We start from the raw sequence: 121,896 nt of genomic DNA, 5'->3' as shown, positions 1-121,896 counted from the left end.
GGTACATTTTTTTAATAACATCTAATTGAAGAAATGTTCATATATGGCAGATTAATGAAACTGAATGTGAATGCCCAGATGAGAATACCCCTTTAATCTACTAAACCCTATAACGCTTTCTATACTAAGCTAAACTTTATCTAGCTAATATGTAAATTTTCTGCAGAGGCTACTGGGGCGTGGCCTTTGGGATCCCTCGCTACCTGTATGTCCACAGCACGCTCCTGCTACTTCTCCCGCTGTTGAGCGCTCCATTGGAGCTCTGCGCATGTGCTGTAGATACAGCATCAGTGCCAACGCAGAACGCAGGCCCGCGGCTGAGCAGCCCCAGCTCAGAGGCCAGAGCTACTGCGCATGCGCAGTAGCCGGCTTGTCGGACGGGGGGGGGGGGGCAGCTACGAGGAGGGTAGGAGGAGTAACGTGGCTACTGGGGCGTGGAGTAGCCGCACCGTGTAGCCTCGTGCCCGGCTACTCCACGCCCCAGTAGCCGCATAACTAAATTTACATATTAGTTGAATAAAGTTTACCAAAAGTTAGCGGGGACGTGAGGATTAGCTCTAAAAAGAGCTATCCTTACGTCCCTTACATCCCACCTACCACCCGTTCTACCTTTATAGGTGGTAGGTTCCCTTTAATATGCCAGCCTGAAAGAACTTTCAGCAGTATGTCTTTTATACTTATGAAGACTCTGTAGCTATGCCAAAACATTCAGGTCTTAGACACATTTCCATATTTATCAAGATTTTTAGACTGCTTTTGGACACTTTTGCAAGAAGTCAACTAAACTAACAAAGTGCAGATGAAGAATTAGACTAGACAATTTTAAACTACATAAATTAAAAACAACAGTTCTGTCATAGATTTTACTCCTTTTACAGTACAAGTAACATGTTATCTTTATTCTCTGGGTCAGTATGATTATGCTCCAATTTCCATTATTCTCTTCTTTTAGAGTAGAACGAAAATTAAATACTGTGGGTGAAATCAAAGGTCTTCTATTCACTTTGTGTTCCATACAGGTTCACATGTATGAAAGCATCCCTTCCATCATGTTTTTATCCTGCTGACTTTACTGACTCTACTGTAAAATAATAATAGATTGGATAGATAGAAGTCTCTAATGTGTGCACGCACTATTTACTGCCACTTGGCGTATTATTAATAATGGATTTAAAGTGAGCCCTCCACCTCCTGACCACTTTACCACCCCGTTTGTATGCTGCTATCTCACTGGCTTGTTGCCGGGTTACCTGTCTTTTTTACTAGGATTTGCCTTCATTACCTGTATTACATGTATACCATGATTGCATTGTAGGCATTCATTTACCAAGCACTTACTTTGATGGCAGCTTGATATATGCATTTGCACTTTATACCTGTTTTCTCAATATTTAGGGGTGGCCTGGGTACATATTGCCCATTCAGGAGGTGTCTTGTTTTTGCACTAACCAGAGTGCACAACATGGTAGATAATTGTGTGTACTTTGGTACAATTTTAATTGATTTTAATATGTGCTTGTGTTTAGTGTTTGATACAAATAAACTTGTTACGTTTTTCTGAATCCTACATGTCATTGACACACTGCTTTTTCTGGCTTTTTAAAGGAAACCTACCACTGCTCACATGATGAAATCATACAAGCACACCACCCTGTAGGCTATTTAATACTAATGCCGGCACATACTTTAGTTAGGCACAGTGATCTTTAGTTTAGCTAAAAAAAGATTAACTCACATATGTAAATTAGCCCTCAGGTGCTACCCCCTATGTCATCAGCCGTCTGTCTATGCCTTCCAATTGTTAATTATTCACGCCTCCGTCTTTCTACCTGCCCTCCTTCAGGTGCCGAGAGCCGTGAAAGACGGAGGCATGAATAAATAACAATAGGAAGGCATCGACGGAGGGCTGATGACGTAGAGGTAGTAGAGGTAGCACCGGAGGGCTAATTTACATATGTGAGCATATGTAAGTCTCTAATGTGTATCACCACCAGAAAGTCTCAACACTTCTCACTGCTGTCTACTATTCACTTTGTGTTCCATACAGGGTCACATGTATGAAAGCCTCCCTTCCATCATGTTTCTGTTAAACTTCACAGCAAAATGCCTGGGGCTGCTCCCCTATTTTGCAGTCTTGAATCCTTAAATCGTTTTTTTTATGCTTTACAAATTTCACTGCATAAAATCTCCTTTGGGTAGCAAAAAAAAAAAAAAAAAAATCACTTGCTTTCACATTAACATCTTAAAGCAACAGCATAACATTTTTATTTTTGTGTTGGTTGAGCTGTTGCTAAGGAGTTATATATAAGGAGATATGTTTTACTGGTGTCATTTTGAAACACATGTATTTTGAGCAATTTTTATTTCGTTTTGGTGATGTAAGATGTGTTAACAAGCTTAATTTGTTGGTAAACTATTAGATTTTTTTTTTTTTTTTTTACAGTGTTTAGGCAGGTCAGTAATGATTTTGTTTTAGTGTACGGGTCATTATGAAACTAAACTGTGGAATATTTGTATGGTGTTTTTATGTATAAAGAGGCATTTGGGACACATTTATTTTAAGTGGGGTATGGAAGCCCTATAGTTGTGTGCGGTAATGTTTGACTGTGTAGGGTGCCCAAGGGTTACATCAGGTACAGACGTGATGACACACGGTCTGCCTCAGAGCCAGTGCAATGCCAGAGCCATCATGTATGAAGCTATGCAATAACTATGTGCATCCCATTACATATCATTTACATGAAAGCAATACTGTTCTATCCTAGCAATATTCCTGCAATTTCTCGCCGAAGACAGCTAGTTGTTTAGGAGTATGTTGTCACTGCTGCACTTCGACCTTTGCTCATTTCTCCCTACAGCTAGACAAAAGCAAATGGGACATGGCAATGGGCGGTCACTTAACCTGAGGGGAGGAGTGCACTCACGTCACCAAACGTGCTGATGTTTTCATTTTGAAAAGGAAAAAAAAAAAAAAAGAGCAGGAGATCAGTCTGCAAAGTTTGACACGCTTTGGTTTTGATTAGCAGTAATACACTGATAGATATGAAGGACAGACACTTATGGAATACTCTTGGTTAGAGAGAATATTTTACAAAAGAATATTCCGTAAACAATGAACCAGTTTTTACCAATACCAATGTGCATAAATTGCTGAATGCAGGGTCACCATCATTGTTCGTGATCTTATTGATTGTAAAGAAAACTACTATGACTTATAACATGATATATAGCTCTCATGTCATTGTGTTAAATGTCAGCTGTATGTATATAGGTGTATATGTTCATATATTAATGTACATACACACAGTATAAAAGGGGCGCTGTTTGACTTTTTGCCTAAGGGCGCGTTCACATGTTCCTCTAGCATCGCGATCGCATATGTGATCGCCCCAAGCCCTGCCCCCTGTGCACTAGCGTCGCGTTATGAACGCGGCGCTAGCAGAACGTGTGAATGCACCCTCAGGTATAAGGCTTAATGCTGCTGGTCACCTATGGCTACATACACAGATGCTAACACCTCTTCTATAATGGCTGGTTGACTATTGGCAACACAGATATATCATTTTATCCTAAAAATGCTTGGTGCTGACTCATCTGACTCTACTGTAAAATAATTATAGATTGAATATATAGAAGTCTCTAATGTGTATCACCACCAGAAAGTCTCAACACTTCTCACTGCTGTCTATGCGATTTTGTCTGCCATATACTGGCAGTCCCCAGGTTACGTACAAGATAGGGTCCGGAGGTTTGTTCTTAAGTTGAATTTGTATGCAAGTCGAAACTGTATATTTTACAATTGTAGATCCAGACAAAAAAAAAATTTTGGCCCCAGTGACAATTGGAGTTTAAACATTTTTTGCTGTAATGGGACCAAGGAATATTAATAAAGCTTCATTACAGACACCTACAGCCGGGGACTATAGTAAAGCATCCAGAGAACGTCACCAAAGGTCAGAGGGGTCTGTCTGTAACTATGGGTTGTCTGTAAGTCGGGTGTCCTTAAGTAGGGGACCGCCTGTAATCTGTAATTTGTCTGTAGGACTTCAATATTAGGGAAAGCCCATATATATATGTGTGTGTGTGTGTACAGTATATATTTCGTGTTATTATACATATTTGTTGAAATATATTCATTATGAAAACCAATGTATAATTCCCATGTAATATTGCATGTATTGACCACTGCAGTTGGTTGTGCGGGGTGTGATATTAATGAAGAGTATTGTGAGGTGAATGTTGAGATATATTATTGTTTACAGTCCTTCCTTTGTTCATGGTATAACAGGAATATCCAGTTGTGTAGGGCTGAGCCAATGGGCAGCAGGCATGGTGCCGGGGGCGTGGCCGCGCATTACATCACTGTGTGCTGCTGTGGTTGTCCTACTGCGGAGGGCTCCGGTGACTTCACTCCTCTTTGTCTGCGGATGATGTGAGCTGCTCGGCCGCTCATGTATCGGTGACTGGAAAAAGCAGTGCTGCCGGCGGTATAGCGTGTGCACACGGTCGTCTCCGCTTCAGTCTTCTCCTCCACTCACCACCAGCAGCAGCAGAATGGGGCGCCTGTGCGAGAGGTGTGCGCAGCTGCTGCAGGATTTTGGGAACTTTGTCCGGAGTACGGCTTCCAGGGTAGCGGAGCGCATCAAGGAGCTAGCGGCTGAGCTCAGGGAGTGCTGCTGCCTGACCTCCAGGAAGACCAAAGTGAAGCAGCTCTACGAGCCCGTGCTCCCCCAGCACGAGAGGGAGGCTGCCGAGGAGTTCCTCAAGCACCTGGAGATAGGTAATGGCCACACAACACGGGGGGAAGGGCGCCACACGTGTGGATTCACCTGTGAGGGACGGCTTAATATAGGCTCACGGGGCAGACATCTTTATCTAGGAATCAGCACTGACATACAATGGAACCAGAGGAGACACACACAGCGAGGTGCTGATGTCTAGAAGGATATGGCAGTATTTGTGTCTTTCTATTGTATAATGATGAAATATTCTGGTGCTGAATCCTCCAGATGTTGTATATTTACATATGACAATTAAAGATGGCTGGCTTCTCATTTACCTCCCCCAGAATTGGAGGCTGCAGCCACAGCCATTTTAACAGCATTGGATGGGGATGTTTCCATTTTAAGCTTTATTGTCTTCTTGTATGTTAGAATTAGTTAAATTTTTGCTTGATATGTTTGGTAACATTTTATGAACCTGGTTCTAAACTTCACACACGGCTGATCATCCTATGGAATTGCTATACTGCTAGCACTGATAGTGTTGATAGCTAGAAGCATTTGTGAAGTGGATGACCTTTACCTATTATAGCCACAGGTTTTTTCCATGTGTACAGATTAGATCACATTGAAAATGTGTATTCTATAAAGTGTGATAAGGCTTTGACTTGTAGAAGCCCCATAAAAATGGAAATATAAATAACCTAATATTCACCCATTTGGTCAGTCACCTCCAATTTTAGGTACATCTCTCGATATATGTATAGGTTATACTGTTATTCATGTCTGGAAATGCTTTACTCCTCAGTCTATTCTTGTATAATCCCTTAAAATGCTTTAGTTTTGTGCAGACAAAGAACATATATTGGTCAATCCTGCAACTTTGCAATGTACTAAATAAGAAAAAGAAATAATGGAGTCCAATAGAAACACTTGACTCTGGACATATTTAACAGAAAGTTCAGAACTTAAGATTTTTTTTTTTTCGTAGACAGTAATGTGCAAGCGCAGGAAGTAGGATTGGCTTTCAGGGACAATGTCCCTTAAGGATAGTGTGCAGAATGAAGTCACAGCACAGAAATAATACAGTGCAGGGATAATGCAGATGGTGATGTCACAGTAGTAGGCTGATGTCCTGTATGAAGTTACAGCACATACCAAATACAGGCAGTGGCATCAAATTGTTTGTGTGATGCTGTACACTCAGTGCTTAATGTAACTACATAGTAATGGTATGAAACTTAATTCTGCTTCATGTGGACAGTAGAAATAACCTTGGATGTCATACAAAAATGTAGAATGGATTTGCAATTTTCCTGATCTCTAGCTGCTTCTTATCAGTAGGGATGAGACCTCTCAGCTGTTGGGCGTAACAGCCAGGGGAAGCTGACAAAGCAGCTACTATGGGGTCAATGTTTTGTATGTTTTCTTTACCAGAGTTAAAAATAAACACTATTGTTTGTCAGGAAATAAAAACACTCTTCTTTACTTCCAAAGGCTAAAATAATTCCAACAGCTATGCTCACTCACTACTCTGGGATAGGAGGCTGAGTGATCCTTTTAAACTGCCAGACACTAGATCTATATTTTAGCTACTCATTCCTCCCTGAGTCTGCCTGCACCCCAGCTAGGATGCTGCAATACCTTTAGTTTCATCATTACTAGAAAACCCCCATCCTAAAGATACTCCTTCATAGACCTTTAGGGCCTGGCAAATGCACATTATCTAACACTTTAGGAGCAATCTATGATACACTTATGGCGGGAAGGTTTTTTTTTTCCCATGCACTATGGATTACAGCAGATGGACTATTTCACACTATTCTTGTTGTATATGTAATTGGACATCAACCCCACTATTATCTATGCCACCAGGAGCACTTGGCGCTTTATAAGAGTCCTCTGCACTTTTACATTATTTTTTTTTTTTTTTTAATCTTTACAAAGTGCCCCAACACTATGATCAGAAAAGGCTGGCAGCATTACTAATAACTTGCACACTAACATCAGTCAGTGACACAGACATTACTGTCATCTAGTATCCCAAAGGATACGATCTGTTCCATCAGGAAGAAGACTGTACAACTTCTGTGGCCATTACTGCTGAAATTGCCACCAATTGTCTTATCTCCACACTGCACCCTTTTAAAGATACTACAGTCACTTACACAGTCTATTTGTACACAGCCACCCGCGGTCTATAAACAGTCCTCCTGCAGCTTGTTTACATGGAGTACCCCCCCCCCCCCCAGTCTATTTATATATCCCCCCCACCCCCATGTCTATTTAAGTGCCGCCCCCACTCCACAGTTTATTTACAGCATTGAACCCCCCCCCCTTCACCACTGTCTACATAAAGCCCCCTCTCCAGTTTATATACAGCCCCCCCTATAGTGTATTTAAATGCAAACTAACAAACTGTTGCAGATGATGTGTAGGTGTGTGTGTGTTTTTAAATGTAGCAGACTCTCAGCCTCCGTTCACACGTTGTGTTTCATGTAATGTGAAAGGCAGGGAGTATATTTGTATGTTTACCATGCGTTTGGCTGCTTTTAATCCATTTCACTTGTGCCTACACTTCTAGAAATGAAGATAAACTGATGCAAACCAGCCAAACGCATGGTTAACATACAAAAACGGATGCGTTTTCAGTTCGTTTAAAAACGGACCAAGAACGTGACATGTGGCAGCACCTTAAGCCTGCATTCACATTATGCATTTGCATTGCAATATGTTAGTAGCAACATGTTTTGCCTTTTAACTCTTTAACACCACAGTGTTTTTAACTTTTGAGTTTCATTTATCACTCCCCACCTTAATATATCCGTGTACAGAAGTATATGAGGGCTTGATTTCTGTTTAACATATTGTACTTCTGAGTGATGGTATTTCATATACCATGCCGTGTACTGGAAAGCTGTAAATAAATTCCAAATGAAAGTGAAATTTATGAAAAAAGGCATTTTGTGCAATCTTCTTGTGGTACTTCCAATGTACCATACTGCAGTATATGGGGGATTTTCATGCAAAAATCGGGATGTAAATACTGTAAGCCAAGGTCTTACAGACTGTAAGCCAAACCTCGTGACTCCTCAATTTCCATAACTACAACTCCCACATAAATGGGGCATCTTTTAGTGATAAGACTACATTAACTGGTAAAGACCTTGGCAGAAATACAGACAGTCCCCGGGTTACATACAAGATAGGGTCTGTAGATTTGTTCTTAAGTTGAATTTGTATGTAAGTCGGAACTGTATATTTTATCATTGTAATCCCAGACAGAACTTTTTTTTTTTGATCTCTGTGGCAATTGGATTTTAAAAATGTTGGGTTGTCATAAGAATCAGGATTAACACTAAAGCTTCATTACATATGCCTGTGATAACTGTTATAGCTATTTATTGTAGCCTAGGACTAAAGTACAATAAATTACTAATATCCGGTGGTCCGTTTGTAACTAGGGGTCGTATGTAAGTCGAGTGTTGTTAAGTAGGGGACCACCTGTATATTGTCTAAATTAGTGTCCCGTTCCCGCATTTGTACAATTTATTTTGTCCTCGTGATCACGCTGGCACTGTCTGTGCCAACTCAATCTGCATCTTTTTCATACAGCCTGATCCATGCTGCCTCTGTCCAGCAGGGAGATTGCTCCTTGCTTGGCAGTTTGACCCTTTAACAATCGCAATTGAGTATGATTGCAGCAGCTAAGGAGAGAGACAGAGGGAACGGGGTGATCACGTGGTGCCAGGGGGTTGACGAGGCAGCCGGTAGTCTGTACCGGTGGCCTATGAATATAGTTTTCCTTATTACTCTAGCAGTTCTAAGATATGGTGGGTACGGAAAGTATTCAGAAGAACCCTTTACATTTTTCACTCTTTGTTTTATTGCACTTTTTTTTTTCTTTCGTTCGTTGATGTTCACTCTACGCCCCATGTTGACAGAACAAACGGAATGGTACATATTTTTGCTAATTTATTATACAAGAAGAACTGAAATATCACATGGTGATAAGTATTCAGACCCTTTGCTTAGTATTGAGTAGAAGCACCTTTTGAGTAGTCTTGGGAATGTTGCAACACGTTTTTCACACTTGGATTTGGTGATCCTCTGCCATTCTTTCTTGCATATCATCTCCAGTTTCCTCAGGTTGGATGGTGAACGTTGATGGAAGCCATTTTCAAGTCTCTCCAGAGATGCTCAATTGGGTTTAGGTCAGGGATCTGGCTGGGCCAGTCGAGAATGGTCACAGAGTTGTTCTGAAGCCACTACTTTGTTATTGTAGCTGTGCGCTTAGGCTCTTTGTCTTGTGGAAAGGTGAACCTTCAGCCCAGTCTGAGGTCCAGAGCACTCTGGAAGAGGTTTTCATCCAGTATATCTCTGCACTTGGCCGCATTCATCCTGTCCCTGCAGCTGAAAAACACCCACATAGCATGATGATGCCACAATGTTCATTGTATTCCTACTATCAAAATGGTCTCTGACTCTTACACACCGAGCCTGGTACAGATCTTGCAGAATTTCTGGCCTCATAGTTTCACAGAGACTCCAGTAGGAGTGGATTGGTGCCAGCCAAAGGCATCACAGGTGCCAGCATTTATCGCTGGTGTTAACAGTTGTGTTTGCTGCCTTATGCCGCAAACGCCTAGTATGTATGAAGAAGGGTCCAGCCCATGAGTCCTCATTATACATCCTTAACAGCTACGTGAAGTTGGGAAACATCATGGTGCGGTAAGGGGTTAACATTAATACTAATGATTAACAATCCTACACATAATGTTGCTACTTACAATACACATGGGTTTAGGTGACAAACAACTATGGGACTGGGGATGCGCTTTTTCAAAACGCAATGGAAACTCGTCATGGGAAGGGAGCCTCAGCTGCTTATATTTCTGCAATTTTATTTGCTGTTTTTCTAGCCATGAACATGATCTGTTACTCTCCACCATTAACCCATTTTTGTAATTTAAATTTTTTTTATATTATTTTGTACCCTAGTCTCTGGGTGAATGACTGCAGTCTTTTATTGTATCTGGAGACTATTTAAAAGCTATATAGTGTAATTCAATAGTTAAACTAATGTAAATAAATTTAAATATTTGACAAATGCCCTTCAAGCGGGTCACAATTCTATATTTATTTTATTTTTCAGGACCTAAAGAATGGCCCCCGAGTAAAGAGACCCTGGATGCACTGATGACCGTTGCTTTTTCAGAAAGCACTGAACTCCAACACTCTGCTGCACTGTACTACTTGCATATAAGTCAGAACAGTAAGTAACTATGTAGCATATACATCCGAATATGTTTACTGATACTTATGCTTTTCCGCTGATATTATTTCTGGTATGTTTTAGTGGCTTCATGTAGGCCCTCAATCTAAATACATGAAATAACCCTGCACATGATGAAATGTGTTAGTCTTTCATTCATGGAAATGTAGGACTATCTACTTGCATGTAAATGTTTCCGTCATCAAACCATCAGATGGTCCACATGTCATACCATGCATGGTACAAGGTAGTATGAACTTACTGAATTTTAACAAAAATATAAGTGAAAAAGAATCCTTACCTTCATAAAGTCCTTCCCAATGTATATGCTGTTAAATTTATAGCATAGTTCGATTTGTGAATAAGTTTTGGCGCACATTTAGATAAGGCACGTCTGCTTGAAGCCTCATTATTTGACATTGCAGTGAATATCAGCAGGAAAACATGTGCAACATCAAACAGGGATATGAAAAGTAAAGAATTATTTTTTGGTCACATGTTGTTATATTTAGATTAAACATTTAGCCTTTGTAAATTGTAGCTGATTACATTGACAGACTGTTACCTCCATACATGATGTTTATAATACTTTTTTTTTTTTTTCTCTAAAATTATTTTATCTATAGTGACTACCCAGCTGCCACCAAAGTTGCTGGAGCCATACCTGCCATTGCTGCAATCCAGTGACTTGGAGGTTCAGCAGATGTCGTCTTTATCGCTTGTTAACTTTCTGCTTCAAGGAAATGGTAAGTTACAAATAATTATGTAAAAGGACCTTGACACCAATCTGTAGATTATGTAGATCCGTAGTTGCTTTATTCTATTTTCTGAGCTCTAGTAACAGTATTTAGTGCTGACCTTGAGACCTTGTATACTTGGGACATAACACATTTTTAGATGCCCAGTTCTTTTCATTCCTCTGTAGTAGAGCCACTCTTATAGACTCCCAAACACATTTGGTAGTTGACTGGTCTGATAAACATCTCATTCTTAAAAATATTGTTTTTAATATGAAGTAGTAGGAATGTGTGTATATACAGGCGGTCCCCTACTTAAGGACACCCGACTTACAGACAACCCATAGTTACAGACGGACCCCTCTGCCCACTGTGACCTCTGGTGAAGCTCTCTGGATGCTTTACTATAGTCCCAGACTGCAATGATCAGCTGTAAGATGCCTGTAATGAAGCTTTATTGATAATCCTTGGTCCAATTACACCAAAAATTTTGAAACTCCAATTGTCACTGGGGCAAAAGAAAAAAAATTGTCTAGAACTTCCATTATAAAATATACAGTTTCGACTTACATACAAATTCAACTTAAGAACAAACCTCCAGACCCTATCTTGTATGTAACCCGGGGACTGCCTGTATTTAGGACCCTACAACTTTAGCATTGAACACACTGCCAGAAGCTAGGCAGATGAGGGTAGTCGTAGAATGTATGGAACAGTAGACCCCCTTTTTAAAAATAAATAAAAACTGTTTAAAATGGTTTAATTAAAGCGATGGACTTATTTGTACAACACAATATTTCATGTCTTTTTGCTTAAAGAATATATAACGTAATCTCTCCTTACAGTGAATAAAGAGCAAGTGGTCCACGTGGGGCTACTTGAACCAATACTGGAGATGCTGGAGTCTGGTGATTCAGCAATACAATGTAATTCCTGTGCTTGCATCATGACTTTGGCTATATCAGGTGAGGATTTTAAATTGCCTTCAATAAATATTTTTATTTATTTATTTTTCTCTAATATATATTCTCTTCTTTCCAGAATACAATTGTGAGACCATTGGTCTTACTGGAGGGTTTATGCCTCTGCTTACGTTGGCAAAGTCCTATGATCCCAGGGTGCAACAGAATGCAGTGGGAGCGATTCTGAACTTGACTCGATCAGGTTATTGTACAAATATTTACTTAAATTTACATTAATGCCATTTCTATTTAAGCAACATCTCTACATTCATGGTTTCTGTCTCGTCGCAGATGGCACTTCCCATTGAGACAACTCTTTTAATTGTAAATGTTTTGATTCGGTAGACCATAGTAACAATAGTAAAATTTCTTAATAATTTATATAGTTAAACGTGTTATTTGCGAGTATGGTGGTAATATACCATATGTTATATGTTTACAGAGAGGATCAAAAGCATAATGTGCCATGAGGGAGCACTGCCAGTCCTTACCCTCCTCCTACAGTCAGCAGATGCGGAAATCCAGGTATTTGAACCATTATGTATGGTGATGAATCTAGAGACTGTGGAATATGTAAAATATATTTATGTAAAATATATATATTCATGTATATATAAAACTTGTAAAATATACAGTGTTAGAAATTCTTCAGTCTTTTTAGATTTTTATTGTACTGTATATTGGCATGTAAAATTCCTAAAAATTATGAATACTTGTCTGTAGAATTGCCTCCATTGGATTTTGTAGTGTTTACATCCAGGTCACTAGAGCAGTTTAATTGCCTCTGAACTTTGTACTTTCTTATGTATTGTCATCCGAAAGCTGCATGCTCTGCCAACTTTTAATACACATTTAGTCTGTGTTGGCTGAATATAGCAATATGTTAGAAAAAAAAGCCGGCTGTAGAGGAAGATACCACAAATATTATCTGAACCTCTGCAACAGATGTCATAGAGGTATCAATGTCGGTAAATAAGTGACTGGTAACATGTACACCCGACTGAGCAAAAGGTCTGGCAGATCCTAATGGATTTATAGATTAATTACTACTAAAGTATTTCTTTACATTCCGAGAAAAGGTCATTCAGGTAGAAAAGTCAGAGATTATATCGGTAAACTGCACCTGTAGTGTCCTAATGTTTAGCCCAGACAAAGATTATACATGAACCCAAGCAACTAGAAATAAAGTCATGTATAAAGGCGGGTATCTAGGCTCAGCTCTGTATATGTGTGCTCATTACTTTCAGTGGTGCACTTTATGTTGTCAAGAAGCTTCTTGTTGATCAATAGGTTGCTATTTGCTGGGCAGAAGAAATACTTAATCAAATAAAGGATAAATGGACTTTATCCTGCCAGATAGCAAGCAGTATGTTAGTTTCCAGTGGCGTGTGTTTTATCCTTTTCTTGTCTTTGTAATGATTAAATGTTCTTGGAAGCCTTCCTTCTCACATTATGAAATTTGGACCTAAACGTGGATGTTGCATCTGCAAAGTGATAGTTAAACAGACAATTGTTTAGTTCTACCTTGTATGATATCATCAACATTAATTTGCCTGTAATGCCTCAGATGTGGACTATACCAGAGGGCCTTATTCAAGTCACTTTGATTCATGAATACAGTTTGGCACTGTTGTTCTGTGGGGAAAGGGACTCATTGTATCTTATATTGCTACGATGCTTCCCGTCCTCAGTACTGTGGTCAGTCTGTGAACGACCCCAGTCATAAGCTCTGGTCCTTCAAGAGACTTTAAGGCTAGAAGCATAAGACTGAAGCGCAGCCTTTACAGTCCTTTGGCTACCATTGGAAAAAATAAAATTATTCTGCTTGCTTTGAAGGGATGGGTACTTAGTTTTTGTCTAACAAACACTACATCTCACGAAAGATTACGTTAACATATTATTATAACAGAATTTATAAAGGAAATCTACCTTCAAAATCAAGCATGATAAACAGGAGGCACTTACTCCAGCCTGTGAAGCTGCATTATGGAGGGGCTCAGGTAACAGCCTCAGATAAGCAACATTTTTAAAGTTGATTTTTAGGAGGAAGGAGGCCATGGATAACAAATGTAAGATTATTACAGTCATGGTGCCTCAGTATGTAAGTAAGTGTCCCTGGTTTCTCATGATTGATTGTGATGGTAGATTTCACTTGTATAACTCCCGATATCCTTCATAATGTGCTAATGATGTTAAGACATGTTTCAGTCCCATTTATTGTTTGTTTACTGTACATCGGTCATTATCCTTTAAACTGACAGCCAATTTTAGTTTCTAACATCTACCGTATCTGTCTGTTTTGCCCCTAAGTTGGAAATTATTTTATTTTGTAACTATTGGTGCTGTTTTTGTTCCTTTAAAAAAAAAAAAAAAAAGTAAAAAGATGGAAAAATAAAGAAGTTCTCTATGTGCATTGTTTGATATTGACTTGTCTAGAACATGTGAGCAACATGTATAAAGGATTTGCATTGTTGCTAGATCCAGGCCATGGTTGCTCTTTGTACTTGGCATGTTGTGAAGGAATTAAGGTGTGATCACAACAAAAAAAAAATGCCATCAGAGTTCTAAAGAATGCAAAAGGGATCAAAGAACATTTTAGGTGTATCTCCTATTTACAAGAGTGTGTCATTGTGCTCAATGTTGGGTGGTGAATAAGTTGTAGTCATTTCTGGTGTCCACCTATTCCATACTGCCAATTACTACACCACTTGATAAACAGCTTTGTAAGGGTAATCCAGAGGCACAACTAAATACTTCTATAATACGTAGCGCATAACTGTCATTCTCAGCCTAGATCCGAAGCAGAATGATGCTACCATGTCCAAAAAAAACTATGCCGGGTTAGATGGTGACCCAGGTAAAATGTTTGAACCTGTGGTTCTGGATAAAGCAGGCACACTAGAATAGTTTAAGTTGAAGTATCTTTTCAACTTGAAAATATCTTTTCTTTCTTGCTAATGGAACAGATTTATTGAAAAGTGGCCAACCCCTTAAATTTATTGGTAAAGCTCTGTTAGTGTGACTAATGCTGACACCACATTTATAAGACGTATAGGTTTAGGGATAACAAAACCCTTAAAATATGTTCTATATGTTTAATTTACATGAGCCATAGCTGGAGGGTTATGGGAATGGACACATGTTTGGATGAAATGAATCTAATTAGTATACAGGATGCTCATTGTTTCTGCTGATTGTAACATGAATGTGTCTGTGAGGATCACAGTTATCTCTTGCAGATGCTAAGTAGTAGTGTAAACAATAGGTTTAACTTCAGACTCAGAAGTGTAAATGCTAAAAAAAGGCCACCCTCATGCTTTATTTACATGTTAGAATAAAGTGGCTGTTGCTCCAAATTGAAAGTCAGTGGGGGGCATTTATTAGGCCGCATCTTGGGACAGTTCTATGACCTTTGGAGCACTGCTGCCAAATTTGGCCTTTTCATAAATCTGAATGCAGTGTTCTTATTCTGTGCTTGCTGACTGCAGCTTTAAAAATATTGTATAAAAAGTCTATTATTAGTGGTCACTATTAGACTTGCATATTAATATCTATTGTAACGTAACATAACATAACATTATTAGAACTGTAAATTTTGTTTATTGTAATTATTAGTACATGGGGGAACATTGCTTCCAACTTTCAAATCCGACCCAGTAAGAAGGGCTTAAATTACAATTTTAACCTGGCTATGCAAGTTAATAAAACAGATTGACACCATTGAGAATCTAAACTATGAGCTATTCCATAAATCTTTTGAATATCCCAGCCATCTCCCACCTTGGGACACCTTAATACAGAGAGCAGCAAAAATAGTATGTCCATAGAATAAAGTCTTGTTAGGCAGGAGGCGAAAAATGCTGTAGGTTATATATTGTGTATTGGTAGGCATCAAAAAGCATTGCCCTCCAATATATACCTGGAAATTCTTTGGCCGTATTTCAGAAAAATATAGCAATGTGTGGACTTTAGGGCACTCCTTGGAGCCTTAATGGGGTATATGTAAATTTTGTTGCTTTCTTTGCATTTTTTGCCACTACATGGGCATTGCAAGTCTCTATATTGGTATGGTATGATACACATTTACTATGCTTCGTGCGTCAGTTTTCTGGTGGACTTGCACCACATCTGTGTTGCATGTGACCATTTTGTGGCTCAGCTGTACTATGCTTCATGCGACATAAGTTTCTGCCCTGAAATGGGTGTTCCAGTGCTCAGTCGGACCGTGGACCACATTTAACATGTAAAGTCTGAGAGAAATGTGTTGCACGTCCTATTTGTAAGATGCCCGCAAAAAAAATTGGTGCAGTAAGGGGGCGCAAGATTCATGAAGAACGTGCACCAGAAATCCTGGATCTAGCACACTCTGCACACAGGAAAAGTGTGCATAGTACTCACTGCACTAAATGTGCCCCATTGTCTATGGACTAAATAGTCCATAGTTTTCTAAAGAAAAGCAGATGAAAGGTTTAAAGTTTATAACTACTAAGCACTATGGTATTATGTACTGAGATATATATTAGAACAGATCATCAGGATTTCACATTTTCACCTAATGACAGGTGCCCATAACATTTTTAACATTTTATTCCCAATCTGCTGTTATAATAACATTACTGCTTCCACTCACTTCTATCAACTTTTAAAAGTATCTCCCTGCTGGCTCAGTGTCGGCAAACGGCATAGTCACCAGTCATTATCTGCACACAGCTCTAAAAAAACCTTACTTAAAGTATCTTTAATTTTAAAGAATGTAATAATTACGGTAGTTGCATGAAATGATGAAATAAATTCTCTCACTTATTCCAGTACTATAGCTGTGCTTCTTTGGGTAACATTGCTGCTAATTCAGAGTACCATAAAGCCATGCTCGCCATCGGGGACAAGTTCTTGCTTCGAATGCTGGTCTCTCTGATGTCTTCTACCGTTCAAAAGGTAAATGTTGCATGAACATACACCACATACTATGCAAGTGCACCTAAATTTTCACATTTATTAATTTTTGTGTTAACTAAGCCAACAAATAGTTGGTGTAAAATGAGACTAGACAGCCTTAAGCAAGCCACATTAATCATCAAGTTTAATTCAGAAATTTATAAGAAGTCTATAAATTGTTCACAGCCAAGTCAGTGACACTGCACCAGACAATGACTGAAAAATCTATAACATTACAAGTAGTGCAAAAACTCAATGTTATTTGTTTCTTGAAAAAAAAAAATTGTGTAAAATAAATAAAAAATGTATTATTTATACATAAAACATTTTGTTCATAGTTCATACACCTACTCCATCCATGCGTGCGGCTGCTTAAAATCCCTACAAAGAGGGGAAGGATTACTCTTCACAATGCTGGGTGGCGTATATTAAATACAGGAGGATGAGATGACCAGTACTAGTTCTGTGCGAGCCCCTGCTATTAGCGATCAGCTCCGTACCAGTACAGCGCTGAGTCGATGCCGGTTCGGCTCTGCATCAGAGCCAGACCGGCATCGGGAGTCACGGATTGTCACCGGTAATCTACCGCTGACATCCCCAAGTAGCACCCGTGGTCGGAGTGGGCTTTGATTGCGGGTTAGATGCCTGTTAGATGCCGTGGTCAGCGCTACCACAGCATTTAACTTGCCTTTGGGGGGGGCTTAACCCCATGCGGTGGGGAAGAAAGGTGGAAGAAATAAAGTTATTCACTAAAAAATAAATAAATCAATAAAAATGCCCATAAGCCCCAAAAACCTATAAAGAGACATACATAATGCACAAAAAGTCTAAATCCTAACACAATCCCCATATATATAGTATCACCACATCCGTAACAACCTATAGAATAAAAGTAAATATTGAACCTGTACAATAAACACCGTAAAAAACCCGTCAAATTATATATTTTTTTTACCTATTTAATCCCACAAAAAATGCAATAAAACTGATCAAAAAACATATGTACATACTGTTGCAAAGTACAACATGTCCTGCAAAAAAACAAGCCATCAACCAGCTCTGTAGCCAAAAAAGTAAAAATGTTATGCCATTTAGAAGACATCGCTGCAAAAATTATAGATTTTTCCTCAGACTAGGGATTTATTTGGCAAACCAAAAAAAATGGTAACACTGGAAAAGGCATCTCATCCTGCAAAAAAAAAAGCCATCACATGGCCCCAATAATTAAAAAGCTAAAGTTTTATAGCCCACAGAGCCAATGAGGAAACTAAAATCCGGGCAGCTGCAGGTCCCTCCTGCGCCCATAAAACAAGCAACGTCTTTTTATCTTTTGGAAATGTGTAAATTTTAGGGTTAAATGAACGTTGGCAAACTTTTCAACAAATGTTTTTAAGTTTTGTGTTTATTTACAAAATTATCAGCCTACATTTGCCACTAAGGCTACATTCACACACATGTATGGGGGACGTATATACGATATACGCCCCCCATACACTTCTATGGGCTCACAACCCTGTACGGGAGCAGTATGGTGCACCACACGTGCACATGTCCTATCTTTTCCCATATTACGGCGCCGTGCGCCATATCTTCCTATATCTTCCTATGTATGCCCGCCGTACTACGGTACGGCGGGCATACATCGTGTGAATGTAGCCTTAAGTGAAGTACAGCATGGGGAAAAAACAATCTCAGAATCGTTTTGATAAGGAACAGTGTTCAAAAGTTATAACCATATAAAGCGACGCATGTCAGAATCCAAAAAATGGGGCTGAGCCTTAAGCTGTAAAATGGCTGCGTCCTTAAGGGGTTAAACCTTGAGCTCAGGAGTCCAAAACCTTTAACATGTTGCAGCAAAGGCTTTCCGGTAACACCCGTGATTGGTGCCAGCACCGATCACGGGTGTTTTCCCGCTGATTGCCAATGAAGCTGGCAGCGGCTTCAAAAAGATGGCGGCGCATGGATGCTGCCATCTTGCCAAGGATCGTTGCTCCCCGTGACGTCATCGGGGAGCAGTGATGCCTCGCCATGACAGCTTTAGGTCTGTACTGTATTACGGCAGTATATGCTAGGATGGATTAGACAACCGAGGGTTAAAGTACCCTAGGGAGCCTGAAAAATAGTAAAAATAAAAAAAGTTAAAAGTATAAAAATATAAATAAACTCAAATCACCCCCTTTTCCCTAGAACTGACATAAATAAACAGTAAAAATCATAAACACATTAGGTATTGTCGCATCCGAAAATGCCAGATCTATCAAAATAAGTTTTTCACTGCGTCTAACCCTGTAACGGAAAATAGCGCCCAAAGTCGAAGATTGCATTTTTATGCCATTTAAAAAAAAAAAATTTAATTCTCTAAAAAGTGATCAAAAGGTCGTACAGTCCTGAAAATAATAACATTGTAATCATCAAAAGTTGCAAAAAACGACACCTCCCAAAGCTCTGTAAAAAAAAAAAAAGTTAGTAGCGCCAGAAGATGGCAAAATCCCCCCCCCCCCCCCCCCAATTTTTTTTTTTTTTGTAAAGGAGCTTTTCATTTTTGTAAATGTATGAAAACATTATAAAACCTATACAAATTTGGTATCCCTTTAATCTACCGACCCAAAGAAAAAAGTAGACATGTAATTTGGGGCGTACAGTGAAATCCGTAAAATCCAAACCTACAAGAATACATCACGAATGAGTTTTTTCACCAGTTTCACTGCATTTGGAATTTTTTTTTCTTGCTTCCCAGTACACGGCATGGAATATTAAATACCACCATTTTGAAGTGTAATTTGTTACGCAGAAAACAAGCCGTCACACAGCTCTATACATGGAAAAATAAAAAAGTTATAGATTTTTGAAGGTGGGGAGTGAAAAATGAAAATGCAAAAACAAAATAAGGCATCGGCGGGAAGGGGTTAACCTGTAGCAGTGTAAACAGAAATTTCAAAATTGTAACCCATTTGCCTGTGTTATTTCCTTCCTTCTGACATTTTACTTTCATTTTTTTTAACAACAGGTCTCGAGCCAGGCGTGTCTTTGTTTGAATAACCTAGCTTCAAATGGTAAGAGTTTTTATTTGTTTATAAGTTACTATGAGCAGGATCTAATTCCTTCAGTGTTTTGTCTACTTTTTGTGGCTCACATTTACACCTGGAGTTTAGCCGCTGTATTTAAACTGTTGGGAACAAATATACTAAACAAATTATCAGCGACATCGTTTGTGCAAAATACATTTTTAATTGTTTATTCTGTCAATTTGTGTGTCTTTTAAAGCTGAAGTTCGGGGTCACCTTCTCAATATAGACTTCATGCCTTTATTCCCGGCTCTGCTGAATTCTAGCAATAAAGATGTCCGTCAAGCTTCCGTTACTCTTCTGTGCACCTTGTCCCATCCTCCAAGAAATTTGGTAACTATTTGCTATATATGTGTTTCTTATCCTTACTACACTGCCAGCACATTTCAGTGGGCAAGTAAAATAAATAAATTTATTTTATATTTTTAATATCTATTTATATATAATAAAATTTATTTATTTATTTTTGTCTTTCATGTGAACAGACTCTAAGCCTCATAAATGGTAAATTAGGTCCTGCAAAATTTTTACATGGTAGGATTGAAAAAAGCTCTAAAATGTCTTTAATCAAAGCATATCAATTATGCATTGGTATATTATGAGAAACGCCATCTATGTAAACTGGAGGTACAGTATGATCCTGAAACAGTCTTGTAAATAAAAATGAGATGGCACTACTATGTAAGATCAGTACCTAACCCTCCCCAATTTTGGCATCATCAAAAGTCCTTTATCAGACCAAGGCATAGAATACAAATGGTTACATAGTAAAATATATAGATGCTGTTCCCTCTAGTGGCCAGCAGTGGTATGTATAAAATTTGAAAAATAGCCCAAGAAACTTAAAATAGAAAGCACCCCCACCTCCTTAGAAGTACCTCATAATACTGTTATGTCATCAAATGTCATGCAGGACAGTAAGGGAATGCCAAAAGCTAAGGTCAGCTTTTTGGAAAGTTTAGCCACTGCTGCATTTACATACTACCCTGAGAAATGGAGATTGTGGGCTCATCCACTATCAAAGACCTTACCCCATTTGAATATATCTGCTTACATTGCACTACCATGAAAGGACCTCTGACATTCACCAACTCCTTGTACGTAAATAATTCCCCTTCTCTACGCAGATAATTGCTAGAAGATTCCAGTGAACTACTACCATACTGCTTCATATCCTTAACCCCGCAATCACTGATGTCTGTGGGCTTTGTCAGCCAGACAGTGCTTCCAACATCACATATTTAGGTTGTTGGCCGCAATAGCCAGTTTCTGGTCCACGATAGAAAGATTTCTGGAGAGGGTTATCAGTTAGCATCTCCTCTAAAACTCTTGACTCGTATTAAAGATGTGCTTTCTATGGAGTGTCTCTAAGCCACCATAACACACTTAGGGCTTAGGGACACACTTAACCCTCACTCTATTTGGAGTCCTCTTTACTGAGGGCTTGTAGTGATGGAGAGCATGCAACCTATGTTGGCTGCAGCCAGGCTGACATGGAAAAGGTAATAAGCAACTGTCTGGGTAAAGTTCTGTTTGGTGAAGTCGGTTATTGTTACATTTCCCATTAAGTATGTTTTACCGTGGTTCTTCTGCTGCTGGGATCCATCCATCCTATTTTTTTTTTTTTCCCCTCAGGATGCGTTCGTGTGTAAAGACATGCTACAACATTTAGCTATTCTGATGCAGATGGAAAGAGCAAATCATGTGGTTATTATTCATACATCCTGCATTATGGAGAATATATGCCGAGCCGGTGCCGTAGAGGTATGTGGTTTCCTATTAATAAGAACTACTTATGGGGATCAGGCAGTAGTAGTGATCTTGGTTTGTTTGTTATAGGTGTGTTTTATATTTTAGATTCTGAAAAGACTTGTAGTAGCTATGAGACAAATATGAGAGTTTCCTAAAGTTGCCCTTGTACAACTACATGCTAATAATATCAGTTGACATAATTTGGAAAAGAATAAGATGCCTATTTTTCTCAGTAGCAGCTTCTGTGTAGTACTAGTTTATGCAAGTTTTTATGAGGAGCCCTAGCAGTTACAACTTTAATGTGGGAGGTTGGCGTTTCCGTGCCCTAGATGTTGTCCTGTGAGTGCACTGCGTCATTGAGAGACTATGTATTGGGGGCTGTAGGCCCACTGGGGAATCGCCTGCTCCCAGCACAATATGCACTCTCCTGAAGCCTTTAGTTATATTCTCATTCAGTTAATATTAAAATAGTGTCACATTTCCTAATGGGGGGGGGGGGGGTTTACAATTTTGCCCTTTTCATTACAATATTGAGGGACCCAGACTACCGGACAGATTTTTTTTTTTTTTTTTTTTTTTTACCTATTTACCACCTATCCATGGGATACATTAGAAAAGTCATGTGGGTCTCCACACTGATCATAAGAAGGGTGTCTTGAGCTCCCTGTTGGAGTGGTGATGCTCAGCAAATTTACTACCCCTCCAATCATTGTCTAGAAGGCTGACAGTAATAGACACATGTGGGTAGGTGATAAATGCTGGTTGTAACCTTTATTGTGTAAAAAGAGGGCAATCATTGCATTTTGAGAACATAATTTTTTATTTTTTTTTCCCGTCAGGTCCTTGTGAGAAGCCAGTGCTTTGAAGAATTACTGCTTTCACTTCTTGACCCAATGAATGATGAGGAATCGATAGGCTTTGTTGTAGAATGCCTCGCAGAGCTAACTAAGCATGGTTGGTTTTTTCACATGTTTCATCTCAGTCTATTCTCACATTGCAGCATAGATTTGGTGTGCTTAGCGCACCATATTTACATATATTGTATTAACACACTTTACTGCAATGAAGGCTGACATTATAGATATTAACAGAGACCAGAAAATTGGTCACAACAAAATTCCTGAATGTGTTGTAATCAGATTACATTATATATCACCTATTTCTAATTTGCTTTTAGTTTCTAGTTTTATTTTCTTCTATTATTAGCACATGATTATAGGAGCTTCAGTAACCGCATCCAGTACTATATTTTTCAGCAGCTACATGGCCATAAGTAGCAATAGAGCCATGTCTAGAAAACACTCCATAGCCAGCACCAGACTGTGTAGATGGGTATAACAAAGTTGTGACATCTGTTAGTAATTTATTTATTGATGCTTTCTGTAAAGGTGTTATGTATGGTAATCCTGTCTGTGATGTACATACAAAGTGCCCAGAGTGAGAATTGCAGGATATAGTGCTTATTGACTGCAAAAATGTGACCATGTACTGTAAATTAAGAAATAACAAGGCTCATCATTTTGCAGAGTTCACACTGAAATATCTGTATGAAAGGAAGGGTGAATCACCCATCAAGTGTCTGGTGAGGATGGCAATGAACTTGGAAAACAAAGATCTCTCCTTTAAATCTGCCACTGTTATAAGAAATCTGTCACATTCCGGTAATGTACTTTTAAACCCTTTAATTGTGTCCAGCTTGCATGCAAGCTAATTGCATCCCATTGGATCCAGCCCACTATCCCTAATATCACAGAACAGCGGAATTGGTTAAACAACTATATTGGATTAGAAAGGGCCATATATAAAGAGAGGGGCGTTAAAGTTTCTTGTCATTTGGATGGCTCCCTGGCTTACCCTCATGTCCACTGCTGTGAACCATATCTCTATTACATAAAGGAACTAAAGGGTAGGGAGGGGCCTCCTTGGTTTGTCTTCATGCCATTCCCGCTGAAGATATAAGAATTGATGGGCTCCAGTCTGTTTAAATGCCATATTGTGAGGGGTATTATCAGATATCACAATCATCACCCAAACTATTCCATCCACTGGAGCCGATGCTGTCTTGTGCAATCAGGGTTGGTGGGTGGAGGGCTCGTTTACATGCAACTATGCTTTTTGTATATTGTACTTTATATAAATGTAATGTACATTTATGTTATGATTTAATAAAATTGTATCCAGCTTAAAACATTTAATACCCCCTTCCAATGAATATGTATGAGGCACTAGAAAGTGGCCTCCTACTATTTATAGCAAGTAAAACTGTAGGACTACCAATGTGATAAATGTGTGTTATCTATGAAAGTGACATCTTAACAAGTGAAGTCTGGGGTTGATCAAAGCTTGAGCGCCAGAAAACCTTTAAACCGTTGCAATTCCTGGAGCACAACTTTCTTATTACTATTCATACTAAACGTGCGAATAGAAAAACCTCTGAGACTTCAGCCTTTTCCTTACAATATGTGATTTGTTTGACATAACAAAAATAAATTAATTTAGACCACACTGTGAAAGCCATAACAAATCCTTTTAGAACTACTTAACTGCATATATCCCCAACCCTAGTACCCCCTCTGTGTGTCACAGCACAGAATATTCAGTGGTGCCACAAGGAGGTACAGTTTGAACCAAAGTGCAGCAGCAGTTTGGGGTTAAGTTTAAACATCGTGCAATAAGACTTCAGCACTACTCATGCCCATATATGCTGCTTATACTGTGCAAGGAATCCAAGAAGATGGTCCACCTTTTAAATCCATGCAACAACATTCTATAAATTTACTAATCACAATTATTCTGCTCATTTTCTGGAAGAAATCTGGAATTGCATTTAATATGGCCCCTGTGGTTGTGGTTATGCAACTCTTTTTATTTTTACTGTAAGAGGAATAAAAGTCTAATCTTTCTTTTGATTTTGTGGTATAGGTGCTTCAAATTTGAAATATTTTAAGGAAGAAGTCCAAGACTACCTCACGTGTTACCTTAGCCACCCAGAACTCCGATTCCAGCAGATGGCTATTTCCACCCTGTGCTCTCTAAGTGAAGGTATGCTGTGTTGCTTTACCTACTTGTCTCCAGAAACATTGTTGTAGTTGTGTGAATTACAAACTGACCTTAACGCCGAAGCCACTTTTCATCTTCCTGACACGGCTCATTTTTTAAAAATCTGCCCCGCGTCACTATAAGTGGTTATAACTTTGGAACGATTTAACATATCCAAGTGATTTTCCAATAGTTTCAAAATGTTAGTTGAAAAAATTTTGGTGGTATGTGTTGCGTTTTTATATATGAGAAAATCAGATATTTGGTTAAAATTTGGAAAAATTAGCGATTTTCGAAATTCAAAATGTTCTACTTTTTCTACACATAGTCATAACAGCAAAAACAAACTTGATAACTAACATTCACCAAATGTCTACTATGTGGTTTTCTACACATCATCTCATTTTTGTAGAAGGTTCTGGGGCCTTGAACGTTGTTTGCATCAGTTATGAGCCACTCCCATGAGTAGTCAAACATGCAGAGCAGGTGCATTTCTATCCATTATACCTTAACTAGCTGTAGTTGCCTCACCTGGTTTTGGCTCTCAATAACTGGATCACTTTTCAAGGTTTTCATAGAAATGACCAGAGGAATTGACTTCCTGCTCATGCACAAGGTTTGTGTCTGCTTTATATGGCTGAGGATCAGAAAGTAACTCAATAATCCTGCCAGTGGCTGTATTTATATCTTCACTTTGATTTACTACATTCCCTGGCTTCCGGGTGTGCCTGCCCTGGATCTTTCTATTGTCTGTTATAGGCTTGAGACAAGTTTGACTACTGTTTTATTTTAAACACTTTTTTTTTTTTTTCCAGATCCTAAATTTTCTGTGGCTATCGGTCAAAGCAGACTTAAAGAACAGCTTGAGGAAATCCGTCAGCAAACAGAAGCGACCCATGCACTACTCAAACGGACCATAAGTCAGACAGATAACTTAAACTTGAATGAATGATTGGTAACCAGTCCCTATATTATGTTTACATTGTTCTGGCTAGTGGGACTCGCAGCAATGAGCCTACTGACTGTTCTGTGTAGTGTTTTAATTTTCCAGGTAGGGAAGATATTTAGTGATGTGGATCTTAAGTGTTGGTGCATCCTCCTAAAAGTAAATTAGCAGAACACAAACCCTCCAAGCACATTCCTTCAGGAGGATAAGATACAAGAATTGACACCTCATCTCACAGTGAATCTATTGTCTTTGATTAGAAACCAACAAACTGTTCTGGTAAAAAGTGACATTTCAAACCTTAACTACATCTTCCAAACACATTCTTCCTTTTTATTTATTATAGCCTCTAGTGTAGATTTCGTTTAGGAACAGATTTTATGTTTTACCGTTTTGCATTTTATACCTGTTTTATTACTTTGTGTTTATTCCCAATGTACTGTAACCTTAAATATTGATATGGTCAAACTGTGAACCTGTGGAAAATTTTATCGAGTGATTAAATATTAAACTGAAACCTTGTTGTCTCCTGGTTTTGCCAAATACAGTTCTCATTGAATATGATGAGCTAACAAAGGAAAACACAATTAAACTCAATTAAACTCAATTAAAATTACTGCAAACATATTTATTAATGACATGCTATATAGAGTAAAAGAAAAACTACATGATTTCAGCATTAAATATAATGTCTATGTACATGAAAAGGACAAACAAAAGCCAAACCAAATTCACTCTATGACCCTGTGTATAAAAGGTGAGCCCTAGTGTTTTTTTTCATATATTCATCATAAAGATATTAACTCAATTTATTATTACATATTAGAATTAAGGATTCTTTAGTGTACAAACCCTGTAGCCAAAAGAGTGCTCTAAGCTGAAGGTGCCCCTATCTGGTGCTTGGCTGGGTGGGTCTGTGTGTGCCATCTCAGACATCAACCACCAGCAAAGGGCATCTTTAGGTTAAAGATTTAGAATATTTATAGTGGATTATTACTCTTTTAAAGTGCACAATTACAGACCTTCAGCCAACAGACAAAACATCAACATTCAAATGAGAAAGTGTGTGAGACAAGTGGAGACACCATTACCAACAAGTAAAAATGATAATTCAATATTTTCTGCTCTGAAACGAGCAAAGTTATACTAATTACTTCTTTCTATCCACCCATAAATGTATAGACTCTTCCATTTGTGTATAAGAATTTAGTAAGGCAAAGAAACATATATAATCAAGCAGACATACTTACAATATAGATATTTTTCTTTTAAACTTTTGTTATTGTACAACAAATATTCAAGTATGGTAAAATCAGGTATAATTTTACTTTGGGGGTATTGGGTAAATGAAAAATAAAAAAAAATAAAATAATTGTAGCTACTAAATTTGTACTTGTTAATCAGATTACGATCATGTCAACCAAGCGATGAGATGAGTACTTACAAGTCAGAGAATCTGATACAGTAGCCTATACATTAAAGCCCCTTTAAATGGAGTTCTCAGCAATAATATTTAAACCACCTGGCTTAAATGACACCGCTCCCTAGCCCTACATGTAGAGCTATGAGGGTATTTTCAAGTATTAAACATATACAGTGTAAAAGATTATCAGGTTAAACAATTTACGTTTAAAACTGGGTACTCCCCCAAAAAGTTTCACAATCCACCTCAACACTTCCAGGTTTTTTTTCTTCCGTTCAGTTAGGTAAAAACTTCAGAATAAAACATGCGCAGGCAGCACAATTTTATGGAAAAGGCTGCTTAACGCCCTCCTGTCCATATTACCCTAGAGCTGCAGTCCGGATGCTGGTAAGAATTCCGTCTGAGTAAGAAATGTCCCAAAAATTCAAAAACAATATTCCAGTTTTGATTTTCAGACAAATTCCTGGGGCTTTCAGACATTTCTAAACCTCAGTTTCAAATGACCTCTGGAAATTAAAAGAAAAAGAAAATATGTGCAAAGAAATCACAAAGATTTGTTTCAAAGTTTTCTTGTGCTACTCAATGCTATGACAGGACTAAAAATTTAACTGCATATGTTATTATTCTAAATGCAAATATCTACAAAGTATTTTGCATCAGTATTTATATGCCAACACCAACAGTGGATCCAAATTTTTACACAGGAGTACAACTCTTTACATTATACTTCCTCTCTGCTCCTGGTTTTGGCATAAAAATGCTGATGCAAAATACTGCTGTCTAAACATAGCATTAAAGAAAATCTACAATTTGATTTCATGCATTATAAACCAAACATACCTTGAATGCCCTAGGAAGCTTCAAGTGTAATGTGTTTATGGGGTAGCCAGCAGCACCCAGCTTTCCCAAGGTCCTGAATTGTTTTTTCAGCAAAACCACTCAGCTCAGGGATTAAACAAAATATGCTTCAGCATCAGTATAGCTACAGCAGTCTCAAGGTGTGTTTGGGTTATAACACATGAAATCTAATGCTAGATTTCCTTTAAATTATGTGAAAACATGTCTCACTTATAGAGCAAACTAAACACTTTGCTCGGTTGCAATGTAAATTTAGGACCACATGCAGTAAACCTCGATCCCAACAGTTAACCTGTTACGTGCCCCGGTCAAACCCGACCGCAGAACCTAACTTACCATTCCATGGGCCCCGCCATCTTGGATGGCCAATCAGTGGGAGGCATCTTACATACCTTAACATTTTTGGCCAAAGAGGCAGTGGTCAGGAAGTTTTTATGGTCTCATGAGTTTCTAATATGCACCCACAGTGCTGACCCTCGTTTCATCAGCCTGTCCTCTGTCAGCATAGGGGCCCGGGGTTGTGATCTCATATTCCTTGATTGTCCTACCACTGTAGAGATCCCAAGGTGTGCTTCCATCCTACGGACTCACCTTAGGAAATTAACTTTCATTTTGCCCATTAGATATGTGCACCAAGGGCAGAATTTCCTTTTCTTTTGGCTCAGTTCTAGCTACTCTCCCATCTGTGAGTCTTCCAACCTCCTCATCCTTCCCTCTTTCTTTGCTATTTCCTCCTAGCCCCTTCTTTTTGCAGACACTCCTGTCCTGCCTCACCCAGATGCAGTGGAAGTATTGGAGCTCCTTGCCCCAACACCCCACAATCTATGTTACATTGCAGATTTTTATAAGATGTAAAAATGGGTCAGACATATCCCTGGGGGACTCTTCACAAACTACGATCCTGTACTATCCTGGTTTTCCTCCTGGGCTTTGGCAGACAGTATTCTTGGCAACGGCTAGCCTCCGGGCGTTTCAGAGCCTGTCACTTTATAGTAGATGGCGATTGGTGCAGGGTGGAGGCCCTGGTAGCTCCGCCCAATCTTCCTCGGGCAACTCCCTGGCAGGGGTTACAACTTTTCCACATTGTGAACTCGTGGGCAGCCGCCTCAAGCAGGGGGAGGAGATGGGAGGGATAACAGCGATTACATCACTTTCTCTCTCTCCATGTGACCAGCCTCATTTACATAATAAAAAGATGATTTTACAATGATTAATGTATGAATTGACTAGATAAGGGCTGGGCTGGGCTGGTACTGGGATCCTTGTGAGCTGCTCCAACAGGTAGTGGTGACAGGACTAGTGACAGAGACCCCATGACAGGTGTCCTTTAAAGAGGATGTCTTTTTCACAACAGTTTTGGTTGCAGTTCAATTATTTATTAATGTTAGTATTACCGTAATTCTACAAAACAGACGGATATTATTACTGTACCTGCTGTTTGTGGTGTTTGCACATTATCAACTTCAAAAGCGATAAGTGGATTCAGAGGCGGAAGTCCTTCCATACTGTTCCCTTCATTGTTTAGAGATTCAAGTTTCATTGGTTTAGATCCAAGTGGTATATTTATAATCTCTTCAAAATTATTATTCGGTGTACGTAAACCATTTTCATTTGGTTGCTGCTCTTTGCTAAAAGCCAGAAAGACATTTTATGTCAAATACAGGAATACAGAAACAAACTATTCAAAAGTTCTAAATTGAGAAAATCAACATTTACCTATTGATAGGTAAATCTGGGGAAAATGTTACAATCCGTGGAGAGTGTGCAATTGATTCTCCATTTTCTGCATTGCTTTGGAGAAATGCTGATGACTGCTCCTCGTTTAAGGTCGTAGGTGTAACTGCTAAGGAGATAATGAACAGATATATATTTATATATACATACACATATACAATGGTTTTATGGATCGGTCAATAAAAAAACCTCTGACCTTTAGAAGGTTGTTTCTTTTTTTTTTCAACCCTTCCAAACAAGTCACACTTCAGTCTAGCATGTCATGAACATTAAAGGGGTTTTCCCACGAAATAAACTTCTCAAATTTTAATCCCCTGGTGATGTTTACACATTAAAGATAATTTTCAACCCATTATTTTACAATTTTACTCAGTTTTATTGCTGTTTTAATTCCTATAACTCAGTGATAGAGCAAAATTCCAGAGTGGAAGCAGAGCCTCTCTAAGCAGACACTTCATGATTCCTCTAGTGCTGCGTGAGATGTCATGTGCTGACAATGTGCTTAGATTATCAGGGTACAGATTTATCTACACTTTTATTTAGTTTCTGGACATTCTACTAGTATCTACTAGTATACGCATAGAAAAAGAAAGAGGAGACCGATCAGAGACGAGAGATGATGAGATGGATATAACACAATGACATTCTCAGCTCTGTTCCCTCAATCAACAAAACACTCTGCTATGCTATAAAGACCATATCTCTGCTATAAAGACCTTATCTGTCTGTAGCTTGTAGAGTAAGTCTCTGCACACTGTTGCTTGCCAGCAGGAAGTGCCTGTGTCTGAGCTGGTCTTGTAATGCAGGAGGAGGCAGAGGCAGAGAGCACTGAAGCCGTGCAAACAAGAGAAGGTATTCATGAGAAGAAGCTGACCATAGTCAGAAAATTTACAGTCATATCCAGGGACAACTAAAATTGTAAAACATAAGGACTATATAGGTTGGAATTATTTCTGTGAAATGCTGTATTTTTGTTCAGTGAATTCGTTTTTTTTTTTTTTTTTATTAATAGATTCCAAATTAATTGTAAATGTCTTATATATTCTTTCCAAGATAGACATGCAGCAACAATTGCTCTCCAAGATCTTGGCTGATATTGGTATGACCAAACTCCACAGAACTGCCAATACTTCAGCCTTTAAAAAGGTGGTCTTCACTTGCTCTTGATCGATTATAAAAAAGCATTTGTTTAGCAACATCTGAATGCTACTTTTCCACTTAATTTCTATGGAAGCATGTAAAATATGTATTCAAAACATCACAACTGCATTTGGCATGGCGAGCTGAACTCTCTGCATATACAGCGGGTGACGGCTGTATAACACATGCTGACGCGCGCCTATTACTGCCGCGGTCGATGCTAACTTTTACATGGGAGCCGCGGCACCTAACTTACCTTTACATGGGAGCCGCCATCTTGGATGGCCGATCGCCGCCCCCTGTGACGTCATCGGAGGGCGGCGATCTGTTGGCATGGCAGCCCACAGTCTCATTGAGACTCGCAGGCTTCCCATGTGCAATGATCTCTAATAGCCAGCAGATGGCTATTAGAGATCATTTTGAAGGTGGGGAGTGAAAAATAAAAATGCAAAAATGAAAAAGGGCCACGTCCTTAAGGTGTTAAATAATGACACAGTGTAATTTATCACATGTTCATCTGAGGTTGTAATTACCAATTTTTAAAACCTTTTAAAGACCAGACTTTTTTTTCCATGTCCCATTACTTAAAACCATAAAATTCAAAGAGGATGGGCTTTCTTTTTCTCATGACTGTACATATACAGAGAACTATAGGAATACATAGTTTTTTTAGTTTATTTTAACACTGGTGGCTTGAAGACTTGTTCCTAGAAATCCTCCATACCTGTGTTTTCCACTGGTTTTGACACCTCTCCATTTTTCTGAACAGTGGGTTGCTAAAAATAAAAAGACATTTTATTTAAAAGTCAATTAATATGGAGTCATATGTTACAGATATGTAGGGTTTGTCATCACATTTTATACTAGTACCTTGTCTACACCTTCACTGCGTCTTGTTCGCTTCATAATCTCTTCCAGTCTCTGTGTATAAGAAAATATAAGAAAAAAATGTAGTTTTGCCGATCTCATGAGATGATCATACAATTGTCTATTTCTTAAAGAGCAACTCTGGAGGGAATCTGACAATATAATTTGTATAAAATCCTTATGATACCAAACAGAATGAGGTCTATATTGTGTTGCTCCCCTTCATCTATCCAGAGTATTTGTGTTTTTTCTTAGCGGAAGTTGTCAGAAATCTTGCAGAGATGCTCAAATTACGTGGAGTGTAACGTCATTCTTTTTTTACTCTAGAACTTCCCTTACTTTTCATAATGCTCTGTGTTCCATCATGAAGGAGCTAAGCAGCCAATAAAATAGTTTTGCTTACAAAAGTCTTGATGACACATGACAAGTTTTAAAGAAAAAAATATTCCAGGAGGAGGAAAAGTGAGAAGGGAAAATTTTGTTGAAAAGTTCGCTTGCATTTAAATAAAAAAAAAAAAACGGTTACCTTCTTCCTCTCTGAGCGCTCCTGCTCTTCTTTTTGGAAATGCTTTTCCCGCTCTAACCGAATGCGGTCAGCCTCTTCTTTCTAGATTGTTTAGAATAAAAGGCAGTCATAAGTCACAAGTTCTATAGCAGAGTCACTCAATGTACTGCTCTACAAAGCTATAACCAGATCAGACCACGTTCTTAAAAATTGGTGTTTATGGCTTTATCTTTCTGTATTAGGGTTACCATACACATTAAATTCAAGTCTGCCTCAATTTCTGGTTTTGTCAGAAACCACCATCTGTTGTGTGCTGGAAGTTCAGACAACCTTTGTTTGTCAGGATTTATGCAAGGAGCCTTTATTTAATGAGAGACATGAAACAAATGCATTGTGGGTTCTGATTAGAATAGAAACTTCGAGAATAGTGGTCAGCTAAATATGCATTTGGACAAAGATTGATGGTGTATGGTCACATGTAGAGCGTGGGGGTGAAAATTAAGAAAACGGCAGGACGTCACCACAACAACTTCTAAATGAAGATGGGTAAAAAAATGAATTCTTTTTTTATTTTAGTGTACTTAAAAGAAATTATCTTGATAATATGTTTACATTAAGACATACCTTTTACAGCTATTTATTTAATTTGTTTTAATGCTACAATATATATATATATATATATATTATATATATCAATTTGTGCCAAATAATTAAAGAAGGTGAAATCATGGCCCTGGCTATGTTTCCCTCAAGTGCCTTGAGACTTACCTGCTTCTGAAGACGTTCTGCTTCCTCCCGCTCCCTCTGCTCCTTTTCCTCCGCTTGTTGTTTCTGCAGCTCTTCCTTCTCCTGACGCTCCTTTTCCTCCTTTTCTTTTCGTTCTGTCTCCTGTCGCTTTGCCTCCTCCTCTCGGCGAGCTCTTTCCATGGCTTGTCTTTGGGCGATCTCCTCCTTCTTCCTCCTGGTATTAGTTATTATTAGTATTAATACAAAGCTAGTTACCGTATATACTCGAGTATAAGCCGACCCGAGTATAAGCCGAGGCCCCTAATTTTACCACCAAAAACTGTGAAAACCTATTGACTCGAGTATAAGCCGAGGGTGGGAAATGCATTGATCACAGCCTCTCCAGTATGTAGCCAGCCAGCCCCGGCCCCAGTGTATATAGCCAGCCAGCCCCGGCCCCAGTGTATATAGCCAGCCAGCCCCGGCCCCAGTGTATATAGCCAGCCAGCCCCGGCCCCAGTGTATATAGCCAGCCAGCCCCGGCCCCAGTGTATATAGCCAGCCAGCCCCGGCCCCAGTGTATATAGCCAGCCAGCCCCGGCCCCAGTGTATATAGCCAGCCAGCCCCGGCCCCAGTGTATATAGCCAGCCAGCCCCGGCCCCAGTGTATATAGCCAGCCAGCCCCGGCCCCAGTGTATATAGCCAGCCAGCCCCGGCCCCAGTGTATATAGCCAGCCAGCCCCGGCCCCAGTGTATATAGCCAGCCAGCCCCGGCCCCAGTGTATATAGCCTGCCAGCCCCGGCCCCAGTGTATATAGCCTGCCAGCCCCGGCCCCAGTGTATATAGCCTGCCAGCCCCGGCCCCAGTGTATATAGCCTGCCAGCCCCGGCCCCAGTGTATATAGCCTGCCAGCCCCGGCCCCAGTGTATATAGCCTGCCAGCCCCGGCCCCAGTGTATATAGCCTGCCAGCCCCGGCCCCAGTGTATATAGCCTGCCAGCCCCGGCCCCAGTGTATATAGCCTGCCAGCCCCGGCCCCAGTGTATATAGCCTGCCAGCCCCGGCCCCAGTGTATATAGCCTGCCAGCCCCGGCCCCAGTGTATATAGCCTGCCAGCCCCGGCCCCAGTGTATATAGCCTGCCAGCCCCGGCCCCAGTGTATATAGCCTGCCAGCCCCGGCCCCAGTGTATATAGCCTGCCAGCCCCGGCCCCAGTGTATATAGCCTGCCAGCCCCGGCCCCAGTGTATATAGCCTGCCAGCCCCGGCCCCAGTGTATATAGCCTGCCAGCCCCGGCCCCAGTGTATATAGCCTGCCAGCCCCGGCCCCAGTGTATATAGCCTGCCAGCCCCGGCCCCAGTGTATATAGCCTGCCAGCCCCGGCCCCAGTGTATATAGCCTGCCAGCCCCGGCCCCAGTGTATATAGCCTGCCAGCCCCGGCCCCAGTGTATATAGCCTGCCAGCCCCGGCCCCAGTGTATATAGCCTGCCAGCCCCGGCCCCAGTGTATATAGCCTGCCAGCCCCGGCCCCAGTGTATATAGCCTGCCAGCCCCGGCCCCAGTGTATATAGCCTGCCAGCCCCGGCCCCAGTGTATATAGCCTGCCAGCCCCGGCCCCAGTGTATATAGCCTGCCAGCCCCGGCCCCAGTGTATATAGCCTGCCAGCCCCGGCCCCAGTGTATATAGCCTGCCAGCCCCGGCCCCAGTGTATATAGCCTGCCAGCCCCGGCCCCAGTGTATATAGCCTGCCAGCCCCGGCCCCAGTGTATATAGCCCCCCCCCCCTTCCCCGTCGTGCAGCACAACAATACCGGATGGATCGCACAGAAGATCTACGGGTGCCACCAGAAAGGCGAGTTTTTATTTATTTTTTTGACTCGAGTATAAGCCGAGTTTGGGGTTTTCAGCACATTTTTTGTGCTGAAAAACTAGGCTTATACTCGAGTATATAAGGTAAATCCTGCCTACATATCCTTCAAAAATACAGTTGTTCCCATCATGCAATCCATATTTTACCGTTCTTCCTCTTCCCTTTCTCTCTTCTCTTGCTCTTCCCGCTCTCTTAGTTCTCGAGCAAGCTTTCTCTTCTCGGCAAGAATTCTGGTAGCTTCCCCTGGATCAGTGGTTCCAGCAAATGGCTTGTTTGTCACACTAGGTGATGATAGAACTGGTGTTGATGGCAATGATGATGCCCCTACTTAAAAAAAGGAAGATAATAATGAAAAAAAAAAAAAAAGAAAATCTCGCACTAATTAGTTAAGTAACAAGATAACTTTTAAATCTTGAATGCATGACAAAAATAATTACTCCACAGTACTCCAAAATAACCTTCTGAAATCCAAAAATATTTTGTTGCAGCTTTGTACATATATTTGTGTGACCTTTCGGAGTCTTTATCAAACACAAGTTCCGCTGGATGAAGGGGACATTGGTAAAGAAGGGCAGGGTTAGGAATCTAAGCACCTGTGAGGAGGTGGAGGGGAGCCTGTCTGCTTAGGCGAGTTCCCCCACCTCACTACTGCATGGACGCACCTCTGCTGGATTAATGGGGAGCGCTGTGAGTATGCAAGTTTATTTTTTTTCATACGGCGAGAGGCTGCAGGGCATTTCATTAGCAGGGGGGACTGGCTGCAGGGCATTTCATCATTAAGGGGTGTTGGTTGCAGTTCATTTCATTGTTAGGCGGCCTGAAAGGCATTTCATTACTAGGGCAGGCTGTGACCAATGCATTTCCTACCCTAGTCTTATACTGGAGTATACAGTTATTTGTGGAAAAATTAGGGGCCTCGGCTTATACTCGGGTCGACTTGTACTCAAATAGATACAGTAGATTACCATATATACTCGAGTATAAGCCAAGGCCCCTAATTTTACCACAAAAACCTGGGAAAACATATTGACTCGAGTATAAGCCGAGGGTGGGAAATGCATTGGTCACAGCCTCCCCATTATATAGCCTGCCGAACCCTGCCCCATAGTATATAGCCAGCACCTGCCCCCCAGTATATAGCCTGCCAGCCCAAAACCCCCCAGTATATAGCCAGAAGCGGGGAAGTTTTGATACATATTTTTTTACCCGAGTATAAGCTGAGTTTGGGTTTTCAGCATTTTTTTGTGCTGAAAAACTAGGCTTATGCTCGAGTATATATGGTATGTTATTGCTATTAACCACAACATCTAAAGTGTTAAACAATTGAAGGCCAACGTTTTTAGTCCTAAACTAGTTCCAGATGCCAAGGCTATTTACAATAGAATCAGCAGTGCAGGACTCATTGCACAGTGATCCTCCTCTTGGATGTGAGAGGCTTATAATGGTGCCAATGAAAACCAATATATATATATTCTGAGAGTTTGCGACTCATCGAACAGTGTATTCATGAACATATCTCCAGCACATAGCTATATACCTCTAGCACAGTAGCTCAAGTCATCAACAAGCTCCAATGCACAGATGCATCTGTAGTAGATCACATTATTTAAAATGGTTTTGCTCTATACTGTCTAACGAAAGTCAAAAGGAATAAAGGCCTATGGATATGTTTCACTCACCTGGTTGAAGAACAAACTTACACTAAAAGCAAAGTAGTGAAAATGCTTTCTGGGAGGAACAACCATTTTGCCCTTTATGCCATTTATCCTTTCTTCGGACCATAACACAGCTTGACAATGCATGGCAACAAGATTTCTGCAGCTGTAGCTGTTTGGCCAACTCTTATCACCCCCATAATATACATGTTTACTTGGCAGAACATAAATATTCATTTCAGACAAAGACCCTGGCAGGGTTTACACTGGGAAAAGGGGGAATCCAACAAGTTCTGGCTGTCATCAACACATTAGGTCATCTTGGGAACCAACCAAAAATGAGGTGAGCTGCAGAATAAGTCTATTGGTAGCTCAAGTTTAAATTCACATTTAGAATATTGCTGTTTCTGTTTACCGAATTGTACACAAGATCTGGACTGTAAAAGTAGAGGTCTGCCATAAATAAGTGCAGCTAATATATAAAGAGGTTAAATCCCCAAAATAGATAGTGACAAGTCACTGTTTAAAAGGAACTTGTCACCAGATTCAATGACAGGTTCATTGTTTTTAGCTAAAAAATGCATAGTCTCTATGCCCAGAAATGAACTGGCATCGCTCTCATCACTCCCTTTGGCTTACCACCTCTTTGGCTTGGCTTGGCTTTGCCAAAGGCATGTGACCAAAAGCTGCTTCTTCTGGCATGGTGTCAGATAGGTCTAAATATTACATTTTAAGGGGATAGGAACTATTCATTTCCTGCTGAAAATAGTGAGAGACTTCTGGATTCTTAAGTAGGAAAACTACATTTTCTATGAAAATTTTTTTGATGGAGGCCTCAACACCCCCATCCTATGCTCATTACTCATCCTATTCATTTGCAGCATAAATACTGAAGTATCTAAAAAAATCCCACATTTGGAGCCAGAGCCAAGAGAATATCCATGTACCTTGTTTAGTTTCAGTAGTGACGGGGCTTGGAGTCCGGGGCCTTTCTTCTGCAATTGATGCTGGTAGATCTTTCTCCTCTACACTCTCCTTTTTGTCGGTATTAGGTGGGATTTCTTCCTGCTTCTTCTTGGTCTCCTCCTTGTCTTTTTTTACTGGTCGGACATTTCCTGGAGAGAGTGGACGTTGAGGGCTGGCGGCTGCCTTAATGGAGACGTTTACAATAGCTGATACTGGCCTAGGTGATGATTTATGGCTGTGATAAAAACAAAGACATCCTGGAGTTAGCACCATCACATTGGCTGTATTTAAGAACTTACAAATAAGTCTATGCCTCTGAAGACAATATAGCATGTATCTTTGTTTTTTCCTTCAACCTTTTTAATAGTCACTTAAAAATACATGAGTATATTGCCTTCAGTCTGTTAAGCATGAACACACTCACTGACAAAATAAATGTATCCAGATATTTAATACATTATACGAGTGGTCCGATAAGACACCTAGCTCTGGGGGGCTGCTTTTGGGTAGTGTATCTCCTGGAGGGAGAGATAGTTTCTAAAAAAATTGCCAGGCATTTCCATGCTCTTCTTACCTAGCTTGTTGAAAATTTTGTCAACAGTCGCTACACAAGAGACACACACTCCTTAAACCGGCTCCCTATGTTCCAGATGGACCACCAGTTGAAAATGACTTCTCAATCCGGTGAGAAGTGTGAGTCGCTAATAAAGTTGTCCACATAATGTTGGGGTGGCACCTTCATTACACAACCTGTCATAGCATTTCCAGCAGAAAAAAATATGCAGTGATTGCAGTCATTACGTATCCAGGGAATGACAGCTATCCACCATAGCCTTCATTTGCAGTGGTGTTGTGAACAAGGAACTATACATTATCTCGGAAGCTACTGAATAAAACAGTGGGTCTCCTTTGTGGTGATATGAGGAACACTAAGGAACAGCTCAGTGATAAGACATGATGTGGAAGGATCAGATGCCTCCATTTCCATCAGGATCATTTATCAAACATTAATGGGACCAGCTTGCATGGCAACTTTGCCAATCTACACACATGCAGGATCTAAAGACAAAACTGCAACATCTGTACGCCAATGAGCTGCCGGATACAGGGCCGCATCTGCCATGAGGCGGGATAAAATCCTCACCCCAGACGGCAGAATGCAGAGCCTTTTTGGGGGCAGCAGACCGCTGGTAGTACAGACTTGCCAAATGCTAGCAAGTCCATACTACCTGAAAAATCTATTACATTGGCATCTTTGATTTGCCAGTGTAATTGACAGGCAGAGCAGTGCAGCACTGCACCCCTGTGTGCACCGCTCTGCAGGATACAGGCTGGCACTACAGACAACGTGGATGAAGAGTTGCGGGGGGAGCTCTGGGGCTGGAGGTAAGTACCAGGTTTATTATTTTTTTGGGTGTCATGGCTGTATATGATACTGCTGCATATAATGGAGGAGGCACTGTGCTGCTGGGGGAGACTGTGTGCGGCATGGCTCTATATACTGTATGGGGATCTGCATATAGAGGCTGTATTTTAATTAAACAGGGTGGCCTTATAGTACTATATATGATTTAATTTGAAAGCATGTATAAGGGGGCTGTTGTAAATAAATGAGGGGAAATGTATATAAATAAAAAAGGTATGTATATAAATTAGCAGGGTGCTGTAGATACTATAATTTATTCTAGGGACTATATGTTTTATGTGGGGAATAGTGTGTTTAGTCGTGTTGTGAGAATACCATATATTTAGGAACACAATCTATTATTACCGTACGTGACTGTGGTATTTGTAGGGGTGCAGTGTGGAGATGTGCTGCATGGAGCTAAAGACATTTGACTGTGAAATCAGCAGAGAAAAACCATGGCCGGGAGAAATCCTAAAGAAGTCCTTATCCTAATGGAGAAGATCACCACCTGTAAGGTACTAGATACTAGATGTCACTAATGCCAGCTTCCTTACAATTGCACAGTTTAAGGATGTAAATGCATCTCTTCAAGCTAATTTCGAGATTATATAATAATTTCATTCACACATTTTCTTTCCTTTTCAACAACTCACCAGAATCTGGGAAACTGTAGAAACTGAATTTTAGGTTTTTGCATAGGAACTTTCTGGCAACAATTTCAATACTTAGAGGTTGAGAAAAGAGCACAGTGGCAGAATCTTACTTACCCTACAGATGTAGGTGCTGGTGATTTTGGTTTAGGTACACTAGGTGAAATTGTTCTTTTTGCTGTGGATATAGGTGTTAATGATGTATGCTCCTTATCTGCATCACGTTTTTCTTTTTTCTCTACCTAAAAAAAAAGATCTGTTTAATATCCTGTAAATATGATATATCATAAAATATACTCCCTTCAGTGTCTTTGTTGAGAAATAGCCCCCTTGGATATTATTAATCGATTTAAATAAATGGGTGGCACGGTGGCTGAGTGAGTAGCACTTCTGCCTTGCAGCACTGGAGTCCTGGGTTCTAATCCCACCCAGGTCAACATCTGCAAAGAGTTTGTATGTTCTCTCCATGTTTGCGTGGGTTTCCTCCGGTTTCCTCCCACACTCCAAAACATACTGTTAGGTTGTTTAGATTGTAAGCCCCATGGGGACAGGGACCAATTTGTCATGCTTTGTGCAGCGCTACGTAATCTGTGTGCGCTATATAAATAAAGAGTTATTATTATTATTAAACTTTCTAAACACGGCCAGAGCTGGATAGCTTGGACCACCTCAAACATCCCTGCATCCTTGATTTTTTATTTTTTTCCTTTCTATTTTCTGCTCTTTTCTTTCCCTCTCCTCTTTTGTGTTCATTTACATTGCATTCATACAACTTGCCGGCAACATGACAGCTTATAACTACTTTCTGCACAGAAAGGTTAAAAAAAAGGAAATAACATGGCTGTAGTTCAGTTTTATCACTTTGGCCCAAAATGGCACAGAAGTACTGCAATGTATTGTCTAAGGGATCAAGGTATCCCCAGTGTAAGTCACCTAGTGGTACAGTAAAAAAAAACAAAAAAAAAACCCCATAAATAAAATAATTTAAAAAACACCTCCCATTTCCCTATACCATATATACTTATATATAAAATAACCCCCCAAAAATTGGTATTGTCGCATCCATAGCGACCTTGGCTTAGCATCGATTACAATATAATACCCGTGTTGTCAGGTGTATAAGAAATAAAAAAATAACTAAAAATTGCAATTTTAGTGCTTCCTACCTCCCAAAAACATGTAATAGAAAGCAATCAAAAAGTTAGATGTACCCTATAATAGTACCAATCTAACCGCTACCTTTCCCCGCAATAAACAAGCCCTAATAATGCTCTATTAAATGAGGAATAAAAAAGTTATAGCTCTCAGAATATTGCGACACTTAGGGAAATGCTTTTTCCATAAAAAGGAGTTTTTATTTGCTAAAGTAGTCAAATGTAAGAAAACCTGTACATAGAATAATTATAGCATGTTTATTATACTGTGGGGTGAACTTAATAAATATTTCAATTAACAAAACAAGCGCCAAAACTGTATGATTGCAGGAAACGGTTAATAAATTTGAATCCTCGTGCTATTCTTACCATAAAAATAAACCCATTGGAAAATACCAATCTTCCAGCAGAAAACAAGCCCTTATATGTCCATGTTCAAGTGTATATCTTTTGGGATTTGAGCAGGAAAAAAGCGGAAAAGGGTCCTTGTTCTGAAGGCAGTTTTAGGCTTTGTCCTTTACGTGTTGAAATAAATGGCCCATTTTACAACTTGACAGAGACACATGCCTGTTTTGAAAAGTGCCTAGTGGCCTTAGTAACCATGTAGCACATTTTTAAGTGGTCATTTTGGTCCCTTAACTAATGATTACACTAATGATACTTACACTGCTGCTTCCGGCAAAGTGCGTGGTCCGTCTTCTTCCTATTGCCTCTGGTGTAGTGAAAAAATGTTTAGCCTTCTCTGAACTTTTACTGGTTGGAGTCTTGGAGAGCTGGGGACTTATGGGGCTGCAAGATGCTGAACGAGGACAAATGGGGATAACTAGAGTTTTTTTTTTTTTTAGATAAGTAAAAGAGATAGTTGGCGATGAAGAGGAAAATGCCAGAAGCAGGAAGCAAGGAAAGAAAAAAGGAAGAGAAGAAAAGTAGCCTGTTAATACCAGCAAGAGGTAAGTCTTCTCCAAAACCATCACTGTACTGTACTGCAATTTATAGGAAACCTGGAAACAACTAGCCATACTTATGCTTTGGAAATTGTAATAGATGAATTTTCCAATGATATCTATCCCTGAACATCAGCAAGTTCTGGGAATAGAAAAAGGTTATGATAAGTTAGACAATGATGGTTTGGGATTTTTCAAACGCAGAAACAATCACATAATGATTTTGGAATTATACAAATTTACAAGATTATTTTGGAAATACATGCTCAGAAAATCCCACAATCACAGACTACAGACCCATGCTTCATAAAGCAAAGAAGACAAAAGCACTAAATGATTCAGAAAAAAATATAGAATATATATCTAAAAGTAATAGAGAAATAAACAAAACAATAAATCAAAACAAAATATGATATAAAAGCTTCTCATCAACCCGCAAAAAATGCATACATTTACCACTGTGTCATAGGTTCCATAAGGAGCCTGCATTGAATATTCCAGCAAAATTCCAGGATAAAAAATTATCAATAAAAAATGACAGGCACCAAAACTCAATGAGTCTATATATAGTCAAGGTATCAATTAGGCTTCGCAGGTGTCTGCTATATTACACAGCAAACTTCAGTCTCTGCATTGTAGTTGTGAGGGCAAAGTACAGAAGACATTAAAATAGCTTAAAGGATATCTACCACCAGGATGAAGGATTGTAAACCAAGCACACTTACATGCTGCTGTGTACCCTTCTGTAATTTCCTGCTCTTCTTTTAGCTTCCTAAGAACTTGCTTATACGCAAAAAGGTTTTAAAAATCATGCAAATGAATCTGAGGGGCTCTGGCTTCATAGATGTCAATGGAGCCTGGAGCCCTTTAGGCTCATTTGCATAGTTTTTAAAAACCTTTATTCTTAAAAACAAGGCCATAAAAAGCTACAAGAAGAGCGGATCCTGCAACACCAGCATGTTAGTGTGCTTGGTTTACAATCCTTCATCTTGGTGGTCACTTAACTTTACCATGACTTCCAGATTGTTGGTGTGCTTCAAAATCTAGAAATCTTTTTTAATATGTCACTGAATTCAACTTCTTTGTTAACCTTATGAAATTCAATGAAAGAGCCTTTTCAGTCAACACTGTGCATTACTCACGTACATAAGATATAGTATTACAGTAAATACCAGCAGAGTAAATATATTAACTGTCTGGACAATGACTGAATAGCCTCAATAAATGTCAAAAGGACAATTTTCACTTTCTGGCTGTCTATGAAAAAAGAAAAAAAAAAAGATCTGGTCTACCTAGAATAATAATAAAAGGTTAAAAAAGTGCTTTTAATCTACAGAGCCTGGACACAGAGCCATTATTTGTTTTTTAATATGAGAAGGCAATGGATTCTATGCAGGCACAGATACAGCCCGATACAGTATGCAGTGACATATCTGACAAATATGACAAGCCACAATCCACACAAACACTTCTAAGTCGGTCACTACATGCAGGAACTGGAGAAAGGGTACAAACCCTGTTTGGTCAACGCAGAATGGCAAACTCTATGCATATGTACAGCTCACCTACAGTCCTGGTATGGAATAATAAATTACCTGCATCTCCCGACAGAGCTGCTGTGCTTTTACTCCTAGCCAGGTGAGAATGTGTAGGCTTTAGTAGCCGGGACACTACATTGGACTCCCATGGACTAAGCAGCGGTCGCCGCCCTAGTTGTTAGAAACAGAATATTAGACACAGACAGTTCTGGAAACAGTGTAGAAGGCACAATGAGTGTGACCCGTAACCTATATTCATATACAAGTCTCATTAAATATGGTTAATAACTCTGCTACAACATTTAGGAAAATTAATTTGTGTCACATCTAAAATTATTCCATGATATTATATTACAACCCCTCTGGAAAATTTAACCTAGTTACAAAGTGACACCACACTGCAGGACATCATTTCTTACTTTCTCTTTTCTCATAAATTTTACCTCTGCATTAACTTTGCTTAACACTGGTATTAAAAGGACATCTACCACCAGGATGAAGGATTATGAACCAAGCACACTGACATAATAGTGTGTGTGCACCGTCTGGAAGGATCCGCTCTTCTTTAAACTTCCTATATCCTTTTTGTTAAGAAAAAACTTTTAAAAATTATGCAACTGAGCCTGAGGGGCTCCAGGCTCCATTAACATCTATGAAGCCTAGAGCCCTTCAGACTTATTTGCATAATTTTGAGGCTTTTTTTGTAAAAACAAGAACATAAGATGCTAAAAGAAGAGCATATCATTCCAGAGGGGGCACACACCAGTATGTCAGTGTACTTGGTTTATAATCCTTCATCCTGGTGGTAGATGTCCTTTAAGTCTGGCTAAATGTATGAGCTGAAAGTTAAGGGGATCTGGTGCTGTACTTCTCATTTAACAACTGCAGGAATTTTGGTCAGGGTTCATATTTATACTACTTGAGCTGTCTCTGAGTTGTACCACATAAGTAGGATAATGGCTTAAGCAAAACCTAAGCCCAGGTGTGCAGCTACAGGCTCATGGCTCTGAAGCGGAATTGTAGCTTTGGTCCCCTGACCCTCACAGTTTCCTTTTTTTGCCTCTGTGTGTAACTGGTCTGTAACTTAAAGCTGCATTGCTGGGTCGCAAAAGTGATCAATGCACAGAAATATCATTTTGTGCCACTGCCCTAAATTTTCATGGGTTTCTTCTTATACCTGGCAGTTGTGTTTTTATAGCACTCCCTCTGGATGCCTCAATCCATCTGGGCACTTGAGGGAACTGCTAGAAAACATGTATGGTGGATGCCAGCATGGCAATGGGAAGGCCACGAGCCACCAGGTTTAGGGGCACAATTTAAACTGAGGCCGCTAGAGCCCCTATTTCTTACCCAAGCCTTTCTACATGTGTAATATGTACAGATCTACCCAAATTCCCTCTTCATATCGATACTGCTAATAAAATGCAAGGTACTGTAAATCCCACTCCAAGCCAGCAAAACTAAGGGTTTGCTATAGTAGACAAATACATTTTGTAAATATGTATGGTGTTTCCATAAATATTAGTAGCATGCATGCAGGATTATGGAATCGGCAGATCTGAAGTACAATGATGACAATTTTGCTTCGATAACTAACACCACAAAATGAGGTTTTGTTGGCAGATGAAAGAATGTCACAAAACAATGACAACGATAAACACCACAGACTGGTAACCTCTTTACATAGGATATATGTCTGAACCTTGCAGAATATTATGCATGTCCCATGGCCTGAAGCTTCTTACAAAGCAGCCGTACCAGATTCCTAGTTACTTCGTCTGGTTCTTTCATTTGCCATTGAAGCAATTGCTGGCAGTGTTATTTGAGCAATATAAAGCACTTCAAAGACAGGAGGATACAATACAACTGCATACTATATCTTTAGTCTAGATTACTCCATATTGCAGAAATCAGTCACTTTTCCAATGATATAGTGAACAAGGCATATCAATGTCTGTATTCTCTTGTAGCACTGTACCTCTGTCTGGAGTATTAAGTAATGTTGCAGATGATGTGGAGAGTCGCTTGTTAATAACTGGATCAACATGTTTCGAGAGGTTCATTGTTGAAACTGACCTCCTGTCAGGATCTAAAACAAACGGAGATATTGCTAATGGAGCACAGCCATATAATGTATTAATACCAGTAAACTGGTAGATGACCCAATGACATGGTTGCTGCTCGTCTTCATAAACGATCTGCAATGCAGGGCTCCATTTACATCAGGGAAGACTAAAATAACCTGGGCACTCCTCCTCCAACAACATACCACAGAAAACACTCCTTGCACACAGCACACCTGCAGTATGATGGTTAATCTGGGCAATGACTATTCAGTGCCATAAATGACTAAAAGGGAACCGGTCATCAAGAAGGTCATTTTTCCATGACGACAAGTTCCTATAGCTCAGGCATGTTGATTTAAAAATTCCCTTGTCATGCGTCGGAATAATTCCAGTGATTTCTCTATTTTTTTAAAATCATTATCTGGCTATATGTAAGCTGTGTGTGGTGAGTCCCACGAAGGGCAGGGGGGCAATTCAAATAAGAATTGCTTGTGGCAGTGAGCTGACATAAGTGGGGGAAGGGAGCTGGGGAGAGGCCATGGGAGGGCAATGAGGTGGAGAAATTGAACTGTAATTTTTAGGACACTGCACCAAAAGTAATTTCAGGACTCCTTTGAAGGAAAATATTTAGGCTAATATAAGGCTAAGCCAACAACACAGACATTGCACACAAGATACTGGACATAGAAAAACACAACACTGTAACACAAGGTGGGAGAGTATCAGCAAAATCTATCAATGCAGAGTGCCACAACATTGTCTTGGCAATATTTTTATGGAATCTGCTGACAATTACATTTTTATGGTGGCTGCGAGAGAGAGTCTCCTCCAGAAATGAGAAAGGTTTAACCAAATAATAAAGCCCAATGTTAGATATTGAGATGAAGTAAATAACCCAAGTTATGAGTCCTCTCTGCATAAAAAAACAAGCAGAAGTGCCACCATAAGAACAACTATAGAGACAGACAAGTAGAGCGCCTATGTTTCAGATGAAACATATGGTCTGCACCTTCTATACATTAACACCACATTAGGTTTACAAGACTCTTGGTTGTTAGCAAAAAATGGTCTACATCACTCAGGTTAAGTCACTAAGCAGAAACTAAAAAGGAAATCACATAACAGTGGTTTAAGTACCACCTCGTCTGAATCGACCCTTGGCTTGGAAATGGTATGCCAGGTCGGATAAATCGACATTGAATGATGAGTCAACAAAGTAACCTAAGAAACAGAACATGCAAAAATGAATAGAAAAAAAAGGATGTGACCATGATGGATTGAAAGGTTCATGAATTTACAGTACTAAACACATTTATTCACTCAGTGCTGAAAAGAATGACAGTCTCCAGTACTAAGCCTAACTTGGAAAGAAGACTAGCTAATTTTTAGGATTTTGTAATATTTAAATGTCAAACACCCCTGTAGGATTTTGATTTGAGTATTAATCATGTCCATTCAATGACTGGTAATGCTATGACCATAAGATTAGGAGGAGCCATTTAAAAACTGGAGGGTATAAATACTGCCAAAATCCAATAAACAAGTCTTGGCGGTCCAATGCGTTTCTGTTCGGAGACCAAAAGTCTTGAATCATATACACAGTCCAAGAGAACTGCTAGATCTAATCTTGTCAAACCCTATTATCGAGCTTTTCCTACACCTTTTTACATAACTTTATAATGATGTTAAAAGCTCTTTGTCTTTTTTGTTTTACCTGAGCTGCTGATGCTTGTGTTGCTCTGGAGAGCGCCGCCCCAAGACCATCTGTTATTTTTTTGCTTTGGTTTCAGACTTCTTTCCATAGTACGTTTTACCACCGCTTCATGACGTTCCTTTTTCATGAAAAAAAAGGTGAAAAGTATGATCAATTTCTATTATAGAATAACACCACCATTAAAGTCGTTTTCATGAATTTGAAAAATGTTTTTTCCAAAACCATGTCACAACTTCTCATGGGCTGTATAAGGTATTGCTGCTCTCCCCCATCTACCTAAATGAGGTTGAGCCACAACACCAGACACCAAAGCTGTGGAGCTTCAAAATATGGGATTAGATATCAATATCCTGTATTTAATAAGAATGTAAAAAGTTTGGAGTTTTCATTTATTTATATAAATACATTAGTTCAAATGACAATAGAGTTAGAGTTGTAGTCGGACTCCCAGAAGGAGGAGTTCTGGTTTAATATACAGCTCTGCCAGGCACAATACACTTTTTAAATCCCATATAAAACACATGAAATGCTGGTGTTTTGTACTCGTAATTTCTATACACCAGCAAGAAAAATATGTTACATCCCCTATAGAAGAAAAACATGTATGAGAAGTAAGATGACCTACTTTTTCTTCTTCCAGTTTCTGCCTTCGCTTCTCATCCACTGCAGCGCGCCTCCTTTCCTCTCTGAGCCTCTGTTCTTCAAGTTTCTTCTTGCGTTCTTCCAAATGCTTCTCATAATGCTGCCGCGCTCTCACTTCTTTCTCTAACCACAGAGATTCTCTCGCAGCTGACGGTGAAAGGAAGACCAGGGAACATACATCTATGTTGTAGTTTATTTGACAAAGATAATTTGTAACATTAAAAATATTCCTAGCTTTGAAATGTACGGTTCACCGGCCCAATCCCGAATAGCTGCTTATTAAAGCTGACAGATATGCCTGCATACAAGAAAATGCTCAGGGGACCTAAGCTCTGTCTATTGCTGGATAATAGCTAAAGGACATTATAGATGCTTGCTGGAACGTGGATGGAAGCTTACAAAATCCCATTTGTCACCTCTATTCAATAATACAATGACATGGGCTATTTATACCTAGAGGTGTATTTGGTACCAATCAGAATAGGTTTCAGTGTTCAAATGTATAAGAATTTTCTGTACCAATGCAAATATTACATAAAAAAAAGATTTACAAATGCTGTCTAATATTTTACTGAGAAGATGCATCAAATGTAGCACACACTGTTTTATATGTACCAAATCAAGTCTACATGCTTGTGACACCACCATAGGAACATTAGCACTGACCACCATGAAAAATAAAATAATAATAATAATAATAATAATGCAATACAAACACTGAGAAAGACACAATGATCTACTATATGATGTCTTCTCAGAGAGAGATGCTAGGCCTAGGCATGCAAGAAAGCTTGGCTGTCAAGGTCACTTGGAGTCATGTTCTCCCTAGAGCTTAACATCAGACAGCTTAGAGGCTCTGGAGACTGAGGAATCCTTGAGCTGTTGCACATATTGCCTCACATGGTACCCATGAGCTGCATTTAGCAGCATGCCTGTATAAAGGAAGCTACATAATATACTTAGACAAAATATAGATAAAACTGAGAAAAAAAAAATCAGTTGCAGCTTTAAAAATAAAAAGCTTCTTAAAAGGACATCTACCACCAGGATGAAGGACTGTAAACCAAACAAACTGATATACTGGTGTGCGCACCCTCTGGAAGGATCCACTCTTCTTTCAGCTTCTTATGCCCTTGTTTTTAAGAAAAAAAAGGCTTTAAAAATTATGCAAGTGAGTCTGAGGGGCTCCAGGCTTCATTAGCACCTATGGAGCCCAGAGCCCCTCAGGTTCATTTCCATAATTTTAAAAAGTCTTTCGGTAAAAACCAGGGCACAAGAAGCTAAAAGAAGAACAGATCCTGCTAAAAAGGGCACACACCTGTATGTTTTAAAATCCTTGATCCTGGTGGTAAATATCCTTTAATGTAAACTGATGTGAGATTGCTCACCATAATACCATAGAACAGTGGTGGCTAACCTATGGCATGGGTGCCAGAGGTGGCACTCAGAGCCCTTTCTATGGGCACCCAGGTAATCACCAGAGATGACTCCAGCTATCTTCCTGCAGTCCCAGACAGCCCAGGACTTGCTGTGCACAGAGGTATTTTAAAGTGACAGTGCTACCTGGGACTACTGGAGGAGTGGGAAGGTGTGGACAGATCTTTATTATCATTGTAGTTCCTGCTCCGGCCCTGACAATTCTTCCTGTTTATGGGACCCCGGAGGGAAGCTACAATGATTTCTTCTTTTTTCTGCTTTATTGATGTCCTCTGGGTGCTGATATGAATGAAAGCTGTGACAGAGCAGAGTATAAATCAAGAATTAAATTTCTATGTTGACGCTTTGCGATAAATAAATGGGTCTTTGGTTGCCATCACTGCCATAGAAGATTGGCCCTGTAAGGGATAACGACGGGAAAAAAAAAAAAACGCAGACCGATTGATAGGTCAGTTTGGATTTGGCAGCCATTTGAGTAAGACGTGTTTCATGATTTTCACTAAGATGGAAAAAGAGCAGTATTGTTTGATAATTTGCTTTTTGTTTTTGGATGGGAAAAAATGTGAGGACACTTCGCCATCTATGACCACAGTTAGATATTGGTTCAACAAATTAAAACATGGGCGAACATCCGTTTTTGAGGAGGCCGCATTTTGCGAAAACGAAGGTGCCGTTTCACCACGATAACGCACCAGCACATTCATCCGGAGTTGTCGCCACCAAACTGCATGAATTGTGTTATAAATTGCTGCCACACCCCCGTATTCACCCAATCTGACTCCCTGTGACTTTTTCTTGTTCTCCAACATGAAGAAATGGCTTGCTGGAAAAAAATTTTTTTTAGCTCAAACGAGGAAGTCATCGTCGAGACAGAGGCGTATTTTGGAGAGTTTTACAAATCCTATATTTTGGAGGTGTTAAAAAATGGCAGGGATTGGGGGAAGTGTCTTTCTAAAGGGGGACTCTGCTGAAAAATAAAACTTTTTTTTTGGCTAAAAATCATTATAAGGCTGGGTTCACATCACTCCATTTGCCATATGTTGTAAGGAGATGTCAGGAAGATTACAACGTGTCCTTACAACTTATGGCACAGACATATCCCACTTAAAGCTTATATAGTGGGATACGTCACCTGGGGACCCCCCTCCCCTCTGAATGCGTAGGGAGGAGTGTACCAATGGCTGTCTGCTGCCAATGAATGGGGTGTTTTTCTCCAGTGAAGTCACTGCCCTAATATGGACAGTGACATCACCAGGTCCTCTCTCCGCTGCATTCACTCCCCATAGCCATCCATTGCCTCCGCTGACCGCATAGGTCTTCCGCCTTCCACCATTTGTTAATAAATACGCCAAGCATATATGTTATATGGGTGCTTTCCCGATGTATATGCTTTGCGCATATATAAAACGTGGTTTGAATCCAGCCCTAGTCTCTTGATGCTGTGAAGCAGATAACAAATAGTGTATGGATTTCCATGTGAAGATGGGTATACAGCTTTCTATAATACATCTCACACTACTATCAATCCCAAATCTGGACGTGGATTACAATAAATTAGAAAGGTTAGAAAGATTACACTAGGTTAAGCTACAATGTATACAGCGTCCAGGTTGTTCCACAGGGAAAAAGTTACAAATCTAGTGCTCCTTCTTGTCTTGTCTCCTTCCAGCCTTGATAAGCATGTGTGTCTATGGAGGCTATGAGCTTACATCTACATCTCTCTATAGTTTGTTTACACAGCTCTGGGAAGTGTGGATTAACCCCTTCACTTCAGATCGAGGTTTAAAATAATAAACAAAGTCTTTAATGCAAATATTTTTTCCAGGTTATTACCTATATTTAATAGTACCAAATCTGGCAATTTTCACACCACTAGCCTAAACAGACTCACGCTTGCTTACATCACAGATATGATTACAATAGAAGATAGCACTATCATATCCCCTCCACTACTGATAATAAAATAAAGTCACAGCTTATTGACGCCTCTTATCTGCTCAGGGCATGCCAGAAACCATCCATAGACTTCAATGAGCCGGCTCCAGACCATGAGACTGCTGTAAGGTAGATCCCTAAATGATATTATAAAAGCTCGGCCAAAATGGCAGATAAAACTAGACAGAAAATAGAAGAAAAAAAAAAGAAGAGTTTACAAAGTATACTGTTTAATATCTCTGAAGTTTGGAAAAAATAGAATTGTCAGTTAATTTGCAAGCTAAAGTGTCCAAAAATAGTTGTAGGTTAGCAAAATTTACATATGGAAATCATATGCAACAGATCCTTAGGCTCACGACTGCATCCGGATGAACTCATTGGGTGCCACATTTAAAATTATGATAAATGGAAGGTTTGTTACGGCTTTGTAGAAGACTACATGTGTCTAGAGGTCCAGAAGGTCTCGTTTGCTTTTTAAGAAAATTTGCAGTGTTTTTTAGGACTTAATTTAGGAGATGTCCAAGTATGTATCTATACATTTCATACAAACTGGGGTTGGGTGCAGTTTGGTAGCAAACTCTCAGTAAATGTATGCATAATCTTACACTAACTAACAACGAGAGGGAATGCAATATGCCAAAATGAATGTAAAAATGAATAATCTTTATTAAATACAAAACATTGTTAAAAGTTTTACATAAAAGGACATCTCAGGAGAGACAGAAGTTACTAGCTGAAATGTGTCATATGTACCAAGAACAACCCAAGAACAACATACTGATAATATGAAGGGGTTGAGAAAGACCAGCGGGTTGAAACGCGCGTTGGGGGCTGCAATCACGCCAGGTAGTATGTTCACTTGTCACACTGTCTGCAATGATTAACCTTGTAACAAAAACTAATTTAGGATGTTATGCTATGTTGCATGTTGTGATTACACACTGATATTATCAGTATGTTGTTCTTGGTACATATGACACATTGCAGCTAGTAACTTTGAATACGGTCATAACATTCGTATATTTTTGGATTACTGTTTTTGATGGGCTTCCCACCTGGCGTGTTTCATTTTATGTCTCTCCTGAGATGTCCTTTTATGTAAAACTTTTAACAATATTTTGTATCTAATAAAGATTATTCATTTTTACATTCATTTTGGCATATTATATATATTCCCTCTTGTTGTTAGTGTAAAATTATGCATGCATGTTTAAGAGGGTAGCTCTAGCATATCTGCCATGATTCAATCATTTAGCACTTAGTCTCAAATGATGTGTTTACTGACACATTAAACACACAACATCTGTATTTCTCAGTAAATGTAGTTGTGACAGTTTGGGGTGCATTGAGAAGAGAAGAGCAAAGTAAACACATAAAATCATGACAGTAGTTTGGTGCTGCGGTTTTGCAGAAAAGAAGGGATTCCTTAAATCATATATAGCTCAGAGCTCATCCTCAGCAGTGTGGTCGGTCCATGAAATTCACCCAGCACAGTATGATTCATGGACCACACATGGCTATGTGGTTCAGCCCTAAAAAGTGGCACTACATTTGTGACCTAATAACATGTAATAGAGGCTAGATGTAAACTACTATCAGAAGTTAAACATTCACAACATACACCTTATTAAATACCGTATATACTCGTGTATAAGCCTCACTTCGGCTTATATACGAGTCAATGCTAAAAAAAACAAGAAAAACGTAATACTCACCCTCCGGTGTCCCCGGTGTTCCTCGCGGCTCCCGATCCCTGTTGCGGCTCCCGATCCCTGTCGCGGCTCCGCGTGTCTCCTCTTCTGTCTTCTATCTTCTCTAGCCGGCAGAGTCGCGTCCATGCGATCTGCCGGCCGTCGCACACTGTGATGCAGCGCTGTCGCCGCTGATGACGTCATCAGCAGCGACAGCGTCGCATCACAGTGTGCGACGGCCGGCAGATCACATGGACGCGACTGCCAGCTGGAGAAGATAGAAGAGTGAAGAAGCCGCCGGGAGCCGCGATGGGGATCGGGAGCTGCAACGAACATCAGGGACACCGGAGGATGAGCATTAAGTTTATTTTTTTTAGCTGCATGCTGCACGGGGGCTGGCTGGCTGGCTGTATGCTGCACGGGGGCTGGCTGGCTGGCTGTATGCTGCACGGGGGCTGGCTGGCTGGCTGTATGCTGCACGGGGGCTGGCTGGCTGGCTGTATGCTGCACGGGGGCTGGCTGGCTGGCTGTATGCTGCACGGGGGCTGGCTGGCTGGCTGTATGCTGCACGGGGGCTGGCTGGCTGGCTGTATGCTGCACGGGGGCTGGCTGGCTGGCTGTATGCTGCACGGGGGCTGGCTGGCTGGCTGTATGCTGCACGGGGGCTGGCTGGCTGGCTGTATGCTGCACGGGGGCTGGCTGGCTGGCTGTATGCTGCACGGGGGCTGGCTGGCTGGCTGTATGCTGCACGGGGGCTGGCTGGCTGGCTGTATGCTGCACGGGGGCTGGCTGGCTGGCTGTATGCTGCACGGGGGCTGGCTGGCTGGCTGTATGCTGCACGGGGGCTGGCTGGCTGTATGCATGCTGCACGGGGGCTGGCTGGCTGTATGCTGCACGGGGGCTGGCTGGCTGGCTGTATGCTGCACGGGGGCTGGCTGGCTGTATGCTGCACGGGGGCTGGCTGGCTGTATGCTGCACGGGGGCTGGCTGGCTGGCTGTATGCTGCACGGGGGCTGGCTGGCTGGCTGTATGCTGCACGGGGGCTGGCTGGCTGGCTGTATGCTGCACGGGGGCTGGCTGGCTGGCTGTATGCTGCACGGGGGCTGGCTGGCTGGCTGTATGCTGCACGGGGGCTGGCTGGCTGGCTGTATGCTGCACGGGGGCTGGCTGGCTGGCTGTATGCTGCACGGGGGCTGGCTGGCTGGCTGTATGCTGCACGGGGGCTGGCTGGCTGGCTGTATGCTGCACGGGGGCTGGCTGGCTGGCTGTATGCTGCACGGGGGCTGGCTGGCTGGCTGTATGCTGCACGGGGGCTGGCTGGCTGGCTGTATGCTGCACGGGGGCTGGCTGGCTGTACGCTGCACGGGGGCTGGCTGGCTGGCTGTACGCTGCACGGGGGCTGGCTGGCTGTACGCTGCACGGGGGCTGGCTGGCTGTACGCTGCACGGGGGCTGGCTAGCTGTACGCTGCACGGGGGCTGGCTGGCTGTACGCTGCACGGGGGCTGGCTGGCTGTACGCTGCACGGGGGCTGGCTGGCTGTATGCTGCACGGGGGCTGGCTGGCTGTATGCTGCACGGGGGCTGGCTGGCTGTATGCTGCACGGGGGCTGGCTGGCTGTATGCTGCACGGGGGCTGGCTGGCTGTATGCTGCACGGGGGCTGGCTGGCTGTATGCTGCACGGGGGCTGGCTGGCTGTATGTTCCCCGGGGGTGGCTGGCTGTATGCTCCACCGGGGCGGGCTGGCTGTATGCTGCACGGGGGCGGGCTGGCTGTATGCTACACGGGGGCTGGCTGGCTGTATGCTACACAGGGCCGGATTATAGGCGGGGCTCCCGGGGCTTGAGCCCCGGGGCCCCCACCATCTTGCTCTCTGGGTGGGCCCCCAACAGATGACAATGTCAGTCAGACATCGTTTAAGCGCTGTTCTTGGCCATTGCGCACCGCGCTCCTATGTACTTTGCTGACTCTGCCTGGAACGGGGAGCGATGCGCAGCGCATCACTCCCAGCCAGGCAGTGACAGCTAGATGCACAGTGGCAGTGCCGTGCTGCCGCGGCTGCTCCCATTCCTCCAGGCTCCAGTGCCTGGCGGGTGATTTCCAGTTAGTTGTGATCTGTCTCTGGCTGGAGCGATGCACTGCAGTGATGCTGCAGCACATCGCTCCCAGCCAGAGACATTCAGTCCACTGTGACACTACAGCAGATTCAGCGCGAGGAGAGTATGGGCAGTGTGGAGCCGACGTCAAAGGGTCACGTAAGATCAATTCTCACGTGACCTGCTGCCGGCTTATGTGCACGTGTCATGCTGGCAGTGCAGGAGAGAAGAATGCTCTGCTGCCGACATGGATCGTCAGTTCACAGAAGCACACAGAGTATCCTTTGATTTATAAGAGAAGCCTGTCTGGGATGGGGGTCGATCTTTCTGGGCTGCGGGTCTCTGTCTGTGAGGGGGGGTCTGATCTGTCTGTAAGGGGGGGGTCTCTGTCTGTAAGGGGGGTTGATCTGCATGGGCTGGGGGGTCTCTGTCTGTGAGGGGAAGTCTGATCTGTCTGGGCTGGGGGGGTCTCTGAGGGGGGCGGTCGATCTGTCTGGGAGGGGGTCGCTGTCTTTGCCTGTGGAAGGGGCATCTGTCTGTCTGGGGGTCTCTGCCTGTATGTATTTCTGAAAGGGTGTTGGCTGCTGTATGTAGATATATTGCTGGGGGGTTAGCGGATGTATGTAGCGGTGTTACTGGGGGGTTAGCGGCTCTATGCAGCTGTATTACTTGGGGGTTGGCGGCTGTATGTAGCTGTGTTACTGGGGGGTTGGAAGCTGTATGTAACTGTATTACTTGGGGGTTTGCGGCTGTATGTAGCTGTATTACTTGGGGGTTTGCGGCTGTATGCAGCTGTATTACTTGGGGGTTGGCGGCTGTATTACTTGGTGGCTGTATGCAGCTGTATTACTTGGGGGTTGGCGGCTGTATGTAGCTGTATTACTTGGGGGTTGGCGGCTGTATGTAGCTGTATTACTTGGGGGTTGGCGGCTCTATGTAGCTGTGTTACTTGGGGGTTTGCGGCTGTATGCAGCTGTATTACTTGGGGGTTGGCGGCTGTATTACTTGGTGGTTGGCGGCTGTATGCAGCTGTATTACTTGGGGGTTGGAGGGTGTATGCAGCTGTGTTACTGGGTGCGAGGCGGCTGTATGCAGCTGTATTACTTGGGGGTTGGCGGCTGTATGCAGCTGTGTTACTGGGGGGTTGGCGGCTGTATGCAGCTGTATTACTTGGGGGTTGGCGGCTGTATGTAGCTGTATTACTTGGTGGTTGGCGGCTATTTGCAGCTGTATTACTTGGTGGTTGGCGGCTGTATGCAGCTGTATTACTTGGGGGTTGGCGGCTGTATGTAGCTGTATTACTTGGTGGTTGGCGGCTGTATGCAGCTGTATTACTTGGGGGTTGGCGGCTGTATGCAGCTGTATTACTTGGGGGTTGGCGGCTGTATGCAGCTGTGTTACTTGGGGGTTTGCGGCTGTATGCAGCTGTATTACTTGGGGGTTGGCGGCTGTATTACTTGGTGGTTGGCGGCTGTATGCAGCTGTATTACTTGGGGGTTGGAGGGTGTATGCAGCTGTGTTACTGGGTGCGAGGCGGCTGTATGCAGCTGTATTACTTGGGGGTTGGTGGCTGTATGCAGCTGTATTACTTGGGGGTTGGCGGCTGTATGTAGCTGTATTACTTGGGGGTTGGCGGCTGTATGCAGCTGTATTACTTGGGGGTTGGCGGCTGTATGCAGCTGTATTACTTGGGGGTTGGCGGCTGTATGCAGCTGTATTACTCGGGGGTTGGCGGCTGTATGCAGCTGTATTACTCGGGGGTTGGCGGCTGTATGCAGCTGTATTACTCGGGGGTTGGCGGCTGTAAGCAGCTGTATTACTTGGGGGTTGGCGGCTGTATGTAGATGTAATACAGGGGAGATAGTGGATTGTGAGCAGGAGGATGTGCATGTATGCTGCATTCAGGGGGGGCCTCCACCATATTTTGCGCCCAGGGGCCCCCACCAACCTTAATCCGGCCCTGATGCTACACGGGGGCTGGCTGGCTGTATGCTACACGGGGGCTGGCTGGCTGTATGCTACACGGGGGCTGGCTGGCTGTATGCTACACGGGGGCTGACTGGCTGTATGCTACACGGGGGCTGGCTGGCTGTATGCTACACGGGGGCTGGCTGGCTGTATGCTACACGGGGGCTGGCTGGCTGTATGCTACACGGGGGCTGGCTGGCTGTATGCTACACGGGGGCTGGCTGGCTGTATGCTACACGGGGGCTGGCTGGCTGTATGCTACACGGGGGCTGGCTGGCTGTATGCTACACGGGGGCTGGCTGGCTGTATGCTACACGGGGGCTGGCTGGCTGTATGCTACACGGGGGCTGGCTGGCTGTATGCTACACGGGGGCTGGCTGGCTGTATGCTACACGGGGGCTGGCTGGCTGTATGCTACACGGGGGCTGGCTGGCTGTATGCTACACGGGGGCTGGCTGGCTGTATGCTACACGGGGGCTGGCTGGCTGTATACTACACGGGGGCTGGCTGGCTGTATACTACATGGGGGCTGGCTGGCTGTATACTACATGGGGGCTGGCTGGCTGTATACTACACCCTCTCAGCTTATACTCAAGTCAATAGGTTTTCCAAGTTTTCTGTGGTAAATTTAGGGGCCTTGGCTTATACTGTTTTATCCTGTGACATAACTTTTTAATTTAGCAAAAAGTTTACATAAGATCCATACCCATCAGCTTTTCTCGCTCCTCTCGCCGCTCTCGGGCCAGTCGTTGTCTTTCATCAACTTTCAGGGTAAGATGTGGCTCTGAAAGAGAACGAAATGTTTCAGTAACAATTCTGTGCGGCTGTATCAGTGATATGTGCACCTGAGTTACAATATGTGATTTCCAAACTCAGATGGAAAAATAAACCAGGAATAGGAAGAACATGTTATGCCTGACATCCAGTGCATTATGACACCAAAGCAATCCCTAAACACGTAAGCATGTATGATTGTACACTATACAGTGGCTTGAGAAAGTATTCACTCCTTGGCATTTTTCGTGTTTTGCTCTGTAATTAAAATTTTTCAGGGGCTGCATTATTTTGAGTAAAGAACATGCTTAGAACATTTGTGCTTTCTTATTGTGAAACAAACAACAAATAGGACAAAATAACTGAAAACTTCAGTGTACAAAGCTATTCAACACCCCTAGTCAGTGCTTTGCAGAGCCACCTTTTGTGCTTTAGATAAATCTCTATGACCTTGCTCCACCTTGTCACTATGTATTTTCCCAGTCCCCTAGCCAAAATGACCCAACTCCGGCTAGTTAGATGGCGTCAGTTTGTAAACAGCAAACTCAAGTCTGGCTACAGAGTGGGCTTTGATTAGGCCATAAAAAGACATTTACATATTTCCCATTGACTCACAGGAGTGTTGCTTCAGCAGTATGCTTTGGGTCATCTCCCTGTTATAAGGTAAACCTCAAGTCTCAACTCACTAACAAACAGAAACAGATTTTGTTCAAGAGCATTTCTTCATTTAGCTTAATCCATCTTACCTTTTCCACAAACCAGTTTCCCTGTCCCCAATTCTTGGAGTAATAAGATTTCCTTGGTGACCAAAAAGTGAAATTTTATTCTCATGTTTGCTAGTAGCCTTTTCTCTGTCTATTCTTCCAAAAAAATAAAACTCAGACCTTTGGTGTACAGTATATTGTGGTGTATGGACAGTACTCCAGTTGGGAACTCTGCAGCACTTTCAGGGTTACCTTTGGTCTGTGTTCTGACTCTTTGATAGGTGCCTCCTTTCCTAGACTGAGTTTCAATGTGAGGCCATCTCTTGGTAAGTTTGTTGTGGAACCATGTTTTTTCAATTTGATGACAATGGATTTAATGGCACTCGGGGGTATCAGAGATAGGACTGGCACTGTGAGAGTGTCCACCCGATCAGCAGCAGGATACTGGCTGTTATACACAGCCTGGTTCCTGCTGCGTCTGCCCTGCGTGTTGATCTCTCCGCACAGGGCAGTTTAAGCCCTAAGGGTGGTGGCGCACATTAGCGCTCTGAACCCGTTTTTAGTCCATTTTAAAGCAGACCATTGAAAATGCATGCGTTTTAAAAAAGCATGCATCAGTTTGACAGTTTTGTCCGTTTTGCAATTATCTTAATTAAGGTTATTGGGAAAAATGCGTTTTCACAGACTGCTTAAAAACGTCCAAAAAATTGGGTTCAAAACGCCACGTGTGTGACCACCCTTAGTTGTTATGATCAAGGATACAGAGGGAGGTACAGACACGACCCTGGCCCTCTGCAATGCAAATCGCTGGGATGTTACCATGGCAACTGGAGGACTGAAGAAGACATCAGTGACAGCCAGCTGTGGAAGCCTACGAGTCCGAGTCCACTGGCAAACTGTCAGTTAAATACTGAAGGATACAATACATTTGTGTATAAAGCGTTACCGACAACATACAAAAAGGGGGTGGACAAGGCGTCGGCATCTAGGAAATCATCCTCACACTTTCCAAACAATATAGTAGTTCACTTAAAGAATGATGCATGGATATTTTATTTAAAATTCCTTTACTTTAGCGTCTAGGGAAAGTAAAATAATCTAAAATTCAATATTGTCAAGCATCATTGTTTGAATGAAGATAAAATACACTGCAATAAAGAAGTGATTATGGTATCCAAAGTTACCATAGTTGTTCATCACAATCGGAGGGAAAAAAATGACACTAATGAGTTTACAACGTAATAAAAACATTCGGTGGCCCATCCCATGGCTATTTGCTTGGTTTTCAAATACAGTTAAACAAAACATTTGGCATTCTAGCACTATAAAATGGTCCCAAATAATAAATGAGAGATATATATTCATAAGTCCAGAGCAGCATTGCAAAAATACTTAATCCTAGGTGCAAGCCAACAGAGTTTGGTGATCGTCGATGTGAATAGATACAGAGCATTCAGCAGCACTCCATTGTAGTGAATGAAAAAACAAGTGGATTTATACCACATTGCAATGTTTCAGCTTCTACATGAAGCCATTGTCAAACAAATAAAATTATATATATATATATATATATATATATTACTGGGGGGGCAGGGGACTGATATATTCTGCTATATACTATAGCTATATAATGAGTGGAGGCTGTGACCAATGCAATTATACACTCACCGGCCACTTTATTAGGTACACCATGCTAGTAACGGGTTGGACCCCCTTTTGCCTTCAGAACTGCCTCAATTCTTCGTGGCATAGATTCAACAAGGTGCTGGAAGCATTCCTCAGAGATTTTGGTCCATATTGACATGATGGCATCACACAGTTGCCGCAGATTTGTCGGCTGCACATCCATGATGCGAATCTCCCGTTCCACCACATCCCAAAGATGCTCTATTGGATTGAGATCTGGTGACTGTGGAGGCCATTTGAGTACAGTGAACTCATTGTCATGTTCAAGAAACCAGTCTGAGATGATTCCAGCTTTATGACATGGTGCATTATCCTGCTGAAAGTAGCCATCAGAGGTTGGGTACATTGTGGTCATAAAGGGATGGACATGGTCAGCAACAATACTCAGGTAGGCTGTGGCGTTGCAACGATGCTCAATTGGTACCAAGGGGCCCAAAGAGTGCCAAGAAAATATCCCCCACACCATGACACCACCACCACCAGCCTGAACCGTTGATACAAGGCAGGATGGATCCATGCTTTCATGTTTTTTACGCCAAATTCTGACCCTACCATCCGAATGTCGCAGCAGAAATCGAGACTCATCAGACCAGGCAACGTTTTTCCAATCTTCTACTGTCCAATTTCGATGAGCTTGTGCAAATTGTTTCCTGTTCTTAGCTGAAAGGAGTGGCACCCGGTGTGGTCTTCTGCTGCTGTAGCCCATCTGCCTCAAAGTTCGACGTACTGTGCGTTCCGAGATGCTCTTCTGCTTACCTTGGTTGTAACTTGTGGCGATTTGAGTCACTGTTGCCTTTCTATCAGCTCGAACCAGTCTGCCCATTCTCCTCTGACCTCTGGCATCAACAAGGCATTTCCGCCCACAGAACAGCCGCTCACTGGATGTTTTTTCTTTTTCGGACCATTCTCTGTAAACCCTAGAGATGGTTGTGCGTGAAAATCCCAGTAGATCAGCAGTTTCTGAAATACTCAGACCAGCCCTTCTGGCACCAACAACCATGCCACGTTCAAAGGCACTCAAATCACCTTTCTTCCCCATACTGATGCTCGGTTTGAACTGCAGGAGATTGTCTTGACCATGTCTACATGCCTAAATGCACTGAGTTGCCGCCATGTGATTGGCTGATTAGAAATTAAGTGTTAACGAGTAGTTGGAAAGGTGTACCTAATAAAGTGGCCGGTGAGTGTACTCCTTAACGTAAATGTCAATATGTTTTCCCATTTTTTTTGTGGTAAAAATTTGGAGGGTTGGCTTATATTCTGTTGTATATGGTAAGTTTATCCCACAGCTTTTCCCACAAAACTATATAAAAGTGCAATTTTTTATCTCCTCTACAATACATAGCCTGCTGATTCATTTTTCATGTCATGGTGACAAGTTACTTTAACTGTTATATTCTGTTTTGCTGGGCAGCTGGTTTGGCCCCATCCCTGTTTTCTAATTTATTTCTGAATTTGAAAAAAAATATATGTTACAAACTTGTTTGGAGCGAAATCAACCATGCTGGTGGTACAGAAAAGGAACCAAAGAACATGAACTCCAAGAATTCAATACAATGTTTCAGAACTTCATCATCATCATCATCATCATCTTAAAGGTTTCAAGGGCAGGCTACCATCTCAATCAAGGGTTATACTCTCTTGCCAGCATGTTGTAGAACCATTCACTATAATTTCTATTATACCTATATTATGCATACGCATTATGTCATTTCTGAGAAATACCCATTTTAAAATCGGGATGCAAATGAGACTGTTGGTGCACCCCAGGCTGCGTCCCTAGCACCTAAAGCACTGCTTTTCCTGCTGTAAGGGTTTGGGTTCGGGACCGTAATCTCCCTGGGTATTTGGGAACACACAAGTAGTTTAACTGTTCACACTGTGATTTTGGTGTAACTGATCGCAGACAGTTTTATTTAGCAGGACTAAAAGTAAACGAAACAAGCAAATATAAAACCTAGGCCTCTCCTGCACTAACCAAACAGAGGTTCACTACCTCACCAGGTGCTGGTGTACAGCCTGGCACCACAAAAAGAATACACCATTCTGCAGTTCACAACTGCCACGGCTCCAGAGGCCTTTGTCTAGACCCGACTCTTCCACAGGATGGAGCCATAGTGGGAAATCTGCAGGTATTTATACAGGACTTCCAGCTTAATGCCAATTGGTCCTCATAAGTAGCAGAACTCTCAATGTTCCCATGTAGCTTCCCCTGGGTATAAAATATCATGCTTATGGGACAGAGTGTAGTGGTCTATGCAATAGTGGTGAACCAACTGCCCCATTATTCATATTTTAATCCACATGATATTTCAGAAACAGCATAATGGAGAAAAATAAAAGTATGTCGGAAATCACAGTTAACTTCCCTTACACATGCTCCCAGCCGACTAACATGCATTGGGAGGTGATCGACTACTTTTAAACCCTACAGAAACATCTAGTGGAGTGGATAAAGGAGAAGTCAACAGGACTCACCAGATTTAGAGAGAGCATTGTCTTTTCTGGCTCGACTCAATGACATTTTCTTCTCTTGGGTTTTACCATGTGGACCATCAGGAGCTGAAATACAAGATATATAAGATATTATAGTTAATTATAGTACAAAATGATAAAATTACTCTTTAAAATATTCCTAATTTTCAAATCCTTTTATATTTCAAATAATAAGACAAACCATAGATGTCTTTTGAAAACATCAAAAGATATTTTCCATATTACCAAGGTACACAGTGGAATAGATGTTTGAAGCCCAATGTAAAGAATGAAGACATTACTAGTCACTTCATGCACCAGGAGCAAAGGAGCAAGTCAATGGGGGAGAATTATCATGGCTCATTTGCCAGTTTTCCGACATACAAGCCTTGACATGAACACAATTTCTTGTGCACGGACAAAGTTCTCCATCCAGTATCTCACACCCATGCTGACATTGGGTGTGAAGAGACACTATTTTTAATATTCAGATCTTGCTTTATAGTAAACAACTGCACCCTTGGTGCTGCCCCCATTTTGCTGCAAGTGGTGCTGCCTGAGGCAAGAGGCTCAACTCGCCTTCAGAGCTCAGCTTTCATTTTCCCACTGCTGTTTATAAAATTAAAGCTGAGCTCTGATTGGTTTCCATGGGTAACTGGAACAGTTTTACCTCAGATACTTCCCCCATGGTGTTTGAATTGCGTGTACAATTAGGTTACATGTGTAAATGTGGCCTTATAGGTGTTACTCTACAAACACCTAATGTTGAATAATCACTGCATCTAGTTTAGTTACCCCAAATCATAATTAGACACTCTGCTATCCAGATTCTGCGTTCCTAGTTTTAATGAGAAGTCCCTTATAATCAATATGAAATGTTTGAAAATTCATATATGCCCATATTGATTCCTAGGTGATGTGATGGTGCTTCATATACACCTAGTAAGGCAGTGAGATGTGGCTATACCTATAAGATATTAAGAGCTCATCGTTTAGGTACCACAGAACTCCACACACAAGAAAAAAAAGATTTTTTCCTTCATCTTTATTGACATTGAGAATTGTGCCACCATGGCAATACTGCCCAGCTCAACAAATTATTGCGACACTTCATTTATGTATGAATGACCAGGTCAATTTTTGACATTCTGCTATTCGCTTCTTTAAATTACGAGATCTCTGGAAAAGCTTTACATATCATAACAATTTTTACTTTGTTTTTTTTTTTAATGACATGTGAGACTTTAACTTGATATGATAGTTTTATTAAATTTTTTTCTCTGGTTCTGTCAAGCATCCATACACAATTCATACATCATGTTAAAGGGGAGATTATTCAGGAGATCTGGCCGTTTGAAGTTGGTCATTGTCTGCATGGGGCATATAAAGCCCTATGGCAAGTCGTGAAGGTTTAACCGAATAAGATAAGATGATTGAATATGTAAAAATATAAAAACATGGTAAATAGGGGAAATATGTTTGACTTCGGAATCCTGTTAAAATATGCTGGTTAAAAATTGTAACTAAAAAGACTAAAGAAAAGACTACCATCAAAATCAAGTGTGATAAACAAGGGACCACTTGTTCATAGATCCGGGCACTGTGACTGTGATAATCTTCCTTCATGGCCTCCTTCCTAAAATCAACTTTTATGTTAATAAACCTGAGGGGCTAAATGCTCTTACACTGGCTCACCCTTCCCCCTTCTACCTCAGCACTTTTGCAGCGAGTACTTCCTGCTAGGTTTGGCCATCAGGCTCATTTGCTTAATTTTAAAAGCCGATTTTAGAAATAAGGAGGGCATGGATAACTGTCACTGTGCCTTGATATGTAAGTAAGTGTCCCAGGTTTATCATTCTTGATTTTTTTGTTAGATTTCACTTGTATAAATCACCTGATATCCTTCATAATGTTCTAATGATGCCAATCGATGTTTTGGGCACCTTTATAGTAGGTTTAGTGTATATTAGTCAGCGGATTGTATCTGACAGCCAACACAACACAGTAAAAACATACTGTAGATATATTAAAAAAAGACTTGAAGAGAACACTGCGCAGAATAGTTGGATATGAGTTCTGAGCTTTTCATAACCTGCATTGACTTGGTGGGCTAATAATAGTCATTTTCCATGAGATGATGCCGGAAGCTTTGTATTTTATTTTGTCCAAGGCACCTTAGTAGGTTTTTTTCTATACTTGAAATATGAAAGCATCTCCAAAACAGACGGTCTCCTAAGGTCTTTAAGGTAAGGAATTGTTTACCTCGCAAATGTGATTCAAAGAAGCACAACTGGCAAACAAGTGAGAGGTTTACGGCGCTAAATTTATCAAACCCAACATAACAACTACTGCAGTACAACATAAATAGGATTTAATGATGCCATGATATGCAGGTGTCAAAAAAAAAAAAAAAAAACTAAGCCAGATACTAGCCATGGTGCCCAGTGCAGTGTTGATCCCTGTCCCACAGAAAGTGCTTACAGCAGTTGTAAGAAGTACTATTTATCACTTTCTATTGTGATACATGATAACCGTCTTAACTTTCCAACACAAGTTCTGTAACCAGACTTACAAATACAGTCATTCAGATAATATTCTCTGTGACAAAGGTTCATAGGATAACAATATCAGTTTAATGGATTTCCTGTTCCTACATTAGTTGATGACATGGTGCATCATTATAGGATGGGTAGTCTTCTTTACAACCCTCTTTACTGGAGACCTGCTGAGCCAGCTGCTATAAAACCTGCCCTCTCTCCTCCCAGATGTCTTATACTAGTAATATTATAAACATACATTTATTACATTATAAACATCCTTTATTACATTGTCAAACCTATTCCCACAGGACATTCACCAGTTAGTGTAGTGTACAAAGATAGCAGTGTTATCAATGGATTTAGTTTCTCTGGTAAAACTTGAAACCACTTCCAAAGTTCAGTTCACACTATTGTTCAGATTTGCGTTTCTAGTTTCCACTTATAAAAGGAAAAAACTGAAATTGAACTGATCCGTTATAAATTCCATTCAATGCAATTTTTTATGTCATACGTTGTCATCTATTTTTTTTTAAATGTCCCTTGGAACAAAAAAACAAAAACAGAGTTTGATGTAGTTTTAGAAAAATAGATGATGGATAGATTATATATAAATGTGAGGTATAGAGAGAAAATAAAGTTAGAGAGGATATACACTCACCAGCCACTTTATTAGGTACACCATGCTAGTAACGGGTTGGACCCCCTTTTGCCTTCAGAACTGCCTCAATTCTTCGTGGCATAGATTCAACAAGGTGCTGGAAGCATTTCTCAGAGGTTTTGGTCCATATTGACATGATGGCATCACACAGTTGCCGCAGATTTGTCGGCTGCACATCCATGATGCAAATCTCCCGTTCCACCACATCCCAAAGATGCTCTATTGGATTGAGATCTGGTGACTGTGGAGGCCATTTGAGTACAGTGAACTCATTGTCATGTTCAAGAAACCAGTCTGAGATGATTCCAGCTTTATGACATGGCGCATTATCCTGCTGAAAGTAGCCATCAGATGTTGGGTACATTGTGGTCATAAAGGGATGGACATGGTCAGCAACAATACTCAGGTAGGCTGTGGCGTTGCAACGATGCTCAATTGGTACCAAGGGGCCCAAAGAGTGCCAAGAAAATATTCCCCACACCATGACACCACCACCAGCCTGAACCGTTGATACAAGGCAGGATGGATCCATGCTTTCATGTTGTTGACGCCAAATTCTGACCCTACCATCCGAATGTCGCAGCAGAAATCGAGACTCATCAGACCAGGCAATGCTTTTACAATCTTCTACTGTCCAATTTCGATGAGCTTGTGCAAATTGTAGCCTCAGTTTCCTGTTCTTAGCTGAAAGGAGTGGCACCCGGTGTGGTCTTCTGCTGCTTTAGCCCATCTTCCTCAAAGTTCGACGTACTGTGCATTCAGAGATGCTCTTCTGCCTACCTTGTTTGTAACGGGTGGCGATTTGAGTCACTGTTGCCTTTCTATCAGCTCGAACCAGTCTGCCCATTCTCCTCTGACATCAACAAGGCATTTCCGCCCACAGACCTGTCACTCACTGGATGTTTTTTCTTTTTTGGACCATTCTCTGTAAACCCTAGAGATGGTTGTGCGTGAAAATCCCAGAAGATCAGCAGTTTCTGAAATACTCAGACCAGCCCTTCTGGCACCAACAACCATGCCACGTTCAAAGGCACTCAAATCACCTTTCTTCCCCATACTGATGCTCGGTTTGAACTGCAGGAGATTGTCTTGACCATGTCTACATGCCTAAATGCACTGAGTTGCCACCATGTGATTGGCTGATTAGAAATTAAGTGTTAACAAGCAGTTGGACAGGTGTACCTAATAAAGTGGCCGGTGAGTGTATATATCATCCATCAGGGATAGATTTGAGGGAGATATAGATATACAGATATAGAAGCTATAGATTGATGCCTTGAAAGTAAAAGTAAAGTGTACTGTTAACGGACACTGCCATCTGTTATGTTTAGTTTTACCGTTTACCATGTGTTATATTTTTGTAACGGGGGTAAATAAGCGGAATTGCGGACAGTAGTGTGAACTTAGCCTTAGTAGTTTGTACTTCTGAATACATAACAATTTGAACATATATATTCACTTTCGACCTTTAGTGAAGATTTGACCATCTTCTGGTTTAGGTTTACAATGTAACTTTCTTATATACCGGGCAACATTTTACTCTCCAATCACAGACCAATCTTAGCCCAAGAAACACTGGCAAAACGAGCCTGAAAACCAAAATGTACTCAAGTCCTGTCTGCACTGAAGTCCCTTTGACTTTACATTTTGAGAGATATGGCATTAATATATGTGAAATATTCACTGACAAAGCAATGAGAAACCTTAGCTATAAACAAATGAAACATGACTAAATCTTTGGGAGCCATCACTGGTATGCACAGAGAGGACCCACTTTATAAACAGATAAAATGTGCATCACTGATAGGACCAGCTCAATCAATGAATGTACATACAGAGATATCCGTAAGTCACCAATAGGAGCATCCCAGTAACTACATAACAGTTTCTAATCAAATAAATATGTAAATTAGTCAATGATGCTATGATCCGACTATTATATCAATTTTATATATACGCTGGGGATCAAAATTAGAGAACAATGGAGAACATTTACTAAGAACAGTATAAACTGCACAATGTGCAGTTTGCCTGCGTTTAATGCACCTTTAACATGGGGTGTGCAACACAATTCTATCGAACTGCCCCCTTTAGGGCAGAAACTTGTGTCACATGAAGAATAGTACAGCAGCGGCAAAAAAGGGTCGCATGTGACACAAATGTGGTGCCGACACCTCTTAAATAAAGAATGTGAAAAGTCAGACAGAAAACTGGCGCAGGGACCTTAGTATGTTCAGTTGATTTTCTCAGAAATAATCTCCTTGATTAACATTTGATGGTTTGCTTAGGGGTAAACCATTTCACTAGAACAGTTTTTTTACAAAATTGCCAAAATATATCAACATTGAAATTTTATTTTACAAAAAAAGTGATAATAATTAGAGAACAGCAATGACTGTAGCAGAGAAAGATAATATATGTTCTGAAGGTTACAACAGTTGTAATGCATTTCAAAACTAATGCGTTAACTCCACGTGTGAATGCACCCTGAAGGTGTTCTCTGATTTTTAATACGCACACATAGTGAGAGAGAGCGAGCAGAAGAACTGCTTCTCAACATATCACTCATTGTCCAGAAACTCTTTAATTCACCGATTTCTTGGCCTTTCAAAATCAGGTTAATATGGATGCAGAGGTCGCGATAACGCCTCTGCAAGCGTCATAGACGCGTTTAAAGGCTGATTTACTCCCTCAAAAGATCACCAAGCGTATAAGTACGCTTGGTGATTTTCCTGTCTGAATGTTAGCTGCCGCTTCCAAGTGGTGAGGGGCGCCGGCTGCGATCCTGCAAAATATTCTCTGCAGGATCGCAGCGCTGAGTGTCTGGAGGCAGGACAGGGAGGGACTTTCTGCTCACTGTCCGAGCCTCTCCCGCGGGGTGCTGAGAGATAGGTGAGGAGATGGAGGAGCCGAGCGGGGTGAGGGGGCGGAGCCGAGCGAGTGGAGGGGGCGGAGCCGAGCGAGTGGTGGGGGCGGAGCCGAGCGAGTGGTGGGGGCGGAGCCGAGCGATAGGTGAGAGATGGAGGAGCCGAGCAGGGGGTGGGGGAGGGATATCTGTTACTGGGGCTGTGCTCCTGATCGGTGTGCGATCGTGCACACAGCCAGTAACAGGATCGTGCTGTCTATGTGACAGCCCGATCGTGTACGGTGACAGGGGACTGATAATAATCGGCCCCCTGTCACAGCAGCCCCTGTATACAGTGAGAGGCTGCAGGGAAGGTGCTGTGCATCCTCTCTGCAGGTCTCTGTATATAAATCACTGATGACAGTGATCCAATGGGCTCTTACCATTAGATCATTGTTATCTGTGATCTATATTTGAGTATATTATATGTTCCATTTCTAAATGTGCTCCTGTAAAAAAAAAAAAGGTATGTTCCCAAACTCCAGAAAATAAATTAAATAAAAATTCAGCATCAGCCCCAGACTGGTCTGGGGGCCGCCATCAGCCACAGTCTGCTCTGTAGACAATAAGGCTGCATTCACACAAACGTATGCCCGCCAGGCCGTAGCCGTGCAGACGTGTTTAGTGCCATGGAGAGGAGGAAGGGGTGACCCCTTCCCTCTCCATTGAAATGCATTGGGTAATGTCCTTTTCCCGTGTACGGAGCGGTATCGCTCCGTGCGGCCATTGCCTTCTACTGGGGACCTAAAAGCCGCAAACTTGCGGTTGTACATACGTCCCCCATATGGTGTGAATGTAGCCTAAGAGCGATGCCACACATGGCATTTTTGGTCCGTTTTTAGTCAGTTTTTCCCAATTATCTTAATAGAAAAACAGGTTGTAAGCAGCCAAATGCATGGTAAACGGATTGAAAATGGAGGTTTAAAAACGGACATAAAACGCCATGTGTGACATCACCCAAGGGTGAGGTTATTACATACATTTTCAAACACATCACAACAGATCTGAGAAGAGATTTGCCTAATTGCATTGCTGTTAACATTTCGTTTACAAAACGCAATAGAATTGCGTTGATGCATGCATTTTGTTAACACAATGTTGACTGCAATGTAATTATGCAAATCTCTTCTCAGCTGTTCTGATGTGTTTGAAAACGCCATGTGTGAAGACACCACAAAAATGTTGTGCAGCACTTGTTTAATACATATTTGCTTTTTGAGGGCGCATTCACACGATGCGTTGCGTTTTTGACACATTCCAAAGGCTTGAACCTTGATCACATGTTGAAGTAACATTGCGTTTCCATTGCATTTGCTAAAACCCAATGTTACTTCAACATGTGAAGCCTTTGGAATGTGTCAAAAACGCTTAAAAAAGTGACTCAATGCATCGTGTGAATGCGCCCTAAAGGGGTTTTCCCAAGAATTCAAACTGGGCCCTATCCCGTGGATATAGCCTAACTTGAATTTGTGGGAAAACCCTTTTAAGCACAGAAAACAGGAGCTGTAACTTTTTCCTTGTATTAATAGACGTCTCTTAACACTATATATACGCCTGGGAGTTATACATTTATTAGTGAAAATTTCGTACTCCTCCTCGGTTAAAAATACTCCTTAAAAATTGTGAGAGGAGTATTATTACCCTTCTGGAAAAATGTTAGTGCGACCTCTGTATGGATGAATCAATGAAAGATACCACACACAAAATCTAATTCTTAGCAATGCCAAAATATACAGTAAATGCCAAGTGCGGACATGGCATAACTGTGCAGTACATTCCCATTTACCAGCAATTTTGTAATAATTCCTGCAGGGAATACAGTGAAAACTTCACACTAGTTTTCAAATTGAAAGTAGAAGCAATCAAAAGTGTGGATGGGGCTTAGTAAACAGCATGGGCATAACAGCCCGTGTGTCCTACTGCAGATAGTGGTGGTGGAGGTTTGCTCTTGCTAAAGCAAGGATTAATAAGCGGGGATAAGAAAAATGGCTATGGTTCACGTAGAAAAGATTGAACAATAGTGGTCAAAAAGGAGTTTGGCGTTTATTTCATTTTGGTTTAAGTTAAGCTGTAACTTTAAAAATCGACAATGAAACTACAGGATGAAGAGAAAAATACATGATTATCATAGCTAACATTTTTCCAAGGATTTAACATAGCAGGGATCACGAGAGCTGTGCAGACATTTGGCTTAAAAAGTCACATTGGTTGACAGAGGTCAAATACTACTTTATGCTACTACTACAAGACGAGGTTATGTATTCATTTAACGAACAGATTACACAGAAAAACTAAATTTTGATTAACTAAGGTCCAGTTTACATATGTATGCAAATTTTCCATTATTCATATTTTGTTATGAAAGAGATTAATGGAAACTAATTACACAAGGGGAACTCAAGGTATTTTGTTCACTTCTTATTCCCTGTGGGGTGACATGTTAGGAAGGCTCCCTTCCAACCCATTTCTGTTATTTATAAATGACACGGCTGCTCCACAAAAACTTTTTCATTGTACAGAAGGGGTATGATGCCAATGTGTGAAACTTTATTCACTGACTTTTATTACTTTTAAATTAAGATGACACCATTTCATCTGTGCAGAGGAGATTATTCACAGCACCTATTAAAGCATACCGATGTTCTGGAGAAGGTTAGTCTCCTTGTGAGTCAGCAAGCAGGACCTCTGGTTGTGGTAAATTTATGCCATACTTTGGGAATACAACTTGCAGGAAAAGCTGAAGAGAAACCTATAACAGCGCAAAACCATAGTCTTGCCCGAAAAGAAAAGATGCCCCCCGACCTTACCCTTATTGCACATGAATATATGTGTGCACATATAGTAAGGAAAATGTACCTGGGTTTTGAAACATACCAAAAACCTGTCTACCATACTTTTAAAAACTATCCTTAAAAACTAGTACAGAAAGGAGAGTGGCTTTAAAGAAAAATTAAAATGTGTGCATTTTTGTGCCGTAAGCAAAAGTCGTCTGATAGGAAATGGAAATTTAGACTAGAGAGTTTAATAATTACATTTATTCTCATTGTCATAAATGAGGTTGGTCTTACTCTGCATTGTCTAACATTTACATTGTGTTCGTAATCCTGCTCCATTCTATTTTATATATCATATTATTATGGCATGTATCATCTGTACCAATTCACAGAATGCACAGGACTGCAACCTGGTCAACATCAGTCATATCTAAAAAGATGGATAAAAGCAATAGTGTATGCTAAAGCAACACAAAAAGAATGATTCTATAATAACAAAAGATGGTTTTAGATACACACAATGTCATGGTCAGGGATTGGAGAAAAGCATTAAAACACAGTCACTTAATGGATTCTAATGCCTCTAGTAATCTCCTTGAATCATCTCAACAAATGTAGGTGCACTTAGTAAGCAGAAAACATCCAAGACATAGTAATTTGCAATGCAAGCCATTCATTTTAGTAGTCATTGTAGAAAATGAACCACTGAATGGAAAAGATGCATGTATACATATACACTGCTTAACCCCTTAAGGACCAGGCCCTTTTTTGTTTTTTCGTCTTTATTTTTCGCTCCCCACCTTCAAAAATCTATAACTTTTTTTATTTTTCCATATAAAGAGCTGTGTATGGGCTTGTTTTCTGCAAAACAAATTGAACGTCATAGTGGAGATATTTAATATTCTATGCCGTATACTGGGAAGCGGGAAAAAAAATTCTGAAAATGATGAAAAAACACATTTTTGCCATTTCCTGTGGGTCTGTAATTTTATGGCTTTCACTGTGCGCACCTAATGACATGTCTACTTCATTCATTGGGACAGTACGATCACGGAAATACCAAATTTGTATAGGTTTTATAATGTTTTCATACATTTAGAAAAAATTAAAACCTGCTGTACAAAGAAAAAAAAAAATCTTCATTTTGCCAGCTCCTGGCGCTAATAATTTTTTCATACTTTGTTGTACAGAGCTGTGGGTGGTGTCATTTTTTTGCAACTTTCTATTGAATTTTTAATATTTTAAAGAATTTCCAGTGACGGGGTTAAACGCAGTGAAAAACAGTTATTATATTTTGAGAGATCGGGCATTTTCGGATGCCGCGATACTTAATGTGTTTATGATTTTGACTATTTATATTCATATGACTTCTAGGGAAAGGGGGGGTGATTCAAATTTTTTTTTCTTTAACTTTTTTTTTACTATTTTTCAGACTCCCACATTGTAATAGATAGCCTAAAACATGATTGCCTCGCATCTTTGTGTGACCTGAGGCTGTCATGGCAGCGTATCGCCGCTCCCCGATGAATTCACGGGGAGCGGCGATCGGAGCCAACATGGCTCCGAACTAAAGTAAGCAGCTACTAAAGATAAAACAAACACAGCAGTGTTACAAAGGTGTCCGATAACGCTAACGAACACTGCCGCGCTGTACATTACAATTGCCGGACCGCTCTCAAAGTGGTCCGGCATATTCATGAGGGGGCTGCTTCTCCCCTGGACTCCAGGTCATGTGGCAGTCGCCGCCCCAATTCCGCCCCCTCATGACTACGCCGGCCTGCTTTGAGAGCGGTCCGACGATTGCAATGTTAGTTAGCATTATCAGAGGTGGCAACTATAAGCAATTCGAAAGACCTATTCAATAAAGGAGTGGTTCTGCAGGTGGGAACCACAGACCACTTCTTAATACCAATGCTTTCTGGCTAATGTTTTGATCAATTTTGAATGTTGAGGGTGCTTTCACACTCCTGGTATCATGAGACGGACTCTCCAAACCACACAAGTGTCTCAGGTAGTGCAGCTCATCCAGGATGGCACATCAATGCGAGCAGTAGACAGAAGGTTTGCGGTTTCTGTCAGCATAGTGTCCAGAGGCTGGAGGCGCTACCAGGAGACAGGCCAGTACACTAGGAGACATGGAGGGGGCAGGACCACTACAGGAGGAGCAGGCCACACTAACCTCCAGCAGGCCACAAACATGCATGTGTCTGTATAAACGGTTGAAACAGACTCCATGAAGATGCTCACAACCCAACACTGTGCAGGTGCTTGGCATTTGCCAGAGAACACCAGAATTGGAGAATTCGCCACTGGCGCCTTGAGTTATTCACAGATGAAAATAGGTTCACACCGGGCATATGTGACAGATGTGACAGACGTGACAGAGTTTGGAGATGCCGTGGAAAGTGATCTGCTGCCTGCAACATCCATCCTTCAGCATGATTGGCAGTGGCAGGTTTGGCAGTGGGTCAGTAATGGTGTGGTGTTGCATTTCTTTTGAGAACCACACTGCCCTCCATGTGCCCACCAGAGGTAGCCTGACTGTCATTAGGTACTGAGGTGAGATCCTCAGACTTCTTGTGAGACCACATGTTAGCGTGGTTTGCCTGGGTTAGTTCTCATGCAGGACAATGTTAGACATCATGTGGCTGAAGTGTGTCAGCAGTTCCTGCAAGATTAAGGCATTGAATCTATGGACTGGCCCACTTGTTTCCCCAGACCTGAATCCGATTGAGCACATGTAGGACATCATGGACTGTCCAGGAGTTGGCGGATGCTTTAGTCTAGGTCTGGGAGGAGATCCCTCAGGAGGCCATCCACAACCTCATCAGGAGCATGCCGAGGCATTGTAGGAAGATCATAGAAGCACATGGGGGTCACACACAATATGGAGCCTTATCTTGACTTGTTTTAAGGACATTTCATTCTGTAGTGTGTTTTTTTTTTCACTTTAACTTTGTGAGCAACTCCAAATTCAGGCCACCATTGGTTAATAAATTAGTTTTTCCATTGATGATTATACAAAAAAGTATTTAATGATTAATTTATTCAGATCTAGGATATGTTATTTCAGTATATTTTTTTTTGAAGTGTCTGTGTACACCGAGACCACATAGGACAGCCAAGCAATCTATTGTTTAATGACTTGAATGTATAGGAGGTGAATAGAATGAGAGGGTAAACACTGCTAGATAATTTGCTTAGTAGCCAATACATATCCTAAAGCCTGCTAAATACTTATCATTACAGATCTTGAAATGTGCTTGTATCATTCCATATACTGCTGTAGCTACTGAGGATGAAGTCACCATTCTATGCACACTAGACAATTCTATCATTACAGCAAGCGCACACATCACCCTAGGGAAATGCAGCTACTAGAAAATAACAGAATCAGTCATGTGCATCTAGATGAATGCAAACATTTGTAGATACAAGGAAAAGAAAACTATGGCATAAGGGAGGAGCATCATCTGGGAAGAAAACCTACAAATGAATATATGGAAAATATTAAACAACACAATAATTCATAAAATTATAAGTTCAAGCCATAACACTACTGGGGGGGGGGATAAGTTTGTGGGTGACTGACTGTATTATCATATTAGAAAATTCCTAAAACTAGCAATGGGGCACCCACTATTAGTTCCCTTCTATGGCTACCGCTCCCCTGCTATCATACCTTGATAAACCCAGGTTATTTGTTGCTGAGAGATACACCACCACGCTTTAAATCAATTTTAATACATTTTTCCTTGCAACATTTAGATGTAAGTGTGAATGTTTACATTCACAACTGATAGAGATGATAAAATAAAATATAGTAAAGAACATTACGGGTCATAGCAAAATGTACAATTCATCCGTTTATACATATTAAAATCCATGAACCGTATGTGTCTGGTTTTTTTTTTCATCTATGTTATCCATTTTCTTCGCTTGCACCTTTTATCTTTTTTTTTGCTAAGCAACAACCATTTGAAGCAGCTGTGGGCCGAGTCCTGTTTTTTTCCTACACATCTATAGGCTTGAGTGACTTCAGTGTAGTCCAGAAATTTGGACTAGACTGGAAAAATGGACATATAGTGGATTTTCTCAAAAACACATGGACAAGTGGTCATCCAAACACACACATGAATAGCCTAACATACTTAGGGGATCGGACAAAAAAAATCATCTGATGAATAGGGGCAACTTACACACAATAGTTTTCAGATACATTGACTGTATCCAGCAGCATGTTAAAACTGCCATTAAGAAGTAAATGATAAATGCATTTATAAATGGAAGGGGCACGACAAGTCCAGTTTAATAATAATAATCCAATTTCTACAATAGGTTCCCAATGTATGTCAGCAAGAAGAAATGTAACAGGCAATACTTTATTACATGCGACCCTATTTGCTGCAGAAAAATATATCAGAGTTGTTATTTTTCAAAAAAGCATCTAGCTATTTTGTGGAAATGGCAGAAAAAACGACCTCTACACTTCCCATCATCAATGAACAGGCGTCACACAGATCAAAGTCTATGTGCAGCGGCTGGTACGGTTATCTGGAAACGCTGGCAAACAGAACCTTTTCTGTGTCACTGAAATGAATGGACGCCTGGCAGCTGGCCCGCTTTACTGCTCATTTGCACATTACTGTGCTAGTCTTCCAAGAGACCAATGAATGAGCCCTGGTCATAAAATGTGGGCACCAAAGAAACCCCTTGAGGTGTGGGATATACAGATTATTATGGAAAGGGTGATGGTGTAGAGGACACTTATTTATACCTTAAGTCACAACATTACCACAATAACATTGCCATCCTTACGCAGTGCTGCCATAAGGTCATATTCATAGAAGTGATCGTTATATCCTTTATCCATTAGGCTTCTAAAAGCCATAGGAGATACTAAGAAAATGGAAGCAGTCGAAGTCTCTTTCAGTGTGCAATGAAAGCAGCAAATGAGAAGTTATAAGAGCTAGAGGGTGATATCTCCTGCTCCGACAGCAACAGGTTTTCCTTTATAACCGTAAACCCCCCCCCCCCCCTTTAAAAATATATTATTAATTTATAAAAATATATAAATCACAAGACTATAGTTAACCTTTAAAAGTCAGAAGATCGCAAAAATAACCAATCAATACACAGCAGGTGAAATACAGAGATAAGGAAACATACATACACAAAACAACCTTAATAGTTCAGCTTGATTTCAGACTGATTTCTGTGTCTTCCCTATGTAATTCCTGGAAATGTCTGCATGCAGGGGAGGAATTAGTCGTTCTAGGATTATCAGCTTCACATAAGCAGAGAGATTTGTTTGTCTTTAAAGGGCTCATTCTACAAGCCACATATAGGAATATAGCACACGGTAAACCAGCATTTTTTGTGAATTGTTTCATTACTTTGGTTGTATTATATATCAGTACACCAACAACATATACTGTACCAATAAAAGGAAATCTATCACATGGGTACTTTTAAATCAAACACACTTACTCGTTTTGGTTTCTTATTGCTTGGTTTTTGGAAAACTTTTTTAAAATATGCAAATGTGCCTCAGGGTCTCCTGGCAATCTGCTAACCAGCTCTCTGGCTGGGGACGGAGAAGGCAGACATTTAGGTGTAAATAATTAGCAAATGACATCGCCATAATAATAAAATGTGACATAGCCAGGAGCCCCGAGGGCTCATTTGCAGAATTTAAAAGACGCTTTTCTCAAAAACTAAGCTATTAGAAGTCACAAGATGAATGGATTCTTTTTCAGGAGGCACATGTCAGCATGGGTTTTTGCTTAGTGTCTAAGTGCTTCATCCATGTGGTAGATTTCCTTGGAACCACTATATTACAACATTGTAAAAACAAAAAAAAGGACAGTGTCAAAATATCACTGGGAGAATAGATTTTACAATGCTTTGGCATTTGGTTCACAATAATGTCTCATCTGTATAAAGGAGTTACACACCAGTAAATCAATGGCATGTGATACCACTAGTGCCTGGGCAAAATAATATAATATAATAAAGTAGAACTATTTACTATAAGTAAATACCATTGGATGAATTACACTTTATGTACATTTAGATGCCTTATGTAACCTGAGTGACAAATGAACTAAACTGCTAAGTCTTAAGTTTACGAAATTCACAAACTTTATGGCTGTCTGAAATAAACCTTGTATCTTGAACCAGGCATATTTATTTTTTTCCATACATAAAAACAAGGTGACAGCAAGCTACAATAGTATCATTCTGGTACAGTAAATATTTTTTTGTTTACTGTATATATATGAGAAGAGTTTGTAAATACAAATTTTGTGCTGAAAAGGCCCTATTTGGCAGGGCCGGAGGATGGAAGGGTCCCGCATCATGCCAGCCGGCAGTGATAGATATGCAGAGCATTGATAACCACAGTGTTACAGGGTGAGGATGCTGCAGGACATTTCAGTAAGGAGGGTAGGCTGCTGCTGCAGGACATTTTAGTGTTGGATGGGAAACTTTTGTCAACTTTGACCATGTCTACATGCCTAAATGCACTGAGTTGCCACCATGTGACTGGCTGATTAGAAATTAAGTGTTAACGAGCAGTTGGACAGGTGTACCTAATAAAGTGGCCGGTGAGTGTATATATATATATATTAGATATAGATATATATATAGAGATATATATATATATATATAGATAGATAGATAGATAGATATACAGGCGGTCCCCTACTTAAGAACACTCGACTTACATACGACCCCTAGTTACAAACGGACCTCTGGATACTAGTAATTTACTGTACTTTAGTCCTAGGCTACAATGTTCAGCTGTAACAGTTATCACAGGTATCTGTAATGAAGCTTTACTGTTAATCCTGATTCTTATGACAACCCAACATTTTTAAAATCCAATTGTCTCAGAGACCAAAAAAGTTCTGGCTAGGATTACAATGATAAAATATACAGTTCCGACTTACATACAAATTCAACTTAAGAACAAACCTACAGACCCTATCTTGTATGTAACCCGGGGACTGCCTGTATAGAGATAGATATATACAACGGGAAGAAATCCAGCAGCACAAACAATAGTCCAAAATGGTGGGTGCAAGCTCAATAAGGACCAGGCAACGGACCTTCAAAAGTATCCAAACGAAAAAAGCAGCACTCCCACAGGCAAGGATGAAGAAAAGTGGACCCTTTATTCCATCAAAATTGCGACATTTCAGCCCCTATGGAGGGGCTTGAGAAAGGCTCCATAGGGGCTGAAACGTCACAATTTTGATGGAATAAAGGGGTCCACTTTTCTTCATCCTTGCCTGTGGGAGTGCTGCTTTTTTCGTTGAGATAGATATATAGAGATAGTTATATAGATAGAGATATATATAATATATATCTATATCTATCTATATATCTATATCTATATACTGTGTATTAAATGGTCTTAATATGTTCACAGGCAAAGGGGATTTTAGGCTTGCCCCGAGTGTGACCCAGAAGCCTGCAGGGATTACTAGACTTCTAGGCAACCATAACCTTAGTCTCATTTCTAACAAAACCCATTTAGACCATACAATACATGATTGTAACAATGTGCAACTTAAAAAGTAGGAACATGCTATAGTATAAACAGAGAACAAGAAAATAAATAAAAATATAGGATATAGCAAAATAATATAACATTTGGTACAAAAAGCACATCTGTTGCTTTTAAATAAATAGCACTAGTCAAATGCCAGATCCCAGGGATCTAAATTAGAAAAACAGGAATTAAAAAGTGCTAATTTTAAGGGCCCCTAAATAAGTAGAGCAACAAGTCATGGATTTTGTCACCTCTCTAATGCACAGGTAACTATGAACCATTATAATGATCTAATAAACAGTAAGATGCTGATTTTAGAAGACAGCGGGCCTCCCCTACCACATGATACTGTATAGCCACAGCCTGCTACCCCATCATGTAAAGTTGCATTTTGCAATGTAACACAGTAGTGTGAATGGTTATATGGCATCTCCATCTTCAAAACCCTTCAGCAGCTTAGCTTTCTTAATACAAGAATAGCATACTCTAAGTCCCGAAAATCCAGCGACAAAACAAAAAAAATCTAAATATAATAAAATTGTTGATAAGAACCAATATCGTTATCAAACACTACATACCACAGTATATAAATGGAAATACATCTTACCTATGTTTTACTTTCTAGTTTCTGCTGTCAGAGATATATCCCGAATAACCACAAGGACCACATTTCATTAGGTGGATGCTACACAGGAAAATATTGGGTGTAAAGGAATCCGTTCACTCACTTCCAGAAGATGTAAGTATACTGAAGACAAAACCAACAACGTGTTCTCACACTAAAATGGAGCCTGTACTTCCAAAGCATCAGGGGATTAGATGAGTGGGGAGGGCACAGGGCTCCTCTGATCACCTTCTCTGGAACGCTGCGTCAATGTGTTGAGCTGCTTATCTTATGCTAAGCCCAAAGCAAACTGGTCACTGCTGTTGGCAGCTGACTCTCTACATGGCCTAATTCCTCAAGAGAACATCTACACAACAAGTAATAACCCCATCAGCACCCAAGTCAGTTCCATACAACTCCCACAAAGCTAAGGAGAGCTAATACATAGAAAACATAAGCAAACAGTCCACCAATATTCATCATATTTCACTGTAGGTCTACTGAAAAAGTCTCCCCTGAAATTCAATGCAGCAGTTATCCCTACAATAAACATAAGATATTGTACATATAATAAAAAAGAAGAAAAGGCATTTTAAAGTATCCACAGTATAGAAAATAAAAGTATACATGACGAACCTGTCACTTGTATATAAGCCATTTGTACATAAGAAGCTAGATCCTATGCCCCAATTGAGTTTGCCAACAATGGAAGGGTTATGGCCAGCATGTTTTTTGTGTGCACTTATCTTTTGTATTAATTTGTAAACCCTGCACTTAATTTACAACCAAAATTGTTTGGGATTTTTTTTTTCCAGAAATGCCGCCTTATGATCAATAAAGCGCACTTCCATGCTTGGCTTGAACAAGTCCTATCCCATTTTTTTTGGACAATACACTTTCTGGGATTTATTTGGAAATTTTCAAATCTTCCTATACTTATGCTACAAATTGTCAATATTTTGTTTCATAATGATAGATATGGGCTTTACACTAAAATTCATTGGCAGGTTTTGTGCTGCACTGTAACCTTTAGTGCTATTATTTGCTTGTGTCATAATGACAGTCACATGGCTAAGCTTTGATCCTGCACAAGTGGAGAACACACTCTTCAGTTTAAGAGTCATAGTTTACTTATTCAAGAGAGCACACAACACCGTGTAAACAAGATAAACATGCTACATGTTACCGGGCCAAGGCTACCAATAGCTTACTACAGCAACATCTTGTGCCTTGTAGAAAGGTTTGTAATATCAAAGACAATTTCAAAGACTTTTCAATAAAAGTGTATCCATAAAAGAAAATAATAAAACAAAATTGGATATGTGCCCAAAGTTGTAACAGCTAAGTATGGTACACTGCATATCAGCCATCTTATATGTGTAGTATAAAACGGGAATCACCATCCACTCCTCCCCAAGTTAGGAGGAGCTTAGAGTAGCTATTAATATGAAACGCACAATTGTTCCTGTCTGATGTCAGCAGAGGGCCCTCCTGCACAGTGCAGGATACTTTATGGAGATGGAAGAGGTGTCTGCCCCTGATCAGGGTCACTTTAGGAACTACAGAAGACATGTGGACCATTTTTGGCAAGACAAAATTTTTCTCTTTTTATCTTTTGGAAATGTGTAAATTTTAGGGCTAAATGAACATGTAACCGACACAATTTGACCATTCTAAATTTCCCCTCCATTTTAATTTAATTACTATGAAAATCTCAAGGGGTTAACAATCTTCCTAAAAGTTGTTTCTGATCATTTCAGGGGCCAGATTTGAAAATGGGCTGATTATGTAGGGTGGTTTTAATGCTAAATATTTAATTATCCCCAAAATAGTTAATTCTGAAAATACGGAAAAATCGATTTTAGATTTGTAAGCCGCGTGACATCAAAATAAATTATCCAGACATTTCAAAAATTATGAAAATGTAAAGAAGACATATGGGAAATGTTATTCAGCAACTTATTTAAGTGGTAAATCTATCTGCCTGAAAGTGCTATGATTTTAAATGTCGAACATGGCAAATTTTTCTAAAAATTTGTCATTTTTTCTTGTTTTTTGTAAATAAACCCAAAACTTACAACAAGGAAGCGGGGTGGTGGAGACCTCCCCCCAGTGAGAAATCCGCTGGCACTACCAGACCCGTGTGTGCAGATGAGTAGGCAAGGGCATGTGTAGCTTCACTGGGTAAAAACAAAGATATCACAGTGGTGCTCAGCCAGCTGTCAGGACAATGTTTCAACGTAAATAAGTAGAAATAAGGAGGCGGCACTCACCAGGTAAATCTTCTTTTATTGAACACCCATGGGCAGGGAGGTGTGACAAGGCATCACTCACGGCGATGGGCCGTTTCGCGCAGTCCTGCGCTTCCTCTTGCCGCAGGACTGCGCGAAACGGCCCATCGCCGTGAGTGATGCCTTGTCACACCTCCCTGCCCATGGGTGTTCAATAAAAGAAGATTTACCTGGTGAGTGCCGCCTCCTTATTTACGTTGAAACCCAAAACTTATCAGCCAAAATTTACTGCTAAAATGAAGTACAACATGTGCGGAAAAAACAAAATCAGAATTTCTTAGATAGGCAACAGTGTTCAAAAGTGATAGCCATATAAAGTGACGCAAGTCAGAATACAACAAATGGGGCTGAGCCTTAAGCTACAAATTGGCTACGTCCTTTAAACGGGGTTTAAAAAGAAACCTGTCACAACATTTGCACATATACAGCAAGTGAATGGTCCTATAGAGCTCTAACGGTCAGCCTTCTTTTAGATAAAAATAGTTTCACTTACATCCACATAAATCACCTTTATCTTTTATTACCTGACATCAGATTGGGGCGTGTCCTGCTTGGTCAGCCCCTCCCATCTAATCCTCCCCATGGCTTGTGCCCCCTTACTGGTCACAGTTCATATCATGTGACCAGAGTAGCATCATCTCATGTCCTTTAGCGTCTTAACAATAGCAAACTGTGCGCCATACATGTATCTGACCATATGAAGTCACAGCAGCCTCCATGGCTGCTGTGATTTCATGTAATCACATACATGGCGTACAGTTTGCTATTCTTAGAAGGCTGAGAGACCTGCGATGATGTCACTGGTCAAATGTCATGAATGTAACACTATGTTTGTGGGTGTGATCTAATTGAATGGCGCACTCTGAGGTACAGGTTAAAAGGTTTTTATTTGTTATAACCAATAGAGGTCTCTATCTGTAGCCTCGGCAGCAGTCTTTTTCATTTGAGAAAGGGGCTCTTTTCCCCGAAATGCATTGTGATTCGAAGACCCATTATAACAAATAAAAACCTCTTAACCTGTATCTTAGAGTGCGCCATTCAATTAGACCACCCCCACAAACATTATCCATGTATCCTTTATAGTGTGGCGACGTTACACGGGAGATTTCTATTTGGAGGCAGCACCTGAAAAAATTAATTTGAAGCTCAAAAATAGTGTTGTGCTTATCCTAAGCACAACTGGATACGGTGAGCACAACTCTACCTCTACAACTAAACTTAATCTCAAAGATGTCACCCGATTCGCGCTCCCTGTCCTTTCTTGCCACTTTCTACTACCTTACCTCCCATGAATGTAACACCAGGCACCATGTAAAAAATTGATACAATATTTCCCATCTGCATAGAGCTTTAATATGTCTGTAGTTGAATATTAGCAGAAGGTCCCTAAGTACAAGGAGGCAGAGCAGGGATAAGTAGAAGGACACAGAGCAGTCAGTCAGAATAATGGGTCGTGGTTCACTGCCAGCCGGATAGTGATGGGAATTACGGCTCTTCTTAGTGAGCTGGCTCATTAGGCTCCGCTCACTAAGAATAGCAGGCTCTTCTGGCTCCGGAACGGCTCCCTATTAAATATATAATAGGGAGCCACAGGCCAATCATTCACCCCACACCACTCCGCTTTTAACCCGATTGTATTGAGTTAAAGGGAATGTGGTGAGCCAGTTAGGGGTGGGGTTAAGTGAGCCACCGGCTCACCTGAGGGGGGGCCGGTTCCCGGCGTTCACGAACAACAGCCAGCTCTTTGTGCCGGCTAGTTTGCGAACAACACATCACTACTGAGGAGAAGAGTCTGAGCCAGAAGGTAAGAGTCAGAAAAGCTAATTTGCATATCAGAAAACTGTCTAAGCTAATTTAATGTGATATGGGGAGGACTTGTAACCCTTTATCAGCAGGCACTGTTAGTCAGTGGGGTCAAAATCTGGCGACAGGTCCTCTTTAAATCCAGGGTCCTGTTTGTTCTTATTAACTTGTACTAATTAAGTTGCATCATTCTTCTAATGGACCCATATGATGAATGCTCAGACAGCTGCACCATCACCTTGCTGTAACAAAATCCTCTTTCCAGTGATCAGTGTCCCATAGGTCATATCCCCACAGATCAAAATGTCATTCATACCCTGTGTACCAGGGGATAATAGTTTACCTGGCCTTGGGACAACCATTTGAAGAGAAGCGGACTTATATCAGTGGGAAGTTTCATAGGTGGATAATGTTCTTATTATTATTTTATCACATTCCTTGATTTCCGACTAGTTGTTTTTCTTTTTTATTTCCAGAGAATCTATACATGGTGGAAAGTGTGGTTCATAATACACATAACACATTAAGCAATACTGCAAACCATAATTACATATTAAGCGTCAGTAGAAATTTAGCTGGAAATGTCTACTAGGTTTTGAAACACAATATTCATTGCAAGGCTGATGTGACTGTGACATTCAGAGACATCCCCACTCCATGCTGGAAAAACACTGGCTTTATTAGACGTAGCAGATCCAGGGCAACAAATATGTGTAATGTGCTGTGAATCTGTATGCAAAGAAAGCTGATGGAAGGAAATCTTCACTACACAAATAAGTTGAAACTAGATTAATATTTCAATTGCATAATGCAATGCTGTTTAACTTAATGAAAAAATCATTTGGGGAAAAAAAAGTTTATCCTGAATGTATTAAAAAGCCAAACAATAAAAATAGACCCATATACTGAATTTGGTTCACTTAAAGTAACTCAAGTGTTATTCACAGTTTGTGACACTAGGATCTCAAAAGAAAACAACAAACCTATGGCATCCAAAAAGGCATAATCCGGTCTGGATCATTACACATCCTGCCAGCGGATAGGATTATGTGGCTGTAGGAAATCGGAGCTAAAATAAAAGCTCTCCTCTAGTCAAATAAGCAAAATGAATCAATCACAAGCCCATCATGCTTGCTTGGCTAATTCTGTCACTCTCCATAGACTCTACACATTCATGGCAGCAAGGGGTGACAGCATCAATGATTTCCCACATAGCAGGACCCCAGTGAGACCAATGCCACAGAAATCAATGGAATATTTCTTAGTACCACATCCTCTGTAATTAAGGGTTTGCCCATCAATACCATAGTAAGGCTGCATTCAAAGGAACGGAGTATGTCCCATTCTGTATGCCCCGTAGAGGTCTATGGGGACATATAAATATATGGTCTCATACGGCACTGAAATATGGGGCTGGAGAAATCACACGTTCGTGTGAATGCTGCATAAGGCACTATGTATAAAACAAGCTTTTGGTTCAAGACAAAATGGAGCTGCGACGACAATACAACATTTTTTATTTCTCAAAAAGATTGTCTTCTGGCGAGTTTTCAATATAATACACACCATTTACATTTGCTTCTGTCACTCACATTGAATATACTACACTGATGATACTACAATTGTTACCACTTCAGACTTTGAATAAAATCTAGACATTGAAACAGTCCTTCCCATTACTTCTATTTGTTGCATATATTATGTTTAGCAGCCGCCCAGCCTTCATGGTAATCTGTTCCGCACACAAAAGATATGTTTTGCAAATATTACAAACACGCAGCTTGCATACCTTGTTCTTTCTATATAGGCGTGTTACCTGGGTGTCAAAAGGAATGCAATATACGTGTTCTAGAAGCACAGGCAGAAGAGACACAGGTTAAATATTACAATCCACTTACAAGGAATGCAAGGCAACAGACTACAGGAAATATATGACAACTCCAAGCTGACAAAGACATCTTACAGCTATTTATAACTTTTAAGTATTAAGAACTATCCACATACAGCTTGAGCAAACATGCATGGCAATAGTATGATGACTGTCGCCACTACTAAATGTGTATGGGCAGCTTTAAAGGGGTTATCCTGGTGTTAAAAAATACCGAGGGCCGGGCTGGGGCAGGCTAGTTAAACATAATAAACATGTACTTGCCTCGTCCGGCGCTGCCGATGTCCCGCGTTGCGGTCCGCCTCCTCTGTGTGCCGGTTTGTATACAGGGGCGCACAGGGAGCTTCCAGCCGGCCGGAAGTTCCCATCCGACACCATCTCCCAGCGCTTACAACGCTGAGAGATAGGGACGGATGGGAGGAGCCGGCCACATCCCAGACCGGAAGCTCCCTGTGCGCGGCTTCTGTGCCCCTGTAAACAAACAGGGACACGGATCAAACGGGCCGCATCGCGGGACATCGGTGGTGCCGGAGGAGTTAAGTACTGTACATGTTTATTATGTTTAACTAGCCCACCCCAGCCTGGCCCTCAGTAATTTTTAACAGCCGGATAACCCCTTTAAAAACTGAAACCTCTGCAGTAGGTTGTAACAAACCACTGGGTAGATGAATATATTACCAGTATTGACCAAGATAAAAAGAACATGTGGGGATCACAAGGAGAGGGACGTAAAAAAAGAAAAAAAAAAACAATAGGTGATACTTTACTTCAATTGTATCATATATATGATGAAAATGTCAACCTAGCCTAAAAGTAACTTAGTTCAGCAATTACAGGATTCAAGTACAAGAAACAAAAGTAGATTTATAGCTAAGTTGCAAAGGAAGAAAAGTAGCCTGTTTCTAAAGATATTAGCACACCACACTCCACAGGTAAAGAGGACTATAGAAGAAGCATAAATATCCATGTGTGTAAAGTATCGGTATATACACTGATGTGTCAGATACCACCACGCAGTCCTATAAAACACCTAAACAACCAATAAAGAAGAGAAAACTTTCTAGCCATATGTAAGTGTGTATAGGCCAGAAGATCACTCATACTGGAACATACCACCAGGATGAATGCTAGAATATAAAATACATGCAGTTCCTCTAAGTATGTAGTTATCATGTCAGAACTGATTTACCCTACCAGGCAGATTCATCTCACACAGTGGGCTGCTTACTGGAGCGCACAACTTTAAAACCAGCAAATGTCAAATGTGTAGTGGCCACATTGCACAAAAGATCCTAATGTGTGCCTTTGTGTGGGGCTCCATGCAACGACCCACCATCTCTTATGTTCACCTCACTTTCAAAATCTCTTCCTGGCTTCTCAAGGCAGCACTCGGCTGTTTGGCTGCTGCTGGTGAAAAAGTACAGACTAGACACCAAACCAGGACCAGAACGAGGAATTAAAGATCTGGTATGGTCGTCAGTCCTACCTTAGGAATCAAACCTTAGTGGTTGGATATCTGGTAAGACAGATCATGTATGGGGTTTGGTGTGGGAATATTTAGAAGTATAGTTTTAATAGTTTTAGCAATAAAAAAAATAGTAAAAGAAGGCCTTCTGGAGTTATGTACCTCATGCACTTTATTCCAGAAATGTGGCCCTCACTCCATCTTCTTCTGGTCCTAGCTGGAACAGAAATGTAAAGCTGCCGAGACTGCTGTGAACAAATACTTAGTAGTCACATGTGCAAAATTGATATTAGTGATCACTGGAGCCAAACCACATCAGGTCCATTGCACCCCAGTGACTTTTTTTTTCATTTTAGACCTCATCTGGGTACTGAGAGGTTTTTCAAATAGTCCAGAAAACTCCTTTAATTTAGGGTCTGATGCAGTGTCTGAATAATGTATTGTTTTGTCAGGGAAAGCAAGCCCCAAGAGTGAACAGGAACATTCTTGGCTTTCTGAAAAAGGAGAAAGATCGTGGTTTGCAAGAAAAAAAAAAAAAAAGTGTAATGACCAGTGCAGTATGTACTAGAACAAGGTACACATAACTGGTTTTAGTAGTTATATTTTAATCTCTGATCTAAATTAAAAAGAACAACTAAACAACTGTCCACAAAGTTTGTATTGTATGTCAGTCGGCAGAATCTCTGCTGCCCCTCAAGTAAAAGTGTTGTAGATTGCGTGCAAAGAAATCCAGTGTCAATTTCCATCTTCCAAGCATAAGATATGCATGATGTGCATAACACACAGGCCTTTATATGCAGTTAGTGTGACCCTAGGCCCGAATATATTCTTAAAATTAGCTATTAGCAATTGAGAGTTTGCATCATCACTTCCTCTATTACAAGGAAAAATGCCCAACAAAATCCAGTATAAACAAAAAAAATTATCAGCTTCACTTTTTACCACATGTATAAAGTTCTTAATTTGCGCCACACTATGCCGACATATGTAACATCACAATACTTTCTAAAATGGTCAATGTGAAAATCCCATAAGCAATACAAAAACTTTCCCTCTAGAAATGGTGGCATCCATTGTGAAATGTGGGGCAGGGGATTTATATATGTTTTTTTACACACTTTAAATATCGGCTTTGGTATCTATGACTACTACAATACAGAAGTGCTAGCCTCAGCATTCATTTCATTAGCATAAGCTCTTCCACAAATCAATATACCCCCACTGTATACATAATGAAACAAGCAATAGCTGATACATAAGAATTCTCACATGAATAAAGTAAATGAGTATTGTGTACAATCTTTTTCATAGCATCATCTTTGTTATTGCATTTAGAGCTTGAAAGATTTGTGGTGCCTTCATCATACCAACTTTGTATCTTCATGGCCGTGCAATATGTAAATTTAGTTTGATCTTTTTCTTCCTAGAAAATAAATGGCCACAGTGGTCGGGAGCAACTTTTATTCCATATGTTACAATGAAAAATCTTATATAAACCTACAGGATATCCAGTAGGATTGCAGCTTTACATCTTCAGTAACTGAACAGTATGGTATTCACGGACCCCCCCCCCCTCCCCCATCAGAAATCTAGCAATAGTATAATTCCAGCACATAAAGTACGTCGTCCAGCACTTGGACGCACTTCAAGTTGCCGCCACCAATAGGTTAATCTCCTGTTCCATAAAACCTTATATGAGAGGGAAATACCGGGAGTTATTGGAATACTATGGTAAAATTACAGTTACATTCCACAAAGGCAAAGATTTAAGTGAGGATTAAAGTCCAAAAAAGAAAAAGAAAAACAAAGCTCAGACCCATAACACCCCTAGAAAATTTTTGCCCACTGACACGAACTGGAAAACAATCAGCGGATTCTAATCAGATAAGCACTTTATATTCTAAGAACTCCAAAGGTAAGTGGGGTTTAAGAAAGATGGAGATGTGTATTCTTGAAGTACACCAACTTTATTTTTGGCATTAGAATTAGTTAAAAAAGGTGATTATTGGCATCTGAAAGACTTAAAGAAAGTAATGATAGGGACATTATGTGCAAAAACATAGGCTATGGGATTCATGTAACATGGAATGAGATGAACAACTCATGTCATACCACAACATTTATGAAATGGGACTTCTCAATCACTTTAGTAGAATAGTAGCATCACAAGCATAACCAATGTTAATAGACAAGGTCAAAAGACATCACACAGAAGTGACCTAGATACTGCCAAGACCTTTATATGACCAACTCTGCCCTTTGCTAATGAAACCACATACTTCCCATTTTGCCAATCTCTTTGTAACATTCATATATAATAGGTATCCCAAGAAGTAGGCTTGCAGACGTATGCCCTTTCTGAATCTATTTATAGAGTCCTCCCTGCACAGTACATTAGCTGGCAGTGCTAATGACTATGGGACGGGTTAATAATGGATTATCTTTATGTAAAGAAGTCAGTGACACCCTTGACACTCCTCAGCTTTAGTGGAGGAGGTAAAATGGAAATATTTGACTTGCATGACACAAGACCTTGGCAGGCATTACACTGCCAGGACAGTTCGCTGGGGCACACTTCCCCATCACACTGCATACCAGCTCAGATCTCTGCATAAGGGAGGGCCCTAGTACTTGTAAAAAGAGCCATCGGATTCTGCATGACAGGTCTTGTACAGGCCTTACCAGATACATGAAATTTGTAGTCACAATGAAATGTCACCATAGAAAAACACTCAGCAGCACATTTGTTATAGGAGGCATCCATTCTTCTCTGTCATAGCCTGAGCAGGTGAATGGTGAGAGAAAAATGAGCTAACCATACAGTATATGTGATAAGCAGCCTGCTAGCAGAGAAAGGTCACTCCGTGTAGGAAAGCAAAGCTAGTAAATGGTGTTATTTGTAGAGGAATGCAGTGCACACATCAGCTTCCATCTGGAGAGAAGTGACTCTGCATTGTTCCAAGTCCATGACAAACACACTGCTCACCTTTCGCTTTCTTGCTGGTGCCATTTTTCTGCTGCTCATCTTCTTCATTAATGGTGAATAGTACAGGAGCTGTAGGCCTTGTGCTGGTCTTCTTCACCCTATCCTGACGTGTGGCAGTAGCCGATCCTGGCATGTTGCCTGCCACAGCTTTTTTTTTCTTGGATTTTAGGAATATCAGCATGTATACCCCTGTCCTGTCGCAGTTCCACAAGAGTAAATGAAGCAGCCAGTTCCTCTATGGGCCAGAGGAGAGAGAAGGGAAAATGCCAGTATCCCCGTGCATAGATCACCCAGTAAAACGACTCTTCTTCCTAGAATCCAGTTCGACATAAAACCCCAATTTTCTTCCTGCAGATGCACCTTTTCCTAAGCCTTCTGCCGGCTTCAGCACACTAAAATATTCAGCACACAGCACAGGAGGAGAAAATATGATCCGCCGCTGTTCACAGTTACCCTGACAACAGTGACATCGCCTAGTTATAGGAGAGCTGCGTAATGCTGCCTCTTCAGCTGCAGCCTGCTGGAATGCCTGCTACCTCCAGAGCTTCCCACTACATCACTGAGCTGTGCCTGGGCTGGGCTGGCTATCCCATGTGGGGCGGCAGTAGGAGATACCTGCATAATAGGACTCAACACACATCAACCTGCAGAGCTAGACTGGATGCAAGGAGCCGAATCAAGGCAGGTGCATCTAGGAAAGAACCAGCACAGAGAACTACAGCAAGATATAGGTATATACAATACACACAGAACCTGTTCAGAGAACTACAGCAAGATATACGTATACACAATACACACAGAACCAATACATAGAAATACACACACAGAATCAGTACAGATAACTACAGCAAGATATAAACACAATACACCAAAGGTCCAGTACAGAGAACCACATCAAGATACACGTATATACAATATACAAACATAACCAATACAGAGAACTACAGCAAGACACATGTATATACAATATACACACATATCAACTAATGCTCTTCTACGCTGCCTTTGTTTGTCCAGAGTTGGGAGCGTAAGTTGCTTAAAACCTTTCATGCTGCATCGTGGCTTAGGTCATTTGTACTATGCCATAAATTGTCAATGCTGCGTAAAGCTCAAGAAACAAACTATAACATTATATCCCATTGAAACAGAGTTTCTTCTAAGCTGCACTCTATTTTACCATCAGTATTGGATTGATGTTTGCGATGCTCTCTGGTTGATAGGCCTATGACTCTGGTTGGAGTGCCCCTCTTTTGGGAAAAAGGCATTTCATTGGACCAGAAACTGCTGGGTGTCAAACTGGATAATGACCCCACCATAATTCTCCTATCTTTACTCCCATACAGGAAAACTTCTTGCTCTTTAGCTACCGTCTGGTCACAGCCAGAACTGTTATTCTCATATTCTGAAAGTCTACCAAAAACTTACTTCATGCCGGACTGGTTCAATTAAGTTGTTCACATTCACAAGATGGAAGAACCGACTGCCGATTTGCACAAAATGTTGTCCCCTTGGCTGGACCTTAAAGTTTCCCCTGAATACAGATCATTCTCCTGAGATGCTTACGCACCTGGGATACAGATGTCCCTTGCCCTACCTGATACCCCTCTCTCCATTGATTGTTCCTCTCCTTTAATTCTGTCTTCTCTTCTTGCCGTTGCTTGTCTCGTCTCTCTCAATTGACTTTTCGGCATCCTCTTTCTCTTTTGATTACAATGTTCTCATGCTTTACATTGGCATCTTGCTTATGTGCCTGCTGCATATGTAACTGCGCATATACTATGTAGTACACACAGTACGCACAGAATCAGTACAGAGAACTACAGCGAGATACACATGTACATGGTACATTCCACAAACTCTAAGACAAAATATACAGGCACAAACAGTTAGAAGATGCATTTCAAAATACTCAAACTCTGCAGATATAACCAGATATAGGTATACAGCCAGAAAATCAGTATTGAAGCATGAATTTATAAATGGGACTTACAGAGCCAGGACCCGATGATAGAGCATTTCTGTGCAGCTCTGGAGGACACAGGAAGGTCTACCAGAGATAAATCAATGGAAGCTGCAGTGGACCTCCGCTTTAGAAAAGTAGGGGGGCAGGTAAATTCTTTCCATACAAAGTTTAAATTTTCAAGCAGCTTTGTGTTTTAGCTGGACAACTCCTTTAACTTCAGGTCTGCAAACAGAACTATGATGGTTGATGAGGTCTCCAAGAGCCTTTGTAAGGATATACCATTTCCCGTTCTTCCACAGACTTTGCTCATTCATTCTGTATTCTGAACCTGAGGATATTCATTCTATTTTGGTGGGTTGCACTGAAAGTAATATTTCCTCCTCAGCATTTTAGTTTATTGAGCAACCGCAGGTGAAGCAGAAGCAACAATTCTCATGTCATTAGATTGTCCTCCCAGTCTGACTAATACGATGTGCACATCAGAGGACACTATACTGGAAACACCTCAACCAGCTTATCCTAAATGGTTACCTCCCAGAACAGTGCATCCAATGAACCCTGAAGACTCGAAATTGCCCATCAGGCATTGTTGGTCTCCACCAGACTAATTGAACAAGTCAATTGAACAACGTCACCTCTGCAAAGAGAAGGAATTTTACAAAATAACAGGAATGACAATTTTTACATGGTATTTAAGAGGAAATCTTCCATCAAAATCAAGCATGATAAAGCAAGGCCTCCTTCCTTCTCAAATCAACTTTTAATATTATGCTATTGAACCAGAAGGGCTCTGGGGATGTTATCATAAGTGCTGCATATTCACAGGCTGTTACACTGTGCAGGAGCACTTCTCCCATCCCACAGTTTTAAAATAGATCAGGCAGAGGGTTGGGGGAAGTGCAAGATGTGCTCCTGCACACTGTGGTGCGGTGTCTGGATTTAGGAGTATGTGACCCTGGTTTATCATGCTTGATTTTGATGGTAGGTTGCCTTAAATTGAAAACACTCATTTAGCTAGGATTTCCATAACCCAAGGGAAAAGTGCTAGCCCTATGGGCTAAAGAATAGGCAGTCAATAAAAAAAATATGGTGATATCAGGTAATATTCTAATTAAGGCTTTAAGAATTATAAGCAGAAGGGTTAGTTCCTGCAATGGCTCTGGGTGGTCTCTCAGATTGGGTTAGAAAGAGGGTCTGTGGAGCACTTTGCACATATCAGAAAGTTCTTCAGGCAATTTTGGAAGACTGAACAAGAAGTTCAGTTTTTACAGTCATGATATTATTAAAGGGCTTATAAGCAGGACATGCCGTGCACCAGCTCAGGGTGAGCTGGTGCCGGTGCTTATCTTCGTTATGTTTTTAAACTGTTTTAAAGCATCTAATCACTTTATTAATGTTTATATCCGAAATAGCTTCCCCGCACCGAGGTCCGCGATCGGCGCACCATGCGCGCGACCGTGTGTTTGCACCTGAATAGGAAGTGGTAGCGCACATGGTGTGCCGAGCACGGACCTCGGTGCGGGGAAGCTCGTTCGGATATAAACATTAATAAAGTGATTAAATGCTTTAAAACTGTTTAAAAACATAACGAAGATAAGTGCCGGCACCAGCTCACCCTGAGCTGGTGCATGGCATGTGCTGCTTATAAGCCCTTTCTGAAGTGGTAGGTTTCCTTTAACAACATACATGGTATGATCAAACACCTATTCAGGGCTTCCAACCAATAACATGTGTATGGATTCCACCTATGGCACCCAAAATTATATCCAATACAAAAGTCTATTTTCCATCATCTTGATAACTTTTTAAATGAAGTGATGGCAGGACCGACCCATTCCAGTCAATGAAAGCCCAGAAAGCAGCAGAGCAAACAGCTATTGACTTGAATAGAGTTTGTGATCAGTCTGACCACCACTTCATTCAAGTGAGACAGACCTCAATAAACCTCCATTCAAGGCATGTCCTTAATATCCAAGATGGAAATACTACACTACAGTGAGCCATGCATTGTGATTAGTCACTCAGTCACTGATAGAACATAACCAGATGATCTACCCCTCTAGGTAGAATACTTACTATCCAGAGATATAAGCCAAGATCCCACACACACACACACATAGCTGAATGTCTGTTAATGAAGAAGGCAGTCATTCAATGATGGGGCCAGCCACATTACTGCCTCTATATATGAACATGGTCTATAACATGTCCCCTACAAATTTTAACAGTATAGGTTTACTTTAAAACTAGGCAACCATAAATGTACCTGGTTACCATTCAATAACAATTATTACTTCTTCAAATAAGTTTTCTAACAACATACTGCAGACATCCTTGTTCCCAGGAAAGACTGCATTTACACAAGGTGGGGTCAAATTTTGTGGCTTCAAGCTGCCAGGTTGTCACTATGCAGAAAAAGTTCCATAAACTATATTTAACTTGCTATATTGTACTGTACTGGATTATATACTCTAGGACAGGGGTTCTACAACTGCAGTAGGTGTACCCGTTTGATCTGCCCCGTAGCCTGAGGGGGTACATGCTGTGAAAGAGGAAACGAAAATGATACTGTGTAGGGGGCAGACAAAACGCAGCTGTGTACAGATATGTCTTAAGTTGTTAATGTTTGTAAGCTCTCTTATTTTTCTATTTGGTTATTTTTTTTATACAAGACTATAGGAAAGACTTTTTATATGAACACAGAAAGATAAATGCTGTCTTGCTGACAAACCTATATTTGCGTTACGCACTTTTTGCATCCATTTAACGCCAGCGCCTGTACAAGTCAACAATTAAAACCACTGCCGGCGCTAAGCCATTTCCAAACCTAAAGTTTCACCCCACACCTTTTCATCTATTTGCATTACACTGAGTTCTGTTTATTCCACACCAGCACCTCACCCTGTATGCTGCAAATATGTAATGAGGGCAGACAACCATTGCTGCTGGTACAGGAAAGGTGGCCTAAGCTAGCAGGGGCAAATAATGTAATATCCAGTAAAGCCCTAGTCAAATATAAAAGCAACTACAGACAGATTATTATGGAAATAGACAAATCTCAAAAAATACAAAAGAAAACAGCAACAAATCAATTTATTCTACATGAATGGTACATATCTGGAATTCGTGCATGGATAGGTTACCATATTTTTTGGACTATAACACGCACTTTTTAGGAAGAAAAAAATCTTTCAAATAAGTGCCTGCATCTTATAGACCGGAGGTCAGGAGGATCCAGCACTGCCAAACCCTCCTGAGCGCTGTAATGGAGATCGGGTGATGCCCTGACATAGCGCTTCATTCAATCTCCCAGAGAGGAGAGCCTCCCACTGCTCTCTCCTTCTGCCTACAGGACCTCGGGTGATATCAGAATCATGTGACTGATCACATGCTTCTTACATCACCAAATATGCAGAGAATCTGAACATGCAGGGGAAATGAAGAGGGGGGGGGGAAGAGGGGTTCTGTGTGAGTAGAGTAGTTCCTTATTTGTTTATAGCTGATCTGCGTGCAACGGTATGGATGAAGCAGAGCCGTGTGTGCGCGTGCAACGGTATGGATGAAGCAGAGCCGTGTGTGCGCGTGCAACGGTATGGATGATGCAGAGCCGTGTGTGCGCGTGCAACGGTATGGATGAAGCAGAGCCGTGTGTGCGCGTGCAACGGTATGGATGAAGCAGAGCCGTGTGTGCGCGTGCAACGGTATGGATGAAGCAGAGCCGTGTGTGCGCGTGCAACGGTATGGATGAAGCAGAGCCGTGTGTGCGTGTGTGTGTGTGTGTGTGTGTGTGTGTAACTGTATGGATGAAGCAGAGCCGTGTGTGTGTGCAACTGTATGGATGAAGCAGAGCCGTGTGTGTGTGCAACTGTATGGATGAAGCAGAGCCGTGTGTGTGTGCAACTGTATGGATGAAGCAGAGCCGTGTGTGTGTGTGTGTGTGTGTGTGTGTGTGTGTGTGTGTGTGTGTGTGTGTGTGTGTGTGTGTGTGTGTGTAACTGTATGGATGAAGCAGAGCCGTGTGTGTGTGCAACTGTATGGATGAAGCAGAGCCGTGTGTGTGTGCAACTGTATGGATGAAGCAGAGCCGTGTGTGTGTGTGTGTGTGTGTGTGTGTGTGTGTGTGTGTGTGTGTGTGTGTGTGTGTGTGTGTGTGTGTGTGTGTGTGTGCGCGCGCGCAACTGTATGGATGAAGCAGAGCTGTGTGTGCAACTGTATGGATGAAGTAGAGCTGTGTGTGCTGTGCTTTAGTGCGACCAACAGGGATATGTTAATTGGTGTAAAATATATTTCATTTTTTGAAAGCCTAAATATGGGGTGCGTCCTATAGTAAGAAGCGTCTCATTATACATAAAATACGGTACTTCAGAAATGAAAATTCATATATTGTCATAAATCCTAAAGTGACCAAAAGGAAATTTATTTCCTCAAACAATTTAAATATTCCAAGTAACTATTGTCCGATTTTCAGTAAAGTTTGCAAAGTGGAGTCTCCATGTATAAAACTGAAGCATTAGCCTTTAATTCGGAAACAAGTTACTGAAGATTAATCATATCTGCAGTTACCTGGTCAATCACTACACAAAGAATGGAGCTCTCTCCGCTTCCTGTCCTGAGCTGACTATTAGCTACTGAAACTGGCAGATCTGTGGGGGTTCAGGGTGTTGGGCTCCCAGTAATGCTTTAATGAGAACCTATTTCATGGATGTGTTATTGTTTTGACCAGAAAACCTTTTGGGAAGGTATCATAAGCTCCATACATCATTAACCTGAGTGAAAAAGAATTATGAAAGATATGCTATCTGAGCTCTGGTACCAGTCAGAGGCTCACAGAAACAAATAGGACGGGTCATTGCATATTAAATTTATGTAAATCAAATGTACAGTCTTTAGAAAACACGAGTCTATTTGTTGTACCTTCACTTTATACAGTACAGGTTAGAGAACTCAAGTTACAGCACCTTACTCAGTAGTCTGACAGCAGTATTATTGACACTGTTTTTGTCATTGCTGAGCAATAATGTATTGTTCTTCCAACATAACCATTTGATAGATTGTAAACTTTTCAGCAGGGCCCCTACATCTAGCATTGGAAATAATTTTAGTATTTTCTAATTCACTATTTTACCTGTATGTTTACCCATGATTTGCAGAAAATAATGGCTATACAGATAATTAGGGTTGTTGTTCCCATTGGCTGATATGATGACAGTGTGGATGATGCAGAATGACTAGATCTATTACATCTGGAATCTGACCAATCAGAAAGTGTACCATGACGACAATTATATATTGTATAGTGGGTTGTAAAAGTATTTATCCCACTTGAACTATATGTGCATATGCATTCCGGTGCCTGAGTAAATACTTTGTAGGACCACCCTGCTGGAAGGTGAACCTATGCCCCAGTCTTCCAACAGGACTGCCCTGTATTTTACCAGAATTACCAGAATTTACCAGTCAGGGGCCCCCAAATTCCTACTGGCTGCCCTACAGGTCCTATTCTTGCATGTGTTTACGGCTCATGGAAACAACATTATGAATGCAAACAACAGATCATGGTCAAGTGCATGTCCAAAGCTGTCTACAGGAGTACATGACTTTGGGGCGCTAATCAAATATTCTCAAGGGGTTGTCCAGGTCATGTGCAGCAGTGGCTTAACTTCTTATTGGAACATCTGTGCTACCATTAGCATTAACAACCTGTTTCAGCGGAAAAATAAATGGATGCCAACATCATCGAGTTAAAATAACCCAGAAAGTCTTTATTAAAAGAAATCTATCATTTGCTTTTATGTATTATGAACCAAACACACCTTGAGAATGTTGTAGCTACACTGATGCAGGAATATACCTTCTTTAATCCCTGAACTGAGTGGTTTTGTTGAAAAAACACATACACATAAACATATAATATATACATACATACATATAGTGAGAAAATACAAGCAGCACAATCAAAATGTTGTCCAGGTGGGTGCAGGCATCACAGGACTAGGCCTTAAGTCCTCCAACTATAAATACAAGAGAATGAGCAGCACTCAGTTAGTGGTGTAAACCAAGTGTAGTCCTTTTATTCCATCATAGGTGACAGCAGTGACGTTTCGGCCCTGGGAGAGCTTAAAAAATGGGAATCCGACACAGACCAGCTGTTCTCATCTGATGCACAGAGAATGGAGCAGGTAACAAACAACTAGTGGTAACCAAGTCTGGCTATTCTTGTATCTGCTTAGATTTGCCAATGTGTTTGCCCTTGGAACTGACCTGTTATTAGCGGCTACATTATAAATAAAATAATTTAACTTGGAAACCTAATACATGTTTAGAAACTGGATATGTTGTGCTTTGTGCTGGGAGTGAATAGCAGAACAAAGGGATGAAAATTCGAGCAGAGCCTAAAACCGACTGAAGCAACATGGATCAGGCTTTTATTGAGTATTTTGAGGAGTGGTTGTTGTAGCCAATGGTTTATGCCCGGCAAAGGATCTTAATTCTATGAAAAAGCTCACGAAAATAGAAGGCTTTTCAGACAATAGTATGGTCCTTTATCAGTGGACACTAGAATGACCCCAAAATAGCTCTAGCTATGGCTCAACATGCACAATCTAGCATGACGTCTTGTGAGTAAAATCATACCACACAACAAAGGACGTGGAGAACGGTGGTATAGGAGCAAATGAGGAATAGAAGTGTTATTACATTAATTGTCGCTGTTTCAATTTAAGTGAATGCCATAATTATTTATTTTATTTATTGGCAGGTTTGGAACACTCAATTCTTAGCTGCATATCATAATAACAAATTATCAACATTTTAAATAGTGAACAAAAAGAGTTTCTTTGCATTATCAAAGCCAATTGAAGTGTGATTTTTATATATAAAAATCAATCCCGATGGCACTTTCACAGTTAATATCACTGGTTTCCGAACACCTAGAAACACAGTTGTAGCTTCGTTTGAAAAAAAGGGATTCTCGTGTTTCATAGGAAAAAGTCAGTTTCTAGGTGCCACAGAGCCAGAGATATTGCCCTTTGAAGTGTGCCCCCCTTGCAGACTGCAAGGAGAATTTGGAGGATGCTGCACAAAGGCATTGCCTGCACCTCACAAATATTTGAATATTTACTTTATACGTTACAAAATTTTGGTAAGGGATAATATCAACTAATGTTAATGTTATTTATCCTCTCCTATCAATAACAATCTGAGAATACACACTGCATATTAACACTGCGACCCAGAACATGTCCAAAAAGTTATATGCAACTTGAAATACACAAAAATATGTTCCTGAATAAAGTTTTTATTTCACACTATCCTCCATTATTTATACCTATGTTATGGTGTTCTTACTCAAATTCTTATGAATCAAAAAAGGTTCCGTTATCATGCGTCTAATACAATGGCGCACATCTAAAAGTGACTTTTGTTATCTCATTAGCTTGGTTTATGGCTCTACGAGTATAGGTTTTTATTTGGGTTACCGTCGTGTAAGGGAGCATACACCAATATATCTATGTGAAGCTCAGTTCAATATTCTGCAAAAGAAATGTTGGCGCCCCCTGTGGATTTAACAGTCCCTTTGCTGCATATTTTGGGGAAAATACACATGTATGAACTCCTCGCATCTTACTCTTTTAGGAAAGTATACTTTCCAGTATTCTGGATTTGTACATATTCTAGAGGAAATTTAGAATGGTCATGCAGTTTTTGCATTTTATTACTTTTTGCTGCAAAGTTGCAGAAAGGTGGGAGTGTGGATGTATTTAAAAATTATTTGTGAATACATAGTAGACTGTGATTTCTGAAAAAAAAAATGATTTTGATAGATTCTGATAGGAGCTTCTTACTTTGTGCGTTATAATTTTTAAAGATATTTGTGGATTGCAACCAAACATGGCATGATTTTTGTTTTAGCATTTTGGGGAGAGTAAATTCTTGTTTTTGTTGTGTATTGTGGTATATATAAATCTGCTCACTTTGTGTTATTATTTTTAAATGCCTATTTGTACCCAAAACTCCGCTTTGATGCGATTATATAAAAACTTTTCATGGCATTTTCAATGCATTTCTCGTTTAACCCCTTACCGACATGTGACGTAATAGTATGTCACATGCCGGGTGCATGTGAGCCCTCTCCATAGCCGGTAAGTCTTTGCTGCCAGCACCGATCGCAGGTGTTTTCCCGCCTCATCATTCATTACAGTGTGCAAATCGCACATTGTAATGAATGGGTTAAAACCAGACAGCCTCAGGTCTTCCTGGTGCAAACACCCACCTTGTATAGAGAGGGCTCAGCCCGTGAGCCCTCCCCGTACACCCGCAACTGACATGTGACCTAATAGTACGTCCCATGTCGGTAAGGGGTTAAGGGAAGAAACTCCTCAAAATTAGAAATTAAAGCCCCTGGAAAACAAGCTTGGCATAAGGTAATGGAGTTGTGTGCTGTTCAGATCCCACCTGACCAGACAATACACAGTGCATTGGAAAGAACTCCTTGCATTATAGACAAATAAGCCAACACTGTAATTGCGTTTGTTGCATGGCACCCAAGAGTGTAAAAAAGGGAGGTTCTACAGTACAAATGGTAACAGACTCAAGTCAGATTTAAATATGCAGGACTGGATCAAGATTTTTGGGGGCCCCCTGGCGCAAAATCTAATTACGGCACCCCAAAGAATGTAGCCTAGATAGGGTACTAATTTAGCATCCATATAATAGGTAGGATGCCCGCTTAGTCAGAAATCCAAGACAGGTTCCACCCTTAGGCCTAAAAGGGGCCGTAAAGGGGACCAGGATCTGACCGCACAATTTGTGGCTGGATCACGTTCCCCATAGGTGTCTATGTTGCCGCAGTAATCATACAGCTCACTCAGTAATTATAAATATACTCTTCAGCAAGAAATGTGCTGCCCCCAGTGATTAATAAATTTGCAGCAACCTGTAATGCATAACTACGAGGGCGGTTCAATAGGTACCCGCGTTTGACGACAGAGGGCGTTCCTGAGGGAAGTTTGTGTATTCATCGTGTGCTGCCATCTATAAAACGACAGCAAAACAAATTGCAGACTGATTGATAGGTCAGTTTGGATTTGGCAGACATTTGAGTAAGACGTGTTTTGTGATTTTCACTAAGATGGAACAAGAGCAGTATCGTTTGATAATTCGCTTTTTGATTTTGGATGGGAAAAAACGTGAGGAGATAAAAGCAAAGTTGGATTCTGTTTATGGGGACACTTTGCCATCTATGACCACAGTTAGATATTGGTTCAACAAATTTAAATGTGGGCGAGCATCCGTTTTTGATTACATGTTACTGAGGAAATCATTCAAAAAGTCCACGACATGATACTCGCTGATCGATGAACGAAAGTGCGCAAAATAGCAGAGACCGTAGGTGTGTTGATTGGAACAGCAATTAATATTTGACACAAGTTGGTGATGAAAAAATTGTCGGCCCTAAGGGTGCGGCGATTGTTCACGGTGGACAACAAGCGGATGCGGCTGTTAACTGCGAGGAGATTTTGTGTCGAGTTGTCACCGTTGATGAAACCTGGATTCATCATTACACACCAGAAACTAAGGAACAATGGATTTCTCCCGATGAATCTGCTCCAAAGGCGGCAAAGACCGTACCATTGGCCGGAAAGGTCATGGTGACAATTTTTTGGGGATGAGAACGGCGTCATCCTCATGGATTTTTTAGAAAAAGGAAGAATGATCACTGGACAATACTACAGTGAGTTATTGGACCACTTTGACATAAAATTGAAGGAGACACGGCCGCATTTGGCGAAAAAGACGGTGCTGTTTCAACGCGATAACGCACCAGCACATCCATCTTGAGTTGTCACCACCAGACTGCATAAATTGCATTATGAATTGTTTGTCTATACAACAACTTAGGGTCAGAAGGTAAGAGTTGTCCTTAAAGGGGTATTCTCGTCTGGGCATTAACATTCAGTTTCATTAATCTGCCATATATATATTTCTTCAATTAGATGTTATAAAAAAAAAAAATAATAATTACCTGGATAATTTCTCATAAATGTAGTCATATGGTCCCTTAAAACAAGACTGTGTCCTTGGATACGGCCAACTCTGCACACAGAACCAAAATGTTTTTGCATATAAAATGTCTGGGAGTTACTGTATGTCCTACAGTCGTCCTGTGGTAATGATTACTGAATCCAGGTGGCCCGGCAGTACTGAATAGTACATATCTGGTCACTACTGCTAGAGTGTGGGGTAGTCGTATCCAAGGAAGATATCTGATTTATAAGGGACAACATGGCTACATTTATGAGAAATTATCTTCACACAGGATCATTTTTAAAAAAATAAAATTCAATTGAAGAAATGTTTACATGTGGCAAATGAATTAAATTAAATGTGAATGCCCAGATGGAATACCCCTTTAAGGAGAGTTTGCCAATTAAGCCCACCTTATAGACCTGTGGAGACTTAAAGCCATAGACTCAGCCAAACCAGTTCCCTACGCTGTACTGAGGAGAACAAACCTGGTCGAAACAGTGCTGTCTACAGTTGGGAGTCTGTTCCTTCTGGAATACATATGCGGTATACTGGTTTGGCTTAAGTTTGTAGGTCATACTTTGTGTTAAGGGAGCTGCCTTTCAAGGTAGCAAAAGGAGGCATTGTTTTCCATTTAACACCTTGGAAAACCTATTTTGCTTACTATCCAACAACCTCAAATATTGTAGAATTTGTTGGCATACTATAACTGTAGGTCGAAGATTATTGTCCACAACAGACCTCAGATGACATTTTACATAGATCACCCAAGGGATATTCTAGAAATTCAATGGCCACATTGAATCATATGGAATTGTAATGGAATTAGATTTTTAAAATTGAATTGTTTTTTGCTCAATGAATATGAAATGCTGTAAAATCTGTATGTTTTATTTCAGTAATGAAACAACCTATTCAGATCAATAGTCAAAAGTACTGAAATATATAGATTGGTTAATTTCATACAAAATAATCAGTTAAGGATCTGGATTCCTGCCTGATCACTATGGATGCATCTGAAGTACTCAGTCTATGGAGAGTGCAGTGTTTAGGTGCTTTACTATAGTAATTAAATGAGTGACTCATAAATAGGGAACTGCCAATTTGTCCTCCCATTGCTTCCCACACACTACAGTAACCATTTATTTATAGTCAGGGTTGGCTGCACTATGCTTTTTTTTTTTTTTTTTTGTAGGAACCATATTAAGTATCTCAAGTACTCTCATCCTTAAACCCTTTCACTGCCAGGCATTTCTGGAAATTTTGTTGCGTTATTGGCCAGTGCAATTTTTACAATTTTGAAGTTTACAAATAAAACAGAAATTACAGCAAAAAGAGTTATACTAAACCCCAGCACAAACCATATATTTTCTGAAAGGAGATACTTGCCCCATATTTAAAATTGCATTCAAGAGTTTATAGACATTTTACTTTGATGAAAAAAAATTTGCTATAAACAGAAAATATTTACTCCTAAATGTAATAGATGAACATGTGAAGATATACCTCATAGTCATATGTGCACATGAATAAATCATAACTGAAATTACCAAATATCTGCTTTTCAGCTAGAAATTTTAAGACACAACTGGCAGAATATAGTAATAAAACAGAATAAAAAGCAAAGGCACCCTTAAACCCTATATATTTTTTGAAAGCAGACAACCAGGCAATTACCAGTTGAGAGCCTGTACCACTCTCATGTAACTTTGTGACAAACACAAATTATTAACCCCCATATGAGTAAAATCCCCATATACTGCCATACTGTAGTATGGCAGTATATGATAGGATCTTACAGACAACCTAGGGTTAAAATACCCTAGGGAGGGTGAAAAATAGTAAAAATAAAAAGTTAAAAAAAATAATTAAAAAAAAAAACATAAAAATGATAACATTGAAAAAGTCATCAAGAGTTGCAAAAAACAACACTTCCCAAAGCTCTGTATACCAAAGTATAAAAAAGTTATTAGCGCCAGAAGATGGCAAAATCCCCCCAAAAAATTTTTGTACAGGAGGTTTACATTTTTTTTTTATAATGAAAACATTATAAAACCTATACAAATTTGGCATCCCAGTAATCGTACCGACCCAAAGAATAAAGTAGACATGTCATTTGGGGCGTACAGTGAAATCCATAAAATCCAAGCCCACAAGAATAAGACGCGCATGCGTTTTTTCAGCAATTTCACTGCATTTGGATTTTTTCCCCCGCTTCTCAGTACATGACATGGAATATTAAATAGCATCACAATTTTTTATGCAGAAAAAAAGCTCTCATACAGCTCCTTACGTGGAAAAATAAAAAAAACATAGATTTTCGTAGGTGGGGAGTAAAAAATGGAAAGAAAAAAAATACATAATTGACACAATTCTCAAATTTCAATGCCCTAGTGATGTTTACACAATAAAGAATATAACAAAAAAGATCATTTTAACCCTTTACTTTACAGTTTTATTGCAGTTTTAGCTCCTATCACTCCAAGGTTGGTCAGTATAAAATTCCAGAGCGGGGACTCTCTAAGCCGACACTTCATGATTCCTCTGTGCTATGAGAGGCTGTTCGCCAACAATGTGCTTAGATTATCAGAGTCCAGGTTTATATCTAAATGCAATAAAAGGTGCCCCTGCATCTGTGTAGCAGCCCCTACAGAATGGTATGCAAGTCTCCACATGTGTGAAGTGGTAAAATGTCCACTGCACCATATAACATATTGCTGTGTGATGCTTTACTATCATCATCATTACATCTAAATGTGAATGCAGGGCCTCACTGAAGCCCTACAGACCACGGAAAGGTAATTGTGCTGATGCACCTTGAATTTAAAGGGATTGTTCAACTCACAATGCAACAATAGGGTAGATAAATATAGTTTCATTGGGCACGTGAGGTGTTAATGTAGATTTGTTGACTATAATTTCCCTGCAACACTAGGGGACTGGCAAAGGTAAACTCCAAGGGGAGATTTAATGGGAAGTAATTACAAGACCCCTACTTACAAACGGACCTCCGTATGTTGGTGATTTACTGTACAGGCGGTCCCCTACTTAAGGACACCCGACTTACAGACAACCCATAGTTACAGACGGACCCCTCTGCCCCCTGTGACATCTGGTGAAGCTCTCTGGATGTTACTATAGTCTCAGGCTGCAATGATCAGCTGTAATGAAGCTCTATTGATAATTCTTGGTCCAATTACACCAAAAATTTTGAAACTCCAATTGTCACTGGGGCAAAAGAAAAAAAATTGTCTAGAACTTCCATTATAAAATATACAGTTTCGACTTACATACAAATTCAACTTAAGAACAAACCTCCAGACCCTATCTTGTATGTAACCCGGGGACTGCCTGTACTTTAGCCTACAATGATCAGCTGTAACAGTTATCAAAGCTTTCTGTAATGAATCTTTATAGTTAATCCTGGTTCTTATGATAACCCTATATAACCCAATAAAATCCAATTGTCACAGAAACTAAAAAAATTTGGCTGGGAATACAATAATAAAATACACAGTTCCAACTTACATACAAATTCAAGTTGAGGACAAACCTACAGCACCTATCTCCTATGTAGCCTGGGGACTGCCTGTAGTCTTGATACTAATAGTATCAATAGAAATAGTCAATAGCAATAATTATCATCATTATTATATCATTCTATGGTTCCAATGACCAAATCTGAAAAGTCATCCAATAACAAATCCCATAAACACGAGAAGTGAATGACAGCAACTATGACAGTGAGGTAGATTTATTAAGCTGTCCAAGAGTCAAAAAAAATTCCTAGTTGCCCATGGCAACCAATCACAGCTCGGCTTTCATTTTACCAGTGCTCATGAATATTTTAAAGGGGAGCAGTGATTGGTTGCCATGGGCAACTAGAAATATTCTGACTTTCGGACAGCTTGATAAATCTGCCCCAGTAAGGTTGTTACTATCAAAGGAAAATGAAGGCTACAAATTGATCAACTAGAAAATAAACCCGAGCTGGATTTGCAATCCCAGAGTTTGTCCTGAGGCCAACAACTTGAAGACTCATAACTAACATAAAGTTGAAGTTTAACATGTTTACATCCCGCAGACAACAGGAGCATTAGGATGGGTTAGTGTTAAATCTCCACGTCATGGTAACACGCCCAGAACCGCCCTGTCTTTGAAAGATGTCAGGGCAATCAGTACCCCCACCCACCCCTTACAGACACAGATGACGGAAACAAACACTTGGCTAGAGCCACACCTGACATCTCCTATTACAGCTAGTATTGAGTTTATGGTTCTCGCAGTAATGGGAATACTCATCTTCACCACACACGCTGCTAGCCTTCACCTGTATTCAGTATGAGCGGCTCAAAGTTCTCCGCTGAAAAGTGGTAATGAGACAAAGAAGGTCTGTCCTCAAATAATTATCCATTACATAGTATAATCCACAATAACACAAATCTCCCAATAAGGAATACCGTATTTTCCGGACTATAAGGCGCACATAAAAGCCATGGATTTCCTTGGAAATCCAAAGTGCGCCTTATAGTCCGGTGCGCCCTATAGGAGGGCAGCGGACCCTACTTACATAGGTCCCCGCTACCGGAGACAGCTTCTGCCGCGTCGGTCTGCAGTTCCCGCTGGAGATCTGCTGTCTCTGGTAGCGGGGACATATGTAAGTATGCCATTCTCCACCTCCCCCTCACCTTCCCCGCGTTCTGCGTCTCGCCTCGGCGTCGCGTCCCGTCGGGTCTCCGCCACGCCCCCGGACCCTGCGCCTTATAGTCCGATGCGCCTTATATATGGAATTATTATGGCCCGGAAAATACGGTAATATAGATAAACTCTATCTATATGCAGCCGATCCTCACATGACATGACCTGGATAAACCCAAAATATGGAAGGCATCGGTCAGAATGGTATGCTAATCTCCACATGTGTGAAGTGGTAAATAGTCCTCTTTAAAAAAAGAAAAAAAAAAAAAGAACACACACTGCACCATATACCATATTGCTGTGTGATGTGAAGGCATCGGTCAGATAGCATTACCCAGGAAGAGATCTACTGGTTACCCTCTGTTCTGGGGTGTGAAAATGGGGTATTCTTTTAAAGCTAGTGGTTAGCATTACAGCCTTGCAGCACTGGGGACCTGGGTTCAAGTTCCAGAGTCAACATCTGCAAAGAGTTTGCATATCTTCTCCATGTTTGGGTGGGTTTCCTCCGGGTCCTACAGTTTCCTCCCACACTCCAAAACATACTGGTAGGTTAAATAGATTGTGAACCCCATTGGAAAAGGGACTGATTTGGTAAACTCTGTGTAGTGCTGAGTAATCTGTGCGCACTATATAAATAAAGGAATTATTATTATCTATAATCTTTGAGCCCAAAATCTCAAATCAAGTCAACAGTAATGAGAGCATGGTACTGAATCCAATCCATTACTAAAAAAAAGTCTGCACTTTATTTACTTACATCCAGTAAGATGTCTGTTGCATAACATGTGCACACTGGTACCACTGTGAATATTTACTTTTCATCTTTAAAATCGCATGCTGAATTACCTACAGACTAGATTGTAGTGACAGCTAGTGGTGCTCTCTACATCCTATTCCATGCAGCCCTAATAAAATGTAATCACCCGCCCTTTTAGTTTATTTCTGGGTAATAGTATAGCAAAGGAAATGAATAATAATAATCACCACTTTCTCACTTTAAAGTTTCCCCAGTTTTATCTACAACGGTCCTATAGCTTTAGGGTATATCAGCATTTACATGTTGTTATTCAGCGCGACTCAACGTAGCTATATACTACACATATGGGGGACATTTAGCAGTACTTCTATGACAGTTTAATGGTGTAGAAGCACTGAAATAATGGCAATTTCTTGCGCATTGCAAGAAATTGTGATGAATCCTGTGGACATAGAGGAAGCAAGCACCAGTGAAGTTTAGATAGGGCGAGAACATTCAGGCCTCTTCAGGGCCAGGCCTGGCATAGTTTTGTCCACCAGCACAGCATGGCTGGAAGATACATCAGTATAGATGAGTGGACTTGTAGTTTCAGTTAGGGTCCAGTCAAGCGACCCGGATGTATTGCAGGTGTCCCCCTAGCCCAGTGATGGCAAACCTTTAGGGACCGAGTGCCCAAACTGCAACCTCAAAGCCCCCTCATTTATCGTGAGGTGCCAACCAAAAATAAAGCAGTAACTTATTGCTCCGTATTCTTCAACAATGTTCAATCATATTGGCCTCCTGAGGACACCAACATAGTAGAAAAAAAAGATGGAAAATTTGCGTCATTGTAGCTTTATTCCAGTGTCCCTCGGTACACAGAGAATCATGAATCATGGGGCCAGCAGGAGGTCCTCTAAAGATAATTAGGCCCTGTCTACACATTCCCTTTTTCCTACAGTCCCATGTACATATCACTTTAAAATATCACTGAAAGCAGCATTTTTTAAGTTGTTTGGAACTGCAGGAAAATTCTTTGACTCCTGTCTGGTGTGCTTGGGCAATGGCCCGGGTGCCCACTGAAAGAGCTTGGAGTGCCGCCTCTGGCACCCGTGCCATAGGTTCGCCACCACTGCCCTAGCCAATAATGGCTAGTAGTAAGGGGCACCAATCTGCTGGATTGGATTTTCGGACCACCACTCTGGCAATACGTACATGCATCTGAACTCAATCTAAAATTATGCTCATCTCTTACAAGGCGTTTAAGTCCCCTGATGTATCCACCATGGTGGCGGGGCATGGAGCACCAGCGTATTATAAATCTCTCACATGATGTGTTTTGGCCAAACCTGCCAAGTTCCATGAAGCATCTAATGTACACAAGATATGCCAAGTTGGGCGTAATGACCGAACTGGTGTTTTGAAGAATGGTTATATACAGTATAGTAAATGTCCCCATTTGTCAATTCATTGGATTATAGCTGCCAAAGCTTAAAATTTCTAGAAATTAGGATAAGTCACCGGTACACATTTCTTTGGTAGTCATTTGACTGGTATATTATCAGTTTATTAACTTGCTTAAAACCCTTGGGTGGCCAGGATGGGCCAGGATTGTTAAAAAACAAACAAATATGTACTTACCTCGGCATGGCTGGCCGGAAGCAGAACACAGCGCGGCTTCCGTACCCCTGTTTGTTTACATGGAGCACGGACCAGAGAGATCGCAGTGCTGGACGTCGGGAGTGACCGCAGAAGTAAGTACTTTTTTTTTTTTTTTTTTTAACCTGCCCCATCCTTGCCAAAGGTTTTTTTTTGTACCCTCAGACAACCTCTTTAATACGACACAGCTCCATGCAGCACATAGGGCCATGCCAGGTCAGTTAATGTTCACTGGAACTATTAAATGCCAATACAGTAACAGTCACTACTTTTGCTATCAGCAAAATGGTAGGGGTGTATGAAATTCCTGAAAAAGCCTTTTAGAATACAAGTTAACAATGATGTGCCCACAGTGACCACTAGAGGGAGTATATGAAGTTTCTACATTGATAGATATATTCTATAACGTCCATGTATGCCCGATAAAAACTACAGCGCATATATATTCCCTTTGTCCTCCTATTACTGCTATTAGTTTTCCACACTGCAGTGTTTGAGCTGTGGTTCATATCTTTAAATAGCTAGTAATACATACCTTAATAATCCACTATTGAGAATGAGTCTCCCTGTGTTTTATGGGCCACAAACAGATCTGCAGCCCATTGTGTGTTATTGGCCTGTGCAGTCCCCCCCAAGTCACAAATTGGACCTGCTCCAAAATGTGGGCACACAGTCAAAAACTATGTTTGTTAGCATAAAGCAAAGCACAAATATGGAGGCGTAACCTACACCTCTGCTATTGGGAGAGGAGAAACTTGGTGCAGATTATCAATTATGCAGATCATGTCAATTTCTGTATGAAATCCTCCACACCTTGCTAATGAGATGACAAGAATCTCAATAGGGTATCTGGAACTGGAATAGGAAGCAGATGTTTGACAAATCTGTATTGAAAATCTGCCACTTTCCACACTGCTTGCAGGCTACAAATAAGATGATGACCAGTAGCACCAGTTGGCTATAGGTACACATATCAAGTTTTACCATTTTTGTTCCTCTCCTATTACATGCCTAGCAGGGGCGTAACTTGAGGGGGTGCAGAGGTTGCGATCGCATCTGGGCCCAAGAGGTTTAGGGGGTCCTTATGGTGTCAGTTTCCCATATGAGAAGACTATTACTATAAATCGTACAATATATTCGGGGCCGGGCACAGTCTTTGCTCTGGAGCCCCACAGCTTCTAGTTACCCCATTGATGCCTAGTGACTATAACACCCATATATCAGCCAATACACTGTAAGCAGGTGCCTTATCCCTCTGATCCATGCTGCTGCAGGTGAGTAATAACCGGATGGACTGCACACAAACAATACACACCAGGATGTGGGTAACAGACGTCCTTCTACACCAGGAGAGGGTATGTATATCTATATACAGAACCAGATATGCAGATGAGACTTATAAAGACAAAGTGACATTTTGCAATCGTGGTCAGGAGTCGGGTGAGGTCACACGTCACCTATCATTTGGCACACACCCTATTATGAGTGTGGCTCAATAATAACCCGGACAGGAGCTGGCATAGACTATTCCATACAGCTGCAACACAGGGAACCAGCTACACCAGGATCAGTGACAGCTCATCCATGCTCATCAATGGTGTATGTAGTGCGATCAATGAAACCCTATTCCCCAGCTATTCACAAGCTTATAGGCAGCCATGACATGTAGGAGCATAGGTCAGGGCACAGCAGGGATTATCCCTCTAGGGGCAGTGCCAGCCTCAGAGTGGCACCTCCTGACCTCTATGTATAACACCTCTCCACCAGTATAACCAGTGCGCACATCCCATGTACATTATTCATCGCAGCTTATTACATGCATGTAGCTACATACACATTACACGCTGTGTGTACAGTCCGAGCAGCCCTGACATGATGGTTGCTGACCTCATGATGACATGTATCACATGAGCACAGGTGGCGGTGCCCTACACTACGTGCAGTATGTACGGGGGCGGCCACCTGTGACCGGGAGGACGCGTGCTCGGCTCCCCTCACCTTCAGGCTGTAGCTTCACGTGGATGATCTGGGTTGGGGGCTCTGGACAGGCCATTGGGTCTTCTTGCATTTGCTGATTCTCCGCCATGTCTGGGCTGACGTCATCCAGGAGAAGCGGCCCCTCCCCTCCCGGGGCTCCCAAGCCAGCGCCGGAGCTGGACAGGTGAGTTCCACGTAGGTGAATTCCTGAGGTGAGATGACATCTGCAGGCTGATAGTGGGTACTGCAGTACGAGCTATGGGAGGAGCCTATGTGCCGCGAAACAGGTTGTAGATTTGGGGTGAGGTGCAGTGAGGGGTTGGAGTGACATAGAAGGGCGCCTGGCAGCTGACAGATGTGTCTGACACCTTCTCCAGTGTCTCCTCCTCGTCCACCAGTAGAAAGTAGAATACATAACTGCAACACCCTCGGCGATGCAATGGCGAGGTAGGGTTTGCGAATACGTCCCACTTGCATGTAATCCCATTACACTACATGTTCCTGATAGGACATAGGGGTATTGCAGTGGTGAATCCTGCCTGGCAAGGCAGAGGTTAAGTATTTTGTATAATGCAGGATGCTGTCAGCCAATGTCTGTGTTACATCCTGTGCTCTGTAAGCTGAGATGTGATTGGAGGAGCAGCCACCACCTGACCAAAGGGAGGTAATAAAACCTCTGGCCAGGAATCTTCTGGGTCTTTCTAGGGAGATTCCAGTGTAGGAGAATCCTAGAGATCAGTGAGTGAGTGAGTGAGTAATCTCTGTCTAGCCCATACCAGAGCAGGAAGAGCCTAGCCCCTGCCTCTGAAGAGTGGAGCTATTAGACTAGAGTAGTGTAGTGAGGAAAAGGGGTATCATCTTACCTTTAAAGGTGATACCTGAAGCCCTACAGGACAAGCTGAAGCTTCCTACCAGGACACAGCTGCCTCCCAGCCTGCCCTCTACATCCAGGCTGGTGAACTATCTCCTGAGGCTCCCTCCAATTCACATCTCAGCACTCCATCTACATGTTAAAGGCACGTTTGCTGCGGTTCCTGCGGTTCAAATAAAGAACTGTAAGTTGTTTTCTTCAACTTCTGTCTCCGTCTGGTCCCTGCTAATACGGCTGCCTTCATCACCGGCACCCTGTCCATCACCCAGAGACTCACACTCGGGACATTAAGGGGTTGCCCCAGGGAGATCCGCTATAGCAGCCTCTCCCTCATCATTTCTTGCCAACACCACCCTGCTGGAGACCTGCCAGGCTGTAGGACAGCCCTCCGGTTCCCCCGTACCAAGCACCGTGACAATAGCGTGCTTAGGCCGCAACCGCCAGCCACTCCGGTACCGCGGGCCCCGGCTGACTCCAGGCCTCACCTCAAGGGCTAGGCCCCGGTGGGGGATGTTGCAAGTGGCGTCACGAATCACAGGATATATACTTCTGTGCCTTATTCTGGCACTAAAGACTGTACTTTATTAAGAAAAAGACTGTGCTGCCTAATCCTGCTGCCATCCGGGTTTAGGCCCAAGTACTTGTGTGTTTCTGGATTGAACTGTGTTATACTGCTGCCACGTGCTGTCGAGCACCGCTCCAGCACTCAAGAGGTTAATCCCTGCAAGAACTGTACCAGCTCTGCTACATCCGGCGCTGCCGCGCCTGAAGATTTTTACCTCAGAAACTGTGGCGCAGCAAGTAATTCCAGCCCGCCAAAATCTGCACTGGCGGGAAACCCAGAGACATCGCTAAGCTCCGCCCCCTGCGCATGGCGCGAATCCTGCCTCAGCGCGCTGTGGCGCAGCAGAAAATTCAGCCCGCCACAGCTCCTGGCGGGAAAGACTCTAGCTCCGCCCTCTGGTGCGAAACTCTCCCGCGCTGCAACGCCAGTGAGAGCCCACGAGGTACCTCAGAGTCAGCACAGCCGCCATCCAGCATCAGAGAGGTTAATCGGCCATCTTGGATTTCTCCACGTGCTGTCTCCTGTCCTGCCGACATGCCGCACAGCCTTCGAGATGAAGAACCAAGTGTCGCATGGCCTGCCCACGAGCCTCGGGCCCCTTCCTCTGCTGCACCGCTTACTGCTGTCTTCCGTACGCAGTCTTCAATGGCGGATTCTCCACAGCGGCTGCCTCCTCCGATGACGGACCTCCTGAGGACCACCGCGGATGTGAGTACCATGGCCCCCAGGGCCTATATCACAGTGACTGTGACTATATCTCCCTTAACCCCGGCTGGGGTACAGTCCGGCCTCCCTGCAGAGGGTCAACATCTCCCCATAGGAGGCCCGGCTACAAAAGGGACTCTCTTAAAGGGGCCTGACCCCTTATCTAATGCTGCTGATCGTCCTACGGAGTATCCAGGACCACCTGCTAAGAGGCCCAGGCTGTCCGGTGAGAACGCCCTGCCAGCTACAGAGGTTACCACCGCCTGCACAACAGCGCCCCCAAGAGCTACAGGTCAGTCCAGGAACAACAATCCTTCAGCTGTCAGCAGTGAAGAAGTTACAGCTCCTGCGGTCATCATCCTGTGCTCCACAGCGCCCCCAGCTACAGAAGGTCAGCCAGAGAAGTGCCTGTCTCCTTCCTTTGCTGAGATGCCTGCCGCCGCAGATGACCTCCCTGCTGTTCCAGCTCCAGCTTCTGGGTGTTCCATGTCAGCAGTTCCAGTGTCTACCACCAGATGTCTTCAGGTGACGGATTTCAACACTGCTTTCTTCACCCAGGCTGATGATGTCCCTGCTGCAGTTCCTGCTCCCATGCCTGCAGCCATTGCTCTTGTGCAGCAAGATTAACCCCTGAAGGGCTGTAGCCCACTTCAGGTACTGTGCTTATTGTACATATGTATATTTATCTCAGTCAAGAGACATACCTTGAACTGATTATTGTCATGTGCTATGATAGCACTCCTTCCTCTGCCACAGCAGAGATTTCTTCAGAGGACTCTGTCCCTCTACCCATAGAGGAGACCCTTTGCTTCTCAGTGCACTTTTCCCCCACATCAAGGGCTGTACCCAGAAGATGGACTTTGTCAGTAGAGACCTTCTGAGAGACTTTTGCCAGATACTACAAGGGAAAAGTTGCTATTGCTATTGACTACTATTTTGCACTTAATGCCTTCCTTTCTAGGTATGGACATTCTGTTTGCACTTCTTTATGCCTTTTCTTTGCAGGAAAAGAGACATTTACTATCTTGCTACCCTGAGTAGCCTATCTACCTCTGTAACGTTTGTAACGTTCAAGATGTGTACCCATTGGGCTCCTAAGCCAATGTGAATTAACCTGTTTGCACACTGTCATGTATGCCAGTAGTCTGCATTAACCCTTTCATAGGCTTTTCAGGTTGTAGTGTGGCTGTGTCGGACCGTCTCTATGTAGTACAATGTTTTATTGTGTCACATATGCCAATGTATGCATATATACACTATATAATTGCCGCCAGGGAAGAAGCGTTGATAAAACAAATATACAGGCCTTGGTGCAAGGAGTGGATTACAGGACATGACACCACACCTTTCCTACTGAACAGTTCGGTTTAATGGCGTCAGCGACCAACTGTCATACAGCTATATGTTTTTGTCTTAGTCCGACACCAACCCAGGTGCCTGTCTCCAGGACCATGGGCGGTTTGTCCCTACACCTCACATAGCCTGCACTTCCCAGAAGTGCCCTTAGCCCCCTCTGTGCCCCAAACCATCTGTAGTCGAGCCGAGGGCGGCTCTTTCAATTGCCCCCGGGGTATGCAACACCCTCGGCGATGCAATGGCGAGGTAGGGTTTGCGAATACGTCCCACTTGCATGTAATCCCATTACACTACATGTTCCTGATAGGACATAGGGGTATTGCAGTGGTGAATCCTGCCTGGCAAGGCAGAGGTTAAGTATTTTGTATAATGCAGGATGCTGTCAGCCAATGTCTGTGTTACATCCTGTGCTCTGTAAGCTGAGATGTGATTGGAGGAGCAGCCACCACCTGACCAAAGGGAGGTAATAAAACCTCTGGCCAGGAATCTTCTGGGTCTTTCTAGGGAGATTCCAGTGTAGGAGAATCCTAGAGATCAGTGAGTGAGTGAGTGAGTAATCTCTGTCTAGCCCATACCAGAGCAGGAAGAGCCTAGCCCCTGCCTCTGAAGAGTGGAGCTATTAGACTAGAGTAGTGTAGTGAGGAAAAGGGGTATCATCTTACCTTTAAAGGTGATACCTGAAGCCCTACAGGACAAGCTGAAGCTTCCTACCAGGACACAGCTGCCTCCCAGCCTGCCCTCTACATCCAGGCTGGTGAACTATCTCCTGAGGCTCCCTCCAATTCACATCTCAGCACTCCATCTACATGTTAAAGGCACGTTTGCTGCGGTTCCTGCGGTTCAAATAAAGAACTGTAAGTTGTTTTCTTCAACTTCTGTCTCCGTCTGGTCCCTGCTAATACGGCTGCCTTCATCACCGGCACCCTGTCCATCACCCAGAGACTCACACTCGGGACATTAAGGGGTTGCCCCAGGGAGATCCGCTATAGCAGCCTCTCCCTCATCATTTCTTGCCAACACCACCCTGCTGGAGACCTGCCAGGCTGTAGGACAGCCCTCCGGTTCCCCCGTACCAAGCACCGTGACAATAGCGTGCTTAGGCCGCAACCGCCAGCCACTCCGGTACCGCGGGCCCCGGCTGACTCCAGGCCTCACCTCAAGGGCTAGGCCCCGGTGGGGGATGTTGCATAACCCTTAGACAACAAAGTCATGCACTAGAAATGCTGGGCACAGTGCACATTACTATATATACTGTATATACTGGTCATTACTAAATATTCTGTATATACTGGTCATTACTATATAGGAAGGTCTAAAGAGAGGCAAATGTGCCCTAGATGAGTGGTGGCGAACCTATGGCACGGGTGCCAGAGGTGGCACTCAGAGCCATTTCTGTGGGCACTTGACCATCACTCCAGGACAGAGTTCACCAAATAGGACAAAAAAATTCAAATGCAGTCCCAGGCAACTTAAAAGTTGCTACTCTCAGCGCTATTTTAAAGCAACATTTCATTGTTTGTTTGGAACTGCGGGAAAAGTGAGAGGGAGTTGATAGAACTGCATTATCTTTGGTGGTCATCCTGCTGAACCCACCATTTCTTCCTGTACAGAGAGACCCTGAAGAGAAGCTAACGCGTGTCTGAATTTGCTCTCCTTGCAACTGTATTGGTTGCCTCAGGCGGCCGATACAATTGAAAGATGGGGAAGGACAGGTAGCAATAAGTTACTGCTAAAAATGCCATGTTGGCACTTCACGGTAAATAAGTGGATTTTGGTTGTAGTTTGGGCACCAAAAGGTTCACCATCACTGCCCTAGATGAACAACTCAAAGGTTTTAATTCCACCACCAGGAAAAAGGATTGTAAACCAAGCATACGGACATGCTGTTGTATGCCCTCTCTGGCAGGACCTGGACTACTTTTAGCTTCTTATGCCCTGGTTCTTAAAAAAAGGCTTTTACATTTAGGCAAATGAGTCTGAGGGCTACATAGGTGTAAATGGAGCTCGGAGCCCCTCAGGCTCATTTGCATATTTTTCATCCTTTATTTCTTAAAAGCAAGGGCATAGGAAACTAAAAGAATAGCAGATCCTGCTAGAGGGGGACCCATACCTGCATGTCAGTGTGCTTGGTTTACAATCCTTCATCCTTGAGTCCTTCAGGACACAGCCCTTTTTACATTTTTTCCTACTCAAATTCCAAAAGACATAACTTTTTGTGGTAAGATTTGTGGTAAGATTTGTATTTTCCATGCTTGAAAAAGATTCGCATTGGAATCAAAACGTTACTCTTTTATGCCTGGATGATGTACCAATAAAGACTTCTTCGCATTTTTAACCCTCGGTGCTATGGCTTTCTCCTTCCAATATGCCATATATGAAGTTTTGAACGCCTGAACTTCCAGCTGCGAGCACCAACCCCTAGGATGAATTACTGTGGATTGCTGCCCCTTCTCTCTATTTTCCATGATATAAATATTTCATTTGCTTAAGCTAAAAAATAGTATAAGGATTCAAATTTATTAACTCTTTTCTGCAGTTTAAAAAAACATAATAAAATGATTCTATAGTTTAGTACGATTAAGAAGACACTAAATACAGGTTTTCTCATGATTTACCACTAAATCTAAGACTAAGAACATTTGTCAGGTTCTGAGAGCTATAACGTTATTATTCTTTAATTGTAAGATAATTATTAGGGCTTTTTTATTGCGGGAAAAGGTAACGGTTAGATTGGAGCTATCATGGGGTCCATCTGACTTTCTATTACATATTTTTAAGGGGGTAAAAGCACAAATTATTGTTTTTTAAATTAAAATTGAATTTGTTTTTTTATTTAATTTTTTTTTTATACCCTTCACAATACGCGTATAATGTAATTTCTGCTTATACCTTCCCCGTAGAATTCAATGCAATACTTCTTTACTGCAATGTATTGCATCTGTCAGTTTTTTACTGACAGTTTGCCTGGGCCTAAAAGCCCACCATACATGGCAGATACGGAGGTCTTCATCTGACCTCCGGCTTCCATGGCAACCCCTCTACACCTTGCATTTACGTTGCAGGAAGGCAGGGGAGTGACCAAGGGAACCCTATTCCCCCTATTTTTCTCCTTAGCTGCCGCAATAGTGCTTGTTTGCATCAGTCAAGGGGTTAAACTGCCTGGCAAGAAACGGTCTCCCTGCCAGTGAGACTATATAGATCGTCCTAATGCGGGAAGGATACGCTAATGAGGAAGATCTATTTCGTCCAATGGTGGCAAGCAGTTAAGCAGAGGAAACTTCTGGAAACTGGGCAAAGTGACTTGGTTTGTTATTTGGTTCACACTATGGGGGTCATTTACTAAGGGCCCGATTAGTGTTTTCCCGACGTGTTACCCGAATATTTCCGATTTGCGCCGATTGATAGCTTGCAGCCTGTGTAGGGTCTAGTCAGCCCCACAGCATGTCACTACATCACACTACATAGTCCTTATAGGACACAGGGGAACATTGCAGTGGTAGACCCTGCCTGGTAAGGCAGGAGTTAAGTGTTTTGTCTGATGTCATATGTGTCAGCCAACCACATGTGTTATACTTTGTCTCTGTGAGCTGAGATGTAAGCTGAGATGTAATTGGAGGAGTAGCCACCACCTGACCAGGGGGAGTAACAAGACCCTGTCAGGAAACTTCCAGAAGAAGCAGTTAGTTCTCTCTCTGAAGAGAGTGCAGTGTGAGGAGAGAGTTCACTCTCTCAGATTAGAGACTCTGAAGAGTCTGTGCAGCTAGCACACCAGACCAAGAGCAGGTGAGCCTAGCCCCTGCCTGAAGAGTGTAACTAATTGCTAGTTTAGTGAGGAAAGGGGTATAATCCTACCTTCAAGGGTGATACCTGAAGCAACCCAGGACAAGCTGAAGCATCCTTTTAGGACACAGCTAACTCCCAGCCTGCCCTCTGCATCTAGGCTGGCGCTCTACATCCTGTGGCTCCCTCCAACTGCATCTCAGCACTCCACTAATCTGTTAAAGGCATGTTGCTGCGGTTCCAGGCTGTAGGACAGCCCTCCGGTTCCCCCATACCAAGCACCGTGACAATAGCGTGCCTAGGCCGCAACCGCCAGCCACTCAGGTACTGCGGGCCCCGGCTGACTCCAGGCCCCGAGAAAAGGCTAGGCCCCGGTGGGGGATGTTGCAGAAGAAAGATCCTTCCTCCTCTCCACATCTCTAGCACGTAGGAGGTACCAGCAGAAAGATGGTGTGTAATCCGGTAGGGACCCTATATCACCTGGCCATGAGTTTATGCCCTGCCTCCTGGTATTTTGAACTAATTGAGGTGCTGTGTCAAAGTTCGAAGATGCTCTCTTTCTGTTCAGGTGTGAGTGTGATATTTAGGTCCGTTTCCCATTGCATCAAGTACTGAGGGCCAGGGTCGTCAGGAACACATAGGAGACACGGGTAAGATGAGGAAAGCGTGTGTTGTACAGTCCCCGTGTTGGAACAAAGACTTTCAAATGAGGTTGGGTTTTTGGAAAATTGAGAGCAGGAAGGGAGGGAGGTCAAAAAGCGTTGTAGCTGCTGAGCTCTCCACGCTCCTAGGGGGCATGGGTCTGTGAGTTTCATGAGTTGTTGAGTCGTTAACCAAGCCAAGTCTCTACTGAAATGTTTAGCTCTAAACTTGCCAGCCTGTCTCCATTGATTAAATACAGAGTCCTCACAACCCGGGCTAAAGTCAGGATGTACCAGTATTGGTGTCATTGGAGAGTGTTTGGGCAGTAGTCTTTCCCTGACAGTCTCTAGTTGGCAGTGTGAAACAGTTGGGCCAATCGTGGGGTGTGTTTTTAAGGCTGTGTTTCTGTCTTTAGCCATGGTAGTACCTGCAGTGGGATTGTCGTGAAGGACTGCTCCAGTCATACCCAGGGCTTTAGGTCAAAATTACAGCACCAATCTAGGGTTCTTGGCCATATGGGTGGCCGTGTGATTACTCTTGAGGTCCGGAAGCCCAATACCCCCCCAGATCTTTGGACGGTACAGGGTGGTAAGCTGAATCCTAACGGGTTTACCAGCCCAAATAAATTTATGCTGGATGGCATTCAGAGAGCGGAAATACGCTTTTGGTAGTTTAATGGGTAATACTTGGAAGAGATAAAGGAAACGTTGGAGTATATTCATTTTAAATATGGCGCATCTACCAAAACAAGAAAAAACACCTTTGGCCCATCTGAAACAGTCCTCCTGTACTCTTTTAAGTAAGAAATTGTGCATGTAAAGCTTGGATAGGTCAGCTGGCAACTGAGTCCCCATGTATGTGATACGCTGTGACGCCTACTTGAAATTTAATGACCCTCGTGAGAGACATTAAGGGCCTCGGATTTGGACCAATTAATGCGGGAATAAGATAACTGAGCAAACACATGTAATTCCTTCATAAATTGGGGAGGGAAAGTTGGGTATTAGAATAGAAGGTCATCCGCGTAGGCCACTATTCTCGGAATGTTTCTGCAATGTCTGCGTTTAAGTGTCTAAGAAGACCTGAGGATGTCGTGATTTTTGGAATGTACGCACGCGAGCGCTGGAGACGTAATGCTCTGGCTAGAGGTCTGCCACATTTGTCGCTATATTCATAGAAATGTTGACGGCACTTCGCCAAAACTCACTTTGCTTTGCCAATTAACAGTGTTTTGAGAGAGTTTTGGGCCTCAAACAAGGAGTTATTTCTTTAGCTCTTTCCTGTTTACGCCGGGCACCATGTGTAATTAGTATACTGCGGATATTATGTTTATGACCTTCCCGTGCAATACACCGTGGACTGATCTAGGATAGAGGAAGAGGTAGGGTAGGACGGGCAAGGAAAGGAAAACAGTAGAGATAGGGGAAATAAGTTGGATTAAATGGGAACGACCTGCGGTCCCTAAACCAAAAAGGAGAGGGGAGAAGATAAGGAAGCAAAATCAGGGTAGATAAAAAGAAGGGGGTCAAACCCCAAGCCCCTAGAAACTAAGACCAGGGAAACAACTCCCCCTGCTGGAAGGGGAGAGAGAGTGGGGAACATAGAAGGCAATGGTGCGGAGCTCCAGTACAAACAGGCATATACAAACAGTTATTAACTTAGTGCGATCAACTTCTCTCACCCGCCTTTAGGCATCATGACGGAACCGAATCATGAGCCTAGAAAGAACAAAGGCCGGTGGGAGAGGCTCAGAACTTAATTTCTGTAGACAGTGTTCGTAACTCATGTCAACATTTAGGTAACAGAGGAATAATAGTCTATACGAGACCTTATAAGTATTAACCACAAGATGGCAGCATTGCCTAGCTGAGTTCAAATCCTGCAATGGCATGAAAAAATAATATTACAGTTAAAGAGAACCTACCACCACGTATCTACCTATAAAGGTAGATCGGGGGGTAGGTGGATGTAAGGCCCCGGTAGCCACATTACTCCTCCTACCCTGTTGTGTGCGGCGCGCAGCTCCTCGTAGCTGCGCGCCCTCGTCCGATATGATGGCGTTCTGCGCATGCGCAGAACGCCGGCTGAGCAGTCCCAGCTCCGAGGCCGGAGCTACTGCGCATGCGCAGTAGCCGGCTTGTCAGACGAGGGCGCGCAGCTACGAGGAGCTGCGCGCCACACACAACAGGGTAGGAGGAGTAATGTGGCTACCGGGGCGTGGAGTAGCCGCGCTGTGTAGCCTCGTGCCAGCTACTCCACGCCCCAGTAGCCGCATAACTAAATTTACATATTCGGTCAATAAAGTTTCCCAAAAGTTAGCGGGGACGTGAGGATTAGCTCTAAAAAGAGCTCTCCTCACGTCCCTTACATCCACCTACCACCCGATCTACCTTTATAGGTAGATTCGTGGTGGTAGGTTCCCTTTTAAGTGCCCCCATAATGGTGCCATAAGACCTGACAGCCAACTTAACAAAAAAAAAAACATGTATGAGAAGGAACTAGAAGTAGAGTCACCTACATTACCTCCTCATTTCTGGAAACGTGTAGTTGACAAGTTACATTTGAATATTCATTGTGAACATGAGTCAAATATGTGGCACCAAGTGCCGGTACCTGGTTACCCTGTCCAGGAAGTGATGAGAAGACATCAGGCCTCCATAGGTAGACCAACGGACAAACTGGCGGTGCTGTATACTCAACTGAGGGGCGTCTTCTCGGTCTGGAGGCGCTTCGTTGGCGAGGCTGCTGTGGAGACACTCTAGGCAAATCCGTTGCCAGACAGTTAGCCTGCGGCGATTGTGAGCCCGTCTGTGCAGTGGAGGAGCAAGGGCTGTGTCCGGGCGTGTCATGCCATGTGGTGCCGCAGGAGGAGAGGAGGCTGTGCGGCTGAAGAAAGCGGTCCAGGCCCAGACCAGAGGCCGCCAAACGGGAGCCAGCAGGGGTCATCAGGCGTCCCGTGTTCCTCCCCTTCTCGCTGACATGGTAAGACAGCCGTATCGCTGGTAATGGCCCCTGGAGGTCTGGAGATCATACAGGGCACATCCTCACGCTACCATTACCAAGCCTCGGAGTTTTGTTTTATGGCGTTTATCGAGTGTTGAAAATGACATATTGAGTCCGCTATATTAAGACAGGCCTAGCATAGATATAAGCTGTAACCTGCATGCGTCAGTTTTATGGTGGATGTTACAGTAAATTTGGCTTGCCAAAGCATCCTTATTCTGGCTGCCCTGTTCCATATCCTGATGCAAAGAAGGAAAAAATGACGCACTTTCAATGGCATGTGCTGGAAGTTGTGACTTTTAAACACCTTGTGCAACATCCCCACCAGGGGCTGACAGTATATGTGGGTCAAATGTGAACCAGGGGATGAGTGGCTGGCTTGATT

The 121,896-nt window shown here is 41.7% G+C and overlaps 2 protein-coding genes across 11 annotated transcripts; one reads left to right on the top strand and one right to left on the bottom strand.

Moving 5' to 3' along the window:
* Window positions 1–4,348: 4,348 nt before the first annotated feature.
* On the top strand, window positions 4,349–25,949 carry LOC140121631 (uncharacterized). The gene is made up of 14 exons (XM_072141458.1): window positions 4,349–4,780; window positions 9,877–9,996; window positions 10,623–10,742; window positions 11,579–11,698; window positions 11,775–11,897; window positions 12,138–12,220; window positions 16,505–16,630; window positions 19,638–19,683; window positions 19,895–20,028; window positions 21,331–21,459; window positions 22,287–22,401; window positions 22,974–23,108; window positions 24,370–24,489; window positions 25,302–25,949. The coding sequence occupies exons 1-14, from the start codon at window positions 4,555–4,557 to the stop codon at window positions 25,436–25,438; spliced, it is 1,734 nt and encodes a 577-aa protein (XP_071997559.1). The 5' UTR covers window positions 4,349–4,554; the 3' UTR covers window positions 25,439–25,949.
* Window positions 25,950–26,039: 90 nt separating this feature from the next.
* MAP7 (microtubule associated protein 7) lies at window positions 26,040–110,793 on the bottom strand. 10 transcript variants are annotated; one of them, XM_072141452.1, is made up of 19 exons: window positions 110,611–110,793; window positions 62,062–62,145; window positions 57,126–57,203; window positions 47,278–47,441; window positions 46,653–46,770; window positions 46,079–46,159; window positions 44,851–44,961; window positions 42,930–43,043; window positions 41,056–41,213; window positions 39,354–39,478; window positions 37,160–37,413; window positions 34,704–34,884; window positions 32,728–32,920; window positions 31,981–32,061; window positions 31,458–31,508; window positions 31,312–31,363; window positions 29,430–29,556; window positions 29,145–29,341; window positions 26,040–27,361 (listed from the first exon to the last, which is right to left on the bottom strand). In XM_072141452.1, the coding sequence occupies exons 1-19, from the start codon at window positions 110,696–110,698 to the stop codon at window positions 27,351–27,353; spliced, it is 2,268 nt and encodes a 755-aa protein (XP_071997553.1). In that variant the 5' UTR covers window positions 110,699–110,793; the 3' UTR covers window positions 26,040–27,350. The 10 variants fall into 10 exon arrangements, with proteins under 10 accessions (XP_071997553.1, XP_071997550.1, XP_071997549.1 ...); XM_072141449.1 differs by lacking the exon at window positions 110,611–110,793 and adding an exon at window positions 89,531–90,075 and having other exon boundaries at window positions 29,430–29,553; XM_072141448.1 differs by lacking the exon at window positions 110,611–110,793 and adding an exon at window positions 89,531–90,075 and having other exon boundaries at window positions 34,704–34,881.
* Window positions 110,794–121,896: the final 11,103 nt, after the last annotated feature.

The sequence above is a fragment of the Engystomops pustulosus genome, chromosome 3 (genome assembly GCF_040894005.1).
Source record: "Engystomops pustulosus chromosome 3, aEngPut4.maternal, whole genome shotgun sequence".
Classification (NCBI taxonomy): Eukaryota; Metazoa; Chordata; class Amphibia; order Anura; family Leptodactylidae; genus Engystomops; species Engystomops pustulosus.
Note: the sequence above shows the minus strand (reverse complement) of the source record. Positions and strands in the feature narration are given on the sequence as shown.

Excerpts from the sequence above, each read along its gene's own strand:
- MAP7 (XM_072141447.1), bottom strand. The coding sequence starts at position 89,711 with ATGCTGATATTCCTAAAATCCAAGAAAAAAAAAGCTGTGGCAGGCAAC. Across the intron at positions 44,962-46,078 it reads CAAGGGTCGATTCAGACGAG|ATCCTGACAGGAGGTCAGTT; the intron begins GTGGTACTTAAA and ends CGTTTGTTTTAG. Across the intron at positions 34,885-37,159 it reads CACTACTGAAACTAAACAAG|TAGGGGCATCATCATTGCCA; the intron begins GTACATGGATAT and ends CCTTTTTTTAAG.
- LOC140121631 (XM_072141458.1), top strand. The coding sequence starts at position 4,555 with ATGGGGCGCCTGTGCGAGAGGTGTGCGCAGCTGCTGCAGGATTTTGGG. Across the intron at positions 19,684-19,894 it reads GAATAACCTAGCTTCAAATG|CTGAAGTTCGGGGTCACCTT; the intron begins GTAAGAGTTTTT and ends TGTCTTTTAAAG. Across the intron at positions 24,490-25,301 it reads CCTGTGCTCTCTAAGTGAAG|ATCCTAAATTTTCTGTGGCT; the intron begins GTATGCTGTGTT and ends TTTTTTTTCCAG.